This window comes from Notothenia rossii (assembly GCF_949606895.1).
Source record: "Notothenia rossii genome assembly, chromosome: 6".
Taxonomy (NCBI): Eukaryota; Metazoa; Chordata; class Actinopteri; order Perciformes; family Nototheniidae; genus Notothenia; species Notothenia rossii.
In genome coordinates, this window is record NC_136909.1 from 34,574,558 (window position 1) to 34,718,736 (window position 144,179).

The 144,179-nt window shown below is 42.0% G+C and overlaps 1 protein-coding gene across 1 annotated transcript; it reads right to left on the reverse strand.

Annotated features, from left to right (window-relative positions):
* Window positions 1-23,799: 23,799 nt before the first annotated feature.
* LOC307044364 (ras-GEF domain-containing family member 1B-A-like) lies at window positions 23,800-107,598 on the reverse strand. The gene is made up of 4 exons (XM_079689525.1): window positions 107,299-107,598; window positions 63,956-64,003; window positions 29,075-29,128; window positions 23,800-24,025 (listed from the first exon to the last, which is right to left on the reverse strand). The coding sequence occupies exons 1-4, from the start codon at window positions 107,365-107,367 to the stop codon at window positions 23,960-23,962; spliced, it is 237 nt and encodes a 78-aa protein (XP_079545651.1). The 5' UTR covers window positions 107,368-107,598; the 3' UTR covers window positions 23,800-23,959.
* Window positions 107,599-144,179: the final 36,581 nt, after the last annotated feature.

Here is a 144,179-nt window from a genome sequence, read left to right on the forward strand (position 1 = left end):
TTCAAATCACAGACACTTAAAGTGGACTTTTAAACTGTGACAGCCATTGTTTTGTCCAGGTCTGTCCAGTTAAGAATTTTTGGTCGTTGCCATCTTCTTTTTTTGCAAACAGAAGTGACACGACAGTAAACCCTTTAAGGCATCAACATTTTTATTTTTATTTTAACTTTCACAAACTAAAAGACACACAGTAAAAAGGGTTAAAGTTGATCATGGTAATAAATGAAGTGAGAACTAGGTCATTTGTCCTCGACTTTTATAAAAAAGGATGTATTTAAGTCGTTTAAATCACTTTTGCTTGCTGACTCAGAAGCTGTTTATGTGACACTTTTTCAAGGCCAGGGTTATGAAGCAGGGCCTTCGCAGCTGAGTGACAGTCGGAGTGGGTCGCTGCATGGTGAATGGTTGTCAGGGAGATATCAGTCTCTCTGTTTGGTTCCGCAACAGGGAGGAGAGCAAAGCTCAGCACTGAAGTATTGTACAATTTTACTTGTTGTCCATTCTTCAAAATACTTTTCTGATGTATTGGTTTTGTTTATGGCATGTCTGGCCTATACTGGACTTACCTTCACCTTGACCTTCGGATGTTTTGTGGAGAAAAATAGTAAAACAATTCATAATCTAAATAAAAAACACCTTATGTAAAATTATTGAACCCTATCTTAATGAGAGCCCTGTGCACTTTGTGCTCAGATTATGACAACGACAAATAGACCCAGAAACTTTACAGTAAGAAAACATGGAAGTATTATCTTTGCGGTATAAAGCTATAACCAAGAAAGTAGACCCACAGTCAAAGGACGAAAACATTCAGTACCTGCTTCAGACTATTAATAAAACTGTCTGGCAGAAGTGCCACAGATATCTTGGTATGGAAGGCAGGTTTTGCTTTATTCATGAAGGAATTATTGGTCCGGCGGGATCAAAGCACAGTCTGACAACAGTGGTGTCAGCGCCGGGCTTAGAGGCTGTCAGTCAAGGCTGGAAGGTCACCAATTTAAATCCCTGACCTGCTCACACCAGAGAGAGGGAGAAAGTGCGTCCGACTCATTCTGCTCTCTGTCATTGAATGTTGCTGTTTCATGTGAGCGAGGCATCTCATCATCACCTGCCCCAGTGAAGCAGGTAACTACACTTTGTACAGTGGTAGATGTGTATGCCCAACAAGTAATGCATATATTGCATAAAGCATTATTTGTAGTTTTATTCAATCATACTAATTGGGATAGGTTTACAGGAGATGAGCACCATGGATGGGAGGCTGTGGCTCAGTGGTTAGTGTGCTGGACTTCGAATCAGGGGGTAGCAAGTTTGAGTCCCACTGCAGTCAACAGGTCGTTGTGTCCCTGGGCAAGACACCTCACCCCAAATTGCTCCTGTGGGGATTGTCCACAGTATTGAATGTGCATAAGTCGCTTTGAATAAAAGTGTTTAACAAATTACATGTAATGTAATGTGTAAAACAAACTGAATACAGCCTGGCTCAGTGGTGCACAAAGCCAAAATAGCCAGGCTCTCGAGAGCAAATGTACCCGTATCTGGACCAGATCTGGACACATAGAGCGTGGGCACTTGCATTTTGCTTCAGCCCCGCCTCCTATCGGCAGGGTCATGGCCGTTCTTGGCTCAGTCAAATTAATGATGGAACATAACTGTGGATTCGGCATTGTATGACTTTTAGACCCTAATGATTTAAATAATGGCTATTAGTGTTTGTATTGTGTTGTTGATGTAGTTAAAAGAAGTATCCGCTGATTTAGAGACGTCTCTATTTCAATTTTAGTGGATGGGAAAAGCTTTTTTTTGGGGGTGGGGGGGGGCAATGACGTCACAGAATCACAACGTTGTAGTACCACTGTTTGGCCACTACCAACATTTGCTTGACATTTGGCGCACTTCCTGAGGGCTATTTTCTTTCACTGTCCTTTTTTATTTTAATCCAAACCATGGAAATGAAGTAATCCATTTTCCACTGTTGTCTACCTTCATAGAGCTTGCATGAAACAACATGATAAGGAAGCACAGTGTGAAGTACCTAGGTGTTTAGTAGTACATCTATGAAGAATTGTAGTTTTCCCACAGCAGACCCAAAGCAATAACATCCGGTGCATCATCATAACACCGCTAACTGTAAGTGAACTCTCTTTTCTTAAGTATCGATGAATTCTACTTCACATATTTCCTTAACCACATGACGTTTTTCACTTAGAAAGTGGTTAGTAAAGGAAATAGGACCTGATTTCTTTGAAAGCAGTTCTGGTTTCCTCTCATTGTAGTTTCAAGTGTTCATTTATGTCTTAACACTAAAATGTCACTTTATTTGTCACATTTATATTGTGTGATATTGTTAAAAGGCATGACATTATTGATGAACTGACAAAAGAGAAAACGGTGTTGATTGGATGCCGTCTGATTATTCTGTAACCTTTGTGCATGAACCCCAGGTGTTTATGCATCTCCCTGCCATCTAATTGGTCAATTATCATTATTGTGCGGTAGGTTGCAGACACACACACACATCTCCATTATTTATTCTGCTGTGGAGGCAGACTGTGCACTTTTCTCACCACAGCCCACCTAAGGGAGTTATTAGAGGTTTGGGCAATGACCATAATCCCTTCCTGCTCTCACTCTGTGTTTCCCCCCTGCCTTTATATCTCTTACACACTCATGTACAGTAGAGAAGAGTGAGGGGTCAAACACATATATATCATCTTATTCTACAGGAGAAATAATTAAAGAGGAAAATATTTGTTTTGCTTTGTGTGTCTTATTAAAAAAACTCCATACTGTCCTCCATCAGAATGAAGTCAAATAATCAGCTTGGCTGTAATGAAGAAGTTTCATGACACATACACACACTGCATAGAAAAACATTTCTGCATACTTTTCAATAAATAACTGTGCTTTAGTTATCTTCTAAAGGACATCGAGGCGCCTTGAGGAAGGTCGTCATTCTGCTAAATGAGTCCAATAATGAGTCGTTGAGATGTATTCTGAAGAGAATATGTTGATAACTAACTGTAGATGGTATGCGACCCTCGTTTGCAAACATTGTATTATCTTAAGTTCTTAAACGATTAAATATCTTTGGTGAGATGAAGTCATTGCATGGGATTTCAAAGACTTTATTTTGTCCTTTACTCCCCTAAAAAATATCAGTGGCTCTTTTGTCCTATCTGATGTGGGTTGCTTAATGCTGCGTTCACAGCGGACGTGATGCGACGTTTTGGGGGCGGCGCGATTACATATAAAGTCAATGCAGAGACGCAGACCGACGCAAATTCGCTCCGACGGCGTGCCTGAAGCGGTTGATGCGAATGCCACGGCGCGATTGAGGCGATTGTAGGGGGCCGCGACAAACACTCAGGTTCAATTTTTTCAACTTGAGCGTCAAATTCACGTGACGCGATCTCGCGGTAGCCAATCAGTGGTGAGGATCTCAGCCTGCCGTCACTGACATTGAACCAGAAAACCAAAACATCAGCCGTTAGCCGTTAGCACTCAGAGCTCACAGCTCCACATATCTGTTCAGAAACTGTACAAAAGTTAAAAAAGTACAAACCACAGACTGTCTGTTTCATGGCGAATATATAATAATAATTATAAAGTTGTTGTGAGTGTGGACTGAGCATATACAACGTTAGCTTAGCCTGATCGATCCGATCTCCATTCAGAAAATACGCATTTTAAAAGGTTTTTCGCCTGCCGTTTTGTCTGCAGACTTTTCAACGATTAATTCATGGTTTTTACTAACCGGTATCAGTATGTTGTTACTTCGGCATAATTTAGAAACATGTAATACAATTAAATCACAGTAAAATATGTTCATTTTGTTGTAGCTGTAGCCCCCAAGCCAGCGAGTCTTGTTTGAATGATGCGAGTAAACACAGCTGACAGCCGCGGTGAAACTCGAGCATTTAGAGCAATGCGATAGGAGCGATTAGAGCGAAGCGAATATTCGCATCGCGTTCGGTGTGAACGCAGCATAAGACATTCTTTCATGTCCTAATACTGAATAAAACTACATGAGTTATCAATATATACAGAAATATTGCTCACTGGCTCTGAATACACATAGAGACAAACCATGGGTCACAGGAGGGGCGGGATGTTTATCAGTATTGGCTAAGGATGGCCATGTCTCAACCAATGAGAGCATTTGTTTAAGACTGCTGCAGCACTCGCATGAACCGAAACAGAACTAGCGGGGACAGAAACATGGAGATAGTATGTCTCCAATTTTTTAGGGTATTTGCACACAGCATGCAACAGCAACATGCCCTTATATAGTGTTCATGGCACAATATCTATGAAAAATAAGCCAATCTCTTCCAATTCAGATTTTAAGAATGTTTGTTGACCTTTAATGTTTCTTCCACAGAAAACTTAATAGAAGGTTGCTGCATGTTGCGGCAGAATGCAAAACTTAAATGTAAACAAATTGCTCTTTTCAACTGCTAGGTTATTAATCAAAACATGAGAACAAGTTGTTTATTAAGTTGCCTGGAACTTTTCGTCGAACAGTGGCCGTTTCTAAATAAGTGTTTTGCCAGTTGAACACTACTAGCAGTATCACTAAGCATCAATAAGTTGCATCATTTCCTATAAACCTTGTTGTTTTTTTTAAAGACATACTTACTGAATCTAAATGTATTGAATGTCTGCTGATAGTTAAAACCATGGAAAATGGTGTTTAATGTATAAAAACCTAAAGAACTTTACTGGTTTACATATGTGAACCTGTTCAAGTCCAAACTCTTTAATTTAATTCATTTATATTTTATATTTCATTAAAATAAATGATGATTAGCAAACTGATTGATTTAAAAGATGTATTTCTATTATTAGATTCTTTAAAAACAAGTGTAACCCAACACAAGTGCAATGTTTTGTTACCAAATCAATGATGCTGCTCAAATACAACAAAACAAGGCAAAATGATTACATTTGCTGATACTTTATTTGCTTCTCAAGGTCATTTCTTGCTGAAGAGCTTCATATTTAAGTTTCTCAGCCTGGGGCTTCTCTTGGCTGAATATGTTGGCCATTTTGAGCTCCTCAAAATCTTTTTGGACATCCTACATTTCCTTCCTTCTGACAAAACGATTGACATTGGTGGTATCCTTCAAGTTGTCGATGGTCTTTGCGTCACTGAGCCTCTTCAGCCTCTTCAGTTTTCGGCGCGTGACCTTCTCTTTGTTTCGGAACCTCTTTTTTAGGGTCTCCTGGCGAGCCAGCTGTTCTTTAGTCCTTTCCAGTTCCTCCCAGATCTTCAGCCTAAGCTCGTGCTCACTGATGTTTATGGCACTTGCCCTTCCCAACAGTTCATTCAGCACCCTCACTTGATTCTGCATGATGCAGCTTTCCTCCTGCTGCCTGCTGCTCGTTCCTATATAGAGATGATAATTCAGGTGCTCCACTTCCCCCTGGAGGGACTCTGTTTGGATCATCCGTTTCTCCTTTTCAGTGGTGAGCTGCTTCACCTTTGCGTCCTGGCGGCCGCAGTAGATTTCAGCGCCTTGCAGCCTTGCAGTCAGCTTCTTCACCTGTTTTTTAAAAGCATCCCTTTCCATCTGACACTGTGTCATCATTCTGGTCCAGGAGGGGACATCGTGATTACAGCTGTTCTCCATCGATAGCTTGTAGATCCTCCAAGATGCAGTCTGTCACTGATGAACGGTTCTGTCTTTCTCTATGTCGAGGATTGGTTCTCTCACGCTGCTGTGTAGGAAGCTTTTCTGGTAGGCAACTGACTCTGGATAGAAAGTTTCAAAAGTGTATTGTGATGACCAGCTGTTGTCATAACACACACAGAATAGAAGTGTTGTGACCTCCAGAGTTCCACAGTTTCAATTCACTTTCTCCTTCATAGTTTGTACAGAATTACAGACAGCATTTCAATTAGGGTTCAAAATAGATGTTTTTTATTGTCCTAACCATCTGTACTGCAGCACTGATGTTTGTTCATACCCTTAATAAACCTACATGTACACTTTTCTTAATAAATAAACTCTTGTTGTCGTCATGCAACCTCACAGTTAGGCTAATAATTCAAAAATGCTTTGTACAGAATAACTGCACAACCACAAGAGTTTATTTATTAAGAAAAGTGTATATCAAAAACTGTCGCAATTCACATAAACAAACATATATAATGTTGTGCTTTGATTGTTTTTCGTAGAAGAACCAGGAGGTGGAGCACTATAGGGACTTCCTGGGGTCTCCACTGGTTGCCATGTAACTACAATCATTCTAAAAATGCCTTTCTAATGAGAGTCAATTTTTGCATGACGACAGTTGGTTGTTTTTCAACAAAAGTGTAGGTTTTTTTAGGAGGTATGCCAATGCAGACCTACCTCTGACGCAAATCATAAAAGCATCTGCATTTAAATCAAAGCTGACTGTTTTGTGTGGATTCCCCTGAAACAAACTGTTCAAGAAAAACATAGATGAGATGGTCGGTCTATTTAAAATGAATGTTAATATTTGAAACTGTGGAACTCTGGATGTGACAGCACTCTTCTGTGTTATGACAACAACAAGTCATCACAACAGACAATTTCAACACAAACTACATTCACAGTGAGTTTGGAGGAGTTATCTACAAGTTAAAAATGGAGAACAGCAGGAAGCAACTGGTTCTTTCTAAGTTAACAGGAAAGTTGAAAGAGTATGAGCTGGAAAAAGATGCTCTTAGAAAGCAGGTGGAGGAGCTGAAGGCACCGCTACAAATCCAATGCATCTGTCAGGAGCAGAACTTGAAGCAGATGACACAGACAGAGTCTCTCATGAGAGAAGTGGAGGACTTAAAACATCAGCTCCTTCAGGAGAAATGCAGCAGACAGCAGGAGGAATCCAGGAACCTGCAGGACGCACTGAGGGAGCTGAGGGAGCTGAACGATCTGACGGAGCAGACTGAGACTGAAAAGTTGTGTCGTCAGAAGCCCATAAGAGAGAAGGAAACCGGCAATGATCTGAGGCTTGGTGATGCAGAGGCCATGGACAACATCGCCACTGACGTTCATGATATCAGAAGTTGGCAGATAAAGGATCTTGAAAAATACTTCAGGGAGCTCAAAGTGGCCCACCAAGAACTTGAGCATGTGAAAGTTTCATATCGGATGAAGTTGAGGTATGAAACGGAGCGGATGGCTGAAAGGGAAAACAGCCTAACCAAACAGATAGAGAAAGACCTGCAGTCCGGAGAAGGCCATGGAGCATCGTATGACCTCCCTGGAGGAGGCCACTAACCGGCAGGCTGAGGAGAAGGTCAGTCTGGGCCTCCGGAAAGAAACCGCCATGCTAAGGGAAGAGCAGAACGACGATAGCGGGGAGAAGATAAAGGACACTCCGTGGATTGCCAAACGTTGAGCCACTAAAGGAGGTCAAACATTCCGAGGAGACGGCTTGAGAAGAATAAAAGAGAAACACTCAAGACTAAAAATCTATCTGGTCAATAAAGCATCACAAATAATCTGCCTGTTTTTCGTTTTTCAAAAGTATGGTTGGTTGGGAGTTAAACTTCCGTGACGTGATAAAATCAAGTTAAAGTTTTATTTGACACTGTTTTAGGTGCATTTTATATTTATTTTAAAACACAGTTAGAAGTTAGAGAAAATGTAAGCTACCTAGCAAGCTAAATGTTGTATTAATTAGTATGGCAAAACTACAATACTAATATAAAACTGACAGTCAGTGGTGGCCAATAACTAGTGTATTCTTACAAGTAGAATTTTGCGATAATTGTAATTTTAAGTAATTACATTTAATGTTACTTTATCCTTCTACTTCCCCACAATGCAAAAACACATTTTAAAATGTTTACTTTACTACATTTATTTAATACCTTAACTGATACAGACTAATAATACAAAATATTATAAACAATTACAATAAATAAAAAATAAAAAAATGTAACATTTTGGTTTCCAATTATACATTTTCAGAGGCTGAACAGAGCGTATACTTGTAATTAATCACTGAGATATTCTAGTATTCCACAATTTGTATTACTATATTTAATTAAAAAAATTATATTTAAATACTATTAGGAAAACTGTTTTAGGGTGGCAATGTAATATATGCATTACATTAATCAGAGATGTTCCGCCTTTGGCCTATCACGTACAATCTGTTGGAGCTAGCCAATAGAAGCGCAAGTGTTACATCATGATGTGCAGTGTTGGGGTAGTTACTGCTGAAAGTAATTAGTTACACTGCTATTTTACAAAATAAAAATATACACAATATTTACACAAAATATAACTATGTGAGAAACTGAGTACAGTAAAATATAATATAAATATGTTGGATAAACCCTGGTTACAGCCCTGGATTACATCAGCTCTGTGACGGACGTTCCAACAGCCATGTAATTGGGCCAGACAGTGCGTGCACATTTAACCAGCCTTATCCTGTTGTACTATTTAACAAATGACTTAACAAATCTAATCTCACTTAACTGAATAAAAAGCCTTTCCTTGCCATTGACCAGGATTTATCATGAATAAAACATTACCACCCCCTTATATTGTGAAGGAAAATGCCCTCCTTTGAGGCTGACATTAATATTTGTGTCTCCTTTCAGTGTAATTATCTAGAATCCCATTTGTTTAATAGTTGATGTATGCCTAGTGCAGCCTTGAGCATCTTTAATGCATACATTTAAAACACAATGTTGGAATATGACAAGAGGGGCTTTTTTGTTGCGCTCACCCCAGGCGTCAGATTGGATTTTTACTGCGTTAGATTCTAAAGGACAGCGAGAAATAAAGACATTCTGATAAAAGGCCTTCAAATCAGAACATAACATGCATTTTTCATCTCTGCATGTTTTAATCTGTATGTCTTACACTGTCATACAATACAAAATGTTAAAGATGACATATTATGCTAATTTTCACATTTGTATTTCCGTACTGTGACATGTTTCCATGCTTTAATGTTCAAAAAGCTCTTTATTTTTCTCATACTGCCTGTGCTGCAGCACCTTGTGTCACCCTCTGTCTGACACCAGAGCCCAGTCTGTTCTGATTGGTTGGCTGTCTGAGCTTGTTGTCATTGGTCAACTAGAAGCCAATAGAAACATGAGTAATACATCACGATGTCACTATGTTACTGAAGAGAACAAACGAGGCCAATTGAGGAGTTTCAGGCAGGGGGGGTCGTAGAATAAAACGTGAAAATCTCTTAAGCTTGTGTAACGGCGTGTCCACACAGCAGCGTTAAAAAAATCTTCCAACGCTTCTGCCCATTGACTTTGAATGGGGTGACGTCCCTTTTCCTCGCTTTTCACCTAACTGCATTGTGGGGAAGCAAAGCGAAGATTTCCAGGATTTCCAGGATTTTCAGGATTCAAAAGTTGATCAATGTTCAACTTTTGAAGCTGAGGTGGAAGCGTCAGCCAATCAAATCCCGTTTATGCAAATCTGACAGTACAAGCGATAGCCAATAAAACCGAGTGCAAGCTGGGAGAGACATACCGCAGTTCATTTTCTATATTCCTGAAAATTGAGGAGAAATTAGTTATTGCGGTAGCAAATCACCCGGTTAGTTATGACCATTCGCTAATAACTTACTGGGATACAAACCGGAGGAACCAGGCATGGAGGGAGGTGGCAGAGACAGTGGGTGAAACTGGTAGGTTTTCGCCTGTTTGGGGATTTTATATCCAGTTTACTTCATTTTTGCTATTAAATTGCTATTGCTTTGTATGTCGGGGGCGGGAAATTCATGTGATTGGTTGTTGGTCGCGTTGCTCGCAAAAAATCCCCAAGCTTTCAGACACGCCCAGCTCCAATATTTTCAAGATTTTGTTTAAGCTGCTGTGTGGACAGGCCATAAGCGTTTGTGAAGTGATGTTTAAGACTGTCATTTTGCTGATGTTTAATGCTACCCTCCATCATTTCAACTCATCAAGACTTTTCTCTGTGTTTGGATTCTTGGTTCACTGTTGAGTTTTCTTAAAAAATTCAATGTACGTGCACTTGAATTTGCAAAACATTTGTAGGCCTTAAAACTGGTCAAATGTCCATGTGACACATGAAATGTCCAAAATCGTAAATAACTGATAAAAGCAGGGAGTTGAAAACACGTTACTGTGTTGTAACTAAAATATCCTATTAGATACTTCTAGAATTTAGCCTGAGCCGAAAGCACAAGTTGCATTGGATTTTTTTGAGCCCATCATTCATTAATGAACTCTCCGTTGTACTCATATTGATAAAGCCAACCTGCTTTCAGCCTTTAAAGTAAAGCTTTAATAAGATAACCCTCTTCATCGGGGTTAATCAGCTTAAAGTGTTCACAGCAGTCCTGTGTGGCGCTCCCTCCCCAGACAGGTCGGAAATGCACTAAGCCAATTTCATTTCCTCTTGGATTAGGGGATTTAGAGAGGGTGAATGGCAGGCAGAGGGATGACAATCTAAATATTAGCCAAGGCGGTTATGTGGGACCTCTGTTATACTGAAATTAAACAAGAGGGGAGGGGAGTTACTATTAATGGCATGTAGGAGGTGTGTTATTTAGCCTTTTTGGTAGATGGGTCTCAACGCCAGAAGGCAAAGCTCTCGATCTACTGGTCCATCCTCGTTCCTACTCTCCCCTATGGTCATGAAGTGGGGGTCATGACCGAAAGTGCGAGATGACATATCATAGTGAGCGAAATGGGCCGTCTCCGGAGGGTGGTTGGCATCTCCCTTAGGGAGAAGGTGGGTCAACTGGGAGGGAGTAAAAAGTAGCCAATTGAGGCTGTTCTAGGCACGTACAGCTGGAAGAAGACCGAAGGGCAGACCCAGGACCAGGTGGAGGTCCTTATGTCTCCAAACTGGCCTGGGAGCAATTTGGGATTCCCCAGGCGGTTCACAATACAGGGGGCCCACCACTCTTTTAAATTGAATAAGGAAACCACAATGTGTTTGGATGTTTGTTCGACTTCAAAGTGTCCTAATAGCTAATTGGTGTCGGTATAAGTAGTGATGAAAAGTTATTTTGAATGAGAGATGAAATTCAGAACACTGGCGTTTTAGGGAAATAGCCAACATTATCTTGATATGAGAAGGTAAAAAAACATTGTCAAAAAGAGTGTGTGTGTATGATTGTGCGCCCATGCGTGTGTGAGCTTGTGTCTATGAAATATAGGACACACTTCGTCGACTTAGTTCAAAGCACAGGCATGTGGCGGATTATACTATACAGCATGTCACTGAATACCAGGTATTAAATGAGCACAGAATGAAGACACACAAAAGTACAGGCCAAGCTCGAGACCAACGTTCAACAGATGACTAATGATCACAAGATCAGTGCCCCCCCCCGCCATGCAAGAAATCTACATGATCTACACAGCTTCAGAGCATGGCTCCCTGCTGTTGTAGGGGGAATTACGTGTGTGTGTGTGTGCGTGTGCTTGTGTGTGTGTGTGTGTGTGTGCGTGTGTGTGTCCTGTCTGATGCCAACAGAAGGTTATCAGAGATCACACACAGAGCTCAGAGGCAGTAGGCAGCAGGAGGAGGTTGGTCTGGTTTGGTTTTAGCTCAATTTCTGGCAGGTTCCCAGATGATAAATACTGAAATAGTGCTTGATTTGAAAGAAAAACTAACTTTGTTATTCACTTACAAGTGTCGATATTTGATTGATTAATTATGATGAGGTTACTTTACTTTATCTCATAAATTCATGGGATTTATGTTACAATAACAGAGAAAGGTTAGTGTGTTACCACAAACAGCATTATTTGTGTCAACATACATGCTCATTATACATTGATGGAAAACCATGTGTTTTTGTTACTGAATTTATCTTTAAAGACATTTTACAATTGTTGTTGTAATTGTTGAATATTTGCTTGCAATTATTTTCCCTTGACTTCTGCTTTCAGAGGTATTAATTCAAGTGGACCTATTATGCTATATTTGAAAAATATATTGTAGGGCCATACCTATACAAAACATGTCTGTGTTTTTTGCTTAAAGTACCAAACAGATCACCCATCGTAGCTATGCCTCATACTGCTCATACCCCTCTATTCCAGCCCTGTTCCGAAAAGGCTGATTCTGCTTTAAATGGAACAGCTGCTGCTAGCCACGCCCCTTTGTAGCGTCATGCAGCTAAGAGAGTTTTCTACGGGAGAAGCTCAGCTAAATGCTGCGGTAATTAAATGCCATATTATGCTCCCAACCACTTCAGTCATTATTTCTGAAACAGTATTGAGCTCAAACGTTTCTCTCTCGCAGGGTTTACCACAAGGACATTAGGTTACACATATTCTCTCCAGTAGCCAACAGCGTTAGCTCTGACTGTTAGCATGCTTGCTAATGTAAACACAGAGCATATTACTCCCAAAACACGCCACGCATTGTTTCTAATACAGCACATAGCTTGACATGTTCTTTCTTAAAGGTGGAGTAGATTTGAGAAACCGGCTCGAGATACACTTTTGTTATATTCCATGGAATGCTCTTACATACATGCCAACCTTTCCAAATCCAAAAGAGGTAGGTTTGCGCGCGGCAAATGTGCACGACCACATTAGGTAATCAGAAGAAATGGAACCCCAATAATTACATGTATAGACCATCAGTGGCGTAGCCAGGAATTATTGTGTGGGTGGGCCTGGAGAAATGTAGGTGGGCCAGGGGGAGACTTATTAAGCGTGGGGTCTGAGCTGAAACTTCATTAATGATTTTTTAATGCACTAATTGAACATAACTATAAACTAGCAGTGAAAACAAAAACATAGGCACGGCGGCCTCAGAATGTGTGTTATACTGACATCCACATGACTAGGGATGGGTATCGTTAAGGTTTTAACGGTAGGCCTGCTACTACTTTTGCACAGAGCGAAATATCTTTGTGTTGCGCCATAAATCAGAAAATACTGCATTAAAAAAGTAATTTCCTGCATTTTTCTACTGATAAAGTGTGATATAAATAATGTACAGGCTTTCAGATTGCTGTAGTTCACTAAACAGAGACATTAACGACATGTTTGGTGTTGAAAATGTCAGAAAAAGTATCCCCAAATCTCAAAATGGTATTATATTTTGTGTGTGTTTGTGGTCCTCTTTGAGTTGAGACACTGTAGGTGAAGGATGCTTCAGGAAAAGACCAAACACTGGATGCCAACATGTGTTTTCGAGACACTGATACTAACGGGGAAATCCTGCAGTACTCAAATGCTTCGTCTCTGTTCCCTAAACTAATTTGGGAGTGATTACCCATCAGCCCCGGGAGTGCAGAGGAAAGGCAGCGTTACCCCCGGTCTGCACGTTGTTTCTCTTTCAGAATCACAGAGGACTGTTTGTATGATGCGATCACAGACACGCTGCAAACGGTGTCCGCCAAAAGTCGAGTCATTTTTATTTGTTATAGTTTGGGAAGATTGAAAATCGGTAGGGAAAGCCAGCTGAGTCGGTAGAAACATGTCAAAAGCGGTAGACTACCGCCCAAATCGGTAGGGTTGGCAGGTATGTTCTTAACATCCCGATAGCAATGAATATCTAAGTGCTTTGACACAAAATCCTGTAAAAAGCACGACCAATCATTTTAGCCGGCCCGGCTAAAATAACTGGATGGCCTACCTGCCTGTTAGCCTTCCATCTGTGCACAAACTTATCTTGTGCCCTCAGTGGTCATGTGCACGTTTGTGTCTGTTGGAGGAGGGGCTTTGTAAGGAAGTGGCAGATTTTTTCCGGCTGCGTATTTTAAAATTCTAGCACACTCGAGCTGGTTTCTCCAAAATTACCCACCCCACCTTTAAGTGTTTACCGGTTTACACTGCAGATTATATCTTCCGTGTCCTAGAGAACCGCTATGGAAATCACACATCCATCACCACCGAAATAGTGGATGAGTTACAGAAGATGCCAGCTGTCAGAGGATATCAGCCACGTAAAATTGTGGAATTAATCCAAACTGTTGAAAAAGCTCTTCAAGATTTGAGTGACCTTGGGGACACAGGTACTATAAAAAATCCGCTAGTAACCAAATCCATTGAAAGTAAACTCACAGATACCCTCAAGAAAGAATGGCTTGTCTATGCCACTGAAAGAAAAGGTTCTGGGGCCTCATGTATAACGCTGTGCGTAGGATTCACGTGGGAAGGTTGCTTACGTAGTAGAAATCTGATAAATAGTTCCATACATTTTCCGACATTTTCCGATTCACCGAACATTGCGTACCGGCGAGGAAAGTGCATACGGCACTTCCTACGCCGGTTTCCCTTTATAAATCACAATCGACTCGAAATGCAGTGCAGCTTTTGCGGGCTTCACGTAACGCCCATATTTGCCTATAATTAGTCAAAGAAACGTCCATTCATTCATTCATTTTGACTGACTGCATGAAGAAGATCGCAGGAAATTACGACAGAACAGCTAAAAAAGACATCTCACACCGTGTCAGATTTTGGTTATTTTGGGGAGGTCGAGATAAATCATATTGTTTGGTGGATGCAGTTTGAACAGAGTAGCAGCATTGAGGTCGGATCGTCACCAAAATAAATAAATAAGTGGTCCGAAAAAGTCTAATGACAAAATAAATACACATAGCCTAACCTTCCTCAGGCAATGTGGTTGTACCGGGGACAGGAGAAACCCCTACGAAATGATCGGGGAATCCCTCCGGAGTGGAGGCTGAGGCTGCAATCAAGTTGTCTAAGGACATGATCAGGAACTGGGACGGGCCTGTCTGGTACGTGAGTCACTTCATCGCTTCCAACCCACACTCTGTCACAACTCCAGTAAGGCTTGTGTGGAACAGCAGCCAGAGATTCAAGGGCATGAAAGATCTGCTAATGAAAGGCCCAGACGTCCTCAACCCTATCCGTGCTGTCCTCCTAAGATTTAGGTGTGGAGTTCATGCTGCTCTGGGTGAAATGAAGAAAATATATAATTCAGTGTGGTTAGAAGACAGAGAGATGCACCTACATAGATTCCTTTGGAGAAACTCCGAAGATCAAGAGCTGGAGGAATATGCAGTCACCAGGGTAAACATCGGAGATAAACCTGCAGGGTGCATCGCACAGCTAGCCATGCGGGAGACTGCTAATTTGCCTCCCTTCACCCACCTTGAAAAGGAGCTTCAACAGGACAGCTACTGTATGTCGATGATATACTCACCTCACACAACAATCGTGAGCAGCTCTATACCATCACAGCAAATGTGCAGCAGATCCTAAAGGTCGGAGGGTTTGAGCTCAAGCCATGGGTGTTCTCTGGTCAAAGTGGGAGGATTAAATGCGGAAACGAGTTGGAATCGGATCAGTGGAAGACCATGATTCTACCAAACCAAATGTGTGAGGAGAACAATAAGGCACTAGGCTTGGGCTACATGGTGGAAGAGGATAAACTCCATGTCATTGTTGGAATAAACTTTTCAAGGAGAAAGAAAAAGATGCGACTTGGTGAAAACCTTCTACAGGAGGAAATCCGAGCCCAGACACCAAACCCTCTTACGAAAAGAGAACTGCTGAGCCAAGTGTCAGGACTGTATGACCCAGCAGGGCTCGACATTAAGGACTGCCCGATGGCCCGGGGCCATCTAGTATTTAGCTCGGGCCATGAAGCCTCACCTGCTGGTTGCCCGATCGGGCAATCTATTATACCAGTATCATGCAGCTCGCGGATCCAGTAATGAGTGACCCGACAGTAAAACTAAACATATCTATAACTAGTTTAGGTAGTTTGAGAGGTAATTAAAATAGCTACGTGTGATATTCTAACCTGAAGTGTGTGTTTTGTTCCGCTCACCGCTGCATGTGATCATGCAGAGCTTCGTGTCGACTCGTCAGCAGCAGCTGATCTCTCTCTCCCGTCAGATTAGTCTTCACTCGCGTTTATGTCCATATCGATCAGATCCAGCTAGTTTTAGCTAATGATATGACTACCTACTTATGAAAAGACACCGTGACCTAAACAATAAGTGTCACTATGCAACTGGGTGAGGCCACAAAGTATAGCGCAGCATTATGCATTTGTTTACATGCCCACCGGATCCCCGAGGCATTAGCAACAGATCAACGCACAATCAACCCATACAGCACATCTCTTTCTCCACATTAAGTGTTACACATTAGAATTGGCTACTCTTGTCTGTCACATACTCTTCTTGTCTGTCACATAAGTGGCGCAACTGAAGCGGTATTGTGCTAAAGGGAAATTATTTTTGACCGGACATTTTGACCGAAGAGATTTAGATTTGTTTGCTAACGGGAACTCTGACGTCGCCATTGTGTGTGCTTCGCGGAAGCACTCGGCTGCTCGGGTCTGCTTGGTCAGCTTCTGGATGAGGAGGCATTCCTTCGACCAACTTACAGTAGATAACATTACTAACATTTTTAACAGGGGCCATAATAGCGTAAATAATGTTTGTTTTGGCAGTTATAACTGAATTTAATGTTTTCTACTTTTTTACATCTGGGAAGGCATTTGCCTTCATCAGATGGAAAGTGTCTTGACCAACAAGTTAAGTATTTATTATAGCTATGCAGGGCATGCAAGCGAGCAAACACAAACAAGTGAAATGAAGAATACAATTGAAATTGTAATATTGTGGTGGTTCATCTTATAATTCAGTTTATAGAATGCACCAGACAGCATCTAAGACCTGCAAAAATCTAAATGTTCTAGGGGGAGGCCCCCCAAACCCTTCGTGCGTCATTTCGTGCGCGCACATTTTTCAGGGCAATCTTTATTGGGCTCAGGGCCATCTGTAAATTAGCTTAGATGGCCCACAGGGCCTTAATGTCATGCACTGCCCAGTTGGACTGGTAACTCCTGCTAAGCAGAAAGGAGCCATTCTGGTGCGGCGGGCTTTCCAGGAGACAAAAGGCAAAAGTTGTGCAGTAAAGGACACATGGGACATGGCACTCTCAGATGGGCTCAGGGAAGATGCAATCAAGCTTTTCGAGGAGTATGCCCAACTTTGCAAAGTCAAGTTCAGCAGGGCACTAACCCCCCCCCCCCCATGCTTTGCAGAGCAACCCTGTCGAATCACACTCCCTGATGGAAGCGAGCATGCTTACGGAGCAGTACTGTAACTGAGATGGAACATGGACAAAGGCCCGATTGTCAGGCTGGTGGAATCCAAAGCCAAACTGAGTCCTTTAGACCACAGAGGTGATGCAGTCAAAGCAGAGATGTGTGGAGCCGTGTTTTCCACTCGCCTGAAAACGTACTTTGAGATACACAGTCGTATCAAGGTGCAAAAGTGGTATCATCTCGTTGATAGCCAAACAGTCCTTGGTGCTATACAAAGGGAAAGCTATGGTTACCAGACTTTCTTTGCAAATCGGATTAGCGAAATCCAGAACAACTCAAACATACTTGACTGGTGGTGGATTCCTGGTTCATACAACATCGCTGACATAATCACCAGAGGAGCAAGAGTGACAAAATGGGCCAAAGTTTCTGAACTTGCCAGCGAACGGGTGGCCTATCAAATCTGCAAGTAAACTCGCTGACACTGCCAGAGAAGGCATCAACAGGCTGCAAAAGAAGGCATTTGTTGCTGCACTAACGAGGGCCAAGGCAGAGAAACAGGAACCACCGCAAAAGCAGAACCCAATCCAAGCAGAGAGGAGACCACCTGCAGGGTCAGCTATCCAGAACCTGGTGGATGTCAAGCATTTCAATGTGCTAAGCCGATTGATTAAGATGGTTGCATGGATCTGGAGGGCAGTAAAAAAGTTAATCAAACCCAGTCAATCTGTGGAAAGTAAAAAGTGGGAGGTTGTATCCTCTTCTGGAGTCATCTTTGTAAAGGAGCGAGAAGATGCCCTGCGAGACATTTTACTGTCAGCCAAAGCAGGTGTATCATTCTCAAACACCACCACAGACAGACTCGTAGTCTACAGCAGTGTTTCTCAAACTTTTTCATACCAAGGACCACTTAACCAATAAAAAAACACTCGCGGACCACCTAACTCCAAAATCACATCGTTTTTCTAGAACAGATTACAAATCGCCTGAAAATGGTACAAACAAGTGGCAACATGTGTGATGAAGGTGTTGCGCTGGGCTATATCATGCAATCGAAACTTAAGCTCGCTCCATTGCGGAGATATTCCCGCGAGAGTGCGGAAAGCTCAAATTAATTAATTTAAAATGTGAAATGTTACCAATATACTCACGGACCTCTAGGGGGCGCTCACGGACCACCAGTGGTCCGCGGACCACACTTTGAGAAGCACTGGTCTACAGGGACAACATATCTGGGCTTTTGCTTTGTGGAGGAAGATTCCAAGGTTTCAAAGAAGATAAAAGTGGTGTTCCCATCTTAGAGGCGCACAATGCTGGACACGATGGTGTGGCTGGAACCTTGCTTCAAGTGAGAAAGAAGGCATGGATCCTAAGGGGAAGGAAACTTGCTCAAAAGTTTGTTGATGACTGCAGAAAAGCCAAAGCAAAGATAGAAAGAACAGAGCCTGCCTGTCCATTTGAGTTTACAACAGTAGACCTCTTTGGACCCTATCATGTGAAAGATGAAGTCAAGAAAAGAACAACACTGAAGGTCTGGGGAGTTGTCTTCTGTTGCACGGCCAGCAGAGCAATCCACACAGAGCTAGTAAGCACAGTGTTGACTGAAGGTTCCTCATAGCATATCAAAGATGTACTGCAATCAGAGGGCACCCAAAGAAAATCTGGTCAGACCCAGGAACCAATTTTATTGGAGCAAAGCCGATCCTGAAAGAGCTATACAGCTTCCTAAAAATCCAGAACAAAGTTGCCCTGGAAGAGACAGCAGCAGAAAATGGAACGGAATGGATGGGGAAAATCCATCCGGCTGACTCGCCACACAGGAATGGTGCCGGAGAAGCTGGTGTAAAGACTGTGAAGAGGGCACTCCAGAGTCTTGGAGGGGGAGCTGGGCTCAGCTGTAGTGAGTTTCAAACAACCCTTAGCATAGCAGCTAGCTTGGCAAATGAGCGCCCGATCGACGCCAGAGTACAGAGCAGAGAAGACTTTTGATCTTCTTCGGGTTGGTATTGATGACTCGGCCAAGCTTAAACTGTCCTCTTAGCGTGTTTTGGTCACACAACCAGACTATAGCCTCATCCCAATACCCCTCCTCGACTCCTCTCTTCGCCTCCTCCGGGACTTGACCCGGAAACCGATCAAGACACGCCATTTTGAAGGATGTCCCAATAGCTAAATGCACACGGAGGAGTCGAGGAGGGGTGAGGAAGGAGGGATGCGGGAGGAGACGAAAGGGAGGATACACGCGAACAGACTACGCGGAAGTGTTTTCACTACTTGCGTATAAAAGCCCCGCCCCCACCTTCACAGCTGGTTGATTTCAACAGAGGAAAACAGACAACTGGAAGATGAGTGGAAAAGCGTCACATAAATGTATAAGTGCTCACAGCTCCATGGGAATTATTATGAGCAATTCATTTCTAAAAGGCTTTCACATTACTATAATTATATTTTTATTTAAATGTAGGCTACATTTTACACCAAAACGGAACACAAAAGCAGGAACAACCATCATACATTGAATTCCTTGACTAACAAGAGAAAGATTCATTCATTTAAATAAATGTTTAACAACAAATGGGCCGGTTCTAAAGGGTTATTCAGTTAAGCTCGATGAGAGGGGATACAGCTGTGCACATGTCATCATTAACAGATGTCGTTTAAGAATGAATTTTGAGTGAACAAGGACATCCCAATTCATACCTGAGGACTCCTCTGTCCTCGCGTCACCTCCTCGTGTCTCTCGCTCGCATCTTACGGAGGTGGAGCTAAGATGCAAGGAAGGGACGCGAATGAGGGAAAGGAGGAGTCGAGGAGGGGTATTGGGATGAGGCTTATGTCTCTGTGAAGCTGACAATTGAGCGGCCCGACCAAGCAAGGAGGCAGAGGCGGAACGTCCAAAATACAACCCAGTGTGGGCATTTATTACATCATGAAAACATGACACACAGCCTCAATCCTGCTGTTGCTGTGAGCACAGTCACCAGCCACACTGATCTCACACACCCTTCCTCAAACATAAAAACCCCAGAGCCTAAATGCACAACCCAATCAACCCAAAAGGACACAGGTGAGGGGGGAGCAATTAGACACAGGTGGGGGGAGGAGACAACACAGGGCACCAGGTGCACACAATCAACGGCAACAGACATGGGGAAAGGGGAACACATTTCAACATAAAATACAATAAACACTACATCAATCAATAGTATAAAATTGTATACAAATGTATGCACAGTGACAAAGTTACCTTCGTCACATTTCCTTCCCCCTCTCCCCCGGAAGCACAGTGTCTTAACAGTCTTGGCTTCAGGACAACCAGTCAGTCAACCGGTTTGACTTCCCTGGCAGGTACTTAACTGCAAAGTTGTACGGCTGCAAGGCACCGGACCACCGCGCGATGCGCATGGTTGCATCGCTCTCTGGCCTTGGACATTTTGCTTTCTTCCATGGGTCTCCACTCCGGCCGGTGTTTCCTGGACTCCTCTATGTGCTGCGGAGTGGCTCTGACCTTCTCCAGATTCAGGTGCCTCTGCACCGGATCCTCATCGTACACCTTCCTGACCAGCTCATCATCCGGGAGCTTCTCTGTGTCAGCTGTATTAGCTGCTTCAGTGTCTGCATTTGTTATCTTGGTGATGTCTATCCCCACGGCAACAACCTGCGGCCCCTTGTGCAGCGTGGTTTCCTCAGAGGGTGCCGTGATGTCGAAAGGAAGCTTCTCTTTCTTCCTCTTCGGGATCCGATCCTTTTTTGCTTCTTTGGGTTCATACTTGTGTTGCAGCTCCCCTACTCTGATCTGCAGTTTGATCTTGTCACTCTGAGTCTGTTTGAGCAGCCGTTCAGTTGAGTAGAGCTTCCTCTCCAGCTCCAAAACTCTCTGACGCTCTGACAGAGATTTCCTCCTGAGGTCCTGTATCCCTCCGTTCCTCTCTGAGAGCATGGACTGCAACCTCTCCAGCTGAGCGGGGTCCGCCCGGAGCCGCTGCATCAGAGTGGCTATCTGCTTCTTCATGCTGAGGAGCTCCCTCTCGCGCTCCTCCTTCTCCTCCGCGCTGCGCTGCAGGTGACGCTGTAGGCTGCTGTTCACCTTCTCCAGCTTCTCAGCGGCCGCTTGCTGCAGTTCCCTCTTCCTCTGGCGGTTATTCCCCTCCATCATTTTCACCTCCTCACTTGGTCAATCCCACTTCTGACACCAATTGTGAAGCTGACAATTGAGCGGCCCGACCAAGCAAGGAGGCAGAGGCATAACGTCCAAAATACAACCCAGTGTGGGCATTTATTAAATCATGAAAACATGACACACAGCCTCAATCCTGCTGCTGCTGTGAGCACAGTCACCAGCCACACTGATCTCACACACCCTTCCTCAAACAGAAAAACCCCAGAGCCTAAATGCACAACCCAATCAACCCAACAGGACACAGGTGAGGGGGGAGCAATTAGACACAGGTGGGGGGAGGAGACAACACAGGGCACCAGGTGCACACAATCAACGGCAACAGACATGGGGAAAGGGGAACACATTTCAACATAAAATACAATAAACACTACATCAATCAATAGTATACAATTGTATACAAATGTATGCACAGTGACAAAGTTACCTTCGTCACATTTCCTTCCCCCTCTCCCCCGGAAGCACAGTGTCTTAACAGTCTTGGCTTCAGGACAACCAGTCAGTCAACCGGTTTGACTTCCCCGAAGTTACCTTCGTCACAGTCTCCAACAGTGACATTTCTCTGTGAAGTGTACCATTTGTTCCTGACAAAGAGGTTCGGACCAGCTAGCTGGCTCCAGTTCTGCCGGAGTTTGGCTACCTCTTCTTGCATTGCTCTGAGTCTCTTGTAGGGATAGCTTGAGAAGTCGAAGGTCCTGAAGTTCCCGCTTTGAGATCCTCGGCCCAGGAGGAGAGTATTTGGGGTGACATAGCGGATAAAGTAAATGGTAAATGGGGTGTACTTATATAGCACTTTATCCAGTCTTTAAGACCCCTCAAAGCGCTTTACATACTACATCTCATTCACCCATTCACACCCATTCATACAGAGCAGTGTACCTTACTCTAGGACCTAACATTCACACACATTCACACACATTCACACACATTCACACACATTCACACACATTCACACACATTCACACACCGTTGGCCATGCCATCGGGAGCAACTCAGGGTTGAGTCTTTTTATTTTCTCTTTTCTCTTGCCCAAGGATACATCGAAATGTTGACTGCATGGGCTGGGATCGAACCCACAACCTTCTGGTTGAAAGACGACCACACTCCCTCAATGTGGTGCGCTAATTGTGCGGAACATTCTGAGCTTGGACGCTCTGTTATTTATCGTCAGAAGGATAGGTAAAATAAGGAAAATATTTATTCTTAAAAAGTATTCATTTTGATTTACTAAACACTTTTCTAATAAAATCCTGTTAATTTAATCCACTGAAGATTCCTGCTAAAATGGGACAAAATAATCTTTCTTGTTTTAAAGAATTCATTTGATTTATTAGAAGCATTGATAGTGAAATCTTGTTTAATTGAAGACCCGAAGGTAGACCCTCCGGAAAAACGCGATTCTGCGATCGCAGAATTTACCGCATAATCAGCAAAATGGTGCAGATTTTTAAAAGGCTGCATATTTATCAAAAGGCCGCATAATCCCCGCATTTTTCCACACAAAGTTGAGAAGAAAAAAAGTGAACTCGTCTTGACGTGAAGTCATCAGCTCGCGCATCACAGAATGTAAACAACACTGTATAGAGTGAACGTGTGGAGCTCACACGATAGTGAAAACACCAAGATGAAAAAATCTAATCCATCTCATTTACCGACGAACATTTCTACTAAAGACCGGGCAAAAAGTGGGGGGAAACTATTCTGCACCCCGTACAACTGTGTGTTGGAGCATAAGAGAAAATCGACGGTGACGACCCACTTTGATTCATTCAAACATTCGAAAATGCTTTCTGCTGCTGCGGACAAGAAAGCCAAACAACTCACGTTCACCGAGGCATCAACCTCCAAAACCCTTTCGAGGGCTACAAGAAACGAAGTGAGTAGCCTACAAGATTGAAGCTGGTCAGATAACGAACGAGTAAATGAAAACAGAATGAGGCGGAGAAATGTGTGTGTGTGTGTGTGTGTGTGTGTGTGTGTGTGTGTGTGTGTGTGTGTGTGTGTGTGTGTGTGTGTGTGTGTGTGTGTGTGTGTGTGTGTGTGTGTGTGTGTGTGTGTGTGTGTGTGTGTGTGTGTGTGTGTGTGTGTGTGTGTGTGTGTGTGTGTGAGATTAAAATAGCCCAATTGCTTTTACAATAAATAAACATTGAATTTGTTTAATTGAATAGTAAAGGGGTTTAATGTTAGTGGCAGGTTGTGTGTGAGAGAGAATAAATAAGACAGCCCAATATTTTAAAAAAATTGTTATTCTTTTCCCCCGCATATTTAGCATATTTCGCAACTTTCCGCATATTTCGAAACTTCCCGCAATTTCAACGCATAAAATCACATAAAAACCCCGAATGTTTAATCGCATAATCAAGGAATTTAGCCCGCATAATCAAGGATTTTTGCCCGCGTTTTTCTGGAGGGTCTATAAAGGAGGAAACAATCTTTTCTTGTTTAAAAATAATTTGATTTGTTAAGAACATTTCTGGTAAAATCCAGTTAATTAAATCTGCTGAGATTTTAAAAGAGCTTGGGTTTAAAGAAACGTTTTATGTTTAAAATGAATATTTCTGTGCTTAGTCTGCTGAACCAATGTGTAACATAGTCATAATTAAGGCAGCATTTGCCAAACAAATTTATTGTTTACATGCTTTATTTACATGTTTACATGCTTTATTTATTTTGTATAGCTTACAAAGTTCTAAAAGGAATCTTTCTTGTTTTCAAAGGTTTTTCACCTGCATAAAAGGACGCAGTCAGCAAAGACATTTAAGTGAACTGCTAAATAAAAAGTCTGAAAAGAAAAGCTGTGTCATTGGAGTGGAATCCTGTTCTCAAAGTCCAGTAGATGCCTCAAGTCCCTTTTCAAGTGGGGAATCTGCACAAAAACAGAGGAAACTTGACAATTATTGTAACCATAACGACGAGGGTCCTGTAACCTTAACAAAGTAGTCTTTATAACCCAAACCATGATGTTTCCCTTAAAGGTCACATGTCATGCTTTTCCGGTTATTACCTGTCCCCTTGTGTGTTATGAAGGTTTTTCTGCATGTAAAAGGTGTGCAGAGTCAAAAACCTCAAAGTACACCCTGTAGCGAGTAAAACTCTAAAACAGAAAATACCTCTCCAAAACGCCTCGTTGGTGAAACTTCATCATGACGTCATTATCCATTTGATTCTTCCAGGTAAGTGCTTACGAAAGCACGTACCTGGAACTAAATTGGCCAATCCGTGGAGTCTTTACGTTACGTCCGCGGAGCCGTTATCTTAAGCCCCCGCTGATTGGTCCAAATTGACCAATCCACACACACACTCAGTGCAGGCAGCCCTGCTGATCTCTCCTCCCTGGCTACAGGCTCATAACAGACAGTTGGGATCGCGCAAAATTCTCTCTGCAGACCCATTCTCACGGCGTTTATCAACCTATAAACCTTTTTCTTACTCAATATCAAGCCACACTTATTGTTCTTATTTCGGCTGTGACTTTGTGTGTGTTCAGGTTGAGTTTGGCTTTGTTTGGCTGTGTATCGCTAAAGAAGGAAATCACGGAGGAGGGGGGGGGGGGGGGGGGGGGAGCTGCAGCGAGCCGTTTAGTGGAGAAAGTGAATACTGCTGAAGACACATACTTTACAGAGATGCTGTATGCGAAACCAACGCGAGTTTGGAAAATTGCACAGTATTTTTCTATTTTAGTATACCTCAACAATGGAATTATGATCAGTGGAAATGGCCATGACATGTGACCTTTAACCTTACCAAGCATGAGTCTTGTTCCAGCATAACTGTGATATTATTTTAAAAGTGATTAGTAATGGTTTTGTGAGCAACATACAAATCCTTGCTTACAAGAAAGACGAGTTGTATGCAGATCTTTACAGCTGAAACGCCACAAGTAAAACTGCTAACCACAACTGCTAACCAACAGACACATTTATAACATGTTTAGCATACAACATTGCCTTGTGAAGATGAGGTACATCGATTTTCTGTTGTTTCTTAAGCCAGGAATAAGAAGAACCATGTCCATTTTATTCCAATTTGTTGCCATGTAGCAATGCAGGTCGCCACTCATGGCCGCCACCCTGAAACAAGGGTAAAAATAGAGCGGAAGGTAATGCAACTCATCATTTTAAAAAGATGAGATAATAAACCTTTTTTAAACGATAGAGGCCAAGAGTCACAAGGAGGAGTAATGAATAGAGGAGGAGAGTGAAAAGCTAAGCCTTTCTGAATTTTTCTTGGCAAAACTGTTCAATAAAAAAATCTTACATTTCTTTATTGACCCCTAGACAAGTTCTGGTTTAGCTTGAATTGTCTCACTGTTGTATCTCACACGATTGTATCTGCTGGAAACATCAGTAGGCTATAGGTAGTGCCATTCTCATTAATAATTCATTTATTGAATGTCCGCATGTTGCACTCTGAACCAAACCAGATGACATCACACCATATTTGTGAACATCTGCCATCAAAATAATATTCAACAGGGCCATGTGGAACCCTGCTCCCAACTTAGCCTGGGTCAGGAGTTTAATTCCCTGAGGGACCACCCATGTTAAAATGTCATTACTCATGGTAATGTATGGGGCTTTGGAATGATCCGGCCTCCAAATGGCACTCATCACATGTAGACTAACAGGATTACATGTCCAACTCAAATGTCAGTGCGGTTTCAAAAAACAGCATTCTGTCTTGTATTTTATAGACAGCTGTCTTTGTCTATGCTGTTTATCAGGTTTGACAGACACAACTAAAGAGTAACAAGTACAAATCATGACATTTAGAGTTACTGATGAATTGTGACCTCTTTATTTGGGTGCATGTAAACACATAGTGTGTTTGCCTGTTGTAACCATGACTTCTTGATTAATGCAGGACCAGATTGTGTCACGATTGCATCCCTTTAGATAACATACACCATACTTGAATTAAGTTGATCGCTAATTCCAGCTGCCAACTATGTGAAACTTCCACAAATTGACAAGGAGGAAAAATGCAGCACTGTTGTTTTTGCCCACATCCATGTTCCCAGCAGAGGGCTGCTGATGTTGGAGGAACATCAGGCCTCTGAAGGAGATCACTTCTGCTTTCTATGAGAAACACGTTAACATAACCAGTGACCTTACACCAGGCTTATGCAACCATCCTGGACTTTAGAGTTAAACACACATCATTCATGCATCACGTACTTATCCTAGCTTTCTCAGCATAGTTTAGGTGTCACGTAACGGATGCTCTAGGTCTGTGACATTAACAAAAGGGGAAAGGCCAAATGCTAAAATGAAGTACGAGTGAAAAACATTTTGGCAGAACATTGGCCGCACAGTCACACATACCAAGATTAATTCCTCAAATTAGCTTTCAGCAATTAGCAGCATCCTAATGTACTCCACAGCAGCTAAGGTCAACTTAATGGCAGCATTACCTTAGCATAAAGACTACAAGCAGGAGTAAACAGCTAGCCTGTCCATGTCCAACGTCCATGTTTTAGTACATCTGGTACTCCTTAATTAGCAAAAGGATAAATCCTACCTCATAAATGTGCATATAGCAACAGCTAGTCTGTCCATCTTCCTTGTACATCTAGCATAATTTATCAATTCAGTGTCACATTTGTTGAATCTGTACATAAACATAAAGGCTAAAATGACAACGAGGTGATATTTGATGGAGTTTTTTACTCTAACTATATATTGACTAACAGTAGTTTAACCATTTAGCCAGCAGTATGTCCGGGAATATTACTTCTAGCATGCAGCTCCTTCCAAAACCCGTTTCCAAATTCCTTCTACAATAATGTCTGTGTAGGGATTAAGATACATTAAGTTAATTATTTTGGAGCTTGTTATATGAATTGTTACTGAAATATGTAAGAACTACATTACTCCTAAAATTATTTGGTATTATTAGCAGAGAACTGCACAAACAAAGAGATTTTCAATCAGCTTAACATTCATTTAAATTCACAGTATTTGCTTTCTCAGTGAGCATCCTGCTTTGGTTGTCATGGGATACCAATCCTTTTTAATGGGCAAAGGCTCCCGATCCATTATTAGCCATTTGGTGCTGTTTTGGTCATCTGTTTTTCTCATCTTTAATTAAAACTGTATACAAATTACTGCACTGAATTATCTGCCATTGAATTAAAGCACTCATCAATTAAATTACAGTTGCACCAAATCTTGTCATATTTGTATCTATTTAGAAATGGATAGTGCTCATCCCAGTTAAACCTTCGGTGATAGAGGTTCATGGTCAGAGTTAAACGTAGCTGCATGCTCAATGTATCCACTATACAATGGTGAGTAAAATGTCCATAAGGGTGAAGAAATCACTTAGGATTTAGGAACAATTCTGCCTTTATTATTAGAATAATCCTGCAAAGCCTCCCGATGCATGAGAGTTAAGCCGCCTTTGGTGATATTATGGCGGATGTCTTCTCGGTCTGTATCTCCCACTGAGGGTGCTATTGTTCAGCATGCATAATGTTAACATAATCCCCGGGCAGCGCCTGCCCCTGTTTCACCTGTGGTTACACACGTTTGAGGCCAATGCAAATGCATAAGAAATTTCCATAAGAGAGGAAGAGAAAGCTCATCTAACCTCACAGCTCTTTAGGAAGAGGGAAATGAAGTCTGAGTGGATTATACGCTAGACTTAAACCAGCTATGAAGAAAGCCTTTCATTATCTCATGTGGTGGTTCTCATTAGCATTAGCACATGAACCTAAAATATTGTCATACTGATATTCTGTACAAACTGTGAAGTTCACTGAGACAAATGTAACATTTGTGATATTGGGCTATATAAATAAACATTGATTGATTGATTGATTGATTGATTGATTGATTGATTGATTGATTGGTTGATTGGTTGATTGATTGATGAACCCTTACAACTCTGATTTTGGACCCCCAATGGGTGCGTGTATCCTGAGTGGGGTGATGAACAACAGGGATATTTTGGCCTCTTTAAAAGCCATTTCAATCCATCAATCCAACCAAACAACCAACCAACCAACTATCTATGTATTTGCTTTAACTACGTCACAGATCAGGAGTCAAGGGCACACAATTAGACACACATTGTGACACAAACATAAATAATCCAGCCTGGCTTGGACCAGTTTTGGCTCTTCGCACTCTCAAAGGGTTTCAACAAGTCTTTCATGATCAGGCTCTCCAATACATATTGTACCTGAGAATGAACACAGGACCGCCCACCCACCTGCTGCAGTCCATTACTGAGACCAGACTGGGAAAAAAGACAGAGCATCCTGCTTATTGGTCACGGGGACCAGCAGTGCTTTGGAGACAGAGCATAAAGGGACGCTTTTATTGTTTTCTGATAAATGGGAAATGGAAAAATCCATAAATCTGCCGTATTCATTTGGTGCCGCAGGGCTAAGTAATTAAATAAGCTGTGTGCCAGTTGGCAGAACCTCACCACAGACTCCCCTCCTCAGATAGATCTAGCCAGGAAAACAACCGGGCAGCTTAATCATTTTCTTTTTTGCTGGTTAATTGGCTTTTTGTGGCATCTGCAATTTCCATTTGCATTATACAGAGACCAAGGAAGTCTTTGTGTTCCTCCAAAAAATGTTATCGTCAAAAGAGAAAAGATTATTACCATCTGCCATGCAGGGAAATGCTTGAATGGTGGACATTATTTAAAAAAGGTATTAATATGAACAAAAATGTAAGATTCCACCATATTTAAAGGGTAAATAGCTCTGAAAAAACAGACCCACACAGGCATCTGTTGCTGCTTTGAGAAATGTTATCCTTGGGAATTTTAAGGAATTAAATTCCCTTTACTTCCTGTTATTCAATTATAACACAACTTCACCCGTTAACCCTCAAAACCCAAATGTCCTTGTTTGCGAGCGTACTTATTCAGTTAAAAAGTTTAGATTGAGGTGTCTTACCAGTCTGTTGTCAAACCGTGTTCTCTCATTGGTACAAGTCCCAAAGATTGTTGGCTGAAAGGAGGAAAGAGAAGGTTATTTCATATATGCACAGAAACATTTTAAGAAACCATGGATCTTTGGTATTGATTAGCAACACCTCTCACACATTAAGCATATTGTGCTCATTTTATGCAACGAGACAGGGAAATCAAACAGTTATTGATTCTCCATGGAAAGTAGCCTCAGCATGCTTGTGTTACCTTCAAACAGCCAATTTATAGCTGTTAAACTTGACCTAGGGTTGGTCATTGAACACATTATGTTTATTTAATTTAATTAAATTTTTATTTGTCCCACTCATGGTACTCAAAACCAAATGTACAATAATTGCTACAAAACATGACTCTACCATTGAGCGAAAAGGAGCAGGGAGAAGAATAAAATCTTATTTGACCTGCCCCTTTCTAAAAAAAACAAAATAAATACAAATAGATGGACTGCTCTTCATAATAATAATTTTTTTTTTTTTTCACAGCCAAACATAACAGTATCTTAGGATACTAAGAGAAACACACACATTTTTTTAACTTATTTCCCACTTGACGGTTAACGAAAAGAAACAAAACAACACCAAAACATCACATGTATAAGGAAAAGAGAAAGAAAAGTGCAACACCCTCATCTGAGTCCTACTGGAGAAGAAGGTGGAAAGTGACGCATGATGATAATAATAACAATAATAACAATAACAATGGCAATGGGACCCGCAAATACAGAGGAGACATCACATCAAAAACATGAAGGATCAGAGTACATAGACTTATTCACATTCTGCTTCATATAGTCCCATCTTTCTTAATTTATACAACTTCTTTAACTGATAAATACAAATACAATTCTTTAGATACTTTTGTTGAGAATTCCACAATTGTACACCAACCACCGCAATACACATTTGTTTAAGAGTAGTCCTTGCATATGGATGCTTAAAATTTTATTTCCTTCTGTGGTCTTCCTTGTCTGATCCAAAAACAAACAACTGTTGTAAATATGCTGGTAACATTCTGCTTTTTGCCCTGTGCATTACTGATAATGTCTGCAGCTCAGCTATGTCTTTGAGTTTCAAGAGTCTTGACTTAAAAAACAGTCTGTTGGTGTGTTCTCTTGAGTCAGCTTTATGAATTATTCGTACTGCCCTTTTCTGTAATATTGACAATGGCTTTATGTTGCTCATATACGTGTTGAAGTATGAAGATGCCATCTGAGGATTCTGATTACCATAGAAGTGATGAAGCAGGGTGGTGTAGCAATAAAACAAGCAAGTCCAAGTACTTTTAAATTACACAAATCTGCCCTTGAAAAAGCAACTTCTACTCAAAAAATTACTAAAATTGTCATATCAGTACTCGGAGGTCCACTTAGGGAAATGCACCAAGAAAAGATTGGCGGGCAATATACTGAACTAACCCTTACCCTAGAATAGAATAGAATTCCTTTATTGTCACCGCACCAGGTACAACGAAATTTAAAAAAGCAATCCTCACAGTGCATTTCCACATAAAACGAATAAATATATATTTATATAAACATATACACACACAAACATATGCTCACACATCCATACCGACATGCATATATGCCCACACATAATTTATATACAGTTTACAATATAAAAAACACAGGGATGATATTTTGCATCTCTGATGTCGATCAGTTAATAAGTTAATAAAACTATTAAAAAGTAGTGCAGTTGCAAGTTGTAACTGTTCAGTTCAGCGTTTGACAGTGTTCAGTTCTCGTATGGCTCTTGGGTAGAAACTGTTTTTCAGTCGGTTTGTCCTTGATTGAATTGACCTGTAGTGTCTACCGGAGAAGAGCAAACAGGAAGTGTCAAGGGTGTGAAGAGTCTGCAATTATTTTGCCTGCTCTGTTGAGGCAACGTTGGCTGAAGAGTTCCTCCAGAGAAGGCAGTGAGCAGCCGATGACTAGGCCTGTCGCGATAGTCGATAAATTGACTTATCGCGCGATAAATAAAAAGGGACTCGATAACTTTTCTGAGCTCGATAAATTGGCGTTTACATAAGGATGTGAACAGAATTTTCGCCAGGCACGCTGTGGCTGCCGGCCACGCGCGTTCGTGTTGTGTCTGCCGGCCTGGCGAGCTGTGAGGGGCGGGGCTCACACACAGAGCCAGGTCAGGAGTCAGACACTCCACGTGCACGTGCAGCAGTGTAGCAGCATGATCTAGCATCCACATTAATAATATAGCGAGACAAGCAGGAGACAACGTGTGACTTACTCAAGGGGAATTTAAATAGAAATGGAATTGGTTACAAAACCTAATTCCACATCTCCGGTGTGGGAGTATTTCGGATTCAAACCAAATGAACGAGGCCAACCTACGGATATTAATGAGCCGGTGTGTCACATTTGTTTGAAAAAGGTAGCGACAAAAGCTAGCAATACCACAAATCTCAAACTGCACTTGAAACACAACCACCCCATTCCGTTTTCCCAGCTGGGAGCAAAGACGGCAGCTGGAGATGGAGAGCCCCCACCTTCCCGACAGTCTGCAATAACCGATGCATTTGCCCTTCAATGCAAATACAAACGACATAGCACAAAATGGCTCACGCTCACAGACAGCGTAAGCCGCTTCATAGCCAAAGAGATGCAGCCATTTAACATAGTTGAAAAAAAAGCATTTCAAGAAATGTTGCAAACCTTTGACAAGCAGTACGAACTGCCGAAAAAAACCTTTATCTCCCAAACTGCCATTCCAAGTCTATACAACCAGGTGAAAGACAAAGTTCTGAAAGAGTTAAAAGACATCTCTTTTTACTCTGCAACTACCGATATGTGGTCAAGCTCTAATATGACACCATACATGAGCTTAACCGTGCATTACATTACAGATGACTGGACTCTGCAGTCGAAGTGTTTAGAGACCAGGTACATACCGGACAACCACACTGCTAACATACTTGCAGAAAACCTGCAGTCTGCTTTAGCAGACTGGGCACTGGAGGAGAGCAAACTTGCCTGTATAACCACAGACAATGGTGCTAACATTGTGGCTGCAATACGCCAACTCGGATGGCCATGGCTCAACTGCTTTGGCCACAACCTCCATTTGGCTGTGGCTCATGGTTTGGACAGTGACAAGGATCGCACAGCACGTGCCATGGGAGTGTGTAGGAATCTTGTAAACACCTTCAACCTCAGCTGGCTAAAGAAGAGAGTCCTGAGAAAGGCACAGAATGAAGCCAATCTCCCCCAACACAGTCTAATACTGGTGAGTGATGGATAAATCATTGATAGTTGTGTTAATATTCAACAAAAAATATGTTAAAGGTTCATTTAAGATTAAATAAAGAGTTCTTATTTTTAATTTGTGACTTACATATGGACCTGTAATGTTCTTTCATTAGCATGTATTAGATCGTTGGTTACATTATAATAACATGTACAATTATTTGTGATAAATAATGGAAATGGGAAAAGTAGTATTTATTTAATTATGTTGATTTAGACTAATGAAAAATAACATGTTATCTTTCCCACAGGATGTCGCCACACGATGGGGAACAAAGCAAAAGATGATAGAGAGGGTGCTGGAGCAACTCCCAGCCATAAGACGTGTCCTCGTTGAGGATCGAAAACATGGCCACCTGATCCCAATCTGGCAAAATGTTTCTGTGTTAGAATCCATAAATGCAGCAATGAAGCCAGTGGCTGATTTCACAGATGTGCTATCAGCGGAATTTTTTTTAACAGTGTCCTCAGTTAAGCCTGTGTTGGAACTACTAAAAGGTGAACTTTTATCACCAGGCCCCGGTGATACTGAACTCACAGAAAACATAAAGAGCAACATGTGCAGGGTATTGGCACAGAAATACAGCCCACTAAACATCCAGCTCTTGTTGACCAAGGCCACCGTCTTGGATCCGAGGTATCGTGGTAGAATGGAGGATGCAGAAGGCTTGGATGATGTCAGGCAACAGCTTGTGCAAGAGCTACTGGACATGAAAGAGCAACAAGGAAGCAGAGAAGGTGCCAGCAGCGAAGAGAGCTGCAGTAAAGCTGCAGGAGGAAATGATGAACCTCCACCAGCACCTGCCAGGAAGAAGAGGCTGAGTGACCTTCTACAGAACAGAAAAGCCCAATTAACCACAAGTCAGCCCCAGGATGCGCTCCCAAAAAGAGTACTTGTTGATTTAGAGCTGACAAAGTTCCTCCAGGAAGAAGCAGTTGATGCATCATCCGATCCCTTGATGTGGTGGCGTGATAATCAGAGGAGATTTCCTTTAATGGCCAAGTTAGCAAAAAAATACATGTGCATTTGTGCAACAAGCACTAGCTCAGAGAGAATGTTCAGCACAGCTGGCAACATTGCTACCCCAGAGAGATCCTGCCTTAAGCCCCACAAGGTAAACATGTTGGTGTTCCTTGCTCGGAATCTTTGATTTATAGATTTGGATATGGCCTATTGAGGCATCTGGGTCTTTGTATGGACAGTGAACACTTGAATTTTGTTTTAAGGAGTTTTTTTTGCTTGTGTGCTTATATTTATTTATTTATATATATATAATATATATATATATGTATACTGTTACTTTATTTATTTTACTTTTTTTTTTATTACTGCATTTTCAAATGCAATTGCCTGTTGTGGCCACAAGAGCTCTGTTTTCAAGCCTGAGTCTATTTAATGTATTGTTTTGGTTGTGTGTGATTTATTTAATTTTTAATTTTTAATTTTAATTTATTTGTTTTTATTATATATCATTTATATATTTCAATATTATTTCACATTTAATTTGCAATGTTCAATAAAAGGTTCTCTTTGAAAGGTTGTACTTGAATTATTATATATTATCATTATTTCAGTGGTCTAAAATGGTCTTACAACGGTCGACAATATTATCGTTTATCGCAATAACTTCCAGGAAAATGTATCGTCCAACAAAATTAATTATCGTGACAGTCTTACCGATGACCTTCTGGGCTGTTGATGACCCTCTGAAGGGATTTCCTGTCCTTTTCTGAGCAGCTGGCACACCACGCGGTTAGGCAATATGCCAGCACACTCTCTATGGAGCAGCGGTAAAAAGACACCAGAAGCTTCTCCTCCAGGTTGTTTTTCCTGAGGATCCTCAGGAAGTGGAGTCGCTGCTGGGCCTTTTTTACAGATGTTGTGGTGTTGATAGACCAGGATAGATCTTCAGCAATGTGTGTGCCGAGGAAACTGAAGACGGGAACCCTTTCCACACAGTTGCCGTTGATGTACAGTGGATCTGGTGTTGTGCTGTTTTTCCTGAAGTCTATAATGAGTTATTTTGTTTTTATGGAGTTCAGAACAAGGTTATTATCTGAACACCACACTGCCAGTCTCTGGATTTCTGTAGGCTGACTCATCTCCTCTTGTGATCAGTCTAACCACAGTTGTGTCGTCCGCGAACTTGACGATGGTGTTGGTGGGGTGAGTGGGGGCACAGTCATAGGTGTACAGGGAGTACAGCATGGGGCTAAGCACACAGCCTTTTGGTGAACCGGTGCTGAGTGTGAGGGTGGAGGAGAGGTGTCTCCTCCACCCTCACTGTCTGGGGTCGGTTAGTTAGGAAGTCCTTAATCCATTGGCAGATGTTTGGGGAAAATCCTAGGTCAGATAACTCCTGCACAGTGAGGGTGTGACTGTTGGATGCTTGTGAGGTTGTTGTGTCCGTCTCTACTGCATTGAGACATCCCTGATGCCTCTCTTCAGGTTGGTTCTAGCTGCACTGTATTGAGCACTTGTTATGGACCGAGACACAGGACGTAGGACCCAAAAGCAGGACTCGAAGACAGTTGTCCAAAAATAGAATGTTCTTTAATAACAAAACTTAAATCGTACTTTCAAAAAATAGAAAGTAGTTAAATAGCCAAAGCTAAGTTGTACAGCAACACAAAAACTCACTTGGCAAAAGGTCTAAATCTCAAGGTAGGTATCAGAAGTCAAAAAGGCCCAGGTTCTCACGACATGAAACATAACGAACTGTCAAAGGAACAAAGAAACACCAGGGCTATATATAGGTGAGGGGGATGGGCACAGGTGAAAACAATCAGGGCAGTAGAGATGTTAAGATTCACCGATTCGCATCGGTGCACCGGCATAAACGTTCAAGATGCGAGTGCACCGGTTGAAAGAGTGCACATCGGCTACAGTTTGGGTTGAACTCGCGATGCATCGATTGCGTAGCGTCTTTGCATCGGTAAAAAACCGATTCATTCATATAAAATCCCCTTATCTTGTCAACGTTCAGCAGAGACGATCTTTGATATTTGCTTCGCCACTACGGAGAACGAGAGTCTCAGTTATCAACACACACGGAAGTTGAGGAGAAAGAGAAACACAGCGCAGCGAAAAATACCTACAAATCAAACGTTTGGCAACACTTCGGATTGTTCAAGAAAGACGGTGTAATAGTCATTTATGCTATATAGTTGACCGCAGGTCATGGAGAGTAATAAGGTATCCGTAGACCTTTGTATGAGGTATCTTTATTACTTAACAGGTCTACAGCCATGATACATAGATCCGTCCTAGATGCGGACTTGCATACACACAGTATCACTCCGCAGCCGCACCCCATCAGTAACGTCCTGATGGTATATGTGCGCGGCACTATTACTACAGACGGTCAACTTGAAAAATCACTCGCAAATTGTTAACGATGCCGAGCCGCTTTAAAGTACACAAGTAGTACGAGGAACTTAGCGACGCACATAAAGAGGCGACGTGGGGTCTGCGGCTGAAAAGAGAAACCTGAAAGTGAGACGTATGAGTTAAATCATTCAGTGAGGTGTTCTGTCAGAGAGAGGTGTTTAGCTTACAGCAGCCTGTGACGGCCAATAATAATTTAAATGTCTTCCTTACTGTAAGCAGTTATGAAATACCTGTTTGTGAAAGGTTATTTGTTTTCTTTATTGTTCAGATAGAAAACACTGCTTTCTGCTCAATGGTGAGTTAGCCTCTGAGTGTTAAGCACATCAGGCTGGCAGCTGTATGGGCATTGCTCTATGGTAGCTGTTATTTGCACATTGTTAATCATGAGCAATGCATCCTTACATTGTTTAACTGTGAGGTGTTATACAATTGTACTCTGGAGAGCTTTTAAAGGTAAAAAAATAAACGGCATGATGGGATGTGCAGTACCAAATATGTAAAGCACTTTTTTGTTAATGTATGATTTGCTGCATATAAGGAATAAAACAAAAATCCTCTGTCGTACCATATTGAAGTATCATTATTTTTGCATCCTGTTGAATCGCATCGTATCGCCCCGAATCGCATAATGTTGAATCAAATCGTATCGAACTGTATCGCAACAGGGGTGAATCGTATCGTATCGCATCGCCTGGTGTTTCAAAGGTATCGTTAATGTATCGTATCGTGGTAACGTATCGAGATGCGCATCGCATCGGCCTCAGTGATGGAGATGCACATCCCTACAGGGCAGGGCCAAGCAATCTCAAGGGCGGGAAACACACAAAGGCAGGAAATGTGGGATCTGGAATGAGAGGAAAGATTACTTTCAAAATAAAAACAGGAAGTGGCAAGATCAAAACGCAAAACTAGAGTAAAAACATAACTAAACCTAACATATCTGTCGAGTCACAACATTACCCCCCCCTCTAGGGACGTCTCCTGACGGCCCAGGCAGATTAGGATGTTGCCTGTAGAAATCCCTGATCAACTCCTGATCCACAACGTAGCGAGAAGGAATCCACATCCTATCCTCTGCTCCATAGCCTTTCCAGTCAACGAGGAACTGCCTGCCACGTCCCCTTATTCGGACTGCCAGCAGTTTCTTGACCGTATAAACAAGGCCACCATCAACAACTCTGGGGGGTGGCGGAGGTTTGGTTGCGGGCACCAAACTGCTTTCCTTGACAGGCTTGATCTTCCCAACGTGGAATGTAGCGTGGACCCGCAGGGACCTGGGGAGTCGCAGGCGCACTGGAAGGGAGTCAGACCTGTGGCAGAGGTAGGAAGAGAATTGTGGGCGTATTCCAACCAGATTAGATGCTTGCTCCACGATGAGGGATTCTGAGCCACCAAGCACCTCAGACATGTCTCCAACACTTGATTTAATCTCTCCGTTTGTCCGTTGGACTGGGGGTGATACCCAGAGGAGAGGCTAGCGGTGGCTCAAATAAGACTGCAGTTCTCTTTCCAGAACTTAGTAACAAACTGTGGGCCCCGGTCTGACACAATATCCTCTCTCTTACAGTAAGAGCACTGTACAGTAAGAGCACTGTAACAAACAGCCTATTAGGCGGACACTCACTAGGTGCTGGGCTCTCAACATTTGCTTGCTGCACCTCTTTTTCTATCTGCCAAGTTACCGCTCCTACCACACGGTTCAGTGGTAGGATGGGTTCTGGTTCCTTAGCAGCAGGCTCAGGGTCAAACAGACGGGACAAGGCATCTGGCTTGGTGTTCTGGGAGCCAGGTCTAAATGACAAGGTAAAATCAAAACGACTGAAAAGTGTCCATCTAGCCTGGCGTGAATTCAGCCCAGTGTTTCCCCTAGGTTTACTGCCTTGGCAGGGTGCTGCTCGGATAGCCCCCCGGAAAAAAAATTCGGGGCACCCACATTTTTGTTATCCTTTGGAGCAGAGAGAGGAGCTGTGGATTATTGTTATTGATATCGTACAGTAACAAAGTATTTGTACATTAAAAAGTAATAAAGTACAGTGTTACACTGTACTAATTACTTTTATTCAAACTGTATTCCTGTAGCCTACACTTCTTCCTTTCATTGATACATTTAAATCACCTGACTACAGCATATAACATACCTGCTGCAACCCTGTGCTGCTGCTGCTTCTCTCTGCCTCATCCTCTATTGCTGGAGGCAGCTCCACCTCATCTGATCTCTGATATGAGAGCAATCGTGTTATGATCATATTGAGCTATTGGTGTGAGTCTAACATTAAACAAGCAGTCTGCTTGTCATACATTGCTGACGATACATTTTAAGAGGCAATTTGTTGAGTCACTGCCGCTAAATGCCGGTAGCATCAAGCTAGAAAATCCTGCATTAGCCTCACATCAACAGGTGGACAGAACATCCAATCATCCTGAGTTAATTTACTGAATAAACCAACTCACATCTCCTGTCTTTTTATTCAGCCAACTCATTCGACTATTCTTCTGCTGGCGTTTCATTGTTGTTTTCTTTCAAATTCAATACTGTAGTTCAAAACCGCGGTACCTGCTCACCATCTGTGAGCTATTTTTAGAATGCGCACGCTACGTTCGTCGTCGCGTTTGTGCGCGTCCACCTGGGCAGGCTGTGTGTGTCCTCCCGTGACGATAACGGCTTGCGGTAACACAAACGGGCAGACAGCAGAGCCCGGGGCAATAATGCAGATTTGTTTGACTTTTTTTACACTTCGTTGTTCTTCTCCTTTCCTCCGCTCTTGTCTCTGATTGTGAGTGTGTGCATTTGTGTGTGTGTGTCGGGGGGGGGGGAGCGGAGCGGAGCCTTCAGAAACAGAGCGGAGGGAGAATGTGAATACGAATACGCAAAGCATTGGACACTGAAACATGCACATTGGATAAATGACATAGGCGTTTAGTTTATTTAATAAAAGAGCACATGTGAAAAGTGACCGTAGATAGATTACTTCAGTTGCAATTTGGTGCTATATATATATATATATATATATATATATATATATATATATCTTTTTTTTTTAAATAAATAATAAAATAAAAAAAACACCTTGAATTTCAGGCAGGGCGCGGGGCTCCGTTGGCAGGGCGCAGCGCCCCGCCAGGACAATGGTAGGGGAAACACTGCAGTCTCTTAGCCTTTTTTATGTATTCGAGGTTCTTATGGTCCATCCATACCAGGAAAGGCTGAGCGGCCCCCTCTAGCCAATGTCTCCACTCCTCCAAGGCTTGTTTCACTGCCAGTAGTTCACGATTGCCCACGTCGTAGTTCCTTTCCACTGGGGACAACTTACGGGAGAGATAAGCGCAGGGATGGAGCTTATTATCCTTTTCAGCCCGCTGAGAGAGAACTGCCCCCACACCGAGGTTAGAGGCATCCACCTCTACCACGAACTGTCGAAGTGGATCTGGGATGGTGAGGATGGGAGCAGAGGTGAACATCTCCTTTAGGCCTTGAAAAGCGTTGGCAGCTTTGGAGTTCCATTCAAAAGGGACATGAGGAGAGGTAAGTACATGTAGCGGGGAAGCAATAGAACTGACATTTCTGATGAAACGTCTATAAAAATGTGCAAACCCCAGGAACTGCTGTAGTTTTTTCCTGTTGACAGGAACTGGCCACTCGGCCAGGCATCTGACCTTGGCAGGGTCCATCTTTATTTGACCGGGGTCAATGATGAAACTCAGGAACGATGTGGTTTGGACATGGAACTCGCACTTCTCTGCTTTAAAATAAAGTTGGTTCTGTATCAGGCGGTCGAGGACTTGCCGGATACGCTGCTGGTGGGATATGTTGTCAGGAGAAAAAATCTAAATGTCATTAAGATATACAAACACAAACTTATTCAGGAAATCCCCCAACACCTCATTTATGAGGGCCTGAAACACTGCCGGTGCGTTTGTCAAGCCAAAAGGCATCACTAGGTACTCATAGTGTCCACTAGGTGTGTTAAATCCAGTCTTCCATTCGTCCCCCTCCCTGATTCTCACCAAATGATAAGCATTCCTTAAATCCAGTTTGGTGAAAATGTTGGCGTCTTGCAAAAGTTCAAAGGCGGGGGAGATGAGTGGGAGAGGGTAGATATTTTTGATGGTGATTGCGTTCAGAGGGCTATAGTCTATACAGGGCCGGAGTGATCCATCCTTTTTGTCGACGAAAAAGAAGCCCGCTCCCGCCGGTGACGAGGGAGGGCGAATGAGTCCGGCCTGCAATGAGGTCTCAATATAATTGTTCATGACCTCCCTTTCAGGTCCGGAAGAGTAGAGGCAACCCTTGGGAATGGGGGAGCCAGGTACCAAGTTTATAGCACAGTCATTAGGCCTATGTGGTGGCAGGGCAGTGGCTCAGGCTTTACTAAAAACTTCCTTCAGGTCCCAATAGCAACTGGGCACCTTGGTCTTGTCAGGGAAATCTTGCTCCTGTACTTGGATAGCCTCAGTCTTTTCTGTACATGCCATCTGAACAACAGCTTGGGTCTCAATCCTTCTAGCATGGGGAGTGTTGTCACCAGTCTTATTGTCTCTCAAACAGAAATGCTTGCAGTCCTCCCCCCATCCCTTAACTCTCCCAGATCTCCAGTCTATGTGTGGGTTGTGCTTGACTAACCATGGGTAACCAAGAATAAGTGGATGCTGAGCAGAGTCAAATAAATGGAAAGTCATGTGTTCAGTATGTGTTGCATATACGGTTATTTCAATGGGCATAGTACAATGGGTAACGGTGAACAATAACCGACCATCCAGAGCAGAGGCCTTTAACGGTTGCTTCAAAGGAATTACCATACAGTTCCACTTCTTGGCCAACCCCCAATCCATTAAACTTTAATCTGCAGCAGAGTCTATGAGAACCCCCTGAGTTAAAACACGTCTGTCTACTTTTACTTGTACCTGTGTCAACGTACGAGGAGGGAATCCAAATGACAGTCGGCTCACCAGGGTCCTCCTCGTCCCCGATGAGCCCGATCTTTTGCCGTACAAGAAGCCACGAGGTGCCCCTGCTCCCCACAGTATAAACACCTGCCCTCCTGAATGCGCCGAAGACGTTCCTCCGGAGTCAACTTTGCCCGACCCAACTGCATGGGCTCCTCTGAGACACTAGGGAGCACTCTTCTCCCAGGAAGAGTATCAGCAGGAGGTCTCCCGGCGGGACAATGGCTTGGTGTGTCCCCTTGGTGTCGAGGCAGACGTGCCACATTCTTGAACCTTTCTTTTTGTCTTTCGGCCAGTCTATTGTCTATTCGAACTGCCAGTGCAATGACAGAATCCAAGTCTTCTGGGAGGTCCAAAGGTATTAACTGGTCTATAATGGAATCCGAAAGACCAGACAAAAAGGCGTCGAGCAGTGCTGATGAATTCCAGCCACTATCTGCTGCAAGGGTCCTGAACTCAATGGCATAGTCCGATACTCTGCGCTGGCTCTGCCTAATCTGCATTAGTGCTCTGGCTGCCTCCCTTCCAGGAAACGTGTGATTAAACACCTTGGTGAGAGTGTCTGTAAATACATCCAGAGAATTACAGGCAGGTGAATCTCTCGCCCATTCGGACGTAGCCCAGGCCGCTGCTCTCCCCGTTAAGTGGCTCATCATGAAGGCCACTTTAGAGTGATCAGTGGGGAATGCAGCAGGGTTATATTTATAATGGAGATCACAATAAACAATGAAAGGGCGACAGTCACCGGAATCTCCGGAGAATCGCTCTGGAGATGCCAAACTAGGCGGTGGAGCATGGAGTGGCACATGGTCACCTGGAGCGGTTGGTGTGTAAGCAACAGCAGGAGGCTGAGGGGATGAACCAGCTTCCAGGTGAGCGAGGACACGGTGCAGCTGTTCAGCAAGGTGATTCACCTAAGTATTGACGGAGGCTTGAACATTTTCCTGACGGCCGGTCAGGTCCCTCACCCCCAGGTTGATGGCGCCCAGCTGCTCCTCATGCTGGTGTAGTCTCGATCCTTGAGCTCGCAGAGCTATCTTCACTGTCTCTGAATCCGCTGGGTCCATATTTTGGTCAGTTTGTACTGTTATGGACCGAGACACAGGACGTAGGACCCAAAAGCAGGACTCGAAGACAGTTGTCCAAAAATAGAATGTTCTTTAATAACAACACTTAAATCGTACTTTCAAAAAATAGAAAGTAGTTAAATAGCCAAAGCTAAGTTGTACAGCAACACAAAAACTCACTTGGCAAAAGGTCTAAATCTCAAGGTAGGTATCAGGAGTCAAAAAGGCCCAGGTTCTCACAACATGAAACATAATGAACTGACAAAGGAACAAAGAAACACCAGGGCTATATATAGGTGAGGGGGATGGGCACAGGTGAAAACAATCAGGGCAGGGCCAAGCAATCTCAAGGGTGGGAAACACACAAAGACAGGAAATGTGGGATCTGGAATGAGAGGAAAGATTACTTTCAAAATAAAAACAGGAAGTGGCAAGATCAAAACACAAAACTAGAATAAAAACATAACTAAACCTAACATATCTGTCGAGTCACAACAGCACTATCACCAGACCTGAAGGCAATGTTTCGGCCCTTGAGGAGAACTCTGACCTCCTTCGTCATCCAGGGCTTCTGGTTGGGGTATGTCTGAATACGTTTTTCAAAAGTCACATTATTCACACAGTTCTGTATATAGCAGAGTACAGTTGATGCGTACTCCTCCAAGTCCTGAACCTCAAAAATATCGAAGCAATCCTGTAGCATCGAGGAAGCTCCTTCAGGCCATGTTTTAACAGTCTTTGTGGTGGGTTGAGTTTTCCTCCTGACAGGGGTATATGCTGGTGTTAAAAGGATGGACAGGTGATCTGACTGCCCTAGATGTGGTAGTGGTACAGACTTAAATCCCTTCTTAATGTTTGAATAGGCCTTATCCAGTGTGTTTTTACCCCTGGTAGCACATTTTATGTGTTGTACAAACTTTGGGAGAACTGTCTTTAAGTCTGCATGGTTGAAATCACCAGCAATGATATGGGCGGTTTCGGGGTATATGCTTTGTTGTGAATTGATAGCACTGTGCAGGTAGCCTAGCGCTATTTTAGCATTAGGATCTGGTGGTATGTAGACAGCTGTTACTATGACAACGGTAAACTCACGAGGGAGGTAAAAAGGCCTGCATTTCACCGTCAAGTACTCCAGGTCTGAAGAGCAATGACTGTCCATGATTATGGCGTCCTTGCACCAGTTGTTATGTACGTAGATGCATAACCCCCCTCCCCTGCTCTTACCAGAGTCGATGTTTCTGTCCCAGCGGTATGCTGTTCGCCCCGCTAGCTCAATGGCTCCGTCTGGGATAAGTGGGTGTAGCCATGTCTCCGTTATGATCAGGATGCAACAGTCTTGTACGTATTTATTTTTTAGACATCTGTAGGTTTAGTTCATCCATTTTGTTGAGGATGGATCTGGCGTTTGTGAGAAAGATGCTGGGTAGCGGTGGTTTGTGAGGTTGTCTCCTTAGCTTAGCCAGTTGACCGGACCGGCATCCCCGCTTCTGCTTCCTGCTCCTCCTCCGCCTCCGATGCCTGGTGGAGCCAACAACAATCCACGGAGAGCCCGGTGTCCTGGCTATCTCTTCCGGTATATTGTGGGAGTGCGAAAATGCACTTGTTATTGCCACATTGCACTGTAATCGTAAGTAGGTCCCTGCGGCTTTACATGGGATTCGCACTGCTAACCGTAACATTGGCTAGTAGACATACGGACGAGAAAGCACAGAAAGGAAGAGCTACGAGCCGCTGCGACTGTGCGCGCCGCCATCATTCAGGAGAAAGTATTTGTTGCCTATATTTTTCATAATATACCTCTAAAAACTATTTTATCTTTGGCTACATAAACAAGGTTTTCAAAACTGGGACCGGAGAACATAATGTAATGTGGTCACCATGGTAATGTCCTCTGTAAGTTTGTCTACAAATTGAAAAAAATGTTTAGAGGTCACCTTCAATTTCAAATTAGCCAATAAATCAAATCAAGTTGTATTTATATAGCATATTTAAAAAGATTTTTGGTTGAGCCAAAGTGCTGTACATGTAATAAAAATACTTTACTACAATCACAATAAAAGACAATAATTTACAGCAGAAATATAAAAAACAAAAACACAGGGAATAGTCAGGTGTCATGCTCCGCTCTGACTAGAAGGCAGGAGAGAAGAAGTGTGTCTTTAGTGAGGATTTAAAAACCCCTAGGGTCTGGGCCGACATCACATGGAGGGGCAGAGTGTTCCAGAGACTAGAGCCAGCTGCTGCGAAGGCTCGGTGCCCTCTGGTTTTGAGCCTGGTCTTGGGCACTATCAGCAGCAGCTGGTCAGCAGATCTTAAAGCTCCGGCTCCAGAAGCCAGTGTAGAGAGGCCAGAATTGGGGTGATGTAGTCACGCTTTTTGTGGCCAGTCAGAAGACGTGCAGCTGCATTCTGGACTAGCTGCAGGCTCTAAATGATATATAAACTCAAAAATAAACAATGTTTTAGTTTAGCGGGTTTGTTTGGGTTAACTCCTAAACTCTGTATTTCTTCAGCCATTTCTACCATGCTGAACCTGGCATTTTTGTGAAGCTCAATTTAATCCATCCATCCATCCATCTTCTCCCGCTTATCCGTGGTCGGGTCGCGGAGGTAGCAGTTCCAGCAGAGAGCCCCAAACGTTCTTTTCCCTGGCCACATCAACCAGCTCTGACTGGGGGATCCCAAGGCGCTTCCAGGCCAGCGAAGAGATATAATCCCTCCACCTGGTTCTAGGTCTACCCCTTGGTCTCTTCCCAGCTGGACGTGCCTGGAACACCTCCCTAGGGAGGCGCAGAGGTGGCATCCTAATTAGGTGCCCGAACCACCTCAACTGGCTCCTTTCGACGCGAAGAAGGAGCGGTTCAAATCCGAGTCCCTCCCGGATGACCGAACTTCTCACCTTATCCCTAAGGGAGACACCAGCCAGCCTGCGGAGAAAACCCATCTCGGCCGCTTGTACCCGCAATCTCGTTCTTTCGGTCATGACCCATCCTTCATGACCATAGGTGAGGGTAGGAACGAAAATGGCGCGGTAGACAGAGAGCTTTGCCTTCTGGCTCAGCTCCCTTTTCGTCACAACGATGCGGTAAAGCGACTGCAGTACCGCTCCTGCTGCTCCGATTCTCCGACCCATCTCACGCTCCATTGTTCCCTCACTCGAGAACAAGACCCCGAGATACTTGAACTCCTTCACTTGGGGTAAGGACTCATTCCCTACTTGGAGTGGACAGTCCATCGGTTTCCTGCTGAGAACCATGGCCTCAGATTTGGAGGTGCTGATCCTCATCCCAGCCGCTTCACACTCGGTTGCGAAACGATCCAGTGAGTGCTGAAGGTCGCAGACCGATGAAGCCATCAGAACCACATCATCTGCAAAAAGCAGTGGTGCAATCCTTAGTCCACCGAACTGCAGACCCCCTCCCCCACGACTAGGCCTCGAAATCCGATCCATGTATATTACAAACAGGATTGGTGACAAAGCGCAGCCCTGGCGGAGGCCAACCCTCACCTGAAATGGGTCCGACTTACTGCCGAGGACCCGGACACAGCTCTCGCTTTGGGAGTACAGAGATTGGATGGCCCTGAGTAGAGACCCCCTCACCCCATACTCCCGCAGCACCTCCCACAGTGACTCCCTGGGAACTCGGTCATACGCCTTGTCCAAGTCTACAAAACACATGTAGACTGGATAAGCGTACTCCCAGGCCCCCTCCAGGATCCTTGCGAGAGTAAAAAGCTGATCCGTCGTTCCACGACCAGGACGGAATCCGCATTGTTCCTCCTCAATCTGAGGTTCGACAATCGGCCTGACCCTCCTTTCGATTACCTTAGAGTAAACTTTCCGGGGGAGGCTGACTAGTGTGATGCCTCTGTAATTGGCAAACACCCTCTGATCCCCCTTTTTAAAAAGGGGAACCACCACCCCGGTCTGCCACTCCTTCGGTACTGTTTCCGACTTCCACGCAACGTTGATGAGACGTGTCAACCATGACAGTCCCTCAACACCCAGAGCCTTCAGCATTTCTGGGCGGATCTCATCCACCCCCGGGGCTTTGCCACTGTGAAGTTGTTTTGACGACCTCAGTGACCTCCCCCCGGGAGATTGGTGTTGATCCCCCGTCATACTCCAGCTCTGCCTCTAACATAGAGGGCGGAGTTGTCGGGTTCAGGAGTTCCTCAAAGTGCTCCTTCCAACGCCCTAACACTCCATCAGTTGAGGTCAAAGACGTCCCATCCTTACTGTACACAGCTTGGATGGTTCCCTGCTTCCCCCTCCTGAGGTGTCGGACAGTTTTCCAGAACAACTTTGGTGCCGCCCGAAAGTCCTTTTCCATGTCTTCTCTGAACTTCTCCCACACCCGCTGCTTTGCCTCGGCCACGGCTGAGGCTGCTGCCCTTTGGGCCTGTCAGTACCTTGCAACTGCCTCGGGAGTCCCCCGGGATAACAAATCCCTGAAGGCCTCCTTCTTCAGTCGGACGGCTTCCCTGACCACCGGTGTCCACCAGGAGGTTCGAGGGTTACCGCCCCTTGAGGCACCTAGGACCTTGAGACCACAGCTCCCCGCCGCGGCTTCGGCAATAGAGGCTTTGAACACCGACCACTCTGGTTCAATGTCCCCAACCTCCACAGGAATGCCCGAAAAGCTCCGCCGGAGGTTTGAGTTGAAGGCCTCCTAAACTTGGGCCTCCTCCAGACGTTCCCAGTTCACCCGAACTACACGTTTGGGCTTACCAGGTCTATCCAAAGGCTTCCCCCGCCACTCGACCCAACTCACCACCAGATGGTGATCAGTTGACAACTCCGCCCCTCTCTTTACCCGAGTGTCCAAAACATACGGCCTCAGGTCCGATGATACGATAACGAAATCGATCATGGACCTTCTGCCTAGGGTGCTCTGGTACCACGTACACTTATGAGCATCCTTATGTTCGAACATGGTGTTTGTTATGGCCAATCCATGACTAGCACAGAAGTCCAGTAACAAACGAGAACTCCGGTTCAGATCAGGGGGGCCGTTCCTCCCAATCACTCCCCTCCAAGTGTCTCCATCATTGCCCACATGTGCGTTGAAGTCTCCCAGCAAGATTAAAGTGTCCCCTTCAGGAGCCCCATACAGGACTCTTTCCAGGGTCTCCAAGAAGGCTTCATACTCTGAACTGCTGTTGGGTGCATAAGCACACACAACAGTCAGAGTTTCCCCCCCCATAACCCGCAGGCGTAGGGAGGCGACCCTCTAGCCCACTGGGGTAGACTCCAACAACGAAGCACCCAACCGGGGACTTGTGAGTATCCCCACACCCGCCCGGCGCCTCACACCTTGAGCAACTCCGGAGAAGAATAGAGTCCAACCCCTATCCAGAAGTAAGGTTCCAGAGCCGACGCTGTGCGTAGAGGTGAGCCCAACCAGATCCAACTGGTAACGCTCCACCTCCCGCACAAGCTCCGACTCCTTCCCCCCCAGAGAGGTGACGTTCCACGTCCCCAAAGCCAGCTTCTGTCGCCCGGGTCTGGTCCGTCGAGACCCTCTGCCTTCACTGCCACCCTTCTGGCAGCGCACCCGACCCCATCGCTTTTTCCCGTAGGTGGTGGGCCCGCGGGACGGAGAAGCGGAGGTGTTGCCTACGTCGCCTTTTCGGGCTGTGCCCGGCCGGGCTCCGTGGCAAGCCCGGCCACCAGACGCTCGCCGACGAGTCCTCCTTCTGAGCCTGGCTCCAGAAGGGGACCCCGGGCTTCCTCCGGGCCGGGTATCCTCACTTCGTGTATCGTCTTTCATGAGGTCTTGTGAACCAATCTTAGTCTGGCCCCTTGCCTGAGACCAATTTGCCATGGGAGACCCTACCAGGAACACAAGGTTCCAGACAACACAGCCCCCAGTTTCATCAGGGCACACAAACCTCTCTTCCACGGTAAGGTGCTGGTTCTTCAGAGAGGATTTCAATTTAATAAATACATTAAATAAATTCCAACACATAAATCTTTGAGTGAAAAAGGAAAAACAGTATGACCTTTCTTTGCTGTACAAACAGTAAAAAGCCATCTATTATTCACTCCGCCTAAGCTACAGTGGCTCCCATTACAGGCCAGTCTTTCGGACACAATGAAAAAAAATGTGGGTTTAAAAAAATGTTTTAGTTTTATGCACGGAATTTCACATAGTGTATTTTTGTTGGTGTCGGTAGAAGGGGGCGCGCGGCCACCCTTATGACAGCAGGCAGCTGGGACGGAACGTCTCACACTGAAATAAGGGCGGTTATAACATTTGTCAAATTAATCTCACGCCTCGAAATGCCACCGAAGTAATTCATACAATATAAATAGTTTTGCAGATTTATTTTTTCTCCAGGCCTGGGTTGTATGAAACAATAAATTGTTGTTTGAAAACTGATACTCCGGATTCCAGCGTATATAGACACCAAAAAGAGAGAAATTTGGGGAAGCTGGGTTAATCGGAACATGAGAGTACACAGGTATAGACAGAGAGAAGGAAGAAGTAAGATGTCCCCTGACAAACTAAGCCTATATCAGCAAAACTAGGGGCTGAATCTAATCAGCCCTAACTATAAGCTTTATCAGGTCCCGCCATCACCTGTCTCGCCGGGGGTCCTTCCAACTCCTAGTCCTCTTCCGTGGGGGATCCTGCCGAAGCCTGTCCCACCGGCTCCGGTTCCTGTCCGGCCGACACCGGGTCCTGCCCAGCCTCCGGAGCTGTCCCATCAGCGCCTTCCTGCCCGTCCTCCGGAGTTGTTCCGTCGCCGCCTGCTTCGCCCTCGAGCCTTGCCCCCTGAGAGCCGCGGTCTTCGCCCTCGAGCCCGGCCCCCTGAGTTCCGCGGTCTTCGCCCTCGAGCCCGGCCCCCTGATTTTCTCGGCCGCGGTCCTCGCACTCGGGTCCGGCCCCCTGACTCTTCCAGCCGCTGCCTTCGCCCTCATGCTCGGCGCCCTGAGTTCGCCCGCTGTGGCCTTCGCCCCTCCATGGACTTCGCCCCTCCATGGACTCTGCCTTGCCCCCGGGCCGTCCGCCCGAGACCCCCTCCATGGACTCTGCCTTGCCCCCGGGCCGTCCGCCCGAGACCCCTTCCATGTTCTCTGCCTTGCCCCCGGGCCGTCCGCCCGAGACCCCCTCCATGGTCTCTGCCTTGCCCCCGGGCCGTCCGCCCGAGATCCCTTCCGGGTCCTCAGCTGTGCTCCTGGGTTGTCAGCCCAAACCCGTCCTCCTGACCCCCTCCACCCACCCTGGTGGCCCTAGTATCAGTATGATGTTACTTCGGCATCACTTTGAAACGTGTATTACAATTAAAATCACAGTCAAATATGTTCATTTTGTTGTAGTTGAAAGCGATTCTCTCACTAGTTTAGCATACTCAGCCCGGTTGTTGGCCCGGAAAGAACCTCGATTTTGGAGAGCCAAAAAACTGTGAAAAAGTACCCGCTAGCCGGAACTACGCCTAGTGGAAACGCAACCAAAAACGGCACGCTTAAACTGCGCTGTAGTGGGAATGCGCCATTAGAGATGCCAGGCGCGATGGGAGGTGCACTGCCCAGGGCACCATATCAGCTAGAACTGCCACTGCTTTGCAGAGAGCAATAGAAGTCACATTGAATGTATTTAAAAAGGGGCCCTATTATGCACATTTTCAGGATTCATATTTGTATTTTGTGTCTCTACTGTGACATGTTTACATAGTTTGATGTTCAAAAAGGTCTTTATTTTTCAGGTAATGCCTGTGCTGCATCAGCTCGTTTCACCCTCTGCCCCTTAGCCTATCAGGTACAATGTGTTGGAGTGCTAGCCAACAGAAACAAAAGTGTTACTGATACCTCATTCAAACCAACAGTGTTTCAGGGCCGGTTCGGAGCTGGAGCTTGAAAAGCACCAGGTTTTCCTGTTCACACCGCAGTGGAGCAGCCTCTTAGCTCCGGAATCCGGTTCGTTTCAAGCACCAAAGAATTGTCCGGCCAGAGCAAAAGCACCACATACGTCACGCTTGCGTCGAGGCGGGGGCAGGGGCGGGATCAACTCCTGAACAACAAAAAGCCCATGTTTTATCCAGTTTGTACACAACGGTGGAGAAACTTAACAAGCAGCAGTGGTCCACTGAAGAGACCAGCTACCTACTGGGAATCTGGTCTTCTGAAGAGGTACAGAGGAAGCTGGAGCACAATCGGCCATTGTTGTTGTTGTCGGTGTCAGCTGTGGGGGGTTTCCGCGCGCTTTGACTTTATGAAGCAGGCACGCAAACGGTTACGTCATGACGCAAACTATGACGCAGCACCAGTCGGACTGTGAAAAGAGCCGGAGCTAAACCGAAGAACTGGTTCTGAACCTGAAAAGCTCTAGCACGGAGCTTGAACCGGAGTTGCATTGGTGTGAATGAGGTAATAGTGATATCAGTATGTTACAGAAGTAAACAAAAAAGAAACTCCTCCCTCTGACGTGACCTTTGGGGATTTTAGCCTTTGCGGACCATTAACATGCACAAAAATCTGTAACACTACAGGAAAGGGAAAACCCCAAAATAGGGCCCCTTTAATGTGTGCGGAATGTGCCCTCTAATTAAAGTTTTCAATACAGAAAGAGCCAACAGTAATAAGTGGTCCTCTTAGCAAGTCGGACGTTCACCTGACACTGAACAAATAGATGTACAGCAGCTTGATCCCAGGGTGCTCCACCACACAGGCCTATAGTCTCTACATGCAGAGAAATCACTGGATTAAAAGAAACAAGGCAAGCATGTCATTAACAGTGTTTGTCCCCGGATTCTGAGTCAAGGAGTCGAGACTTTAAACAAATAAGAATTTTGGAGAGCAAACAAAAGTGATTTTACACACTGTTGATTCCACTCTCTTGTGACTAGCACCCACAAACTTGTACGTTTTTATAAATGAATCACTGAGTAATCGGCAGCCAGTGAAATAAAAAGCAATTTGTGTTAAAGATGCCTTTTTTATGCATCTTTAAAACAAAAACATGTTTACTCTGTAGCTCTCTGAGTGGGGAAAAAAGGCAAAAGTAGAGACGGGAACATAATTGAAAATGGCCCTGCAGCCCCAGCGTCCATGTGCAGCAGGGTGGGCATTCACTCAACTTTAATCTCCTCAAGTTGAGCACTGGCAGGGATGTATGGGTAAAAGCCCACAGCTGCATGCTGTTGCATAACTCAGACCTATTAGCCAACGTGTTTCTCTGTGACACAGAAAGAGGAAATCAATGGGAAGGGCCACTTTGACGCTGCCACGATAGATGTTTATCTTTATGTTCCTTCTTGGGGAGGTAACTTATGAGTATGTGTCTGATTTAGTGTAGGTATGTACACATATTTGTTTGTGCGTTATCATGCTTCTGCAGAAGAAAGAACATTGGGATGTCATAACTGAAGAATAGGTTCAAACATATACAGGACTGTCTCAGAAAATTAGAATATTGTGATAAAGTTCTTTATTTTCTGTAATGCAATTAAAAAAACAAAAATGTCATACATTCTGGATTCATTACAAATCAACTGAAATATTGCAAGCCTTTTATTATTTTAATATTGCTGATTATGGCATACAGCTTAAGAAAACTCAAATATCCTATCTCTAAATATTAGAATATCATGAAAAAGTATACTAGTAGGGTGTTCAACGAATCACTTGAATCGTCTAATTAACTCGAAACACCTGCAAGGGTTTCCTGAGCCTTGAAAAACACTCAGCTTGGTTCAGTAAACTAAATCACAAGTATGGGGAAGACTGCTGATCTGACTGCTGTCCAGAGGACCGTCATTGACACCCTCCATCAGGAGGGTAAGACACAAAAAGAAATTTCTCAAAGAGCAAGCTGTTCACAGAGTGCAGTTTCAAAGCACATCCACAAAAAGTCTGTTGGAAGGGGGAAATGTGGCAGGAAACGCTGCACAACCAAGAGAGATGACCGCAGCCTTAACAGCATTGTGAAGAAGAGTCGCTTCCAGAATTTGGGGGAGCTTCAAAGACAGTGGACTGAAGCTGGAGTCCAGGTATCAAAAGTCACTGTTCACAGACGTGTCCGGGAAATGGGCTACAATAGCCGTATTCCCATGGTCAAGCCACTTCTGAACTCAAGACAACGGAAGAGGCGTCTGACTTGGGCTAAGGAAAAGAAGGACTGGACAGTTGCACAGTGGTCCAAAGTCCTCTTTTCAGACGAAAGCAAGTTTTGTATTTCATTTGGAAGTCAAGGCGCCAGAGTCTGGAGAAAGGCTGGAGAGGAGCAAAATCCAAGTTGCTTGAAATCCAGTGTGAAGTTCCCACAGTCAGCGATGGTTTGGGGAGCCATGTCAGCTGCTGGTGTTGGTCCACTGTGTTTCATCAAGCCCAGAGTAAATGCAGCTGTGTACCAAGAGATTTTAGAGCACTACATGCTTCCGTCTGCTGAAAAGCTCTATGGAGATGAGGAATTCATTTTCCAGCATGATCTGGCACCTGCCCACAGTGCCAAAACCACCAGTAACTGGTGTACTGACCATGGCATTACTGTCCTTGATTGGCCTGCAAATTCCCCTGACCTGAACCCCATAGAGAATATGTGGGGTATTGTGAAGAAGAAGCTGAAAGACACCAGAACCAACAATGCTAATGAGCTAAAGGCCGCTATTGAAGCATCCTGGGCATCCATAACACCTCAGCAATGCCACAGGCTGATTGCCTCCATGCCACGCCGCATTGATGCAGTAATCCGTGCAAAAGGATTCCCAACCAAGTACTGAGTGCATTAATGGACATTTTCAAATGTTTGATTGTGTTTTGCTGTTATAAATCTTTTTTTTTTACTTGGTCTGAGGAACTATTCTAATTTTTTGAGATAGGATTTTTGAGTTTTCTTAAGCTGTATGCCATAATCAGCAATATTAAAATAATAAAAGGCTTGCAATATTTCAGTTGATTTGTAATGAATCCAGAATGTATGACATTTTTGTTTTTTTGAATTGCATTACAGAAAATAAAGAACTTTATCACAATATTCTAATTTTCTGAGACAGTCCTGTAATGCTGATATTTATTTAGATTTTTTTTTAAGAGGAAATTAACTCTTCTCAGGAAATGACTTGCCTGCTGCCATAATAACATATGGGAAATCCTCTTAAACCATATTAGCGAAAAGAGGGATTTGACCGATTAAATCCTGGAGGTTTTGAGCTGTTTGCGTTATCTTGCCAGAGGATCAAGGGATCAACTCATTTTTCAATTCTGAATACAGCCTCCTTTTACTGTACAAGCCACATGCAGAGCAGTAGCAGAACATACTGGAATGGAAAAGGCTTGTAATGACCAATATAATTAACAAGCTGGTCAGATAATACCAGCAAAGTGGTTCAAAATATGGTCTTCATCAAATGGCCTCCTGCAACGCGAGTGGAAGTTCTGACACAGCTTTACTGGTGTAATCTCAGACCTTTTTGACCCATGCTATGCCAGCGGACAAGCTGTTCCCTAATATCACTTATCCTTATTAGTTGTTACTAGTACAGACTGAGTTATATGAATCATTCATTGGGTAGAGCAGAGACTAATTGAAAAGAAAGAACAGATTGTACAGGTCATCGGTTCACTGGTCTGTTTTATGAATTCTTTCTTTTAAACAACAGCTACTGACGGGGCATCCATAGAATGAAATGCAGAGAAATGCAGAGTATTTATTGTAGCTTATATTCATTTTGCCAACAAATGTAGTTGTTGGCAATTTTAATATTAGGTTAAACAGTAAAGGCGATGTTGTGACCGACAGAGCCTTGAATGGAAAAAACTTTCTTCTCATTAATTTGAGCCATTTCAGCATTGCAGCAGGGTTTCCAACGCAAGGGGCTCTGGCAAACATAATCTGCTTCATCTTCTACATTGATGGGATGTGAGGTACTGAATTTGTTGTTCATTTGGAAAAGCAATTAAACTAGTAACTTTAAAAAGGCCCAATTGTGCTTTTTGGGATTTCCCCAAAGTGTGTATAGGTTTGTGTGCACGTAAATGGTTTGCAAAGACAAAAATCCCAAAGCTCCCTCCAGATGGAGTTTCTCTCCCCCCCCTGCCTGGAGCGTCTCCATTAAACTCTTTGTTTACCTCTGTAACATAATGACATCACTATGTAACACACGTTTATATTGGCTAGCACTCTTACTACTACAAAAACATTGTACTAGTAGGTTAAGGGGCTGGATAAATCTAAACATTTGACCAATTACAGTAAGCAGAATGGGCTCTGGTTTCAGACAGAGGGTGAAAAGAGATGCTGCAGCACAGGCAGAATGAGAAAAATAAAGACCTTTTTGAACATTAAAGCATGGAAACATGTCACAGTCGAGGCACAAAATAAACGCTAAAATAATAATAATAAAAGGTTTATGAGTTGAATCAATTTGTTTGTGATCAACTTTTAACCCCACAGAGAAACAACTTAAATTGCCTTGCAATTATCTCTAAAACACAAGCAATTGTGATGAATGCAGCTTTGTTTAGTTCATGTAATGACAGAAATTTTCATTTTAAAGGAACTGTAATAATACATTTCCAAAACCGCCAAAAGTTGAGAAGTAACATATCCAGAGATAGAAAGTAAAATGGAGAATAAAAAAGAAAGGATTACATGAGGAAGGCAGCAATAAACAATCTAGTAAACAGGAAAGCCTTTAGTCAACTGTGCCACTCAGCACTTTTCTTCCAGTCATAAGATAATTGCTTTGGGCCTCAAAGCAGAACTACTACTTGTGACCTCTGACCCTGTGACATCTCCGAACTACAAAGCTGCTGATAGAGGATGACCACCGAGAGACCTCTGATTTACGACATCTGAACAAAACTGGGTTATTATCTTGATGACAGGGACGGGCCTGAACTCAAAGTGACCTGGTGAGGTTGCATTTCCATGTTTACAGCCGAGAGGGGACTCTAACCTTTGACCCTACTGACCTCTCCTCTTCATCTTAAACGATTAGGATTCTCTTGTTCACATTTGTCTTAAAGTTATCTGTGTTTCTCTGATGTCAATCTGACATTGAGAAGAATTTCACTGATTTGCTTTTGTGCAGCTTGTGTCAGGAAGAAGTTGCAATCCATTGAACGGTAGTCTTAAAAATGTTGTTAAAACAATTGTTGTCTAAGCTATGTGATATTTTCATTTTCTAAACATAATTCAGCCCAGTTTTAATAGACACTTAGAAGCTATATAACCTTCCAATGACCAAAGCACTTGAGATTTGATTGAATGTCTCAATGCTACTCTAAGTTTTGAGAATACTAGTCTAAGCTGCTAGTGTATGAAAAATACATCACATTGAAAATACTAGTATTTAGTGATATTTTGGAGGAAGATATAACAAATACACAGACTGGGAGTACACAAATCCTTGTTTCGGACTTGGGTGTCAATTTTCAGGACTCGTGACTCGACTCAAACTTGTGAATTCTCGCACACTCCGACTCGTACTCCGACTCGCGCACTAGTGGACTTGGACTCGAACCGGGACTCGCACATTGAAGATCGAACTTGGATTTGGATTCGAACAAGTTTTGTCTTGTATACGGATGTACTGTGCCCCAGGTGTGTAAAGCTGCAAGGCGAGTTCCCGTATCACGTCCCTGCTATTCCCAGTCTGGAGATGTGCAGAAACACACAAAAAATAAAAGGATTAAAGAAATGTAGACAATAACACATTTTTATTTATAAAAAACAAACCAACAGCTAAATGTAAACAAATATATCCACTCAGAGTAACACATGATGACTGGGAACTTGTATTCGAAACACAGGCAATGATGACTAGACTCTGACTCGACTCCGATTCTTCTTGGGTGACTTGGACTCAGACTGGAGCACCGATAATGATGACTCGGACTCGCCTCAGATCCTTCCCTAATGGTGACTCGGACTCGGACTCAAATAGTGGGGACTTGAGAGTGACTCGGACACGAGAATTTGTGACTTGACTACAACACTGCAATTACACTAATGGTGTTGCAATAAAGAAAGGCATGACAAACTTGTAACCGAAATGAGAGGGTTTTGTAATTGATTATAATGTGATTTCTTATTTATTGGCATGAAGTCAGACAATCTTCCGACACTTAGCCAAATCATTGACAAACCTATTGTCTCTGTATAATGTATGCTGCACACATGGAATGTATGCTCAAATGGTAATGCAAGCACTATATGTTTCTACAGTGGTTACCCTGTCTGCTATGTCCCACCACTGTGCAACTTCAAGAAACAAAGGCATAGTTCAGCAAAATGCCTTTTCTCTGTTTTCAGCACACCTAAAGCGAACGAGTGCAAAACATTTGTCATGGATTAGGGTGTGTCGTTACAGCGAGGTAGTGATGGCTCTTACTGATTTCCAACGGTGCAATACATAGCTTTTGTCCGTTTCTCAGCTTCCTTTGCCTTTTTCATGTGTTTCATTGTAAACATCTGCGTTGGTATAATAGCAGTTTGGCTCAAACTTGGTAATGCGTTAAAGGTCTCCAGATTAATTGTGAGAGTAAACATTGACAGCCCAAGTTAAACCTCTGTGGGCTGTCATCAGCTGCTCCAACAGACTTATTATGCAAAAGAAAGCTGTTGTGTAAGGGTTCGGAGGTCAGCAGAGATTTATTCGAAGCATCTAGAGAGCCTTTCACAACAAAAGGACTTCAACTTACGTAACAACAACCATCGCAAAAAGAAACAGACAGCCTGTGCCAACTCAGATTAGGTCAAGGGTGCACACTGTAAAAAATCTCTATCTAAAAATCCCCAAATACTTAAGCTCTGTTTATGCTGCCGCTGAAAGAATTTTAAACTTCAGTTCATCCCAAAGCAATAGGTCACATTTTCAACTTTTAGTGACCCTTTTAGGACATTTTTATTCAGAGCATGAAATCCTGACTTCCTATATCTCACACTACCTATTCAGTATTATGAGCCTGGACATGGTGTCATGTGATGTTGCTGAAGTTGGTCAAAGTGTATGTGATTGGTTGACAGCTGCCCCTGACCTAGTTTGAACAGATCTTTGGAGCATGTGACTCGTTCTGTCTTTCAACATGAACCAGGTCATGAGCGCATCATGCTGATGAGTGATCGTGTATTTATAGCTGGTTCGGCTTTTTTGATATTGGTGTGTGATTGACTACGGCTGCCAAGCCCTTATTCTGAGTGCTGTCAATGCTTAGAATGACAGTCAATAAATATACACTTTATATGCCTTCAAATCAAACATTTTATAAAGGCCAAATTTTCCTTTTCCTGTAGTGTGTTACATAGTTTTGAGTGCATGTACATGTTCTGCAAAGACTAAAATAAAGACTGCAGTGGTCAGGCTTTACAGCCAACACGGCCCCTGGTAGACCCCCACTCAATACAGACTGTTTCAATATTGTGCAATAAACCAATTGTAGTGTGCAATAATAACTGTTATGTAAAAAACATACATTAAAAAAAAAAAACAGTCCAATCAGTTATATTTTTGTAAGCTCTCATTACTTTGATATATTATTTATGTCACTTATTTTCAATTGAAGCGCCTCCATTGTAGTCCTTTATTTAGTTACATAACATAATGACATCACTATGTAACACGCTTCTAATGGCTAGAGCTCCAACACATTGTACCAATCAGATCTTACTGGGCTCTAGTTTCAGACAGAGGGTGAAAAAAGGTGCTGCAGCACAGGCAGTATGAGAAAAATAAAGAGCTTTTTGAACATTAATGTCAACATGTCACAGTAGAGGCACAACATTCAAATATGAACCTGTAAATGAGCATAAAATGCCCCTTTAATAGGCAGGATTTAGTAGAAATGCAGCCATTTATATTTTATTATTTGATCGGTCAAAAGATAACATAAAGGTATTTTCCCCATGCATTCAAAATCTATGTATTGAAATGCTGATTTCATGTCATTCAAATGTCCCTGCTTATGTTATTGTCTCTAAGTTGAATAAAGATTATCCACTTCCATGTCAAAAGACATTGGTTAAATTAATTGATTGATGGACAGGAACCAAGTGAAACAACAATTGGATGAATAACTAAGCTAAGCTTTCAAAAACCAAGTAAGTTGCTTATTAGGGTTTACATTATTTTCAAGCTACATCTTGGAATGATTACATTTAAAGTAATAATTCAAATTCCCTGGACTCTCTACCTCAACCGCCTTCTGAGGGCTCAGCCTGAAGTAACATGCAGCTCTTTTAGAGGAATTATAATCACAAGAGAAAGTGTTTACCTTGTGCTATAACATGGAAGCAAAGCTGACTACACAGTTGTTTGAATTGGAAAGTAATCTTGTGGGCTTTAATGGGGGGATGCTTTAAGTCTGGGATGAAATTAAAAAGGAAACAGATTTGTCAAGCGAAACGCAAAAGAGATCAGGCTGTGAAATCACTGAGCAGTTGAGATGTCCTGGCAAACAACCAGTGAAAAAATAACAGAAAAGTATACTTAAAAAGAAGTGGTTGGTGAAGCTAGACATTCTTAGTGTGTCTGAAGTTAATCCAAAATAAAGTTTTCTGACCAAAAAAAGCCAAACATTGTTGGTTTGATAGTAAAATGTCATTAAGCAGCCGGAGCATCAATTTTGGTCATATTTTGAAAATGTTGGCCCTGTCTGTTCCATTACATTTTTCAATACTAATAATGAGAAAAAATGTGTATTTTTTCTTTTAGGGGAAATGTATGTTGGCTAGTTAGGGATAGGACAACCAAACAAGCAGCAAGGACCAAAATCTGGGAAGATGAATGGCAAATAAATGACACACAAGCTCTTGAATGGCTGGACAGAGGAATCACACCAACGGAAAGCCTCGCTAGTGGCCACGACCTTGGCTGGACAACCTGGAAGTCACTTAATAGACTGCGTGTGGAACAGGGGAGGTGCAAAGCACTGATGAAAGTGTGGAACTACACCACAGAAAACATGTGCAGCTGTGGATCAGTGCAGACAATGTCCCACCTACTGGAATGTGTTGATGCCCCCCGGTGCAGTCCAGAAGACCTGGCAGAACCTACCCAATCAGCTGTGGCCTGTGCCCGATACTGGCAGAACGAGATCTAAGATTGCTACGGACTCGAAGAAGAGAGGGATAGGAACATATGTAGTATTATAATTATGAGGAAACACTACAGCCTGTATAAGATGAGACATCTTGTGATAGCAACCCCTTACATTGGTGTGAAAAATTGTCTTTTCCCATTTAATATGTTCAGTCTCTGACTCAAGTTCTGTGGGTTTGTAGCAGTTTGTCCTCCTGCGTCACTGCCTGGAGACATCAGTGTTCAAAGCAGAACAGTAGCAGTTTTGTATCCACCGCCCGAGTCTTCACTAACTCCATCATGGAAAGGTTAAGTTTTAAACCTTATATAACAGCTCAAATTTCAAGCCTGCACTGTTTTCATCTTTTAAAACAAACTATTTTGTCCAACTGACAGCTTAGGTGTTGGTGATTTATTTTTATCTTGACTTTTATTTAACTGTCCCCAAATGTAAAGCTTTATAAAGCTGGTGTAGTTGCTATATATGTAAATACTGGTTGATGAATGTATTTCCTAAGTGTCACGGTTACAGTGTTTGTAAATTACATGTAATAATGAGTTTGATGAAAGCAGTCAATGTGTCGATGTATCCTTGGGCAAGATACTTAACCACCAGTGCTCCCAATGGGTGAATGAGGAAATTGCTAACTTCAGCAGAAATGGCACATTGCTCTGTATGAATGAGGTGTGAATGATGACTTGTAGTAAAGCTTGTTAAAGGGGTCATAAAGACTGGATAAAGCTCTTCATAAATACAGTCCATCAGCTGACAGGAAGTTAACATGGTCCCAAACTGTTGCCTAGCAATGTACTTGCGTTTCAGACAGAGGGTAAGTACAGGTATATTCAGACAGAGAGTATGAACAAATAAAAACATTTTGAACATTGAAGCACGCTATGGTAGAAACTCAAAACGGAGTGTAATACATCAAATACAACTTTAAATAACAGGCATGTACCCTGCCACACGTGAGTAAGCTGCAAACACACATTTTTATTTGCATTTTAATGAAAATATTCAAACTGGATTTTACAATTATATCATCATCGTTTCAATTATTGTTATGAAGTTTATCTCCACTATAATCCTTATTGTAATTTAGTTTCTGTTATGTTTGACATTTACATTGATTATTTTACTCTTTCATTTGCCACAGGCATCAGGCCTTTATAAATAGTAGTACAAGTATTTCAAGTTTCTTTCCAGTGGTCATATTTTTACCCATTTGAATTCTTTCAGTTTAATCATCAGTTGTATCGCTGATGAATTCAACCGAATGTCTGCAGTATAACGTGCCCTACTATATATGCAAAGCAGACATCTAAGCTATGCAAAGTAAGCTCTAAGCATTCAACAGGGTAGCGCTATCTTCTTTGATCTGTGCTTCCATTCGGCCTTTGACGACTAAATATATTAGTGTTTGTATTAAACGCATATTTTCTGGGCTGCTCTTGACATCTAAGATTTGAGACGTTATCATTTTGCACAAATAAATAATTAAATGAATAACCATTTGATGCATGGCACATCAAATCTGTGTCAAAATCAGTTTAAACTTGAAAAAAGGGGGAAAATGCAGGTAATTTGGGAAAAATCAGTAGAACAGGAATATATTAGCCTTATCTGTTGCTACATTTATGAATCATGTTTTATCATTACTTTAGTTTTAGAAGATGACTGTGTTTGGTATGTATGTATCAGGACAGAATTAACAATTGAACCCCTCATCCAAGGCGCCGAAAACAGTTTTAACTGTAAAAAAATAATTAAGTTAGAAGGTTAAACACGTCATAATTCCCCCTATAAAGTCTATTTTATAGCGCAGTGAAAACATCCCCTTGAATTTATTTTCATTTCATAGCAATTTTAAAAGATAAAAGATATTCAAACACATCATAATCATTTTCTAATTTAGCTTACCCAATTTCTTAGGTTTTACTTAATAGAGTTTGAACGTATCGTAATGTAACCCAATGCATCCTCCTTAAAATGTGCTGTTATTTTGTCAGCACTGTGTTGCCTCTTCCGGTTCGCAATTCAAGAAGAAATATTAGGCTCATTTCCATGTTTCATATTTGTATTTTGTGCCTTTACTGTGACATGTCTCCATGCTTTAATGTTCAAAAAGCTCTTTATTTGTTCTCATACTGCCTGTGCTGCAGCACCTCTTTTCACCCTCTGTCTGAAACCAGAGCCCAGTCTGCTCTGATTGGTTAGCTGGCCGGATCTGTTGTGATTGGTCCACCTTTTAGAGATGTCCCGCCCCTTGGCCTATCATGTACAATGTGTTGGAGCGCTAGCCAATAGAAGTGCAAGTGTTACATAGTTATGTCACCAATGGAGGTGTTACAGGCAGGGGGAACTTTAAGATGTTAGCCTTTGCAGACCATGTACATGCACACAAACCTATATAACACACTACAGGAAAACCCACTCCCCTGGATTAAAACACACGTGGTGCTCTAGTAAGTATTTTGCTGTGAGACAAAAAATAAAGTGTGGGAGTAAATAAATAAGACTTATCCACTAATGCTAAGGAAGCACTATGTATAAAAAGGTTCAGGCCAGCTGCACCATCAACATCTTTTCAAAATGTGTGATTGGCACAGGAAAACCATCATCAAAGAATCATCTTCTGGATCCCCATGCGAGGAGCACTTTGGTAGCCCTGGCCAGAGAGAAAACAAAAAGCCTGGCGCTGACCTCATGCTTCTCAAATGATCAACGCAGGGTGTCTTTCCTCTGCTTTGATTCTGGATTAAACAACTGCCGGCGATACACCTCTAAACCCTCAATGCCCAGCGACCTCACAGGGCCGCTCACAGAAACACAAACCATGGGATTACAGACTCAACCAGGTTTGTTTTACACTCACTAGACCAGGGGTCTGCAACCTTTTTGACCAAAAGAGCCATTTTGCTCCTTTTCCCCCAAAAAGAAATTGTCTGGAGCTGCAAAACATATGTCATAGCTTGATAGCTAATAAAGTTGTATTTATTGTTATATCAGACACAAACTCCAGTTTTTTTGCATTTATTAGGCTATTTATTACGTTAAATAAAACTGTTAACGTCTAATAAGAAACAAAGAACTCCTATAAGGAGAATTAAAAATAATACACAGGCCTACTTCAAAATAAATTAAACACAGCACTTGGGGAGTCCTCTGCACATTTGAAGGAAACAAATATATAATTAAAATGTGCCCACTTTGAAATAAATAAAACATATAGCTGCACCCTAAAAAGAGTTAAAGGTAGGGTAGGTAAGAATGGAGAAATCAGCTCGAGTGCGCTAGAATTTGAAAATACACAACCGGAAAAAATCTGCCTCTTCCTTCAGACTTCCTCACAGAGCCCCTCCTCCAACACACACGAACGCGCACATGACCAATGAGGGCACGAGATAAGTTTGTGCACAGATGGAAGGCTGACAGGCAGGTAGGCCATCCAGTTACTTTAGCCGGGCCGACTCAGATGATTGGTCGTGCTTTTTACAGCGCTACAGCTTCCAGAGATTAATTTGTGTATGTATTTATTGTCAAAGAATTTAATATATTCATTGCTATCGGGATGTTAAGAGCATTCCATGGAATATAACAAAAAGTGTTTTCTGAAATAGATTACATACCCCATTGAATTATGACTGAAGATCGTCAGCTGTCTTCCTCTCCCATGTTGTTCCTCGATACGTAAAGGCTGCAGCACCTTTGACAACTTCTCTCTACATATCAAACATACCGGTAAACCAGCATCGTTTGCTGTGAAAGCATATAACTCTGTCCACGCAGAATTAAATCCTGTGTTCCTCCGGTACTTTTCTTTGATTTATCCATAGTTCGGGGGTCAGGTTATTCACCCGCAGGAAAAGGCGCTGGCGCGGGACCGTAGCAGGATTTGACGCATATTTTAGTTGACCTAATTAAAACCGTTTTGTTTTTTATTTATGTGTCACAGTATCACCTCAAAATACAAGATACGAAACATTTTCAACCGTGCAACAAAATATAAATAGTCCCACAAATATTTGTATTTTATTTCCTTCTTATTTTTGCCTAAGCTCAAGGGAGCCAGAGCAGAGGGCTTAAAGGGCCGCATGCGGCTCGAGGGCCGCATGCGGCTCGAGGGCCGCGGGTTACCGACCCCTGCACTAGACTGACAGAGAGAATAGGGAGTGTGAGATGAAAGATGTGTTTGAGACCGAGGGGGAATCAGCCTAGTAAAGTGCGAAAGCGGCAGGATTATTATTTAAAAGTTCTATAGAAAAACTATTGTCTTCATGATTTTTTTCTGAATGAGGTTATATGATACTATAGATAGTATGAAATCGAACTAGAAATGGTAAAAGAAGAATGAAAGGAGGAGAGGATGGCAGCCAAACACGGAAGATCAAAGCAGTGGCCTCCAGTCATGAGTGGAAAAGATGTGTGTGTTGTTCATGTTATCCTGTGACACACAAGTACTCTACAAATCTGAAACCTTAGCGCTGCAAAGCCCACCCCAATGCTCCAGAACTTTTCAGTAACTTTCGGAAAGTAATAGAACTTCAAATAGATCTTGGTCCTTGCAGTCGTAGCACAAAAGTTCCTAAACAATAACTTTTCTCAGAAAATGTTGTGGAAGGTTCCAGAGGACAAAAAAGCAGTCTATGTTTGTTTATGGTGTGGAAACATTTTAACCACAGGACCTATAGTGATAGGAGATAACATAATTCAACATAACATCAAAAGCTTAATTGCTGTCAAAAACTGTGAACTGTCAGGAAGACCATTTGCTAATTCTTTGTATAACGTTAATTGTATAACTTCCACGTTTATCATTCCTGATGGGTACATTGAGTCTGGTGAATTCACTGAACTCCCAGCAAGCTCTACTTAAATCCAACTTGAGCAGAGGTCTAACCTTTTAAATGACCTTGAAAATTCTTTAAAACTTATGAAACACAATGTGTAATGCTGCTTGTAAATCCTCTCTTTCTAGTAAGTTCCAGTACGCTTGATCTCAGATCTCATGTGATGTTTTGAACCAAGATATCAGCACGCTATGTTTTGTGTGCTCTGATCGAAATCTGTGGCATGTTTTGTACAGTCAGCTGTGTGTGTGCGTACGTCCTGTTCCTTCAGCATGGAAGTCATTTAGGGTTTCGAGTGTTTACCTACCCGCTGTTTGGAGAACGGCCTGAGCCTGAGGGGGGGTTGGCTCCGACACTGCAGGGAGAGAGAGGGGAGACAAACTGTTTATAAAAAATATCAGAGTCAAATCTGAAATATTCATTATTTCAAAGAACTGAAATACAGTATTATAATGCCTTTAATCCGAACTACTTAGAATTTAGCGTGTATGTGATATTATGTCAATGTCTTTTATGATTGCATAGGTTGAGTAAGCATTGCTGTCTGCCAAAGCTTCTTTTTTCATAGGTTAACTTAAAACAATGTATTATACTTCTACTGTTAATCTTTTTCAAATCTGTTCAGGGGCTTGAGATTATAGATCATGCGATTAAAAAATTGTTTAATATAATTGTCCGTTTGACTATAGTGTTTTAGAATAAAGCTTGTGCAAAACTTTAGCGCCTACTAAAACCGAAAAAATCTGTTACAGCCGATAAACTGTGAAGTAAACTAATTATTTTCTACTCCTTCTGTTAACTTTGTCTGATGTAGTCCTTAAAAGTAACCCTTTCACAATGATTTTTAATAATTGCACAAAATCACATTGAAAACGTTTGAAGTGAGCTATGAGACGTTCGTTATAAAGTGTATGATTTGATACAAAAACACACCATTCAGACAGAAAACTGTAGTAGATAAAGTAGAAGGCATCAAACCAGGTGAAGTTTCTGTTTTTTGCCGCATCAATACTTTACATACACTTTGGAAAATCGGGCAGTGGCGTATCCAAATGAGAAGCTTAGGGCACATTTTGTTTCAGCTAAAGGGTGCCACCATGACAATTAAGGATATATTTGAATAAAATACAATTATGTTTAAATAACTGATACATAAATACATATTTTGTAAGAATTTTAGCAACCCCTAATTTGGGATTCACCAGACAATTTACATGTGACATCAGTTCATTACATTTAGAGTGCCTGTACATTTCTTTTTTCATAATGAACATTAATTCATTCGCAGTTGGATATTTTTTTATACTTTCAATGTATGTATGAATAAAGGTGCCCTCAGATGCCCTGACAGAGGTTCGGGTTAACCCCTGATTTTCCTTAAATCATTGAAAGAGATAAGTTATGGGTCCTATGATAGTTATTAATTTTATCAGATAAATATTATAACAACTTTCTTTTTGACTGGCCCCCGGCCTCCTGTTATTTTAGCAATGCTGGGCCCGAGGCAACGCAAACAGGGAATAGATGTCTTGCAACATTGTAAATGTAAGTAAAGACAAGTAAATTGGATAAATTAATGTGACAAATATGAGCAATTGATTAAATGTAAATGTGTATGTATTATGCAGCCTGTCTTTTGAAAAATGGTTTCTGCCTTATTATACACTTTGATGGTGGCTCCAGCTTTTCATCCATGTTTGTGGCTGCACATATGTCAAGAACACAACCTCTGAGGGCTAGAAATACTGTATATTCTTATATAATTATTATTATATCAAGAGATGATGGGGCTTGATTCCCATGTGTTCTCCATGCACTCCATTTTTACTTCTACATTAACAACGCCTAAATGCTGCATATTGTAAATGGCTGCATTAAGACGTTAGTGGAGTTTAAAGATGAACATGTTCACGGAGGAGACTACAAAACCACCCATCCTAACGAGTCTTTGGAATAATCACTATGAAGCTCCCACAATAATTGTTTACAAAGAAAAAAAATAAGCAGAATGGTTATGAATTCCTACATGGGTGCACACACACGCACGCACGCACGCACGCACACGCGCACACACACACACACACACACACACAAACACACACACACACACACACACACACACACACACACACACACTTTTAACGCTAGAAAGTCTCCATTTGATCTAGACAAGAATATTTCTATATGCAGCACACACATACATACACACTCACACACACCAACCCAACTCCCCAGATACACACAGACAAATACACACCTATATGAACACATGCAAACACTTTTCTTGTCTTATTGTGGCAAAGACATTGTTTGATGTTCTCAACACACAGCATCACACACACTCAAAGCCTAGTTGATTTGATGTAAGAAATGATTGTGTTTCATCCCGTAAACCACACACACACACCTTCTACCCTAACAAAGATACCATTTGATCCTAGGAGAAAATAAAAAAAACAGGAAGCAGCAGTTAACCTTCAGGAGGAAGCAGGCTCTTATTTTACGAGCTGCACCATCTGGAGTTTTGCGGGGTTTGAGAGAGGGTAGGTGTGAGATTGGGGTGAGGGGGGGTATAACTGGAGGGGGGGGGGTAAAGGTGACAGTTGAGCAGGTGGTCATATGCTACCCACATGTCCGCTGTACACTAATGCAGAAGCTTCCAGCTGATGGGGGTCGATGGCTCGGTGGAGGTGATTTATTTTTTACCATTGGTGGTTGACGGAGGTGGAAATGAAATAAATCTATTTATTTTTGATACAAAGATGTTGGTTGTATCTCAGTGGGTTTTTTCATGATGCAATGGTGTCTTCCAGTGAAAGCAAACATTATTCTGGAGTAGGATAAACTATTTTGTACAATGTAAATTATAGGAGGATATATTCTGCTCATTTTCAGGTTCATATTTGAATGGTTTGCCTCTACTGTGACATGTTTCCATGCTTTAATTATCAAAAAGGTCTTTATTTTTCTCTTTTCACCCCATTTCTGAAACCAGAGCCCAGAATGCTCTTATTGGTTAGCTGGCCGGCTCTGTTTTGATGGTCTTCCTCAAGATGTGTCGGAAGTGTCCCGCCCATTAGCAAATCACGTACAATGTGTTGGAGTGCTAGGAGGTTTTTCAAGGTGGTAACATCCTTAACAAAGTGATATAACTATGTAACACTTGTACATAGGGGCGGGACATCTCTAAGCGGTTGACCAATCACAACAGAGCCGCTAATCAATGAGAGCAGACTGGGCTCTGTTTTCAGACAGAGGGTGAAAAGAGGTGCTGCAGCAAAGGCAGTATGAGAAAAATAAATACCTTTTTTGAACATTAAAAGCATGTAAACATGTCTCAGTAGAGGCACAAAATAAAAAAATGAACCTGATAATTAGCATATAGGGTAATTTTAAGAACTAATGAGCACACACAGGCGCAAACTACTTTAAAAATAATTTAGCACCTAGCTTGAAAACTATTTACAAGCAATAGAAAGCTAAAAACCTCTTGTGTATTTGGTACTGAAATGATGACAGTGGAACAGGATTGAAAAGGTGTAATGTCAGATCTGAATACTGACATTACATGGCTTATAGGAATACTAAAATGATATTAACATATTTTATATTATTACATCTTTCTTTGACTCTAGCTGAGATTTCACTAGCAAACCTATATTTCGTTTAACCTCACTCACTTTTTAATTATTTGATAATTCTCTGGAAATCAAAGAGCAAACATATCATCCATAACTTATGACAGCTGAATCAGCATTTCACCTTTAATTTAGGGACATCACAACATGGAGAGATCAGCCTCTCATGCAACAGAAGTATGAACGTAAATGAAACAGGTAGAGAGGATTAGATTTTCCAGAACAAATGAAAAGTGTTTTATCCTTGCTTCTCACCACCTGACACTTTTTCCTTCTGTTTCACTACAGCAGACAATTGCTGTGACCTTTAGAGGATGTGTACACTGCAGAGAAGAGAACAGAGATATGGTGGCTGTGACTGAGAGTCTCTTTGATGGAAGGTGAAGAGACGGCGGGGCGGCAAAAATGAGGAAAGGGAGAGGGGTTAGATAGAGAGAGAATCATCGTGTGTCTTTCCCACCTGATCACATGCACAGCGGGAGATTTTGGTTCTGATATTTCACTTTATTCTCCCACCTTTGGACTTTTGTCAAATAAGAGCAGAGTGCAAAGATACATAAAGGAGGAAAAACTGAAGATGTGGCCAATCCTGAGCTTTTAAGAGGACATATGAAACCAGAGCCCAGTCTGCTGTGATTGGTTAACTGGCTGGCTCTGTTGTGTTTGGTCAACCGCTTAGCGATGTGTAGGAAATGTCCCGCCCCTAAGCATATCACATACAATGTGTTGGTGAACTAGCCAATAGAAGCGTGATCGTAACATAGTGATGTCACAAAAAGCAGAATAGGGCCTTTAATTTATCTAAAGACATTGAGGTTATTAGGTGAGGGTGTTCCTACAAAAAAAAAACACGCACAAAGATGCTGTATAGTTCTACTTTTAAAAAAATAATTTAAAAAATAGAAATACAAAATTATATTTTAGCAATCGACTATACAAAAACATCATTTCAAATATAATGCTCCAAATAGTGTGGTTGGAAAACTGTAGGCCTTTTGCCTAACCCAAGAACAAACATTTCCATTATCCAAACTAAATCGTGTAATTTCTAGTATCATACAGTAACTCAAAATGTCCATCCATCCATCCATCCATCTTCTCCCGCTTATCCGTGGTCGGGTCGCGGAGGTAGCAGTTCCAGCAGAGAGCCCCAAACTTTATTTTCCCTGGCCACATCAACCAGCTCTGACTGGGGGATCCCAAGGCGCTCCCAGGCCAGCGAAGATATATAATCCCTCCACCTGGTCCTAGGTCTACCCCTTGGTCTCTTCCCAGCTGGACGTGCCTGGAACACCTCCCTAGGGAGGCGCCCAGGTGGCATCCTAACTAGGTGCCCGAACCACCTCAACTGGCTCCTTTCGACGCGAAGGAGAAGCGGTTCAACTCCGAGTCCCTCCCGGATGACCGAACTTCTCAACTTATCCCTAAGGGAGACACCAGCCACCCTGGGGGGGAAACCCATCTCGGCCGCTTGTACCCGCGATCTCGTTCTTTCGGTCATGACCCATCCTTCATGACCATAGGTGAGGGTAGGAACGAAAATGGCCCGGTAGACAGAGAGCTTTGCCTTCTGGCTCAGCTCCCTTTTCGTCACAACGATGCGGTAAAGCGACTGCAGTACCGCTCCCGCTGCTCCGATTCTCCGACCCATCTCACGCTCCATTGTTCCCTCACTCGAGAACAAGACCCCGAGATACTTGAACTCCTTCACTTGGGGTAAGGACTCATTCCCTACTTGGAGTGGACAGTCCATCGGTTTCCTGCTGAGAACCATGGCCTCAGATTTGGAGGTGCTGATCCTCATCCCAGCCGCTTCACACTCGGTTGCGAACCGATCCAGTGAGTGCTGAAGGTCGCAGACCGATGAAGCCATCACAACCACATCATCTGCAAAAAGCAGTGGTGCAATCCTTAGTCCACCGAACTGCAGACCCCCTCCCCCACGACTACGCCTCGAAATCCGATCCATTTATATTACAAACAGGATTGGTGACAAAGCTCAGCCTTGGCGGAGGCCAACCCTCCCCGGAAATGGGTCCGACTTACTGCCGAGGACCCGGACACAGCTCTCGCTTTGGGAGTACAGAGATTGGATGGCCCTGAGTAGAGACCCCCTCACCCCATACTCCCGCAGCACCTCCCACAGTAACTCCCTGGGAACCCGGTCATACGCCTTCTCCAAGTCTACAAAACACATGTAGACTAGATAAGCGTACTCCCAGGCCCCCTCCAGGATCCTTGCGAGAGTAAAAAGCTGATCCGTCGTTCCACGACCAGGACAGAATCCGCATTGTTCCTCCTCAATCTGAGGTTCGACAATCGGCCTGACCCTCCTTTCGTAACCTAACTCAAAATGTATCAATTATATATTGTCATTATAATGATCATTTGGCATAATGTTTGCCCTATAGAAAATGTAACGACATACATTACTTCTTGTTGGGATTGCCAATGTGTTCCAATTTGTTCACGTCAGGTCAGGAGACACGCTTGTTACCAAAGAGAAAAATGGAGGGGAGGTCACAACAACACTGAAATCAATCGGTTTCTTTCTCCTGGGAGCTTGAACGTGTGCTCAGGATTTCCAAATTGGTCACAGAGAAACTTACCGACGGCTTACAGAAGATAAAAACATACTGTGACCCTCTCTTTTCTTTTTTCCACTGAAGTCAGACACACTTTCTACATTCTTTGCCTTGCCATTGTTGAAGATCGTTTTTGTTTTATGTGTATATCAGTCTCGGCAAAAAATCTGTGGAATAATACCTTCAAAAATCTGATTGTCTATCCTTAATTTTCAGGACATTATTCTAGTTTGTCTTGATGGTTTTTGTGTCTTATGTTAAGGGATATGGAATGGATGATATAATACATTCAGTTTAATATCAATCATGTTTTAGACTAACACATTTTAACCATGTTTGGCAGGTATAAAAGGATCATTTTCATTATTTTGTATATTTTGGTATGTAAAAGGTATGTGAAAGATACAAAAAAAAAGACATAACCTGGGTTCGAGCATCCTCTTTAAAAATATATATATATATTGTCCGTCTGTTTCCATTCCAACAAAAAACAAACTAATTATATCAACTTCAGCTGTTTTTATGTGAATCTAAAGGAGATACAAATGAAGCCAAAGTCTTTTTAGATCAACCAATTAAATCTGCTAAACTTGAGCCAGCAGGGGGCCAACCTCTTACTGCCGACCCCTCTCACCCCTGCAGGTGATCCAGTTCAGTGGGTCACACACTCATCAGGAAATGTGCTCGCCTGCTGCGGTAGGTCAGCAGCAGAAATGTGTGTAAGAGTGTGTGTATAAAGCTTACATGGGACCTCTGCATTATCTCTCCAGTAGTAATGAGGTATGAGGTGTCAGCGGGGGTCAAAGCAGGAAGCCCTCCCCTCCTCCCAGGTCAATGTCAACTTAGTGACCTTTAAACAGTGTTGACTGGAAGCATTAAGGGCAGCGCTAATGCAGCCTGGTCACATGGCTTTAGGAGGGAATTAGACAAAGTGTTGTGTGTGTGAACTCTTACTGATGTGTCACACAGTTCACAATGCAAAAAAACAAACACTCCTGTATTACTTCTCCAAAAGGAATAGTTTGGAACAATGGGATTTTTTGAAGAGACCCTATATTGATTTTCTGAGTGTTCCCTTTCCTGTAGTGTGAAATATAGATTTGTGTGCATGTAAATGGCCTGCAAAGGCTGGGCTCTGGTTTCAGACTGAGGGTGAAAAGAGGTGCTGCAGCACAGGCAGAATGGGGGAAAATAAAGACTTTTATGAACATGCATGTACATATGTTAGTAGGGACACCATAATACAAATATGAAGCTGAAAGTGTGCATAATATGTCCTCTTTAATAACGGGTATCAACAAGGGATGGAGAATGGACAATTGGACAATGGACAACAGCTTCACTACCAACTCAGCAGTTGACTCTACCTAACAGTACAGCGAGATAATAATTTAAAACTTTAAAGGTTCACTGTCCTTTTTGGAACAGAGGCAAGTCTGTTGTGCTAATGTCATGGACTGTAAATAAGAAATGGACATAGTCACTGTGACATCACGCATTGGCTACGGTTTTGGACTGGAGTCCAGCACTTTAGCAGTTGCCATCTTTTTTTTGGGAAGTGACACAAAAGGTCTGAGCTTAAACAACTTAACCCAGACACTGAAATACATGTATAGGTGACAAACATTTTTACAAATCCACAAATTAAAAACACAGTGATAGGGTTAAAGTTCTAAGAGAAAAACACGGACTAACCACACCCAAAAGCATCTGCCGTACTATTGTCTATTACATTCTAAATCTGACCGTATATTACAAAATGGATATTCTGCTGTATTTAAGAAGACATAAAACTAGATATTCAGATAATAAATTCATTTGAAAAACGATTTTTAATGATTCACCTGCAGGCATATGAGCACCAGCACAGGAAGGCCTGTTGGGGTAAGGCATTGTGTGATCTTGTGTGATGGATATTTTGGTACCAAGTCTATGCAAACATTGTTAAAACTTGTTGCTATTATCATTGTTTGTTTTAGCGTGATGTTGTTAAGTAATCTTTTTTAGTTTTTTTTAACCCCTGCTTTTATAACACATAGAAGCTTCAGACATTCACTAATGGGGCGTTTACTGAGGTACAAAAAATTTCAAAACAATCTCTTGTGTTAACCTTATTTCAGGCGACTAACCGAAAACACGTTAAAAAAAACATTGACTTCTTGACAAGTGAACAGAAGTTATAAAACGCTAACTCAATTTTGGGCTTTAGGACTCATTACTGCATGACTCTACAGGTTAGAACCTGTTAGTTTAAAATAAGTTAATTTTGTTTTGCACCACATTCCTCGCAGCCTTGAATCCCTCTCTGCATAACCTTCACTGTGTGCAAACATCGTGATTGTCTCCACTGACATTCAAGCTGATATTAACATGCACATATTGACAAGGGACTCCCCCTCTGTTATTGTGTGCATGCAGAGATGTATGTCAGCTGTATCAGCAGTGACTGTGCGAGCCTGTCTGTGTGAGACACTGTTGTGTGCATATGAATGGCAGGGGGTATCCTCGTCCTCAATCCAGAGCGCATCCATAATATCTCATTGCTATTCATGTGAATACAGTACGTCTCCTGGAATCAAACAGCAGCCAAAAAACATATTTGCACAGAGTTAAAATGCATGCTCTACTGGAAAAGTAATCCCACAAAAGGAAATCTGCTTCACTCCATCAAGTCGCCTCATGTTTACAATGTATCTATAGAATAAGGTATTTCAATGCTTACAACATCTTTACATTGTTCAGTATATAGCACTTTCTCTGTCTGGCTTTTCATTTCACAAACTATACTTTTCTCTTGTAAAATTGAGCTAGAGAACTGATTTAAAAAAACATTAAACAACTCTGAGAAAAAACCTCACAGTTGCTGTCGAATTGAAATGATTGACTCTGCAAACCTAACGCTTTGAAGCTCCTTTACCTTACCACTATTCCTTAAACTCTGCGAGAAATGTCATGGGGTTAAGGAAAGATGTTTGGAGAATTCAACAAGACATAAGAAAAGTCAACTGCGATGCTTTGAGAAACAGTACAGACTTTCCATACATGTCCTTACTCTCAATGGCTAAACCTCAAAGTCCTCAAAGATAGAAGAACACTGAACCTGTAGCTCACCAGTGACCAGCAGCAGTGACAGACACATATAGAGGGGGGGAAGGAATGAGTCCTAAAACATGTTTCATTGTCTCGAATCAACAGTTATTTGAACATCTTTAAGGTTAGAAGCCTAAAACAAGGTCTGCGGTTTACACATGCTTAAGATCTACATAAAATAATCAGTAACTACCCCACTTTTGAATGTCTGAAGCTTCTTTAAGTCATAAAAAAGGTGTTTGATATCATCATCCCGAACAGTGGCCACCTCTGGCTTAACGTGGCGATGTACAGCCATGCAACCGTGACGTAGTTTGTATTACATTGGCTTTTCACTTCTGGAGATTGCATATACACTTCAAAAACCATAAATCACGGTTTTAATATGTGGAGATTATCCAGCTGAACAAAATGTGTGTCACATGAACGTGTCTGCTACAGATTTCCAAAATGCAATGGAAAAATACAGTTTATTTTTGTCGAGGGAGCGCTTGCGATTCTAACTTCTGGATCGACCTTCAAAAAGACGTCATCATTGCACCACTGACAGCTAGTGACGTCCGAACTGCCGTGAGAAAGAACTCATCACTCTATTCCCTACCCAGGCCCGCCATGAGCGACTCCCATGGTTCCTTCCCTTTACCCTTCCCTCCCTTCCTTATCCAGTCCACCAACACAACAAAAGGGGCCGTTGGTGTGCATGTTCGGCAAGGGTGGTTGTAGATTTTGAGTCGTATAGAATTGTTCTTCTTCTCTTACACCTCTTTGAACTTCAATTGTTTTTATTTAAAGCAACAGCCCTGAACTAAATAAACACCACAAAAATATCTCCTTTAAAATAAATAGTATGTATTTGATGTGTCTTTCCTCCATCACTTATAAGGACCTGACGTCCTATAAAACAATGTTAATATACGTGCACACTGTCATTTGTATCTTTTATATGTATTTATAATCAATCACAGACAGATCTTTTGCACATCTGTCCACCCTGGGAGAGGGTTCCCTCCTTTGTTTCTTTTCCTGAAGTTTCTCAAAATGTTTTACCATTTATTCTGTGTTTCTTTAGGCATTATCTTACTACAACTAATTCAACTGTTCTAAATTCATCCTAAATTGCAATTTAGTCAATTACAAATGGCAATCATCATATGTTATGGTAACACATATAAAGTAAGACATGCATAAGCTGTAGTGATGTTTCCTCTAAGGGTCAGTCCATCACTGCCTCATTGTCTGGACCACCTGCTGGCATTATGGTTATATGTTGCACACCACCCCCTGGTGGTTAAACCATCAGAGAGTTAATACATAGATACCATGTTATAGTACATCACCTGTTGACTGAAATGTGTAGGAGTGCATGGGATGAAAACATATCTTCCGAAGCGGAAGCTCATTCATAACAACAAGCTTCAGCAACATCCACACCATAATTGTCTAAAATGTGCAGTAGTTTCATCATCATGTGTACACATACAAACAAAATAATTTAAGTATCATTTCAAATTTTCCATAAAAAGTTTAGCTGTTGAAAGATATGAAAGTATCTCATAAATCACTTGTTTTTGACGATTTCTTTCTCATTGTGAGATAATATGAAAAAGAAATTCCACACAATATTTATGTGTTATTTTTACGAGAATGGTTTTCTTATCCCAGGGGCTTCAATAAATGTGCATTTCTTAATAGTAAGTCCAGAGTTCTCCTCCCTTTCAAAAGGTGAATCCATGGACCAAAAAATGTAAAGTAATAAAAACAAAGAACAAAGCAGTTTCACGTTAGAAATCAGTATTTCCTCGATGCTGCAGGAGAGAATGCATTTGCTTCGCTTGTTCCTGAAAACATAAAGAGCCTTCAACCAGTTAAAATATAAAGTAAAAAAGCACCAAGATCTAAGCCTCAGCCACAGCGCTGTTCCACGCGCAAAAGGTTGGATGACGCCATTATATCAGGACATACAAAAAACTGACCGTTAGCTTGATTAAATGTACAGACTTTACTAGGTCTTAAAATGTATGAAAACATTTGAATAAATATGTCAACAAAATATGTAACATAGCTCTGGTCCAAGATGTCGAAAACAAGGCCTGTCACCTGTCAGAGTTTGTAAAGAATATAATTTGCTTACAAAACTGTAATATGCTGCTCAGGAAAAGTACGGTGTTTGTGTTTAATGGAGACAAGCCGGTATGTCCTCTTTGCTATTAGGCAGCTGCGATCACGGAGAAAAGCATGCTAACCTTAGCCACAAGGAAAAACAACATAAAGTCCAAGACAGCCTACATTCTTAACAGAATATGTGTTGCTTCATCAAAATCTGTCAGATTTCATTACAGCCGAGATTATGGATTTATGTCAGAAACTTGTGTTATGGTCATTTAAGGTTTTGGGTAGTTCATAAAATGGAATATGAAACTTTTCGGACAATAAATACTTTTTTTAGACATTTAAATGCAAAAAGTTTTTTTGTGAAGATATAATTCTTCAAGTGCAGTTAGTGTTTCATGGACTTCTGAACAATTTTCTAGGCGCTAGTATCCAGCAGTCATTGGTGAAACTGCATCTTCACTGACTTCCGGACCACCTCCATCATTCAGCTGTGACACTTGATCAAAAATGGCTGTGGATAATGGGAAAGCTGGGCGCTCTTATGCTTGGCACATGAAGAGGAATCACAGCTGTTTGACATGAGGGGAGAGGAGGCTTTGATAACAGTCTTCATCACACAGGCAGTCCTTTGCCAGGAAGGAAAAAAAACTCCCTGATTAGCAGTCAGGTTTGACTGACAGCTCCTACTAAAGGGACCTTCCGCTGAATTACTCTCCATGGCAGAAAGCCTGGTTCATTGTTCCTGATTGAGCACTTATTTCAAAAAAATGTCAGTACTTTATCTTTGTAATGTTATGTATTGTTATTATTCTCTACCTAATCGTTTGCAGTCACCTCTACCTGCTTGTGTCTTCAACCAAGCGTGTCACTTTGTGTCAGATAACAAAATATATATGACATTTTAAACTGTCTTCAACTTTGGAAATATAATAGGTGTATTTGTGTGAGGAAGATAATTACAGTAGATTCCATTTCATTGAGCTTATGCAAGGGCTGCTCGATTATGGCAAAAATAATAATCTCGATTATTTGGGTCAATAATTGATATCACGATTATTAAAAACGATTATCCATTTACTTTGAAAACATCAATCTATTGGACAAAAAATGTGAACATTATGTTTTTAACAGTTGATTACCCTGAACTTTAAGTATAATTCAACTGAAAAACCAAAAGAAAAAAATAATGTATTTAAAAAAAGAAAAAAAGAAAGTAATAATAATAATAAAACAATTATCGTTTTATTTCGATTACGTTGTTTTCGTAATCGTTGCAAGCCATAATCGTAATTGCGATTAAAATATGATTAATTGAGCAGCCCTAGCTTATGCTATTATCAAATGCAACTCACAATAAGTGCAATAAACCACAAAGATAGAAACCAATAAAATGCTGATATGTTCGCTCCAGACAAGCCAAACCGCTGTAAGCAGTGACGTGCGGTGACGTTCATGGCTGGTGAGGCACTGACTCTTTCAAAGTCAGATTTACAAATATTATATTTTGACCTTAATCGAAATGTTCGGTTATTTTCAAAAGCTTTTATAGTCTAATGCTTCGATTCATTTTAAACAGACTGTTCAACAAAAGGATACCCAAAATCTAAATATTGGATTGTTCTTTCTAAGTAAGATCCCATGTTCATTACAATTGTGGTCTTACCTTGACTTGAAGATGAAGTCCATACTATCCTTCTGGACAACAATCTCCATTACATTTTTGTAAAAGTCCTCCTTATCTTCCTGTAGTTTCAAAACAAAAGTCTAGTTTGTTGTTTGCGTCTAGTCTCTGCATAGAATAACAGTAGCAACAAGAACCTGTGGGGTCACGTTGTATGATGAGACCAGCGGGCCTAAATATCATATATACGTGAAATAAGTTATTTAGAGACTATGGATGGCGAGGATAAATGTAATAAAGGGATCTACAAACATTACATTGGTGACCTACAGTGAGATGGTAACAGGCATGCGCTTAGGGCTCGCTTTCCAGACAGTTTCTGTTGGGTGACGCATTCTGAGGTGAGGCAGAGCTCATCTGTGCCTCACCTCACCCCACAGTAACTGGCTTGAGCGCGCTCACAAAATAAGTGCCCGCGCTACATTAGTGCCCGCGCTCCAGCCAGTTACTGTGGGCTTACGAGAGGCAGAGCTCGTCCCTGCCTCACTTCTCTTCGCTCCCATGTAGTTGTAGTGGAGCTCGGCAAATTAGCTGATTTTTACTATAAAAAGCTATTGGAATCATACAGAAATCACACTGACAACACAGATCAGTGGAGACATTTTATTATTATTACTATTTAATTTTTCTTTAGTTGTTTTTCCGTTACATTGGAGTATGAGTATGACAGGTGAGGCTCTGCCTCCCCTGCCTCCCCTGACTGCACGTCGCTGGCTGTAAGTGATGGTGCATTGGATTCAAAAGAGCTAAACTCTTTTTCAGTTCTAATATTTGTTTTTTCTTGTTGTATTTAATGGCCAAAGTACAAATGAAACGGGTGGGTTTTTCAGTTTGTGATGTACAGTAAGATATGTAGACTTTCTGCTGTCCTGAGCTTCTCCCACCACAGTCTATGGTCCCACCATTTTAGAGCCGTGACAGAGTGGTGATCCGATTGGCTGTTGGGGAGCAAAGTTCACATGCTGGATTGTATGATTTAACCATGTCCTGGATGTAGGAAGGACCACATCCTTTCACAGCACAGAAGGCCGGTAATGTCTTGACTGATAATGGTAGGAGTGGTGGGGAGAATATCAGCCAAAAAGTGTCGCGGTTATTTCCACAGTGTATTTGACACTTATGAATGGATCTGTCAGCGTGATGGAAGACCTTTCTGGGATGATCTCAGTAACAGAAGACCTACAGTAAAACATGATCTGTTCCGCACTTCATTCTGTAATGTTGATGATTTATGACAGAGAACTCTTTTTGTTCTGCAACACCGGATAATAAAACTTTTCACTAAATCAGTGCAAAATAGTCTGTATGTTTTGATTTTAGAATTATTATTATTTTATTTTTTTGGAAAGAGATTATCATACGTGTTGTATATTTAAAAGCTCTGTAAGACAAGTCACTCATGTACATTGGCCCAAGCTAGTGTGTAAAGAAGCAATAGTAGGTATTAACACAGGTTACGTTTTGTAGTTTTGACTGAATGAACAAACACAAGGAACTGAAGATCTGATTTTTAGCTAAATAAAGTCTGCCTCCACTTATTGCATGATTCATATTATGTTTAGCCTGGGTTTCAAACATAAAAGGTACAACTGGAATTTCAGCCTCTGGGTTGTTTAAAGGCATCAACAAGACAAAATTCACCACTCTAACTTTAGAATTTAGACATTTTCCTGTAATTGTGATAATTAGCATTATGACAATCATGTTTCAGTTGTATTTATTGTAATTTCATTAAAGTGTATTGGATAGGTAACGTTTTTTCACACTGCACAACCGTCTCAGAATCATAAGTGTGTCCACCTAGGTAACACTATCTGTGTCTGATTTACACGGTGGATATTGAGGTTTATTTATTGGACCAAAAAACATGTGCCGTAAGATGATCTGATGCGAACCATAACATCTGACAGGTATTCACAGGTTAAGCTTCCTCTGGCTTTCTTCTGAACATGCAGACACTCCTGAATGTATGAAATGCAGACGCTGGGAATGTAGCTTAAACTGAACCCAAATAAGCATGACATTTCCGCAAAATGTGATATGACACTCTTAAACAATTCCAAAGAACACAACTGGAGTCAAAGAGAAATCTAGCTTCTGCTACCTTAAGTCAACTTAACATTCCAAGTGTGCAAGTCTATAGCTTCATCTTTATAAAATTATATTTCCTCTCATACAGTTTAATTACCTTTAATATTCTATGCTAAAGTTTGCCTTAAAAAGGCATAGTGGTCTGAGCATGAAATAAGCACATTGAAACGCATGTTGTGTGTAAAAATAATAATTCTGCACCAGGAAATTATCATAAATTGAAAACATTAAGAGGTTATTGCAGCTAACAAATGTTTTAAAGAAGTCCTATTGTGCTTTTTAGGCTTTTCTCTTCCCTGCAGTGTGTTATATATAAATAATTCTGCTCCGATTTCTTATCAGTACAACACAAGACAAACTGGATCCATACCAATTTGCCTATAAACAAGGGTGCGGCACGGAAGATGCTGTGGCCACTCTGGTTCACATCATCACTAAACATTTAGATAAACGCAACACCTATGCAAGAGCCCTCTTCCTAGACTTCTCATCAGCATTCAACACAATACAAGCAGACATCTTGGTGTCAAAAACGGCCAAAATGGAAGTAAATCCATACCTTATTTACTGGTATGCTGCTTTCCTCACTAGTAGAGAGCAACTTGTGAAGGTTAACAAAACCCTGTCATCTGCCATCACAACCAATGTAGGGGCCCCCCAGGGCTGTGTGAGTTAAGCTGTGCTCTTTACTCTCTACACTGATGATTGTCGTACCAACACACCAAATCAAGTCATCATTAAGTACTCTGATGATACTGCAATAATATCTCTGCTCAGTAACACAGACGACCCTGAGCTGCACCAACAGGCTGTAAATCAGGTGGTGGAGTGGACTGATAACAATGCTCTTGAGATCAACACCAAGAAAAATGAGGAAATCATTTTTGGCTCACCATCTGACTCCCATAAAGTTCCCATTGTCATCCATACAGATGAAATCAAGCAGGGAGTTTCATACAAATACTTGGGTGTAATGATTGACCACCTGCTGTCATGGAAGGATCACATTGAATATCTGTGCAAAAGGACAAAACAAAGAATTTATTTTCTCCGCCGTCTTAGGTCTTTTGGGGCGAGCAGAGAAATTCTTCTGTCGTTCTTTACATCTGTGATCATGTCTATTCTGCACTGCAGTACTGCAATACTACCTGGTACAAATGTTTGTCAGCAGCTTTAAAATCAAAACTGCTCCACCTTTAAAAATCTGCTCAAAGATTGTTGGTCAACCCTGTCAGAGGCTCTATGACTCAGCCTATCATAACAACCTAGTGAGGCTGTCCAACAACATCATCTCTGACCCAAACCATGTTCTGAACAGTGAATATGAACTGCTACCATCTAATCGGAGATACAGGGTCCCATGATTCAATAAAGTCAGACTGAAGCACTCCTTTGTGCATCAGTCAATCCTCACAGTAAACACAGAGCTAAATCCCAGATCAAATGCACGCTGAAGGTTCTTTGAGCATGTTTTCTCTCACTGATTGTGCTGTTATGTTAAATGTTTGTTGTTTGTGTTTTCATGTATTGTGTCTGGATACTTTGTCTGTTGATGTTGGACATGGAGCTGCTGTGACGCAAGTCAAATTTCAGACTTGATCTGACCAATAAAGTAATATCGTATCGTATCGTTATATAGGTTTGTGTGAATGTAAATGGTCTGCAAAGGCTAAAATCCCAAAGTTCCCTCCAGAGCAGGGGTGTCAAACTCAAATACACAGTGGGGCCAAAATTAAAAAATCGGTACTAGTCGAGGGCCGGACTGGTTCAATGTTTATTGCAAAACGTATTGAAATGAACTTATTGCACACCTGGAACTAACAAAGCTTCAACTAGAAAATACATTTCCTGCAGAAAATGCATTTCCTGCAGAAAATGCGTGCGGATGCTGTAAACTGTGAACATTTGTGGCTGAATTTAGCTGAAAATGCAGAAAAAGCTGAATATTTTATTAGCTGAATGGTGGCTGCTTTTAGCTACAAAAACCAAGTGTGTTGCAGAACTAAGCAGAGAAATGCAGAAAAGTGAAATGATTTGAATCAAATTGTTACAGCTCAAATGCATTGCAATAACTTCCATGTTAAAAAAAGACTTTAAAAAGCTGAATATTTTAAAAAGTATAACATATTTTGAAAAAGTTGAAAGTTTCCCATCATGTGTGAAAAGGCTGAATAGTTTGATATTTGAATGGTTCCTGCAGCTGAAATTAGGCTGAAGGAGTTAAATAAAGATATTAAATGTAAGTAGTAGTGAATTAATGTTTACAAACACCTGTGTGTGCACTGAGTCCCATTAAGAACGCATTGAGGATTATATCTGACAATTTTGTCACCTGTTCAAAAACTATGGCTCCTATACAAAAATTACCAGACCGTGAGCATCAGGGAACCCCAATGAACTGATATATGTTTTGTTTTTTTGTTTTTGTGTGTAAAATGTGAAGATGGGAGCAGTTTGTCTGTGTCTGCAGTGTACTTCTCTCTGTTCTGAAGAAAGTACCGGAAAAATTTAACATGGGAATCAATTGGGAGCTAGGTGGACTTTTTGTCTCTTCTCTTCATGCCCTCAAGAGGCATTTTTTAATTTTTTTAATTTTCCAACCTAGGAGAGGTTTTCCTACGTTTGTTATGAAAAAATATGTCTGACGAGTGTAGGGTTTGGGAATTATGGCAAGTTAAATAGTTTAAATATCTCAAAAAGTGTAAAAGATATAAAAAATCTGAATAACAAGTTTTATAGCTGAAGGTCTTGTGGTCATTTTAAAGTTGGAATGAAGCATTTGGTGTAAGGTGTAGGAAAAGAGGATTTGAAGGCTCCTCCCATTTACTTCCATGTTAAAAAAAAAAAGAGTTTAAAAAGCTGAATATTTCAAAAAGTATAACATATTTTTTAAAAGTTGAACGTTTCCCATCGATTCATGAAAAGGCTGAATAGTTTAATATTTGAATGGTTTCTGTAGCTTAAAGTATGCTGAAGTTATGGAGAGCCAAAGTATTGGCTGAAATAAGGGGAAAAAAGATTCGAAGAACTATAGTGGAATGCTGTAAACAGCATTCGCACTAATTATTATTATTGCCTATAAAAATTGCCAACATTAAACATTAAACAATCAGTTGCATTCATTTCTTATGGCTCTATCTGCAGCTTTTCCGGAGTCATTTCTTATTATTTCCACAGGCCAACAACAGCTTCAAAAAAACGATTTCCCTCAAAGAAAAACCAAACATGCCCTGTTGTCGCAAGAAAAAATTGCAGAAAGAAACATCCATTGAAACTCAGTTTGCTGCTGTGATGCTAGTTCAACCAGATACTTGGCATCTCATCTTGGGTGCAAGTTCATCAATGTTTGGGGTCAGGCTCTGAGCTGAGGAAATCCTCAGGATTGAGTGAAGGTGTGCGTGCAATATACCGGCGGGCCAGATCTAATAGTAATTACAAATTATCCTGCTGGCCGAAATTAAATCCACCAAGGGCCTGATTTGGCCCCCGGGCCTTGAGTTTGACACATGTGCTCCAGAGGGAGTTTCTCTCCCACACACTCCCCTCTTGACAGAAACGCCTCCATTGGACACATTTGTTTACTTTATTGTAACATAGTGACATCACTACAACCAATCAAAACAAATATAAACCTGAAAATTAGCATACTAGGGCCTCTTAACGTCACTGTTTAGGTCTCCTGAATCTCTCCCGAACTGAAGTCTTCATCAGTTTGGAATTTTACTTTTTTTTTTTAAATGTGAAAGTTTAAAACCAAAGCAACAACTCAATATCGTTAACTGTAACCTGAGTTGCAACGGCGTTGTGTGTTTACGTCATTCATAGATTTCAATAGTTGTCATGGCGATGAAAGCTTTAAAGAATTGTATCTTTCAAAATAACCTTGGCTCTTTATTCTTTAGCTTAAATTGCTGCTTGCCAAGTATTTTCTCTCTCCTCTCTCTCTCTCTTCCTTCTCCTCCTCCTCCTCCTCCTCCTGTCTGCGTGAGAGAACCAACTCATGGGCTGTGGTTCCATTCTGATTCTTAGTAGACTGTTATGTCGAGCACATGCGAAGGATGTGAATTTCAACTGGGTGTCTTGTCAAATCGCACAAGGCTGCATTTAGTGACAGTCGATGGTGCTAAGTATAAAAGTAAATCTGTTCCGTCTTATTTTAAAATTAAAAATGCATTGAATATCCAGCAACAAATAATAATGCATTGGAACTATTTAACTGCATTTTTGCCTCTGAATTTATTTGAACAAATTCAGAATCAAAACTTCTCATTTTCAAAAATAAAATATGTACAAACTCAAGTTGCTCAAATTCGATTGGCCAAATTCAGTTGCAAGATTACTATGTGTAACATTTAGATTAAACATTGGAACCCAAGGAAAAGCAGTCCATTATAGATCAATTCAAACCAACATGCAACCAAATCAAGCTCTGCTCACACGGAACAGAAGAGGGATGCAGGAAAAACCCGGTTAAACGATGGTGTTTCGGTGTGTACAACATTTCAATGCATAATCATGCTGTGCAAGAGATGCAATGAGTTTTCAATTTAAAAAATCAGATGGAACAAATTTACTTCCATACTAGCTAGCTAGCTAAGCAATCTTTTTGTCAGCAGTCAAATATAGTAACCTTCAACCCAATCAAATAACTTTCATAAGTGTAGTGCTGTCTTCACTGGAGCAACTACAATCACTGTTTGTCCCTCATCAACCGTAACTTAGCCAAGATGGCGACTATTGAGTGCAAGAAGTAGGGCTGTGCAATTAATCGTATTTTAAATCGCGATTACGATTATGGCTTGCGACGATTATGAAAACAGCATAATTGACAAAATACGATTATTTTGCTGGGTGCGCTTTCGCCCCTCCCTAAAAGCCCACTTAGCCACGTGGGAGTGACATGTGTTGACGACGAGTGTTCAGTGCGAGTGAAGATGTCAGAACAAGAGCAGCAACTCGTTAAAAAGAAGGGTCGCGGGGATATTCCCAGTCGATCGCGAGATGTGTCTAAAAATAGAACAACAATATTCTGTTTTATCGTTAATGTCCTGCAACATAATCTGCCTGTGCCAGAATAATGCACTTGAACGCATCAAAGCTTTGTGATTGGCCGGCCTCACCCCATGTGTCGGGGCGTGGCTGGTGGGCAGTGGACACTATTTCGGGAGTGACAGTCCGCACACACACACAAGACCGCAATTATGGCAGAAGCAAAAAAAAACAAATACCGTAATTTTCGGACTATAAGCCGCGCCTTTTTTCCCATTTTTCGACGCTGCGGCTTATATAACGGTGCGGCTAATCTATGGATTTTTACAGCTAACGGCCACTAGGGGACCTCCTAAATCTATGGATTTTACAGGTTACAGTCCACCATCTTTAACTCTATGGGCTCTATGGCCGGTCCGCGCCCCCCACCTTTAAGCGGCGGGCTCCAGCAGGAAAAGCTGGAGGCCGGAAAAGAGTGAGACAGGTAGCGCGCAAAAGTAAAAGTGGAACCGAGAGTGGTACGAGAGACAGAACGAGCAAGAAGAAAGACAGACATTACGAGAGCGAGACAGTTTGTCCCCGTACCACTGGTTGAAAACCACTGCTGTAGATCACTGCCGGTACGTGCGCTGGGAGCGCACCGTTTAAGTTTGAAAGTTGAAAAGTTTGTGTGTCTGAAACGCTATGTGATACAGTACAGTTTACACAGCACAGTACATGTTCTGTAGCTACTATTGCACTAAATGGTAACACTTGAATACGTTATGCAAATATGCAACTTGTTTGTTGAAATGATAATAAATGGGAGCTTCCTCAAACAGCCATCTCTTTCCCGACAATCCCCTCTGTGCTCGAACCCTTACATATGGTAATTAAACATTAAAACACCTGCGGCTTATACTCCAGTGCGGCTTATATATGTACACAATAGGCTTGGGCGGTATGACGGTATTACGGTATACCAGGGTATTTCGAAATCCCGTCGGTATGATTTTCAATACCGTGACGTCACAGACTGTGCGCCAAATCACAGATGCGTTTCATTCTATTACACTGACACAGAGTTTTGACAGGGACGACATTGTTTGTAATTAGGGATGTCCCAATCAGCTTTTTTAGCTCCCGATCCGATTCCGATCATTTGATTTTGACAATTTGCCGATACCGATTTTTCCCGATCCGATCTTTATGCAATGCATTAAGAGAAAAAAAAGAAAAAAAGCATTCAAGTTGTCCCTTAAGGTTATTTTTTTATTTGAATTGAATATTCTATCCAACATGGATATAGCTTCTTTCTTTCACAGCAGCATTGGATCAGTTCAGTTGTGCAGCATTGGATCAAAACAAAATAAAGCTTTCAGTACTCGTTAGCTTACTGCTACAATTAGACACTGCGCCCTGCCCACTCTGTTGCTGCCAATTTAGGAGCGGCATTTCAAAATAGTACACAAACGCTACGAGACAGAATTCCCTCCTATTCTGCCCTACGCTCCCAAAAGGGGAGGGGCCTGAAAGGAAAGCTAAATGCACAGCAGTCTATTTCCACCAGGCCCAACAACAAGAGCAAGGCTGCTACCATAGCATCTTATCGTGTCAGTCACGTTCTTGCGAAACACATGAAGTCTTTCAAAGACGGCGAAGTTGTGAAAGAAGTATTCCTGGAGGCTGCCGACGCGCTTTTGGGGGACAGTAAAAATAACAGTAGCATTTCAACAGGTTTTTGATATAATAAAAACTCAAGTTAGATACCGTTATTAATCAGCTGTAAGTTTTAGTTTGTTTGAACTTATTCATTATAATTATTGTACAAAATGGTATAAGAATGCAAACATTAAGATCTGTTCTGTTTAAATTGATTATAGTCTATTATCAATTCAGGTTAAGAAACTAGTGTTGCTTGCATCCTATTTTAAAGGCATTTCTTTTTATACTCTACTAAAATGCAACAAAAAATGGGTTTGATTCTATCTATTTTCACAGATGTCACGTCTGTCCCTCCGGTGCTAGAGCAACGCTGGCGTCTTGTCTGTTGACTGCCGCTTCTACCCCCGGACTGTTTCTGGATGTTTGTTTGTTTTGTCTACGGGTCTCTATGCTGGTTTTCGCCGATCCAAGGCTGCTCTTCACTCCGTTGTGCATCTCTCCAGCTCCGTTTCCATTCATAGGCTCCCTCACTACTGGACTGTATGCTACGTTAGCCATCAAAGCTAACAGCTGGCTCCACTCCGTCACCTTGACTACCCGGTCTGTATGCTACGTTAGCCACCGAAGCTAACAGCTGGCTCCCGTCACAATTGGACTACCTGATTACACCACTGGATTGTTTTTCCTGGCTCTGGGTGTGTTGATCGCTGCTCTGGACTCGGGTGAGTACGCTGTGTGTTTTGTGATGGTGATTGTGCCAACCTGGACCGACCTGTTGTGCGCCGTACATCAACAACAACAACACTCACTCTGTCTGGCTGCCCAGCCGGCGTTCTTGCGGGGAGCCTCCACTCCCCACCAGCTCGTCTACTGTTGGGTAGCTAGGTCCAGACATGGTGCCGCAGGGACGGTCTGGGGTAACCAACACCACACGCATCACTCACTCCAACACCTGGTCCACTGCTGCTTTCACATATCTCACTGCCTACCAACTCCTAGCCAATCAGTTAATAACCACTGCAAATACACTACCTTGGCTACTCTCATCTGCTGCTACCTTTCATCTGCTGCTTGGACTATCTCTCCCGCTGCTTCAGCCTACTACACCACCAACCTCTCGCCCTCTCATCTACACTGCTGCTGACCTCCACAGCCTCAACAACAACCATCGTCTCCCTGCTGCTACTGCCACCGCAGCTAGCGCCGCTGGGATCCTCCGCCGACGCCGCTACATCCACCGGGGCGCTGGCCTCCCCCGCAACCGACACCTCCCTGACGGTTCACCCATCCCCTCACTCTGGACTATCCCCCACCCCCCCGCCATCCCCATCCACCGCACTGCCAACCTCAACAACCTTTGTACCCCCTCCCCTGCTCCACCATCCATCTCCCTCGCACTCCTGAACTGCCGCTCCCTCTCCAACAAATCACCTGTTATACACGAACTGGAACTGGACAATAACATTGATCTGCTTCTCCTCTGTGAAACATGGCAACAGCCCCTGGACTTCTACGCTCTCAACCAAGCCACTCCCTCCAACTACAGTTTCACTGCCAGACCCCGCCTCTCCGGGCGCGGGGGTGGTCTCGCTGTTCTCCACAAACAATCCCTACACATCACTGAACTGAACCTCAACCTCCCACCTATCTCATCCTTTGAACACCTTGCTTTCTCCCTCCCCAACTCTATCACTACTGTTCTAATCTACCGTCCCCCGAAGCCACACCCCTCTTTCCTCTCTGAACTGTCTGAACTACTCACCATTGCATCCTCTCTATCTTCCCACCTCCTACTTACCGGCGACTTCAACATCCACATGGATCAGCCCAATGCCCCCCTGACATCTGACTTCCTCTCCCTCCTTGACTGCTTCCACCTCACCCAACACATTGACTTCCCCACCCATACCAAAGGCCACATTCTGGACTTAGTCTGCTCCTCCTTTCTACCATTATCTAACCCCCAGCCCCTCCCCTTCCCACTCTCTGATCATCTCTGCATCCTCTTCTCCGCCCCTCTACCCTCCCCCCACAACCCCAAAAAACGCACCATCTCCTACCGCAACATCAAGGCAGTCAACCCCCTCACGCTCTCCCAGCTCATATCCTCTGCCTTCCCGCCCGACTCTGCCCCCTCTTCCCCTGACGACTATGCCACCACACTCAACTCAATTCTCTCTGACTCCCTCGACTCTCTGGCCCCCTGGAAAACCTCCTCTGTTTCATTCACCAACCCCGCCCCCTGGTACACCCCGGAACTCCGTACCATGAAACAGACCGGCCGTCAACTTGAAAGATTGTTCAAACGAACCCACCTCACCGTCCACGCCGAAGCCTATAAAGTTCACATCTCCTCCTACCGTGATGCTCTCCAAGCCGCCAAATCTGCCCACTTCTCCACCCTCATCGACAGCACCAACCGGAACCCCCGCATCCTGTTTTCCACCATCAATAAATTGCTCCAGCCACCTGACATCAATCCACCCTCCTCCCCTGACCTATGCAACTCCTTCCTCCTCGCCTTCAACAACAAAGTTTCACAAATCAACAGCTCCCTAACTGCCATGACCACTATCTCCTCCAACCCCCACGCCCCCCCTCCTCTCCCAGTCCACCCGCCCTTCCCTCCCCTCACTGCCTTCTCTCCTGTTGACTCCTCCCACATCCTAGCCATCATCACCTCATCCAAAACAACCACCTGCTTTCTTGACCCCCTCCCTACGACCCTAACTAAGGCCTGCCTCCCTGTCCTCATCCCCCACCTCACCACCCTCTTCAACCAATCTCTATCCCTTGGTCTTGTTCCCTCCATCTACAAACTTGCCTCCATCACCCCCATCCTCAAAAAGCCCACCCTTGACCCAGCCAACCTCTCCAACTACCGCCCCATCTCCAACCTGCCATTCCTCTCCAAAACACTGGAGCGTATTGTCGCCACCCAGCTCCACACCCACCTCCAGTCCAACAACCTCTATGAACCCCTCCAGTCTGGTTTTCGCCCACTCCACAGCACTGAAACAGCCCTGGTCAAAGTAATCAACGATCTCCTCTCCTCTGCAGACTCCGGTGCCCTCAACATCCTGCTACTACTAGACCTCAGCGCAGCCTTTGACACTGTGAATCACTCAATCCTCCTACAAAGGCTGCGCCAACAGGGTGTTGAGGGCTCCGCTCTCGACTGGCTCACCTCCTACCTCACCGACAGGCAACAATTCATCTCCCTCTCTGGCCACACATCCGCCCTCTCCCCAGTCACACAGGGGGTCCCCCAGGGCTCAGTTCTCGGCCCCCTCCTCTTCATCTGCTATCTTTTCCCCCTTGGTCACATTATTCGCAACCTCAACCTTGATTTCCACTGTTACGCCGATGACACCCAGATCTACATCACCACCAAATCCCCTCACAACCCTCCCCTCACCCATATCGAAACCTGCATCTCTTCAATAAAAACATGGCTGACTCACAATTTCCTTAAACTCAACAGTGATAAAACAGAGCTACTCATCATAGGCACCAGATCAACCCTCAATAAAACAGGACCCATTTCACTCACCATTGAGAATTCGACCATCACCCCCTCCCCCCTGGCACGCAATCTTGGCGTTATCCTGGACCCCACCCTCTCCTTTGACCCCCATGTCAGCTCCATCATCAAGATCTCCTACTTCCACCTCCGCCGCATTGCCAAAATCAAACACTACCTCCCCCCCCGTGCTGCTGAATCCCTCATCCATGCCTTCATCACCTCCCGCCTCGACTATTGCAACGCCCTCCTCACTGGCATCTCCTCCCATTCCCTCCATAGACTCCAAATGGTACAAAACTCTGCTGCCCGCCTCCTCACCCACACCCGGACCCGTGAACACATCACTCCCGTTCTCCGCTCTCTTCACTGGCTCCCCATCAAACAACGCATCATCTTCAAAACACTCCTCCTCACCTATAAAGCCCTTCACCACCTAGCCCCCCCCTACCTCTCTGACCTCCTCATCCCCTACAACCCCCCCCGAGCCCTCCGATCCTCCTCCACTCTCTCCCTCACAGTACCACCATCAAGACTCAAAACATTTGGCAACAGAGCATTCTCCAGATCAGCACCCCGCCTCTGGAACTCCCTCCCCCAATCTGTCCGCCACTCTCCCACACTGTCTACCTTCAAAACCCAGCTGAAAACATACCTCTTCTCCCAAGCCTTCAACTTACCCTACCCCCCAACCCACTGACTTCACTCACACCCCACGCTGTATCTCTTATTCACCCCACGCTGCATCTCTTATTCATACATTCATCAACTTTTTCTTTCCTCTTTTCCATTATGTTGTCTTTTGCTCGTTGTCCTATGCTTGCTCCCCCCCTGTGTTGTCCTTTGCCTGTTCATGTAATGTTCATGTTCAATTTTCTTGTCCAATATGTTGTCTTCTGCCTGTTCACCCCCTTTCTGTACTTTTAATTTTTTTTGTAAGCGACTTTGGGTTATTGAAAAGCGCTATATAAATAAAAGTTATTATTATTATTATTATTAATTTTGTCTTTTTTATTGCACTGTTGCAGCAGATTCCTGTGTAGCTTCAGATCTGAGTTGTCTTATTAGTAAGCCTAATTTATACTTTTGTAGCAACACTATTTTTATATAATGGCAAAGAAAGGGTTCAGAGTATTTTCTTTTTTTCCTGTGTCATATGTGGCAGCACTGCCACAAGTTCCTCTTCAGAGAGGGTCTTCAGTACAGTTGGTAATATTGTCACCTGCCAGTGCCTGCGCTTATCTCTGAAACCAGACCATGTGAACAGGCTGGCGTTTCTTGCAAAAAATCTTTAAGAGATGACATGAGCAGCCCTAACAGCATGGTGTGACCATGGTGGCCAAAACATTTTTATTTGGTCTTAAATTGTAGTTCAACATGTATTTCCTGTTACTTCTGGACCATGACGGTTGGCCAGCCTTCAACGTTTAACTGAGTGGAATATGTTGAATATGTTTTACCAAAATGTTGGCTATGTTAAGGAGTTTTCAGAAGGTTGTGACTGCAACATATTTGATTGAATTTATTTTGGTCTAATTTATTTTTATTTATCATATTAATATATGTTTAGTATGGTTTTGGAAGAGCGCTCCAACATATTTGTTGATCTTGTTTATTGGTCAAATATTATTTGTTTTGAAGTTCAATAAATGGTCAATGAATAATCGTCAAAATAATCGTGATATCAATTATTGACCCAAATAATCGTGATTATGATTTTTGCCATAATCGCACAGCCCTAGCAAGAAGTATGCAGAAGGGCACCGTCCGGGGACTCAGCATGCACTACATTGCACGAAGGCACTAATGCACAGAAGTAATAAAAGAAGTACTATGATTGAAAACTTGTGGCTTCAAAAGTGTACTCCTTCTTCTTCTTTCGTATATCGTCGTCATATGTCCAGCTCAGTGTCACAAAGCCACGCTCTCGTCTCTGGTCCCACTTGGAAGAGGCCAGCCTCTGAAGGAGGTCTGTACAGAGGACAGGTGGTGATTATGTGGTCGGCAGTCTGCTCAGGCTCGCCACACTCGCATACTGTGTATGCGAGTGTACTCCACAAACTAGGGATGCTCCGATCGATCGGTCACCGATCGAGATCGGCCGATACTCACTCTCTACCGATCGATCGGTGCTCTCTAAACATGCAGATCGCGAGAGCCGATCGCATGATGTAAAATACATGACACTTTTCTCTGTGCGCGGCAAAACAAGCTCGCCAAAATGGCTTCATGGGTCTGGCATTATTTGAAGGTGTCCGAAAAAGACAGTAAAATAGCGGTATGCAACGTGTGTGTGACGCTGTGACGGACCGGTGAGCGGAGCGAAACACACACTAAGAGTTAGACCTAACACACTTCACTATTTTATCTACCTCTGGAACAAGCTAAACTAGTTATTATAAATATATTTATTCTTCCCTGTCGGGTCACTCATTACTGGATCAGTGAGCTGCATGAGATTCTGACAGGCTGTCAGGAGAGGGGGAGAGGGGGAGAGAGAGAGGGAGAGAGAGAGGGAGAGAGAGGAAAAGAGAGCGCTTCCGCTCATTTCTCCCGTGTTATTATCCAAAGTGAATGTAAACTTGAATAATGTACTTCATTTGAATGTAATAATTAAGTTGATTGTTGTTTGTGGAAGCTCCAATAATATTATACCCTACACTTGTAAAAAAAGGAATCAAAATTGATTCCTCTTATTTGTCAAAACATAACCCACAGTGCAACCCTTTGGTTGAAGTTTCGTAAGGAGCAGGCTTCAAAGGCCTGGGAAGCTCACCACTTTCTAACTCCATACATCATTTTAAACTTCAGCTCCAACACTGGGTTTAAATACATGGCCCAGTTAAAAATACTAACAGATCACCAACAACACAAGCAGCCAGAAAGAAAAAAAACTGCAGTAGCATGATGCAAGAAAGTAATCTTTTTACACCAATGTGTCTGAGTTAACCTTGAAGTACAACATTTTTGGTGCAGTGAGATATTCCTAATGGCTCTAAAAAAGGAACACACTATTGTATTGTCTAGTCAAGCTACACTTTATTGTCTTTATACTAGAAGGCTTTCTTCTTAGTTCACTAATTGTTAGTCCATTTGGAAAAAAGCATTAGCTAAATGTAATGTATATTGAGCTATGTTTTTTTTACAGATGATTAATGCAGATCACAGAAAATGAGATCCTTTGAAGAAAAGTCAGCTCTGGACATGTGAAGAAACGAATAAGAGAAAATCTACGCATGTGTATGTCCATCCCAGCTAGCGGGGAACGTTCTCACAACTTTGGCTAACGTTACCTACAGGTTCTAATAATGTTTTAAAGAAACGTTTTAATCTGATGTTCAAATAACCTTTTTTGGACGTTTATTATTTCAAATAATTGTCCTATAAGGTGTAAGGTTAACTAAGATATAACGTTTTAACTGCAACATTCAGAGCATGTTTTGAGGATGTTTGTCTTACTGAGATGACAGTACGTTTTTTTATAAAACGTTCCTTTAATTTAATATGTTTACAAAGGTGGAACGTTTTGCCTGCAACATTCTGAGGATGTGTTTTGGACATTGTTGGGGTAACACATTAAATTATGTTCTTTATAAAACGTTCCCTCAATGTTACATGATAACAAAAGAAGAACATTCTCCAAGAAACATTCTGAAAATGTTTTCAGGATGTTGTTGAGGCCTGAGAGGAGAGAAAGTGTTTTATAAAATGTTCCTTTAATGTGATATGTTAACAAAGGTGGAACGTTTTGCCTGCAACATTCTAAGGATGTGTTTTGGACGTTGTTGGTACCCCAACAACGCACATTACAGATGTTCTTTATAAAACGTTCCCTCAATGATACATGATAACAAAAGAAGAACATTTTCAAAGCAACATTCGGATAATGTTTTCAGGAGGTTATTCTTTTTTTATAAAACGTTCCTGTGATGGCAAATATTAACACGGTCATGGTCAACTTCAGATGTATTTATAGAGCGCTTGTTGCATTTCTTTGAAAAGGAAGTTTTTAAAATGTTGATGTCACCATATTTTCCTTTTGAAAAAAACAAACAAGCACGTAATTCATGATAAGCTGTAAGCGGTTATTGCATGCAGGGCTCGACATTAAGGACTGCCCGATTGCCCGGGGCCATCTAGTATTTAGCTCGGGCAATGAAGCCTCACCTGCTGGTTGCCCGATGGGGCAATCTATTATGCTAGTATCATGCAGCTCGCGGATCTAGTAATGAGTGACCCGACAGCAAAACTAAACATATCTATAACTAGTTTAGGTAGTTTGAGAGGTAATTAAAATAGCTACGTGTGATATCCTAACCTGAAGTGTGTGTTTTGTCCGCTCACTGCTGCATGTGATCATGCAGAGCTGTGTGTCGACTCGTCAGCAGCAGCTGATCTCTCTCTCCCGCCAGTTTAGACTTCACTCGCGTTTATGTCCATATTGATAAGATCTAGCTAGTTCTAGCTAATGATAGGACTACCTGCTTATTAAAAGACACCTAAACAATAAGCTTTGCTATGCAACCGGGTGAGGCCACAAAGTATAGCGCAGCATTATGCATCTGTTTAAATGCCCACCGGAACCCCGAGGCATTACCAACAGATGAACGCAAAATCAACCCATACAGGACATCTCTTTCTCCATATTAAGTGTTAGACATTAGAATTGACTATTCTTGTCTGTCACATACTCTTCTTGTCTGTCACATAAGTGGCGCTAAAGGGAAATTATTTTGACCGAAGAGATTTAGATTTGCCGGCTAAAGGGAACTCTGACGTCGCCATTTTGTGTGCTTCGCGGATGCGCTCGGCTCCTCTCAGCTCCTGTCGACTGCTGCTCAGGTCTGCTCGGTCAGCTTCCGGATGAGGAGGCATTCGTTCGACCAACCTACAGTAGATAACATTACAAACATTTTTAACAGGGGCCATAATAGTGTAAATAATGTTTGTTTTGGCAGTTATAACTGAATGTAATGTTTTCTACTTTTTGACATCTGGGAAGGCATTTGCCTTAATCAGATGGAAAGTGTCTTGACCAACAACTTAAGTATTTCTTATAGCGAGCAAACAAGAGCAAACAAACAAGTGAAATGAAGAATACAATTGAAATTGTACAATATAATATTATGGTGGTTCATCTTATAATTCAGTCTAGAGAATGCACCAGACAGCATCTACAGTAAGGCCTGCAACAATCTAAATGTTCTAGGGGGAGGCCCCCCAAAACCTTCGTGCCATTTTGTCCGCGCGCATTTTTCTGGGCAATCTCTATTGGGCTCAGGGCCATCCGTAAATTAGCTTAGATGGCCCACAGGGCCCACAGGGCCATCTCTCACAGGGCCATCTCCCCACAGGGCCATCTCCCAAAATCCTTAATGTCATGCACTGGCATGTTTGCGGTGGCATGTGTGAGTTCCCAGCTAGAAATCTTTGTTACCATTCGTTTTTCTAGGAATGTTTTCAGCGGGACGTTTTATTTTGGTTCCCAGAATGTTCTTCTGAAAGGTAGGATAACGTTCTTTAAAAACATTCTTGAAATGTTTGGTGATAACCTTCTTAAGATGTTTTTGACAACCTTCTTAAGATGTTTTTGATAACATTGTTAGAACATTATGCCCTACTGTTCTTAAAACGTTTTCAGCGGGAAGTTTTATTTTGGTTCCCAGAATGTTCTTCTGAAAGGTAGGATAACGTTCTCTAAAAACATTCTTAACATTTTTGGTGATAACATTCTCAGAATGTTTTTAGAACCAAAAATGTCTAGCTGGGATGGCAGTGTGAAAGATCATGAGCAGAAAACCAACTGACAAGATTTGTGGTGATCAGTAGTTGCAGACCATTTAGATGCACAAAAACCACCAAAGAGCCAAGCTAACCAATCAGAGCTCTGGTTTCAGACAGAGGGTGAAAAGAGGAGCTGCAGCACAGGCAGCGTGAGAAGACTAAAGAGCTTTTTGAACATTAAAGCATGGAGACATTTCCCAGTAGAGGCACAACATACTAATATGAACCTGAAAATTAGCAAATGTCCTCTTTAAAGTGTTAGCTTACAGAACATCAAAGCTACTGTAACAAAGAAAAAATAAAATGCGCTCTTTTTACAACAAACCGTGAAGCTGACAATTGAGCGGCCCGACCAAGCAAGGGGGCAGAGGCAGAAAATTATAACCCGGTGTGGGCATTTATTAAAATCATGTGCACATAGTTCTCAGCCTCAATCCTGCTGTTCTCCCTGAACACATCCTGAAGCCTCAAGGATCTCACACATACTGACAGGAAAAACAGAGCCTAAATACACCCAGACCAATCAAACCAACAAGACACAGGTGAGGGGGGAGGAGACAACACAGGGCACCAGGTGCACACAATCCAGCAACAGACATAACGGGAGGGGGAACACTTTTCAAACACAAACATATAACTGAACAGAATTACACACATACAAACCCAAATAAACGCAGTCAGCACTTGTACAATTAATGCCACTTAACACTGTGATTTCTACACCCTCACATATTATTTGCACCCGGATTATTCTTAACCACTGTCATTCTACACCAGCATAAGCACTTTCGGCGCTCTCGCTAACTCCCCTATCTTGTCAGGCGGAGCCGAGGACCCGACCAGCACCTACCAGACGACATTTCAATGAATACGGTTTAATCCTTTAATAAATACTATCTCAATAATTAGTATAAATTATATAAAATCTGCAAATATGCCATGCCAAACGGTACTGTGCAATCACGCTAATAAAGTGCAAAACTGTTCACTAAAGTGCTGAGTTACAAGTCCCAAAGCCGTCAGTCCACAGTTACCTTCGTCACACAAACAATATGCTGTTTTTATAGATTTTTTGTAAAATGGTGCTCCTGCGTGTAATCCCAAATGTTAGAACTGTGATCTGATGATGTCTATGTATGCATGTCAGTGACTACATTTACATTTTTCTTGTATTCTGATTACTTAACATTACATGAGGTAATCCATTAGTCCTCCCCAAGCCTGCATCTTAGTTCTTATAGTTAATTAGTTAAAGTGGACCTATCATGCTATATTTGAATAATATAGTGTAGGACCATACCTATATAAAGGCATATTTATACTTTTTATTTTTCAAAATACCAAACAGATCATGCATTTTAGCCATTCTTCATTTTGCTCAATTCAACACTGTCTTTGCAGGGACTGATTCTGTGAGAACAGCACCATCTACAGGCCTGGCATATGTACTACAGCGTCTCCAGCGCTTTCGAACGGCGATGTCCATGGCTGTCTCCTCCTGATTGGTGGAGTTGGCCCAATAGCCGTAGCGCCACTTCTGTGACGTCATAGACGTGTTCAAATCTGGATCAATCTGTATCAGATCCGTTGCAGCCCCTTTTTAAGAGATTTGGGTATGGAAGAAAATAGAGAGGGTTGTGTTTTCTGACACTTGGTGAGTTCCCTGGAACACCGGGGACACATATTCATGTATAAAAGATGTACAAAAGTGCATTTTGCATGATAGGTCACCTTTAAAATAGCCTTATTATCAGAGTAGGGAAAAACAACTGTCAATCATTCCTTTGATCCTAACCAAGGCCCCGGCCACACGGAGATGAAAACGAAAACGAACCGCGGTCGATATCAAAAAAGTCTTCCGTCCACACGGAATTGGCACAAGAAACGTGTCCGTCCACTAGGGGTGTAACGGTTCACAAACATTTCGGTTCGGTACGTACCTCGGTTTTTAGGTCACGGTTCGGTTCGGTACGTTTTCGGTACAGCAGAAAAAATTATGGGAGTTGGGTTTGCACTTCAGTCTTTTTTCTTTTGGTACCGGTGATATTCACGTTCGGGTGATACCTTTTGAAATGAGTGTGCAAGTTTGATGTATTGCCAGCCGCGTAACCAATTTTAGTTGAACAATGCCGACAAACAGCTTTGGTTCGGTCCACCTGTCTTTGTCCGTCATCCTTGTACGTAACTGCGAAACCAAAATGTTCCCAAACCAGAGACTTCAATGATGCTGGAGGATTTTCGAGCTAAACTTTATCTGCGTTCGCCATTTCGACAGTTCCTCAAATTACTGACTAAATTTGAACACATCCCTGTGACCAGCTCTCATAGTATGCCTCTCTTCCAATGAAATGATTTTTTCAATTTTTTACGGTTAACGTTATATTCGTTTGGTACACTTTGGTACACATGTACCGTTACACCCCTACCGTCCACACAGGACCGCTCGACCCGCTGGAGACGCTGTAGTACATATTCCGGGCCTGTAAGAGGTGCTATACTTCCACCACAAAATACACCAAAAGCAACGAAGAAGCCCCCCCGAGTATGATTGCCATGGTTGCCCTTGTTTATTCTCCGGTGGATTTAGCAACATGTAGTTCATGTAGTTCTCGATGTCCACTTGTTGCTGATCGTTGTAGTAGAGGAGCTGTAGATTTTGCACGAACATCTGTCTCATGGTCAGTAACATCTGGAGCACGAACTGAGAGCTGCTGTGAGCTGCTGTGATGCGCCATTGTTGTTATTATTGGCGAAACGCATCAGCAATGACGCAGGTGACGCAGGGGTGAGCAGGAGAGATGGGGAGAGGCGGGGCTATGATCGTTTAGGGCGTACACACGGTGCCGCAAGCGTTATGTTACCAAACCTTCCCACTTTGGGATGCGTTATCGTTTGAGGGCTCCGTTTCCGCGGTTCCGTTACGGCCACGTGTGGACGAACCATCCAATACGATAAAGAACTATAGCGGATACCACCCGTTTAGTGTCCGTGTGGACTGGGCATAAGCGAGCTGATCACCAATCAGCACTAGCTAGTGTGATGCAGATGTAGGTAATTACTAGGGATGTACCGAATATTCGGCCGAAAATGGTTAAAAAGGCCCTTTCGGCTTTCGAAAAAATATCACCGAATGTCAGAGAACAGGGTTACGTTGGTAAGCTAACGTGTTGTTGTGATGACGTAATCAAAACGCGGCGACAAGCACGGCGCGCGACCATGCTCGCGGCTGGCTCAAAGCCAACATGTCTGCTGCTTGGAGATATTTAAAAATATCAGAGAGAGAGGCGCGGATTGCGATTTGTAAAACGTGTTCAGCTGACATTTCTCGAGGGGGTGTAACTGCAAAGACTTTCACCACTTCGGGATTACTCCACCACTTGAAATCAAAACACCCGGACAAATATGCGGAGTAAGATCAAATCACAAGCACTGACAGCGAGAGACTGTTCAGCGCTGCCTCTCATGTGCTTGATGAGAAGAGGAACAGACTTATGGCTGATAAAGCAGAGAAGCTACTGTTCATTAAAAAGAACCTCCCACTTTTCCTTAATAAGTAGACAAGGCTGGCTTATCATAAGCTTATCTAGTTCTACATGTCTACTCTATACCCACTTTCCTGAACAATTTTCATTGTGAGTTATAATTCACCATCTCAGGTTATCATTAGGGGGAAATGACAGCAGCACAGTGTTCAATATATTGTACTTTCGGTATCTAAATGATACAATGTTGTTTACATTGCTCATGAGGACAGACCACCTTATTTGCAGATTCTTGAAATTGTAATTTAATTTGTAATTGATTGTGGATTTTGTATCCAGTTTTCACTTTATGTATCTTTATGTATCTTTACTACTTTGCTTATGAGGACAGACAGCCTTATTTACAGATTCTTGAAATTAATTGTAATTGCCAAAAGCCGAAAGGGCCTTTTTAACCATTTTCGGCCGGTAATTTTCGGCGGCCGAATATTCGGTGCATCCCTAGTGATTATTATTTAAGTTAAGTTTTGCCATAATAATTTATTTTTCCATAATCAGGCAGCTGAACAACATTGGTAAAAAATGTATACATTAAATATATATATATATATATATATATATATATATATATATATATATATATATATATATAAATATATATATATATATTTCTATTAATCATCTTCGGCCTTTCGGCATACGGTTTTCGGCCAACCGTTTCCTATTTTCGGTATCGGTTTCGGCCAAGAATTTCCCATTCGGTATATAATTTGTGTGTAAATATGTGAAACATGTAAATTGTAAAACACCATTCACAAAAGATTTGCAAACTCACAAATACATTTGCAAATGTAAAACGGATCTGCAAATACGCAAAATATTTTCACAAATAAAAAAAGATCTGTGAATACTATAATTAAATCATAAATAAACTAAAGGGATTTGTGAATATCTCTTTAACATTGACAACTTTCGATCAGGCATCCGTGAATCCATTTTGTATTTGTGAACCAACAATGCGCTTGTGGATCTCAAATCTCTGCTTGTGGATCGTCTTTTTACACACACAGAGTTTTGAGACAAACTTTCCGCCGGTCTCGACCGAAATCTGCTCGTGTCACTCGGTTATTTACGGAAACCACATGATGGCCTGCTGATGACAAAATGTCCGCATTTCAAGGTTTCAAAGTAAGAGCATGATGGCTTCCCTCTGGAGTCGACGTTCGCAGCGCCATGTCGAAGTGCACATATTCTACGTACTTAATCAGATCTTTTCGATTAAAGGAGTACAAATATCATGCAGATAACCACCGAATCACTGGAACTGTAGCTTTCCAGCGGTACCTATTGTGAGACTTTACCCCGACGACTCACAGCAGCCAATAAGGCCGCTCAAAGCAGCTTGACTTTGCGTTACACTGTGTGGGATTTGGTTGTATCATGGTGAGATGAAGCTTTGAAGCTTTCCCGCCAATTGGTTCGCAAAAGGGTTCATCTCATGAGGCTTCATCATGGGCTTCATTTGAACAAAAAAAACCCTGTTGGTCAAAGTGTGTAAAACAGGCAGATTTGACCTCTCAACAGTGTGCTCTATCTCATACCGAGTTCCCAATGAGTAAAGCTTAGAATAACTCTAAACAACGAACATAAAAACAAATTTTCATGTTAACAATATTGTTTTTATTCCAGTTTCCAATGATTGTGATTGAAAAGCCTAAGGAGGCTGGTAAACATTGCAAAGAGGGATTTGTATTCCTTAACAATATTCGTAAACTTAGCCATGTTGTAGCCTGAGAAAGGCTAAACCATATCAAAGAATACATTTATTAACTACATTATCTAATTCAGCTGTAGCTTTTATAAACAAAAAAAATACTTATTGACCAGTCTTTGAACCAGGGACCCTGCGGTTGTGAAACTGCTTTCCAGCTGAGCCACAGCCCACACACTAAATCTACCTGAAAGCACTGCATCCTATTTATTCCTGTATTTGTTCATTTATTCATGTTTTTATTGCTACATTTATTTATGCTTTTATTTATTTATACTTATGACATGTTCCGACCTCTATATAAGTGAGGGTCTGAGCTCTCTTAATTCCATCGTGTCATCGGGCCCGGGTACAGGAGGGGTAATATTGTTCTTATTATACATCCATGGGTAATATGAGCGTTGTGGATCAACCGATCTGAATCGCTTCCTGAAGCAGTCACGTGGTATCGACAGGCAGCGAGGCTTCGTTTGTCATAGATGACGTCACTGGCCCAAAACGATACAAGCTTCATAAAAAGCTTCGGGGGTTACTCGACACACGCTCCCGAATCCTCGGCGCAATACGTAACATCACTAGTTGTATCGTATGTTGGTCAAGTAAATCTCGGCCGGGGCAGCTGCACCTATGTTGGTGTGAAATGACAAATGGAGACTCAAGAAATCACTAAGGACCTACCGACCAAGAAAAAACATAAACCACGTGTCTCCCATCAGTTAACGTATGTGAGGAAACAAGAGAGAGACTGAGAACATGGCTAAAACAAACACAACAGTTACGGACGCGCTAGAGATTATTTTCGCTAGCACTCGCTGAAAATGAAGCATCAGAACCAGAAGGCTTCGACTCTTCTGAAGAAGAAGAATACAGGGACAACAAGGATCCATTTGGACATGGGTAAGTGTAAATATTACAGTAATAGTGTACTTTCACTTTGTGTGGAATAGCCTACCGCAAAAATGAACAATAGGTCTATTGAACTTTTTCTTGGGACAAAATAGTAATATCAAGGAGCCAGAACCTCCAGCTGTGCCTGTCACCAGGTCAAAATATACTGTGGCTCAAGGGCCTTCACCACTGCCATCACCACCAAGGACCAGCATCAACTCAGCCAGCAAGGAGGTCTCTTAGAACACACGTACTCCCCACACAGCCAACACCATCAACCCGGCCAGCAAGGAGTTCTCGTAGAACACAGGTACTTCCCACACAGCCACCAGCATCAACCCGGGACAATCAAACGTACCTCCCTCCAACACAGCTACCAGCAGCCCTGCACCATCTCCCCCACTTGCACAGCGGCCAGTCCCACTGTCTTGGAAGACGGACAAAGACCCTGCCACTGGTCCCCCTCTCTTTACAGTTATAATGAGTAGTTGGCTGAAAAAGTTCTGATATTGTAAATAGTAAGATTTTCCAGTTTCTGATATTTTTATAAATAGTTGGTCAACCACACAGTTTCCCCACAAACTACATGCAGTTTGCTTTTCAGCCCAACTGTATACAGTTAAATCAACCGGACTTCTTTCTGCAGATGTGAGCGTCCTTATCAACGGTCAATAAGTCCTTGCTGCACATTATCCCTTACATGTTTCCATCTTAAGCTTTGTTAGTTAGTTAGTTTCGTAACGGACGTAATGTAACAATTGTAACGGTTGTAGCTTTTCTCAGACACGGAGGGATACTGACTTGTTGTGAAAAGTAACTACAATTACCACACAATCTGCCACTGCCTGAAACGCCTTGATTGTAGTCCTTTGTTAACTTCCGTGACGTAGTCACTACGTATGATAGTGCTCCAACACATTGTACGTGATCCTCTTTAACCGACATATTTATAATAGTATTCTCTAGTGCAGTGGTTCTCAAAGTGGGGGGCGCGCCCCCCCTGGGGGGCGCAAAGGCATACCAGGGGGGGCGCGAGAGACCAGGAGGAAAAATGGTAAAAATGTAAAAGATAAAAAAATAAAAAATCATAAATTGAAAAATTATTTATTCGAAAATAATATGATGCAGTACTATTACGTCTGGGTCTCTGTGTTTCATTAAAGCTCGGCTCTGTGTGTGTGTGGAACGAGACATTTTGTGTGCGCGAGCGAGAGAGAGAGAGCGCACTGGTACCGGGGATCGTTGTTGTTAGCTTCTGGTGCTAGCGAGCTACGCTAACGGACATAAGGAGCTTTTTCAACAACAAAGTGGAGGAGAGTCCTCTCCTGTCAGACTGAGAGACTCAGTGAGCTAAAGCAGGGGTTCCCAACCTTTATTGTGCCAAGGACCGGCAGATACATTAAAAAAAATTCGCGGACCGGTTGTCAATTTTAGCTGATTTTAATATTTACTCACCAGCAGGTGGCAACAGAGGCTAATTGTTTTTAACAGCCTGAAGAAATACTAATATGCATCCAAAACATATTAATAACGTTTAAAACCAGGATACAATTAAAACAAAAAATTAGGACCGCTTTACAAATATTAATATAATATAGCCTAATATGGCAATATAAGGCTGTTACATTGTATGTAACAAATAATAGAACAATATGCATCCAAAACATATTAACAACGTTTAAAACCAGGATACAATCAAAACAAATTAGGACCACTGTACACATATTGATATAACTGAAATGTCAGGGAGACCCCTAGGCTTGTTTGCCAGCCATAATAACGTCATACCGGGGCGTTCGTTCCGGTGCACTCCGACAGCATTTAGAACTACATCGAGATTAAGATTAAACTAACTTATTTTGGGAACACCCACATACCTATGGAGTTGGCCAGATGTGTGTAATTACTGTTCATGGTCATTTGAAAACAAATGCCGTTGTTGGACACACACAAACACACCGAACATACACACACACACAGCGGAGCTGAGCAGAGCACATACACACACACATCATGTGCCTTTGTGACCGGACATTTCCTTCATACAACGAGTAATAGGGGTAATAATCAGGCCGTTCGGTGTGTGTGTGTGAAACGTAGCAGCCTGCAGTGGGGAACACAGTGAAGGCTGTGTGTACACGCTGGTGCTGCACTTCTCAGAGGCTGCCTCCTGATGCTGCAGCCATTTCATGAAGTGAAGGAGGTTTTACAAATAAAAAAAATAGCTCTACACCCCTGGCCGCAATGTCCTTAAAATGAAGTCCGAGTTCGAAATATATCTCAAATAATGTATGCACTGCCACTTCCCCACATAAACATAACAGTCTGCGATTAAACGGTTGTCTCCTGTGTGCTCCACTTCCTATTGGCGCACCGGTAACTTTCTCTGTGCATAAATGAACAATGATAAAATATTTTTAAATATTTCTAATTCTGCAAATATTACGATAAACTCACAGCCATTTCGCGGCCCGGCAGTAACACCTCCACGGCCCGGTACCAGTCCGCGGACCGGGGGTTGGGAACCCCTGAGCTAAAGGACTCTCAGTGTTTAGATAGTTCACTTTAGTCTAAGTTATCTCAGTGGGTCTCAAACGGTTTGTTCACGATTAATGTAAACAATTATTTCTGAGGCACACGTTTATATGATCATTATAGTCATAAAAAAATAAGAGAATAAATGAAAAACAGGTATGAAATACTATATGGCAGTAAAACAAGAATAACGTTTAAAAGGGTGATTTGTAAAATATCCATAAAGAAAAAGTAAATCTGTTTACAGTTCTGTTTCATATGGGTGTTGAGAGATGTATCCATAGATCTCTTCATTTTGCTCTCAAAGTGCTCCAGATTGATGCATTTAACTTCAATATTTAAAAATAAATCTTCCCGGGGGAGCTTGCCCCCGGACCCCCCTATGTGAGGTCCACACACCACCTATAAAAATAGCACTTTACCCTATGCCGTGAGCTGATTGTCGAGCCTTCATTGTAACTGTCTCACTATGCGTGGGGAATGTTGCAGTAGAAAATTCCACTGTAGCGCCCGGTACATTAATGGGAAACCCTAAATGTTTGAGCACCCTCTATGAAACGTCAAGCTACCCCACAGCACCCCCAAAATAAATTTCTGCCGCCGCCACTGAGCCTGACTATTTGTGTTGGGGGGGCCCGACTTTTTTTTTTCTCCAAAGGGGGGGCCTGACAGAAAAAGTTTGAGAACCACTGCTCTAGTGGGACAAAATTATAATTTGTGACTAAACAAAGCTCCTGTAACAAGGAATTATTATATCGTAAATGCTGATCTAAGAAAAATATAAAGCATTTTTTTTGCATGTCCGTCAGGGAAAATATATGAATAGTTGTATTTTTTAGACTTGATAACAATTGTCTTTCACAAAACACTGTCAAGGGAATGACATGCCGAAGTGTATTCTCATCATTCATGTCGCCCGGCACAAATTCACGTATATCTGCATCTTTGTATTGACTTTAAATGTAATCTGAAAAAAATCTGCTTTGCGTCCAATCAATGTTTATGAATCAAAAGCATAAGATTATTATGTTTCAATCATAACTAGAAACTCTTTTTATGTGTCACACACATACAAAAACTGCGCAGAACACACAGTGAAATTTGACTTCCGCATTTAACCCATCCTTGTACTAGCTGCAGTGGGCAGCTATTATACAGTGCCCTGGAAGCAGTGGGGGGAATTCAAACCCAAATTGTGAACATTTCAACTCAGAGAAAAATACCTGATGTTATAGCTCCTTTTAACTGTTCAATTAGATCAGGGGTTTTCAACGTGTGGGAAGGTGAGCCTCCCCTCAGAGAACATAAGAACAGCCGTGCCCCCCCTCCCAATTATTATTGCTATTATTATTATTGTTGTTGTTGCTATAATGCAGGGGTATTATTATCCAGTGGAATGCCCTTACCACCTACTGGCTTAGTTAAATGAAAGTGGTTACTTTTTTTGGGCTGGGCAGTGTAGTTTTACACACCGTCTTATTTGACTTTCTCAGGATTTAAAGTATTTTGGGGGCAGACCCAATTTCTGTCTCAAATAAATGTCAGCATCCAGTAAATAGATCGATGTTTTGAGGTGGAAATTAAGGCTTTATATAACAGTGTGTGAATTTAATCTTTGTCCAGTGTAAAGCCAAGCAGGTCATCAATTCATTTCCAGAAGTTACTATGATGATCCTCTCTGTCACAGTTCTGAGATGATTTTAATACTTGACTCACACACACAGTGTGTATGGGGCAGATTGAGATGATGCCTGATGGATTAACAATCCTGTGGTGATTGTGGATTAGGGCTGGTGTTATGCAATGCAAGTCCCATTTTTAACATGTCTAAATCGCAGATACGAAGATGAATTGTTTTTGCCTTCCTTGTAATATTTTAATCAAAATGTCAAATGTTATTTTTTACATAAGAGGGTGAAAAACACCTTCTCCGTTTATTTTCAGTGCACCTTCATCCCTTTTCATTCATTTCACTTTCCTCTTTAGTAACAACAATCTGTGACTGTAAAATGTACAACATGAATGCATAAATAAATGTTTTATCTTTGAAGGTTATGGTGGTTTATGGGGCATCATCCTGTGTTAACTTAAGGAAATAAAAATACTTTGAATTGCTTTCCTCCATTACTCTATACTGCACTTGCCCAGCAGCTTGCTGATTTTTTGAACGACGTAGCCTACACCCAAACTGCAAACCACACCCTCCTTTACACGAATAACAACGGGACTGTTGTTACAAAGGATTCATGTAGTTTTGTATAGACCAAGAAAACCTGCAGCCAGTCACATATTCTGGGAGCCAAAAAATGCTCAACTTATCTCCTCTGAATCTATTAAACCCTTTGGTAATTCACAAGAAACAAGCAAATGTTTTTGAAAACTACAGCCCAACAGTATCTGAGTCATCATCTCATGACCCCTCAGACTTCCAAGGTAAGATCCTAAACTTTAAAGCAGCACAGTTACAGAGGGGCCACTTTCCTGTATAAAACAGAAAACCCTCTACTCAGGATACAGCACATTGTGGTTTGAAACATTCATCCCCCAATTCATCATCAGTCGATAAAATAATAACAAATTCCATGACTTATCTGACTAATGGTGCCTCCGGTAAGGGTGTCTAAGTTAAGGATAGAGGTGGAAATCACAAAACGATAAGCTGATTTGCATCACTTTGTTCAAAGTGAGCACATGTCCATTCAAAGGTGGTACAACAGGAAGTAATTGCTTGCATGTGTTAGGACTGTGTATTGGCAAGAATCTGGCTATTGTATATCTTCCATTACACACAGGTTAAGATTCCATATATCGCGAGTAGCTATATTTCAAAATCGATTTAGTCATTGACAATCGATACAGTTTCACAAACATAATACCATAGAAAGTTAATCAATATTTTCTAACGCCCCTAATGATTGTACATGCGTGAAACTTCTACTAAAGCAAATTAGAGCCAAAGTGACCAGCAAATCAATGGTATATTAATACGAATAATGAATGCAATAATAACTTTATTATTAAAAGCATCAACAGTTGTAACAGTAGTATCGTATAACACTAAAGCAATTGTACAGCGAGAAAAAGGGGACAAAAAAGGTTCTGCTACAAGACATTTTTTAGTAAAAGCCAGTTATTTCACAGCAGTGCAGATGTATCCATCAATCCATGCAGAGCTAAAGATATGTGAACAGTCCTCAGGCACAAACACGGTAGTATTGCACAGGTAGGTTAGGTGTGTGTGTGTGTGTGTGTGTGTGTGTGTGTGTGTGTGTGTGTGTGTGTGTGTGTGTGTGTGTGTGTGTGTGTGTGTGTGTGTGTGTGTGTGTGTGTGTGTGTGTGTGTGTGTGTGTGTGTGTGTGTGTGTGTGCGTGTGTGTGTGTGTGTGTGTGTGTGTGTGTGTGTGTGTGTGTGTGTGTGTCATAGTATGGGTGGCACACTGACCCAAATAATCTTGGCATTTGAGTCCCAGTGCCAGTGTCTAAACATGACATGAAGAAATATAAGTCGTACAGAAAATAAACACCACCGATAACAACGGTTCATTACTCTCATTTTTAATGTTAAGAAATATAAAATTGATTTTCCGTGTGCGAAAGAAGGAAATAATGGGCATTAGTCTGCAAACACCGTGAATGTGTACCGGTGTGTGGAGAGCGAAAAGAAACCGCGCGGGAACTGTTGATAAAGTACTTTACATCATGGCTGCTGTCAATCAATGAACAGAGCCTCAGCCTCATGTTGCCATAGTGAAATCATGGAGTGAATAGGCACATGTGGCTTTTTTTTAGCCATGAATAACATGCAATCTTGTGTGTGTGCATTTTGAAGCATCCTTACCTCGATCAAAGGTGGGGTACCCTTGTCTGGAAGTGTGCACCCCAGTAATTCAGCCAGGAACTTTGCCATATAGAGGAGAGAGGTGTGGAAATATCCCTGAAAGGAGCGGAGATTAATCAACAGGAGAGTCCTAGTTTTGTCACCCTCCTGAACTTGTTTGTGGCGTTAAAGGACCCTGGACGCATCCCTTCTTTTTAGCTGCCTGAAACAAAACCCCGGAGCGAAGGCAGAGGTAAACCGCTGGACTATTTGAGAAAGACACCGACTAAACTGTGGCTGTGGCTTAAAGCCTGGAGCTGTCGCCGGTATAATCCTGCGCGTGTCATCTGCAGCGGTGTGGGTGGGCACATGCAGGTGGGGCCGCGCGGAGGGGGTGGGGGTGGGGGAGGTCCAACTAGTTGTCAGGTGGTTCCATCGACAGGGTTCCCTCATATTCAGGGATAGAATGGGGAGTTAGCTTTATATACAGCCTATGGGAGGTACACATGCATGATGCACCTAGTCAAAATCTGAGGGGAAGTTTTTCCTGGAGGGAAATCATTAACCTGTACATTAAGACATACAACATTAATCATCACCACATTTTGATTTAACATCATTCTAAGTTGTAGAAAATGTCTAACTGCAGTGAATATACAAAGAATAGACACTGAAAATGTATTGTAAATGTAGATTTATGGGTGTGTACTATCTGATGGATGAACATAATAGGCTATGATTCATTTGCTATGGCGGCCATTTTTGACCGGGAAGACCACAGGTGTAACAAAGTTGACTAAAGCTAAAATATTCACTGTAAGTGGTGATTTTATATGTTCAAATGCCTACTGTGGAAGATACAATAAGGCCTTGAGGCAATCAAATGTAAAACACATTATGATTGATGAAAGTAGTAAATCTGTCCGATTTGACCCGGACACGACAGGAGGGTTAAAGAGTGGCAGCAAATCTGGGATCATGAGAGCAGAAGAAGAAAACTTTAAGCAACTCAGGAAACATTGGGAGAAGAAGGGGTGGAAAAGGAGAGAGGTGGTCATATCCAGACATAGAATAGGGCACAGTAACCTAAAAGGAATGCTGAAAAAGAAAAAACCTCCAACTGGACTGAAAATTGGTAAAGAAGAAGAAACTGCAGGAAAGATTTGCACGGATATACAGTATCACAGCAGTGCGGCTGTACTGTATGTATATCATTTTATGTCTTTCATCAATCAACTGAGTGTTTATTTTTAACAATATTAAAAATGCACAACAGCCTTACTTTGCTATAATTTTCTATTGGGGTTCATTAAGCACTTTGTCTACTGCATCTATCATTAATATATGCACAATGAGCAAAATAGTCTGTCACCAGGGGTTTGATTGAGTTGTATTTATTGATATTCATCACTCACAGGACACCTGGCTGGATCTGAAGCCAGAAGGGGGATCAGGAGGTATTCAAATTCGGTTTTGGTCCTATTCCGTAATATTTTTGATTCATAATTTGACTATTATCATGTGAGTCAGTCATGCATACATAAAAACACATGGGTCTTTAATGTATTTTGTTCTTGGCTCACTGTCAGATCGATTTTAGATGGTGCTCATGTGCAATTACATGCTTTTTGGAATTAATATTTCCATCTTTCAATCTAGCAAACATACATTTATAAGACTGTTAATGGTTTGACCTTCAAACAAAAGTCATTTTCACAATTAGGCATTCAGGAAGAGGATAGGAGCTCTGCATTGAGCTGAATACTGAAAATCTTGCCAGCTAATGAGAAGCGGCTGATTGAGTGACCAACAGAGTGCAAGGTGCAAGGCTTTTATTGGTCATGCGAACATAGTTAGAGTGTAGTTATGATGATGAAAATCTTAGGTCCCAGGCTCCTCCAACAGTGCAACACAATAAAACAGAAAAAATAGTGAAAGTAAATATAAAAAGAAAAATAGTAAAAAAGTGAAATAGTGGAATAGTGCAATAAGAGTCTATATGCAAGTGATTAAAGAGTGCAATTAACGTGATGGTCAATATAAACGTTTTGAACTTTCATTAAATGTTGTCGTTCAAGCCAAAACCATTTCAAGGATTTGTGGGAAAAAAATACCTCATGATGATTTAAAAAAATTTAAAGCAAAATTTAGAGATAAGATATTCAGGATCTGACATTACTTTGCAATATTATAATGAATAAGACTGGAAACAAAAAGCAAGACTGAGCACTAATGCTCCGATAATATTGTTTTTATGCTGATAATTTCAAGTTGAAGTGCTTAGGGCCTATTATGCTAATGTACAGGTTCATATTTGTTTGTGTTTTGCTTCTAATGTGACATGTATACATGCTTTAATGTTTGAAAAATGTCAGGTGGTGATAACCTCAGGCTCGGCCTACAAAAACGCCTGGTTTATACCTGGTTTAGTCATTTTAAATCTAACTTTTTAAGAATGCATACACATACATCTTATTTTCAAATCTCCTCAACTGCTTCCGACCTCCCTTTGCAATTTACTCCTGATATTTATTAGAGTAAGTAGGTCTTTTCCTTCAAATGCAGCAGGTGTCTGTACATAAGATGCTCTTGCTCCCGAGGTATGATCTTATTCTGTCAAACATCTTCCCTTTACACCCTCCAAACCCACCACACGCCTCACTCTTATTTTTATGTGTGAAAGCAATCACCAGAAGGAAAAATATTAACTGCACTGTGGGGTAGTACCCTAATTTACGTCAAATGCTAATTCATTTTCTGGTTTTAAGAGTCATTTATGCAACACTCTATTTCATCTCGAACACAGAAGCCCTCAAAGAAATATAACCAACAGCCAGGGACGTATCCAGGATTTCCTAAATACCGAGGTCCAAATAAGTTAGGGGGGTTCGGGGGACACCCCCCGAGATTTTTGGGATTTTCATGATCTAGTTAGGTGCTTTTTAAGTCCTGCGGGGGGTCACACATTGGATAATATATTGATTTCAAACCATGTCAGTGGGCTGACAATGTCAGCATAAATTATTTTTGTGTAATACATAAACATCAGCTGATTGTTACTATTATGATCTGGACATACAGAAGAGGCTAAAATGATCACAAAACATTGTGAACATTCATTTTCTATGTCTCTCTCCTTTCCATAACCTGCACTCTCTCTTCCATCTTCTTTAGTCTCTCTCTTCTTCCTGTTCATTACTCTCTCTGTCCTCTACTCTTTCTCTTTGTTCAATCTCTCCCTCGTTGTTCACTTTTTGCTCCTTCTCACTTGTCGCTCCTGCCAGTGAATTAAAAGCAATTCAGCCATTTAGTTCATTTCACTAGTTTTTTTGCATAATTTTTTTAATTTAAATCTGTTTTGTTTGATTCTCAAAAGAGAACAAAAATGTAAGCAAATTGTGTTTTATACAATTGTATTTTATTATGACATCATAACTGCAATAGATGTATGTTGTTTTACAATTATGCCTATTGTCTATATTGTAAATTAAGACTATTGTTATATATATATATAAATATATAGATGGATGGAGATGGGGTTATTAAGCCTACATTATTTACCAAAACTGTCCAGTATCAAAGACTCATTTCACTTCAGGGTGATAGCAGGACATCCCATCTAGTCACTCAGAAGAAATCAGGACATTCTGATGTAGTTTCAAAATAAAATACCTTTGAAGTCTCATATATGAGCTATAATCCCTGTCCCCAAAGGTCTTTTAAAAAAGGTATTTTTCCGAGTGGAGGCTGGCTTGACCGCAGTCTAAAACTAGAGAGAGAATCGCTGTCAAGGGGGCTACAACTACAACAAGATGAACATATTTGACCATGATTTAATTGTAATACACGTTTCAAAATGATGCCGAAGTAACAACATACTGATACCGGATAGTCAAAACCATGAATTAAGGCTTTGACAAGTCTGCAGACAAACGGCAGGCGAAAAATCTTTTAAAATGCGTGTTTTCTAATGGAGATTTGGCTAAGCTAACGTTGTAAATGCTCCGACCGTCCACACTCACAACAACGGCCTATACAGACATAAATAAACCAGCGACTGTATTCGCCATGACACAGACAGTATGTGGTTTGTACTTGTTTAACTTTTGTCTAGTTTCTGAACAGATATGAAGAGCTTTGAGCTCTGAGTGCTAAGAGCTAACGGCTGTGTTGTTTTTCTGGGGAGCTCATTGAAGATGACGTCGCGGCTCCGCCTACACTGCGTTACTATAGATACTACCCCAGTTCCTCACGAGTCTAAAAAACAACTCACGTCAACGCACGTAAGCAACGTGGGCGCCAACGTGAGCACTCTCGTGACCAAAATATTTGACGGCGCTGATTGGCTGAAATTATGTTTCGGCGGCACAGTTTACTATTGAGACTTTTGCAACGTGCTGGTTGCTGCTGTTTGGCTCGGGGGCAGCGCCCCGTAATGATAAACTAATGCCAAGGGCAAGGCCAGGCTGGAAACATGTGACTTATCAGTAACTTTAGACATCGTAACACAATTTTAAACAAGATTTTATTGTAGATTATACATTTTACTGATACCAATTGTGTGATATTTACCTTGTTCATTAAAAATATAAAATATATATATTTTTGAAATATATATATGTTTTAATATATTTTTTTAAATTTTATATTTTTTTTAATATTTTTTTTTGTATGTGGGAAGAGGTAGGGCGGCGCCCCTAGTGCCCCTATGGGCCGGCCGCCACTGCTAATAACTATGGAGTCAGATTTGGGTCAATATTCTAGCGCGTAAAACAAGCTACTCACGAGCGAAAAACGTGCTTTTACACGTGCATGAAATTACCCTCGCGCAGATTAAACCCCCGCGAGCAGAGACAGCCCTCTTGCTCGCTCGCGGGATTGTCAGCCTCACTCGCTCGCGGAGTCTGTCTGCTGGCGCGTGAAAAGTTTCTGACACTTTGGGGCGGAGCCACTGGACTTTGATTGACAGCTGCCAGGAAACCTGGAGTTGCCAGGTTTGATAAATGCCTGAACTACCAAGAGCCGAGGAGTGACAGCAGCAATATCAGTTGGACGAGATTGAATGGTAAAGATGTCCATAAAAAACCATTATATTCGTAAAGTGTACAGCTAATATATATATTAATTAATTTGATATAAAACAATATATTTTTGAGTGGGCTGTATCTGTCGAAAACTGCTAGCTACTGTCTGCTGTACGCACCTCCCTTACGAAATGAAATATAAATGAACTATAGTATTACTATAGTATACTGTATGAGTTGTATAGTGTCCTGTAGTTAGTTTGTAGTGTTCTGTAGTATTTTTCACCTGCTATCGTATTACTATAGTTTTTTCTGTAGTGCCATTTTATTAGCTATAGTAGCCCTATAATATTTCAATATTAATACTATGTATCTAGATCTTTGTAGTATTCCTATATTTTCTTAAAGATTATAACTATAGTACAATATATATAGTGTTTCATAGTTGTTTAGTATTACTATAGTATACTGTAAGAGTTGTATAGTGTCCTATAGTTAGTTTGTAGTGTTCTGTAGTATTTTTCACCTGCTATCGTATTACTATAGTTTTTTCTGTAGTGCCATTTTATTAGCTATAGTAGCCCTATAATATTTCAATATTAATACTATGTATCTAGATCTTTGTAGTATTCCTATATTATCTTAAAGAGTATAACTATAGTACAATATATATAGTGTTTCATAGTTGTTTTTTAAATACACTATAAAACACTCCTAGTAATAGTATGATATTGTCATAGTGAATGCATATTATTACTATAGTGTTTGTAAAAGTACTACTCTAGGTTTTTTTTTGGTGTTTCCGCATTAAGACTATATTATTTTAAATAGTATAACTCTAGTATAATATATAGTGTTTCTGTAGTTGTTTAATGAACACACTATAGAACACTCCTATAGTAATAGTATGATATGTTCATAATGAATGCATATTATTACTATAGTGCTTGTAAAAGCATTAGACTCCTAGAATTAATGTGTAATTTTTTTTATATCAAATTAATTGATAGTTCAGGCATGTACCAAACAGAGGCGTCAATTGGGTATGGCAAGGTATGGCAGCGGCCACACCTTGGCTCCAGGGGAAAATGTAAATGTTCGTTTTAAAAAAAAAATTTTATGGAATTACTCTGTGTCAATTTGTATTGATTATTCTATTATTTAATACATATAAATTAAATACAAATGAAAATCAGAACAACACAATCGATTTCTCTAGTCTAGATATTATCTTTCCCAATACTTATCGTAACGTATCCCCCCTCCCTATCTTGAAATGTGGTATCTCCTGACGAGAAGCCGCCGGAGGTCAGAGCGGGTCATGTTATCGCGGTTTTTTTTATTTTTCGGCTAAGCTAATTAACTAAAATGAAAAGAAAGCAAAGAACTTTAGAATCTTTTTTTATCAAAAAAAAGGCAGGTGAAGGTGATGGCTCCAATGTTGCCCCAGCAGCAGAGGGAGAAGGACCAGGTAGTGAAGGTGGGATTCAAGCTGTTAACGAGGCTGTTAGCCACTCCAGCACCTGCGCCGGGGATGCAGATGCTAACAGGGAGACGGAGACTACATGCATGGAGGCTGAGAACTCGTCCACACCGACTTCTCGAATTGAATCCGAGTCCGAGTCCCCACCAATTTCTCAGATTGAAAGAGCTGGATCAGACGTGGACAGCGATAAGGAAGGTCAAGGCCCGGGTGCAGCAGCAGTAGCAGCCTCTGGGTCAACTGGAGCAGAGAAGAAGGATATTAGTGGATGTAAAACAGACGGACTCAGGCGTCCTCGTTTGACCCACTTCCCAACTAGAAATGGAAGACGCTTTAATGTCAGTGTGTATCAGGAATATGACTGGGTTGAATATTCTGCGCAAGAAGATGCAGTTTATTGCTTTGCATGCCGTCATTTTGGAGGAGCCTCAACTTTAACAGGTGACAGGCATGGACTGCGTGTGTTCATAGACACTGGATACACATGTTGGAAGAACATGAAAAAAAATCTCCGGGATCATCAAGGGAGCAGTAGACACAATTGTGCTGCATTAGCGTGGTCTAACTTTAAGGCTGTGCTCAGCGGACATAAGGAATCCATCGCAAGTCGGATTGACGCAAACAGGACAGATGAGGTGCAGGAGAACCGGGCTCACGTCAAATCCTTGTTCAAAATCACGTCATTTCTGGGAAGACAGGCCCTCCCTCTCCGTGGCCACAACGAGAGAGATGAGGATGAAAATAAAGGAAATTTCCTTGAACTTTTGGACGTTATTGCAACAGATGACAGGAACGTGAAAAGCAAACAGGAACGCAGGTATGCGCACTATTCTTCCCCAGAAGCCCAGAATGATATGGTGAGAGTTATTGGGGAAAATATCAGAAGTATAATCATAAATGAAGTAGGAGAAGCACGGTACTTTTCAGTGTTAGTGGATGAAACGAAAGACCTGTCTAAGAAGGAGCAGCTGGCCATTTTGATCCGTTATGTACATGACGGGATTATAAAGGAAAGAGCCATTGGAACCTATCACATGAAGGACCTGACAGCTGAATCCCTGGCCCAGAAAAAAATAAAGGAATTATCGAGTTTAGATATTCAGCTGTGTGTTGCACAATGCTACGATGGTGCAAGTGTTTTGCGGGGTAATGTGCGTGGAGTGCAGGCTTTAATACGTGAAAAAGTGCCGCATGCAGCGTATATACACTGTCATGCACATAGACTAAATCTTGTGCTTGTGAGCTCGATAACTGAAATACCAGAGATGGCAGAGTTTTTTGGTGTTGTTCAAACACTATATACTTGTATTGCAAATAGCAATACCAGACACATGCTTTTCATTGAGGCTCAAAAGAAGTTGGGACACAACAAAATACTGCACTTGGAGCGCACCTGTCCCACTCGGTGGCTGTATTGGTATAGGGCTCTACAGAAGATAAAACTGCGCTACGAGGCTATACTAGCTGTGTTAGATGCCACTATTGACGCTCATGCAGAGGGTTCAACTGAAGCTGCTGGACTTCGGACAAATATGCTCACAAACCTCATGTTGATGGCTGTTGAGCCTGCTGTCGTAAAATCCCTGGACGCAGATGAACTCGTCAATAACTTTGCTGCTTTGAGGACCCGCCGTTATCCACTTGTGGAATAATTAATAAAGTTCATCTCAAAGTAAGATACCCAAACATCTTATTAATATGATTTCTCTTTCTCTTTTCTTCTCCCTCCCTCCCTCTCCTCTCTCCCTCCCTCCCTCCCTCCCTCTCCTCTTTATATTTGGACTTTAACAGTTTACAGCAGTTTACCTGGTATGTTCACGTGATATTGTTGCAATTACATAGTGAATGAAGTGAACAGAAAGAGTGAAATTGTGTCAGAAAGGCTATTACTGCTGTCTAACCCTGCCGCTTGCTATCCATGGTGCTGAAAACGGATGCGTAACGGCGCATTTGACTGAATTGATTGATTGACGTGCGTAGTTAAGTGTTTGTGTCCATAGTTACTTGCGCTAGCGGGATGTGAGTGAGGCTGCATTTGAAAAAGTTCAAATTTTCCTAACCACACAGAAAAGCTACATAGCAGACTTGTCACTTTTGTTATGATTATTTGCTGGGCATGTATATTGATTGATACTGTAGTTAAGTCATGTGACTAGTAACCTTGCCATACCTTAGCTTTGGCTGAATTGACGCCACTGGTACCAAACCTGGCAACTCTGGGCTTCCTGGCAGCTTTCAATCAAAGTCCAGTGGCTCCTTCCCAAAGTGTGAGAAACTTTTCACGCGCGCACAGACAGACTCCGCGACGAGTGAGAGTGAGGCTGGCACTCCCGCGAGCGAGCAAGAGGGCTGTCTCTGCTCGCGGGGGTTTAATCTGCGCACGAGGGTCATTTCATGCGCGTGTAAAAGGACATTTTCCGCTTGTGAGAAGCTTGTTTTGCGCGCTAGAATATTGACCCAAATCTGACTCCTTAAATAACAACAAAGTTATTGACTGTATGATCAGTATGACAGATGAGCAGACACAGCCACGCAAAAACTGCGGCATGTGTACAGCTCCTTATCTGAAGGGCCGGAGCCGTGTTCTGGTGCTCTCCGTCAGAACTGCACCCCTGTCAGACGAGACATATACCACGTGATGACACGTTAGGCTCGTGTTGTGTCCAAGGACCCTGATCTTGGCCAGGAAAAACAGGCACTCGCTTGTTTAATTATTTTGCGGTCTAGATTTCTTTTTTGCGTGTGTTTATAAATTACCTCGAGGGCCCTATCAAATTGTCTCGCGGGCCGTATACGGCCCGGGGGCCAGAGGTTCCCCACCCCTGATGTAAACGGTCTGCAGAGTCAAAAACCCTCAAAGTAAACCCTGTAGCGAGTAAAACTCTAACACAGAAAAGACCTCCCCATAACGCCTCATTGGAGATTTCTCATCGTCCATTGTTTTCTTCCTGGGTATCGCTATGTAGGGATACCGAGTAGCCACGCCCAGAGCTATGGCCGCACCCTCTGCCAGCCTTTCACGAAACAAAGCTTCCCAAACCTTTCAGCGATTCATGCCGGATATGTACAGCGTAGGGCACTGAAGAACGATGCTGTTCCTACTTTGTTTGGACCAGCGGGAGATTCGGGGACACAACCTGTAGGTATTCATTGTTGTTTGTGTATTTATGATGTTTAAAACAAACAAGGTATCTACCACGACTGTTTAAACGGGTAAATGTTTTTCGGGCTAATACGTTGGGATCGCGGAGAAATGCTCTCTTCCGACCCATGCTCACAGCGTTATAAACCTTTTTCTTACTCAATATCAAGCCACACTTATTGTTTTTACTTCGGCTGTGAGTGTTTCTGTTTGTGTGTGCTCAGGATGAATTTCGCTTGTTCTCCTGTATCGCCGACACGGAAGCCTGTCTGCTCCTTGCAGCAACGAGCCTCTCACGTCCCGACCAATCAGAGCACACTGGGCTCACAGGGGGGGGGGCAGGAGCTCCAACAAGCCGTTTAGGACAGAGAGGGAATACCGGTGAATACACATACTATACAGAGATGCTGTATGAGAAACCAATTTGAGTTTGGAAAATTGCACAGTATAAATCTATTTTAATAGACCTCAATCGACATCAGTAGAAATGGCCATCACATGGGATCTTTAAATAAAATATTATCTGTAAAGCACTGTATTGCTTAACTTACATTTGAAGATTCATTTTCTGATCTGTTTTTACTCCAAAGGCATCCCATAGCACTTATTTGTGTGTAACTGGTCGTAACACTCTGAATTGTAAAATATTTCTACACACAGCTGCAGAGAACTCGATGTATAGCAGAAATATACACAGTGCTTGTTTCGCATTTATATTTCTTGTAATGACCGTTTTCAGGCGTAATGAGGTCCTGGTCTTCTTTTATCATGTCAAGCTCTACATAACTAGTCAAGACATCCTTGCACCGGTGTTACGATCAGGGCAATCATTTTCTTTCAAATTAAATTGACTGTGATTAAGATTTTTGTCTGCCTGCATTGTGTTAGTGTTTCCATCTCCATAGCCCTGCAGTAATTGGTGGACCTGTAATGGCCTCCATCTATCACTTTTATCTGGAGGGAATATCTTCCAGGCATTAATGGACTGCGGACACTGAGTCAAATCACTCCAACAGACATTTCAACATAGCTTACTATCCCCTCAACACATAGATGCTACACATCGTGGAGGCAGGTTAGCTCTATCCTAGTTGAGTTGTGCAACATTGAAGATGTTGCCCTTACTGTAGGAGTATAAATATCTATTAACAGATTCTGCACTCGAAAATACGGAATCTGAAGGCAACAAGGCAAGATTATGGTATCCATTTTGAGCCCAGGGTTCATTGATCAATTATAATTAAGTGGGCTGTGGTTTCTCGGTTAAACTTTGGGCGAAAGAGGCAGAATGAATTGGCCAAAAATGCAATCTTCAAACCCATTGGTTATACCCAACTTGCTACTTGTGAAACAATCCGGCTGTTCGTAAATTAGCATAACAAGGGGTCCCTGGACAAAAAAGCTAACGTAATGCTGTAAAGGTACTACACAACCAGCGTAGTATGGCAGTGCATCACCAGCGCATAGCTAAAGACGGACTCATATGGTGTGGTGACATTGAGTAGTGACTTGTTAACAACCGCCATTTTATGACATAGAACTTTGGACATTCACAATTAATGTATTCGCTGACATATTTTATGTCGTAGGGCAAAACATGAAAATTCTTGAACGACTTGTGTTAACCAAATACCTTATTTCAGGCTTCTAACAAACAACACGTTCAAAAAACCATTGACTTTGAGACGAGGGAACCGGAAGTGGTCTTTTCTGGGTTTTAGGACCCACTACTGCACAACTAAGTCTTGGTCTGGATATCTGCTACATCAGAACCCTGAAGGGCCAATGTTTTTTAGTGCCCCGTCTTTGTCTCTGTTGAGAAAACGTTTTTTAGCATTTAGTTGTTTTCTTTCTTTGTCTTTTAGCTTTGGTCAGGGTAACAGTGAGGCAGTTTATTCTATTAGCATTGTGGTAAAGCCTGGTTGAAGAGTGACTTGGCTAACACGGGGTAAGATCTAATATCCAGAAACCACCGGTGGGATTATTATAGTGTTTTTTTCGGGAAGCAGCCTTAAAGGCATACTCGTTGGAATGGTCGATACTTCCTGGCTCTGGCTCAAAGCCATACAATGCTGGACAGAGCTGTTTGCTACATGCCAACACAAGGGCATGGATGGAAAATCTAGACTTTTGATCCAACTTGAAAACGTTCTGTTCAGGATTGGTCTCTAAAACTGTAAGTTTGCATTTGTTTGTCGCCAATGACATTGATGCGACAACCTGCTGATTCACCTTCTGAATCCATTTAACTTTACAGTAAGCAAACACACACACCCACATCTCAAAATCGAATTAGTCAATTATGACATGAATAAAACACACTTATCATCTAACCTCCAACATGAAAATGTCAAGCTGACAGAATGCACTTCCCTTGTAACAAATTGTTGTAAAAAAAAAAACACATAATTAATGAAGCAATCAGTCTACGTCAGCCGAGCCTCTCATTGACACCCCGCTGTTGTATGCGATTTTAATAATGCTGTTTAATGACATGCTCCATGTTGGCTGGCAACACAGCTCCATATGTTGTTACAGCTGTGGGGAGCAGGAAATCTACATGATCTACACAGCTTCAGAGCATGGCTCCCTGCTGTGATAGGGGGAATTAATTGTGTGTGTGTGTGTGTGTGTGTGTGTGTGTGTGTGTGTGTGTGTGTGTGTTTGTGTGTGTGTGTGTGTGTGTGTGAAAATACACTTGACTTGCCCTCTTTTCCCCCCCCTCTTTAACTTGCTCGTATATGCTTCTGTGCTACAGTAAATATTCAATAAATGCTTCAGAACGTGTTTTGAGTTCACTTCAAAGTGTTTCTCTACCACATAAGATAATTCTAGAGCCAATTAATTGCACTTTTTTGTGCTTTGATGCTGTCACACTCCAACTACTAAAACCTGCTGTAAAAAGATTAAACGTTCATTTTAAAACCATTTTCAGAATCATATTTGTTTTAAACTAACATAGCAAAAGTAATTTTCTCCATGGAAAGAGCTGATGTTTATAAGCCAACCATGAATTCAGCCTTGTCTCCAACTGTGTTTGTCTGCTGGTTGCTGGCACTTGTAAAAGCTTCTGATTCTGTCATGTTGATATAAATATGATTTGTAAACTACTATAATATAACAATGTTGGCTGTAACTCTGAAAAGATTTTCCAGGTCTTAAAACAATGTATTTTCCCTTTTGAAAAAAGTCCACTACATGTCTAACAATCACATTACTAAAACCAACATGAGCTCATATCCTGGCACCCTGACACAGCCTCTGCTCCCTCACACCCCCCCTCTGTTGCAGCAGCTGCCTAATGTTGCATCAAAGACCCAGCCGTTCACAGCGAAAGCCTGTGATGGAGAGTCTTTTCCTTTTATTACCCTCTCTGATGGATCTTCACAGCGTTAATGCCACGTGCCAAGCTGCTGCTCCATCATCAAACCCCATAACTATTACACAGCTCATGAGATAGTGTGAGGGGAAGATGATAGAGCAGAAAATAAAAGAGAGGAAATAAAGAAGAAGTGAACAGCCCCCATGACCGGTTGCACTGCAGCACAACAGCGGCTTTGATTTATCCATCAGTTGGCTATAGGGGGGACCGGATTCCACCATTAGCAAATGAGCCTTAATTCACCCCGACAGCAGAAAACTTACTTCCTCTAGTCTTTTAGATTCAAAGCATAAGGCCAAGTGCCAACGCTGCTCCTTCTCCCAGAGGTTACAACTGAAATTATACGTTTTTAACCACAAGTTTTACTGTAAATCATAAAATAGTTGGCTCACAAGCTTAGTTGAATACTCGATTCTGATTGGTCCATTCGAACATTCCAAGGGTTGTTCATTTCCGCTAACTCTGAATTCAATCAGTCCAAAGATAGAAGTCATGTCAAGACAACAAACATTAGTTTTCTCCATCAGATAACACCATGGAATACTTTTTGAATATTTATTTTCATATTTGTGGAGAGCACAAAACTTTGGATTCATGATGGTTCACCTTTTCCCAGTAAAGATATTAGTAAGAGCAACAAATCTTCTCGCCATTTAGCTACATCTCTGGATCTTCTTCCCCAACCAGCTCCAGCTGCTACTTTATTGCAATATTGGTTAAGTAAAATGCACATCAGTGAAATCATGTAGCATGCATCATTTCAGAAGTAGTCAAGGTATTATAACCCAGTCTGTTCTTATACACTGTTCCACAGATCGCAGAACATTTCAGTTCCTAAATGACTTAACTTCAACCGACTTCAACCAACTAAATTCAACCAACAAAAACATAACCACCAAACTGCTGTTGTGTTTTCCCCTGCAACTGCAGCACAAGCTTCTCTTTGGTAAATCATTTATGAGGTAAGGATTTGAGGGAGTATGCTGGAAGCTTCAAACTATTAATAATGTACTCAAGGCAGAAGGCAGTTACTGCAAGAAGAATACAAATTTACTTTTCTGAGCCAAGTCAGTTTTAACAAAAAGAGCTCATCTTCTGCATTTATTTTCTTTCAGGCTGCACCCTGAATGTAATCTATCTATCTATCCATCTATATATTACATTGCATTTAGCTGACGCTTTTATCCAAAGCGACTTACAATAAGTGCATTCGAACAGGAAGATACAACCTTGAAGAAAACAGAATCATATAAGTACATCAGGTTTCATAGAGCCAAACATTTCAAGTGCTACTCAACTGGCTTTAGATAAGCCAGCCCTTTATTAGTATATAAGTGCTTTGATAGTAATTCTATCGCTCGAAGTGGAGTCTAAAGAGATGAGTTTTCAGTCGTCGCCGGAAGATGTGTAAGCTTTCTGCTGTCCTGATTTCAATGGGGAGCTCATTCCACCATTTTGGAGCCAGGATAGCAAACCCACGAGTTTTTGCTGATGGGAACTTGGGTTCCCCTCGCAGTGCGGGTGCAGCGAGCTGTTTGGCCGATGCAGAGCGGAGTGCACGTGCTGGGGTGTACAGTTTAACCATGTCCTGGATGTAGGAAGGGCCAGATCCATTCGCAGCATGGTACGCAAGTACCAGTGTCTTGAAGTGGAGTCTAGCAGTTACCGGAAGCCAGTGAAGGGAGCGGAGGAGCGGCATGGTGTGGGAGAATTTTGGAAGGTTGAAGACCAGATGAGCCGCTGCATTTCTGGATGAGCTGCAGAGGTCGGATGGCACATGCAGGTAGACCAGCCAAGAGGGAGTTGCAGTAGTCTAGACGTGAGATGACGAGAGCCTGGACCAGAACCTGCGCTGATTTCTGGGTCAGCTGGGGACGTATCCTCCTGATGTTGTAAAGAAAGTATCTGCGGCAGCGGGTCTTAGCAGCGATGTTTGCAGTGAAGGACAGTTTGTTATCTAGAGTCACACCCAGTTTCCTTGCAGTCTGAGTCGGGGAAACAATAGAGGAGCCAATGTTGATTATTAGGTCAAGAGTGGGACAATCTTTTCCCTGAAGGAAAAGCAGCTCAGTCTTGTCAAGGTTGAGCTTGAGGTGATGAGCAGACATCCACTGAGAGATGTCTGCTAGGCAAGCAGAGATGCGTGCGACGACCTGGGTCTCTGAGCGGGGAAAGAACATAATTAGTTGGGTGTCGTCAGCGTAGCAGTGGTATGAAAAACCATGCGGGCTAATGACAGATCCGAGCGAGTTTGTGTACAAGGAGAAGAGGAGGGGATCAAGAACAGAGCCCTGAGGGACCCCTGTAGTTAATTGACAAGGGTCGGACTCGGACCCTCTCCAAGTTACCCTGTAGGTGCGGTCTTTGAGGTATGAGGTGAGGAGGGAAAGTGCAGTGACTGAAACTCCAAGTTTTTGGAGAGTGCGAAGGAGGATCTGATGGTTCACCGTGTCGAATGCAGCATACAGGTCCAGAAGGATGATGACAGAGGAGAGGGATGCTGCTTTAGCAGTGTGAAGTTCCTCAGAGACAGCAAGGAGAGCAGTTTCTGTTGAGTGACCTGCCTTGAAACCAGACTGGTGCAGATCTAGAAGGTTGTTCTGATGGAGATAACAGGAGAGTTGTTTAAAGACAGCGCATTCAAGTGTTTTAGACAGGAACTGGAGGAGAGAGACAGGCCTGTAGTTTATAACATCAGACGAGTTGAGAGTGGGTTTCTTTAGGAGAGGGTTTACTCTTGCCTCCTTGAGACTGTTTGGAAAGTGAACAGAAGTTAGAGAAGTGTTGATGAAATGAGTGAGAAACGGTAGAATATCAGGAGCGATAGTCTGAAGGAGGTTTGAAGGGATAGGGTCCAGAGGACAGGTGGTAGCACGGGCAGAGGTAACGAGGGTAAGAACCTCACTTGGAGAGAGAGGGGAGAAGGAGGTTAGTGTGTGGGTGAAAGGTGGGTCTGGTGACCCAGCGGTGAGTAAAGGTGAGTCAGAAAAAGAAGAGCGAATATCATCAACCTTCTTTTCAAAGTGGTTAACAAAGTCGCTTGACAGAAGGGAGGAGGGGCTTTGGGGGGGTCCAAGAGGGTGGAGAGGATAGAAAATAGTTTTTGGGGATTGGAATAGGAAGATTGGATCTTATCTTGAAAGAAAGTGTTTTTTGCCTGAGAGATCGAAGCAGAGAAAGAGGAGAGGAGAGCCTGATAGGTTAGGAGGTCGTCATGGTGTTTGGATTTCCACCATTTCCGCTCTGCTGCCCTAAGGATGGTTCCATTAGCACGCAGTGCGTCATTTAGCCAGGGAGCAGGAGGGCAATGACGAGCCTGCCGAGATGTGAGAGGACAGAGAGAGTCCAGAGAGGATGAGAGAGTAGAGAGGAGAGTTTCTGCAGCAGAGTTTGGAGGCAGGAGTTGGAACGAATCAGAGGAAGGGAGGGCTGAGAGCACCGATGAGGCAAAGGTAGAGGGGGAGAGGGAACGAAGGTTGCGGCGGACAGGTGCAGAATTAGAAGAGATTAGGTTGTTATGTTTGGAAAGGGGTAGAGAGAATGAAATGAAGAAGTGATCGGATGTGTGGAGTGGGTTTACAGAGAGGTTAGAAGTAGTGCAGTTCCTTGAGAATATGAGATCAAGGACATTGCCAGCGTTATGAGTTGGTGGGGATGGAGACAGTGAGAAAGCAAAGGTGGTTAACAGAGATGTTAGTTCGTCTATCTTCCCTGTCTGGAGGTTGAAGTCTCCGAGAAGTACAGCAGGAGGGCCAGTTTCAGGGATGTGTTAGAGGAGATTATGTAATTCCTCCAAGAAGTCCCCCAAGGCGCCTGGTGGACGGTAGAGAACAACAATGGTTAATTGTATAGGATGGGTTACTGTGACGGCATGGAATTCAAAGGTGGAAGGAGTGAAGTTAGGTAGCTTGAAGAGGGAAAAGCTCCATTTGGGAGAGAGCAGGAGACCAGTGCCACCTCCTCTGCCAGAGGGTCTGGGTGTATGGGGAAAGGAATATGCTGTGGAGAGAGCTGCTGGGTCGGGTGTGTTGGATGGAGTGATCCAGGTCTCCGTGAGAGCAAGGAAGTCCAGAGACTGCAGGGAAGCGTAACCAGAGATTAAGTCAGCCTTAGGAACAGCTGACTGGCAGTTCCACAGGCCCCCTGAAACGAGATGTTGGATCTCAGTGGAGCATGTGGGATAGAGGAGAGCAGGTCGGTCATATTGATTAGGAGATACACGGGGCCAGTGATAATTGCAAGAGGACACATGAACAGGAATGGAGAAAATACACATGATTATAGCATGAGGGGCTAAAAAACCAAAGAGAATTGAATAAAACAAAAGAAAACACCAGCGATACTTAGCTCAATCAAAGTAGGATTTGCCTCCTCTTTGCCTCCTCTTTGCCTCCCTCGTGACTCCAACAGGACCCCAACAGTACTCCAACAGGACTCCAACAGGACTCCAATGTCTTTGTATGTCTTACTCCAACAGGACTCCAATGTCTTCGTCTGGCTGACGCTCCAGGAAAGAGCCACCTAAGATGGACACCTGATTACTGAGTTCTCACAGCTGTGGGGGCACGCCCCTCTAATTAGTTAACTCTCTTCAGCTGGTGGGCAACAGCAGTGTTCCTGCCTATTGTAATGCAGGGTTGTGGCGCGTGACCCACTGAGACCTGTGTTACAGGTTGAGTTGAGCAGATCTGAGATTTAAAATCTCTCAGAAATCGCCGTTTTAGCTACAATAACTACAGAACAATTATACAGAGTAGAATAAATGAAACAGAGAAGTCTATTTAAACAAGAATATAACTTACAGTGATTGCTGAGTCAGTATAGGTAGTGTCCTCACCGGGTCTGGATGCACACTATATCTATTCATCTATCACTTTATGGTTACTTAATATACAGGCAGAATCCCTAACAATTTAAAGATTGACGTGAAATGTGTTAGCTATACTCAAAACCCAAAAAAACAAAACAGGAAAACATTGCAATATGCACAAATCGACATTTTAACATTTGTCTAATGGTGCTGGGGTCAACTTAGCAAAACAAAACAATAACATGCCCAGGGCATCCACAAAAACACATTTGGGGCACAGTGACGGTTGAGTCAAAGCTTGAGAGCTTTTCAACCATTAATTTGTTTTAGAATGGGAAGGGAAGCCATGCTTGTGATCAGGTCTCATTTTATTGTCATTGTTTTTCGTGTACAAAGTGGCCTCTTTGATATCTGTGTGACAATACATAATAAAAACAGAGTGTGATCAAGACCTCAGATGTTGTGTTGAGGAAGGTGAACTCATTCCCGACATCAAACAGGCAGCAGATCTGACAAACACTGTGGAGCCATTTCCATGAAATTGTCATTGAGGGAAGCTTGAGTCTTGATTACAAAAAAATGATACCAGTTAGTGAGGATGCAGGCAATTTTTCCGGTACTGATGTACATTTGTATCATTCCGTGCATCGACTAAAGGCAGATGGGTCCTCCACTCCACCAAATGTCCCCACTGGCCTGCTGAGTGACAGGCTCACACACACAATATCAGACATATTTTTGCTGCATGCAAGAGGATATTTAAACCAGTAAACATCACTATTGTGCGATCACTGTTATGTGTAATATATACTTTATGCACAATTTACACTTAATGTTAATTTATTTACAATTTGGAATGACTGACTGACTCTTTTTCATCCAACTAATTTGTCACGCTTCATCTGTTTCTAAGCTTCATCACCTTCCACTTCTGTCCACTATCAATCACTGTTTCTCACACACTCGTAACCTCACTGGTGAATGAATGAGAGAAGGGTAGAGGAATAAACAGAATCTCATTGGAAAGGGTAAACAAAGACTTAGTGAGCTGTCTTGTGCATAATTACTTCCAATATTGGCTTCACCTTGTTCTCTCCTCCTCTTCCTCCCTGGATGACAAGAGGGTAATTCCTGTCTGAGCAGGTGCAGCGATGAGGCGTGACACATCTGTAGATGTTCACACAACAGATCAAAGTCAGATTTGGGCATTGACTCTATGAGTTGGGATGTATTCATGATTTAAAAAGTAGTAATCATTGTGATAAGTGCAACATTTCTATTCAGGAAAATGCATGCTATGCAAACAGCATACTAAAGTGAACATGGATGCACTTCTAAGGTCTTAAAACTACAATTTATACCATATTTAAAGGAGCAATTTGACATAATGTTAACATCTGATAAGGTCTGGAAATTAGTAAGCATTTCATCACTACCGGTTCCCTGTCTCACAGAGGTTTTTTCCCGAATGTTTTAAGGCCTAAAATAAGGTCTGTGGTTAACAGAGCTTAAGAGATGTTCTTCAATAATACAAAATGTGATGAACGCCTTGCAATGCTCACTTCCGGGTTAGCCTACAAAAATACATTTTCAGTCACCACTCTAAGTTGTAGTTGTTTGTACTGTTAGCCCCATTAGCTGCGAGCCACAGCTCAACAATCGCCATGTTGAGAGCCAGTGAAGGCAACACTCAATCACTCTCTCTACTCTAATTTTGGAATTGAGAATTACTTACTATTCCTCCACTGTCATATATGAATCATACAATTATTTTTTCTTCTCAGCAATTCTTTGGTGTTTAAAGGATTGTGGACCCTGCGCACATCACCTCCTAATATATGTACTCATCTCTCAGAGTGTGCAGTGAATAATCAGCCACATCTGTCCAGTCTCTCATCCCTTTTAGCTCTTCTCCGTTTATTGTTGACTCCACTTTGGAAGCAACCAGCCAATTAACTCTGGCACTGTTTTTAAACGCTCTACTTCACTCTCACTGTTATCTCAATATACTGTATGTCTGGTCATAATAAATCAGGCAGCAGCTTCACGAGTGCTGTAGGAGTTTATTTCCTTTAGGGGTCCTCACTTTGAAACAGGCTTTACTGTATGTCAGCGTCAGACAATGGGGCAAGTCTAAGATTATTGAGTCATTTATGGAGTACTGCTTGCAATCTTCCTAAAAGCTCCCCGGACAGTTTCATACATCCCAAATAAAAGCAATGACTACTGAATGAAGAACTCAAGAGCTGGAATGAAACTGACAAGTTGGTCCTAAATGTAGCTTTCCATAGGTGTAATTTGAATATAAATGGTGCACACACACACACAAAATACATTTAATTTTATTTAGTGTGTAGAGTTGAATGTAGGTGTTTTTGCATGTAAAAGGTTTGCAAAAGGCTAAAATTCCAAAGTTCCCTTTCCTCCCATTTTTACGTGATATGCAAAGGGGTCTCTAAGCAGTTGACCAATTACAACAGAGCCGGCCAGCTGACCAATCAGAGCAGACTGGGCTCTGGTTTCAGACAGAGGGTTAAAATAGGTGCTGTAGCACAGGCAGTATTAGAACAATAAAGAGCTTTTTGAACATTAAAGTTCATTAAATGGAAATGTGTCACAGCAGAGACACTAAATACAAATATGAACCTGAACATGGGCATAATATCTCTTCTTTAAGTTAAACTTTATATGTTCTCTTTTCCCTCTGTGGGACATAGACATTTATTTGTGTTCTGATTTCCCTGCAGCAGAATGCTGAACCTTTCACTTAGGATTGGTCAACACAGTCTACATTTTACTGTATGCTGAGCAAGTGTGACTACATTTCCATAAAAAAAAACACTATATATTTTTGCTACATGCTACAGGCATTTATACAATTATAACCTTAACATTTTAGCAGCCTCTAACCATTCAAAGCAAATGGAATCGCAGTAAATGTATCAGACCTAGGCAGAAGGTCAGTGCACGAGGCTAAGACCCTTCCCCTGATACCCTTTCCACAGCCTTTTCACCGGCTGGCCCTTGCCCTCTGGATGATCGCATCTTATCCATCAGAGAGTGGAAGGACTCGATAGTGGGGGGAGATTTACCTTCCATTAATGGTGCCTGTCTCAAATGGTTTTGAATTTACATTTTTTTTAAACAGACACACACACACACACACACACACACACACACACACACACACACACACACACACACACACACACACACACACACAGGCCCACAGCTACTTTTCAACTAGCTCCTCCTGTGGCGTTAAGATTAAAGAGCAATTACAAGCTATTCTGTTTTTATTTCTTATGTTTTGTACTTTATTCCTGAGTGTATCATTGTTTTGTATGTGTAATATAAGCTAATGGATGCCTCAATCTCCCTTAGGATAATTAAAGTATGTACTCTGCAGAAGATTAGATTGCAAGTGGAGTTCAACGGGATGGTGAGCCATGGGGGGGGGGGGGGGTCAAAATAGGATCGGAAATGAGGAGAGGAAATGAATTGAGGAAAGGAAAATCACTATAAATGTGGGAAAGAAATGGAACAAAGTCTTGTAAATGGCTCGGGCAGGGCATTATGTATGGTGGTTGACAGGTGCAAAATAATTTCCATCAAGTGAAACCCACTGCAGTTTAAAAAACAATGCAAATCAAAAACACAAATGTGCCAAAACACATGCAAATTAAGTAAAATCTTCACCAACTTGACAAAACGCACTCAGCGTTTACTGAAAGCGCTGCAGAAACGAAGCACTGCAAATACAAAAGAGTCAGGGTCAGGGTTATCAAGAAGCTCAGAAAACAACTGAAACAGGGACACAGGAAATTAAGGCACAACTCTGTGATCGGAGCGCTTGTTCATTCGGGGAAGATAAAGTCGGCCAACTGCCACTGGAAACTTACACAAAATATAAGTCATACTGGCTTTGTTAACAATGTGATCACATGGTTCCTTTCAATATTATTGCAGATCTGCTTTAAGCTAGCTAGCTATCCTAATCATTTAAAAATATACTGACAAAACACTTAACATTTTGAAACAGGCTAACTTTGTCAACAGTGACAGTTGGCCAACTTTATAATTGGTGTGCTGTCAAGTTGGAGAAGATGTTTCTTTATTTGCATGTGTTTTGGCCATAGACTGTATATATAAATGGACGTAGGGTCCGTGACGTCACCCATAGGATTCTGCAGAGTTGCCGAGAAGCCCTTAGTATGCGGAGTCGGCCACTAACGGCTCACAGTGACGTCAGAGTTCAACTCCCGCCTGTTCCAAATAAGGGCAAAGAGGCGGAGCCGGGGCGGGACCTCCTGCCACCGAGCTGAAAGTTCCAGAGCTAGCTGAAGCTACCAAGCTAAGCCAACATGCGCCCCATCTGCACACTGCCGTCGCATTTTACGTTTCTAAGGTAAGCGGACATGAAACTATTCAGCAAAACTATAAATAATAATCTAAGTTATTGAGTTTTTAGCATAATACTTCAGAATCTTAAAATCCCTTAACGTTTGTATGCAATTGTGCTAAATTCAAAACTGGAATCAAGCAAATATTAATATGTTTGCATGACATTAGTTATTTATATTTTGATATCACTTAATTATACATTTAATACATTTAAGTCAAGCTAAGGTACATGTGATGGTAGCTTAGTGCTCTTACCTGTGAGGCCTCTTCCAAACAGCATAATAACCAGACTGTATCACTAAGACTAAGTACCTCTAGATCCTTGACTCTAGACAAACAATTCAAAAGACAAAATGTATTTGAAGACCAATCTTTATTTGAATGTGCCTCTTAACCTGATATATTAGTTATACAGTAATAGTATTGACAATCTAAAAAAACTGAGCAACTCAACAATCAACTTTATATTTGTTATTGTCTAAAGCAGGGGTTTTCAAAGTGTGGGTAGGTGAGCCTCCCCTCAGAGAACATAAGAACAGCCGCGCCCCCCCTCCCAATTATTATTGCTGTTATTATTATTATTATTATTATTGTTGTTGTTGCTATAATGCAGGGGTATTCAATTGCATTTCAAAGAGGTCCAGTAAGAGAAAATGTAATTAAATGCTCTGTTTTCGCTGTCTACCTTCCGCCATTTGAAATTACTCCGACTGTTTCTCTCCTCTTGTCTCGTCTCTGTGTGTGTGTTTGAATCTATCGTGCTGACTGCACCGATTTGATTGGCTGAGTAGCGTCACCTCCTTAAAACATTAAACAATAACTTTTTTAAACCCTTTTTATTTGTATGTTTTAAACATATTGTATAAAACTCCCCCACTACTTGGACTATTCCTTGCACACCTCTAGAATAAGCCTGAATGGTCTCAACCATATTGCATCAGTAACGTGCACTTGTTATTATAACAAGATCGCAAGAACGCTGGTAGCGATCGGAAAATTGAGTGTTGTACAGTTTGTGTGTTGTGGAACATGCGTGTCCGTGCATGAAAATATACCACACACCCAATTAAAATGTTATGTTCAATTCAATACCCTGGAAGTTAATACCGTTGTTAAAGTTGGAACAGCCTGTGGACAGCCGTTCTTCCTTGCATGTCAGTCGCCTACACCTTCTTACAGAGGACAGGCACATCTAGCTGCAGCACGACCCGTATATTTCCGCACGCCGTGTTCTCAAGACATGTTTTTTTTTAACATTTTCAACATGGTGGATAAATCCTTATATGCTCCCAGCAACACACTGAATGTCAACTTTGCCTCCTTATTACACTCACTCCTACTTTAGTGGGAACAATGAGTCTGCGTCTTTGATGCACAGAGGAATAAACGCAGATCATCCTCTGGCTGCAGCCTTGACCGGTACTTGCTTTTGAACAAAGTCAATGCGGAAAACCTGCACTCACACAGGTAGGTGGAGGGGAAGGGAATGAGCACTTTTACAGCCTTTTTGGCGAGGTGGGGGAACTCGGTCTCCACAGACAGCCACAAGTGGGCAAGTGTCACTTTACTCGTCTTTTTCTCGTTCTTTTGTGTCTCACGCTGCGCCTCCCCTGAAGCTCTCTGGCGCCCCCCAGGGGAGGCGCGCCTCACACTTTGAAAACCGCTGATCTAAAGCATTTATTATTTTCATTTTCCCCCTCTCATATTCAGTGTGGACGGATTGAGACAGCGTGGTGTCCAGAGAGCTGCTGAGACTTCAGGGAGAAACCTCTGTGTGATGGACGTCCTGTCTGTTGGTTTGGAGAGGACTGAGGGTCTTTCCTCTGCGAGGAGGACCAGGCCTGATGGAGGAGCCCATGCTGGGCAAAGCTGATACCAACTGCACAGGCCTAGTCTGTCACTTTATTTGACTAAGTGTGTTTACTTAGTTTAATAGGTTTACACCTTCTGTCCATATGTGCTTTTTATTTAAAACATGTTTGATTCACTTTTGGTTCACATTTCAATACATTTTATTTGTATTTGCACTCCTTTCGTCCATTATTCTTACTGAAAATGTTAGATTACACATTCACATCCGACTGAAGATTGGCCCCATTTGTTTGTGACGTTGCAAACTCTGCGGTACATGGCACAAGTGATGCGAAGCTCATAAAGTGAGGCAAATATAAATAATCAGCTGATGGAGTGTAGATGTGGAAATAGGTGCATTCGATCAGCTGATTGTGTTTTCACAATAAAAGTAGTGAATGTCCTGTACTGGTCTTAAAATCTCATAATATCAGCTTTTAATGTTCCTCTTGGATGTTCTTCTTGACCCTCAGAGAAGGAGAAAATGTTGAGTTGTGTCTTTCAGGCATGTCCTTTCCTAACAAAAATGACAGGAAACATAAAACATATTATTGCAGAACAAGTATGTTGTTATGAAAGCGGTGTGTTTGTTTGTCCTAAATAGATATAATTATTTTGTAATTGTAATGTTTTTTTTTTTATTTCAACAGTGAGCTACAAAGACGATCAGATTATGAATGAACAGTATGAAGTTCATCAACACATTGAAATATATGTTGTTATCAAAATAATATTTAACTGTTATCAAAACGTAATGCAACTGTAGAAGCTTGCTCTGTTGTCTCACTGAAAGAATAACTTTTACCACGTTTTTTACAGACAATATTGAGAGATAAATAGAAGCAGTTTTCACTATGTGTTAAATATATTTGCCTTTAATACATTAAATTAGAAAGCTGACACAATCATATCGCTTGTTAACATCTAAATGTAACTTTTTGCATGGAAAAAACCCTCAACTTAACTGCTTACTGTTTATTTGATACCAATTTGGTAATGCAATTAATAAAAACAACAAGGTTTTCACTCTTCAGATATGACTGTGACGTTAACGTGTAAGCTCAATAATGAACTCCAGCTCAACCAACCATATTGTAATATCTAAGTAATCATCTTGAAATATGACATTAATAATTGTAATATACACACATCTTATTGTGTGGTTGATTTCACATACACTACTTTGACATTAGCTTGTCTACATACTTGAGCATAGCCAATTTAAATTAACCTTAGCGATGCATACAGTTCTTACCTACATAATAAAATATCTCTCTAAGTTACAAGGATGACCTTATTTTATCAACCTCAAACCGAAGCTGTTTGTTGTACAGTATTATCCCACTTAACGCTTAACACTTGTCTATTTTGTTTCAACCTTTATATAACAGTCTATGATTTTAACTTGGAGGCTACGATTAGCATTGTTAGCACCGATGTAGCTACCACTCGCTTACACGCTAACCCAAGCCTTAACATTCATTACGTAGCTGATTAAAATCATTAACACATAAATAAAGTACTCGAATTTCACTTACTGCAAAACCGCATTCATGCACCGTGTGTTTCAACCGCAGAGCGAGTCACAATAGTCCGATATATAAGCATGAAGAACAAACAAACACGGCCGGGGTCAAGTTGTGTTTCCTGGATGAACTGACCAGGCAAAGTTCCTGTAGCTTCACGGAGCAGCTAGCAGAGAGACAAGAAGCTAGCAGCAGCAGTCACTTGACAGAGCCGTCATTCAATGTGACCATGCCCTAATTTATTCAAAAACTTTAAGACCTAATATAAATAAAAGGGTGGTGTTAGAAAACAATTCACTCACAGATCGAAAATCTTGAAGGGGGAATCTAACTACAGTGGGGCAAAAAAGTATTTATTCAGCCACCAATTGTGCAAGTTCTCCCACTTAAAAAGATGAGAGAGGCCTGTAATTTTCATCCAAGGTATACCTCAACTATGAGAGACAAAATGAAAAAAAAAATCCAGAAAATCACATTGTCTGATTTTTAAAGAATTTATTTGCAAATTATGGTGGAAAATAAGTATTTGGTCACCTACAAACAAACAAGTTTTCTGGCTCTCACAGACATTTAACTTCTTCTTTAAGAGCCTCCTCTGTCCTCCACTTGTTAACTGTATTAATGGCACCTGTTTGAACTCGTTATCAGTATAAAAGACACCTGTCCACAACCTCAAACAGTCACACTCCAAACTCCACTATGGCCAAGACCAAAGAGCTTTCAAAGGACACCAGAAACAAAATTGTAGACCTGCACCAGACTGGGAAGACTGAATCTGCAATAGGTAAGCAGCTTGGTGTGAAGAAATCAACTGTGGGAGCAATTATTAGAAAATGGAAGACATACAAGACCACTGATAAACTCCCTCGATCTGGGGCTCCACGCAAGATCTCACCCCGTGGGGTCAAAATGATCACAAGAACGGTGAGCAAAAATCCCAGAACCACACGGGGGAACCTAGTCAATGACCTGCAGAGAGCTGGGACCAAAGTAACAAAGGCTACCATCAGTAACACACTACGCCGCCAGGGACTCAAATCCTGCAGTGCCAGATGTGTCCCCCTGCTTAAGCCAGTACATGTCCAGGCCCGTCTAAAGTTAGCTAGAGAGCATTTAGATGATCCAGAAGAGGATTGGGAGAATGTCATATGGTCAGATGAAACCAAAATAGACATTTTTGGTAAAAACTCAACTAGACGTGTTTGGAGGAGAAACATGGGGGTGGAAACATCATGCTTTGGGGCTGTTTTTCTGCAAAGGGACCAGGACGACTGATCCGTGTAAAGGAAAGAATGAATGGGGCCATGTATCGTGAGATTTGAGTGACAACCTCCTTCCATCAGCAAGGGCATTGAAGATGAAACGTGGCTGGGTCTTTCAGTATGACAATGATCCCAAACACACCGCCCGGGCAACGAAGGATTGGCTTCGTAAGAAGCATTTCAAGGTCCTGGAGTGGCCTAGCCAGTCTCCAGATCTCAACCCCATAGAAAATCTTTGGAGGGAGTTGAAAGTCCGTGTTGCCCAGCGACAGCCCCAAAACATCACTGCTCTAGAGGAGATCTGCATGGAGGAATGGGCCAAAATACCAGCAACAGTGTGTGAAAACCTTGTGAAGACTTACAGAAAACGTTTGACCTCTGTCATTGCCAACAAAGGGTATATAACAAAGTAGGGGTCGACCGATTATCGGCCTGGCCGATTATCGGGGATGATATTCCGCATTTGACCGATTATCGGTATCGGCCTCTTTTTTATCTAATTGCCGATAAAACTTTGGCTCTGATGTGGCCGTTTCTCTGGCTGCAGTCACCACTCTCTGTACACGAGCAATGTCCCGTCCACAGCGCTATCTGATAGGCTATTACTGAAGTGTCAATCAACACTGAAGATTTTCCGGGCGGGAGCCAGCCAGAGAGGCGGGACCTCCTCAGATTACAGGCAGGTGCGAAGAACGCAGACACAGACAGAGGCAAGCAGCAGCGCTGAGCAGCAGAGCCATACAGATGTAGCGATTCATTTCAGACAGTTTGAAACGCGAGGGCCGTGATTGGTACGTGATCTGCCCTCGCTCAAGGGAAAACCTCCAGCTTGACTTGAGACCGCCCCCGTGATAGATAAATGTAATTATAATGAAGCCAGCTGCAATGGATCATTGATCCACCAGGGGGTGCAGTGGGGTTCCACACTGGAGCTCATGTGAAATAAAGTGAGATACAGTATGCTGGATGTACAGCGGAACTTTGTTAAAATCCATATGTCACGGATATCATACCACTGTGCTAAATAAGAGACATGTAATCATTTACAAAACATCACCATGTTGTTATTTAACAAAATAATTTTGTTATTCGAAAAAAACGAACGGGAGGAAATGCAGCCCGGCTCTCGATTTTTAATCCTAATTTAATCATCATCTTCACCACGATCATTTATGTTTATGTTCACCGAATTGACATGAAATCACTGACACTTATGAATATACTCTATTCAACTTCATTAAAACGTTATTAACGTGCCTAAACTCAGTAATTCACCAAAAATATGTATATTTTAATGGAGCTTCGTCGGTCGATCAGGATCCCAAAGTGTAGCGGAGGGATCCTCATCTGGATGAAGGGTGTTATTTTCCCCATAAGGAACAAGTCGCTGCAAATTATCCCGCTTATTACATGGCCACATTCTCAACAAAGTAACGACATGACTCCCAATATTAATTGAAATGCTTTTATGAATTTAGGAAATGTTTTTATTGATTTAAAAAATAGTTGTATGTATTGATTTAAATTGACATGCATCCGCTAAGAAAAATAGTCCGTTGTTACCGTTTTTTAAACAGTCTGAATGAAACGGCAGCTCTCAGCTGTGTATTTACACAACTAATGGCCCATCAACCACAGCTCTCTCCCCCCCCTCCCCCCCTGATCTTTCTTCTCCAGCATCTAAATTAACAGTAGGTTACTCTGAGTGACCATAGACCAGGGGTTGCCAACACGTCGATCGCGAGCTACCAGTAGCTCGCGGAGGTTTTCCGAGTAGCTCACCAGAGGGCGCTAAAGTGCAGTTGACATGTTGAGACATATTTATTTATGTAGTATTTTGAGAGTAAGAAAGATAGAGAAAAAGAGATGTAAGATGCAGTCATGACAACTGAGGAAGGTCCGTCAAAGAAGAAATCTAAAATATACTACTTTCATGACGAGTGGGAACATGAATTTTTATTTACGAGCATCAAAGACAAGTGTGTGTGTTTAATTTGTGGCTCGAGTGTTGCGGTGGGGAAGAAGGGAAATGTCGAGCGGCACTTCACAAAACTTCACGAAAACTTTTCAAAGGAGTATCCCGCCGGCAGTTGCCTTCGCGTTGAGAAGGTACAACAATTAAAAGCTACGCTACAAAGGCAGCAGTCATTGTTCACGAAGCGTGCCAAGAAAGCTAGCCTAGCTACAGAAGCATCGTTCCGAGTCGCTCAGTATTTGGCAAAGAACAAAAAAGCTTTCACTGATGGCGGTGTTCTTAAGGGAGCGATGTCTGTTATGGCAGAGACTTTGTTCAGAGACCACAAGAGCAAGTCGGAGATAATGTCTGCCATTGACGATGTGCAACTGGGAAACAACACTGTGGCGAGGAGAGTGTCGGCGCTGTCAGTGGATGCCATGGGACAGTTGGAGCGGGACATGGTCAGGTGCAAGTGGTTCTCCATACAGTGCGACGAGTCGGTGGATGCGAGCGACACAGCTCAGCTGTCTGTGTTCATCCGGATGGTGTTTGAGGATTTTACGGCGAAAGAGGAATTTCTGACACTGCTTCCACTCAAAACAACAACAAGAGGTGTGGACGTGTATAATTCTATTAAGAATTATTTCATAAATAAAGGCGTGCAAATGGAGAAGCTTGTATCCATAACAACTGATGGAGCCCCGGCTATGAGAGGTCGCCACAACGGTTTTATCGCAAATTGTAAGTCAGATCCATATTTCCCACGTTTCCTGAGTTACCATTGCATCATTCACCAAGAAGCACTTTGTGCCAAAGTTATGGACTTCAATCACGTCATGAAACCTGTGATACAAATAATAAACTCTATCCGAGCGAAGGCAAAGCAACACAGGAGCTTCAAAGTTTTTCTTGAGGAACTGTCAGCTGAATATGGAGATCTCCTTCTCCATGCTGAGGTGAGGTGGTTGAGTAGAGGGAAAATCCTACAGCGCTTCCTCTCCTTGCTGAATGAGGTAAAGCTCTTCATGGAAGAGAGGGGGGAGGACACCTCCATCTTATCTGATGCTGGTTGGGTACTTGACCTGGCCTTTTTGACTGATCTGACAGGAAAATTAAACCAGCTTAACCTCCAGCTACAAGGCAATGGCAAAACAGTATGTGACATGATTAGTGCTGTAAAGGCCTTTAAAGCAAATCTGTGTCTATATCTCCAGCAAGTAAAGGGAAATAAATTGCATCATTTCCCCTCTGTTCAAAAAGTACTGCAGGAGAATAAAGCTGCTGCTGGCTTTCTTGACTTATCAAAGTACTGTGACTGCTTAACTAAGCTTGGGCAGGAATTTGAGGACAGGTTTCTTGACTTTAAACAGCTTGAGCCCTGTGCAAGTTTCCTTGCTAACCCATTCAACATCGTGGATGTTACTGACATGTCTGAGCAACTGGCCAGCCTTTTCAGTCTCAGTGCTTCAGAGTTGGAGCTGGAGATAATCAATCTCCAGAATGACATTCAGCTGAAAGCACATCAGATGGACAAAGATTTCTGGAAGCTATTGGACCCAGAGAAATTCAAAAACATTAAAACTGCTGCACTGAAACTGTCCTGCTTATTTGGGTCAACATATCGCTGTGAATCAGCATTCTCTGATATGAACTTTATCAAATCCAAATTCAGGACAAGACTTACTGATGAACACCTCAATGACTCAATCAGAGTGAATTTGTCAGGATACACACCCCAGTACAGTGCTCTGGTGGATGCTATGCAGTGCCAGGTGTCACATTAGCTGAGTCAGGAGAAAGACAACAATGCAGTGACAGACTGAATGTTTGAAGACATATGTTTGCTTGATGCAAGTTGAGAAAAGCACAAGCCATATTCCCCTTTTACATGTGAAACAAATTTGTGAAATGCTTGAAATAATTTAAATTATAGAGCTAGAAATGTTATTATTACAATTAGGAACTTTGCACTCTTATCTGTAAAACTGTTTACTGTAGTTATTGATGTTAAAGCAGAACTCAGTATTGCATGGTGATTATTTGTCTTTTTTTCTCTTCATGAGAAAGTCAAGTTTATTCATGTTAATGTTAATGTTTCTGCTCTTGAGTCACGAATGTGATATGTGCACTGAAATCTATATAAAATAACATGAGTAGCTCTTGGCCACTTTCTTTTTTCAAAAGTAGCTCCCGGTTAGAAAAAGGTTGGAGACCCCTGCCATAGACTGTATGTGACAAGCTTACAGTTAGTGACGTAACAACACCATAAAAGCTGGTAGGTTGAAAGCAATACGGGAGGTAAAAATAACTAGAATAATTGTGATTTACTTATTGTGGCTTTTATGTTTTTAGGTATAAAATGTTATGTAATTCAGGCTTATAGTTCACCCTTCTCTAAAAGCCTTCAACAATGACAATATTCATTGTAATTTAATAAATCCTTCCAACATACATTGTAAAAAATAGCCTACTGTAAGTTAAGAAATCATTTCAATATGTACATCTTCTGATGTAACAACAATAACATTATAAATAGTAACATAGCTGAACATGGTATTGCACATTTAGCTTTGAGTGTTACTGACCTGAGATGTTTTTATTACATGAATTAAGGTGACTGAGGCTTTTTAACATACAGGGATGCAAACTCATCAGGTATGAAAAAGGTGACAAGGATCCGAGCCCCCGGCTCCCCCACCCCACGGAATGACAGAGGATTTTAGCAGTCAGAACAACTAAAGCAGCAGTGTTAATAATAACAGAAACGCCAAAGAGTCACATCTAATAGAAATATATAAAAGCATTTATTTTAAATTGTGTAGCAGTCAGTTTATAATTTTGGCAGCACTGTTGAGCATTTTGAAAATGTGTTTTTGTGCCTCTGTGCAAGGCTTAAGTCTTTTTATCTTTATAGCCACATGGTGTAAAGTAACTAAGTTCATAAACTCAACAAGTACTATACTTGGGCACAATTTTGAGATACTTGTACTTTATTTAAGTATTTCAATGTTTTGCTACTTTGTTCTTCTACTCCACTACAGTTCAGAGGTACATGGTGTACTTTGACTCCACTACATGTATTTAATACCTTTAGTTACTTCACAGATCTGGATTAATTAAGGGAAATATAATCAAGTGTTAAATCAGACTTTAGTTCCACCTGGAGTAAATCCACAACTACCCTGCAGTATACAAAGTCATTCAAACTAGCTGCACCTTTACCAGCTTTGAGAACACTTTCATGATCAATCATTATAAAACATATCATATCTATTATTCTGAAATGGACCAATCTGCCCAATGACTACTTTTACTGTCGCTACTTTCACTATATTTTGATGATAATACTTTTTCTACTTTTACTTGAGGAACATTTTGAATGCAGGACTTTTACTGTAACAGAGTATTACTACACTCTGGGACTATTACTTTTACTCAAGTACAAGATCTGAGTACTTCTACTTTTACTCAAGTACGAGACCTGAGTACTTCTACTTTTACTCTAGTACAAGATCTTTGTGCTTCTACTTTTACTCAAGTACAAGACCTGAGTGCTTCTACTTTTACTCAAGTACAAGATTTGAGTACTTCTACTTTTACTCTAGTACAAGATCTGTGTGCTTCTGCTTTTACTCAAGTACAAGATTTGAGTACTTCTACTTTTACTCTAGTACAAGATCTGTGTGCTTCTACTTTTACTCAAGTACAAGATCTGAGTACTTCTACTTTTACTCAAGTACAAGACCTGAGCAGTGGTGTAGTCCAGGGTATACGCAGGTATACGGCGTATACCCACTTATTTTTCAGACAGCATGGCGTATACCCACTTCTCAATCACCGCTGGTGCGCATTATTTAGTAGTGGCTCAATGTCATTTCATAGTACTGTGAAGACTCATGACACAAACCTACTCTGCCTCATATTGGCTAACTCTATGCCTTCGCTGGTTAGATTGGTCAGGTTTTCAGCGCGAGAACTGATGAAAAATCAATCAGAGGCAGAGTAGGGCGGGTCTTAATAAGGGAAAAAAACTGCATATAGACAAATGTTAATTTACTTTCAACTATTTGCCATTACAAAAATTGTATGAACTGTTAAAATGAAGCGAGCCATTCAGACTAACATTTCCTTTTACAATAAACGTCCTTGTGGAACTACATCGGCCAGCAGCTCAGCTACAGATAGTGAGGCTAGAACACCGGAGCTGTTAGCTGATAGCCCTGTTATCATCAGCCCTGACATCAGCCCAACACCTGCGCTCCCTCCGTCCCCCTCATCCGTTGAAGAGGATGCTGACAGGGAAGGAGATGAAGACGACAATAACGGTGGGTCTCACTTCTATATTTTAAGATTTTTGTAACAAATCGTAGCTAGGTAGTCATATATACTAACATAAAAGTAGTAATAGCATTATTTTCGTTAATAGTTGGTTTCAACTTTTAAATTGAGTATTTCTGATTCTAGTGGCGCTAGTTAGCTATTATAGCTTCATGGCAATGAGCACAGCACACCTTAGTGAGACAGAAAGACATTTGGAAAATACATCCATTATTTGCTGCAATCCATATTTATTACTCTGAACTTTATTGTGTCCCTTATGCTAAGTGTCTGCCCCAACTTTATTTTCCCGACATTTACATTTATCTTGTACACAAAATCCATCCCCATACACCAGAGATAGCCTGAAGGCTTTTCAAGAGCATAGCTAGGTACCACGCAATCTGAAGAACGTTAGCACTTAGCTAACGTTAGCTAACATAATGCTAAGATCATCGTGTGTTTGGTGACGTGACACAGCTATCTGCTTAATTGTAACATTAGCTGTGGCAACTGAAGATTAGTGTTTTGGATTGTCAGCGTTTTCCTGTCAAATGGAGATAAAAAATTAGCTAGCTAGCACTAGCAGCTACATAATTTGAGGTCAAATGTAGCTAGTGCTAATTTATAGGAGACTGCACAATCTGAGGGTAGATGTTGGCTGCCAGTGGTCTCTTCTAATTAAAGACAGCCATTTATCCCGCCGATCTACCTCTTTTAGGATTGAATAAAGTCTTATATCTGTGTTACTTTGGCGACTGTTGTTTCAGCCAACAGCTTAAAAATAGCAAGGGCATTTTGACCTTGTGCGACGCACAGCCAGATTTGGTCATAGCGACGCTACGTGGAATCCACGAATTTGGATACATTATGAAAACGGGTACTTTTATTTTGAAGGCAGGATGTGGTAGGAAGTAAAAGACGTATATGACGGTAAAAGTTTAAAAGTGCGTCTTCCTCACGAAAGGAAACGTGCTGTTGTTTACCAAGGACCTGGTTGAAAAGGGCACAAGGTTTGTCTGTGTTTAGGTCTAATTTGTGTGCAACATTGAGTCACGTCATAACGCCTTTTCTTAGAAGAGTTTTCACACTTTGTATTGACACAGCCATGGATAAAGCTACAGCTAGGCCCTGTGTAATTGACTATTTGACTATTTGGGGGCTAAAATGAAAAAATCTAATAATGCAGATTATGAAGGTGACAACTTTACACTTTTGAATAGGTTACGGTCATTGTTCCCCTTTTATAGCCTATAATTCAATCACTTTTGTTGTTCTTCCCTTAGACATCAATAATGACTGGCCTGACCTGTGGACTGTCAATCAAAAAGAGGATTTTAAATCCAAGAACCCCTGGTTGGGATCCAAAAACAAAAAACTTGGTAAGTTTAGGTATCTTGTTAGTTTAGGTAGCTTCTGAAACAGTGGACACACATTAATATTGTGTGCGTGTGTGTGTGTGTGTCCTTTTATGTATATGGGAAAAATAGACCATGCACACATACAGCTGTAGTTACATTGTATGTTTATGCTTCACAGGATGTCTGGTTTGTAGCAGTGTGAACTCCATTGGGATCAACAAGGAGCAAGGTGTATCACTCTCAAGAGAATGGATGAACTTTGAAATTCAAGTGTCTTCTCAGGGAAGTAGAGAAACAAGTCTGTCAGTCTTGAGAAATAAGATCAGGAAACATGCTTTGTCCAAGGCACACTCTCAGGCTGTGAAGGTGGCAGAACAACAAAAATAATCGGCCATTGAGAATGCAGTGGAGGTTATGACTGAGTCCTACAAGAAGGAAACTGATGCTGTGTTCCGAACAGCCTACCATTTGGCCAAAAAGAACAGACCCTTTTCTGACCATGAGAGCCTCATTGAGCTGCAGGAACTGAATGGTGTTAAGATGGGCTCAATACTTCATTCACGTTACAGTGCAACACAAATCATACAACATGTTGCCAGTGAGATGCAGAGCAAAATTGTGAGTAACATAATAGCATCATCCACGAAGTTAGCTGTCCTTATTGACGAGGCCTCTTCTTTAAGTCACAAACCTGTCATGACAGTTTCTGTAAAAGCGTCAATTGAAGGAGCAAGCCCTGAGTTCATATTCCTTGATCTAGTTGAATTAGACAATCAGAGAGCAGATGGCATAGAACAGGCTTTACTCACCTGTTTAATGAAGGCTGGCTTTACAGAAGAGTGGCTTCTTGAAAACTGGGTAACATTTGTGTCTGATGGAGCCAGTGTCATGCTAGGAAAGAAGTCAGGAGTAGCAACCAGGTTGACCTCGAGATTCCCAAGGCTCTTTGTGTTGCACTGTATGAACCATAGGCTGGAACTAGCTGTGTCAAATGCTGTTGATGAGGTGACGGGTGTCAACCACTTTAAAATATTTATGCAGAAGCTATATTCACTTTATAGTATGTCGAACAAAAATGAGCGTGAACTCAAAGATGCAGCAGCTGAAGTAGGCTCACAACTTCTTCGCATTGGCAGAGTTTTAGATGTACGCTGGGTGGACAGTAGCTTTCGTACTGTTCGTGCTGTGTGGACATCCCTGGGAGGTCTTGTGCAGCACTTTAAGAATGCGTCTTCCGATGAGATGAGGTCCACCAAAGAGAAACAAATGTACAGAGGTTTATTATACCGTCTTCAAAGTCCTGAATTTATCTGTGACCTTGGGCTCATGTATGACACTCTCCATGAACTAAGTGTCCTGTCACTGGAGCTTCAAGCTCATTCTATAACTCTCCTCAGAGCTGAGCATCTGCTGAAACGCTCAATCAGAGTGATACAGTCTTTCAAAGAGAGTCCAGGTGAAAAATACTGTGAGGCTTTAGAGGCAAAAGAGGCTGGGGAGTATCGCTCTATAGCTCTAGTAGGAAATGCAAAGCTGAAGTCAATCAATCCAGGCCAGTTCTTACAAAGCCTTGTGAACAATCTTGAGCAACGCTTGTCTTTCGAAGATGCGGTCATCAAGGACTTCAGCATCCTTGATCAGAGTAAATGGCCATCAAACCCCAGCATTCGCCATGGTGAAGACCAGGTTAAGCGACTGTGCAAGCGATTTCACTTGTGCACAGACCAAGCACTGAATGGGATGCGAGACCTACTGGAAGAGCCCAATAGTGAGCCCAAGGACCTAAAACCACTCATGAACTGTATGAAGACATTCCCTGTCAGCACAGCAGAGTGTGAGAGGAACTTTAGCCTTATGAACAATATAAGCTCAGACAAAAGGGCTGTACTACTGATCTCAAACATATCAAACTTGATGATGATTAATATCAACGGCCCCCCTACTTCTATGTTTGATCCTCAAAAGTATATGAGGACCTGGTTGAAGAGACACCGTGCTGCCACTTCTATGCGTTCAAGCCAATGCGGTGTGAAAACTCCTGCAGAAAGCAAGTCTGTCTGGAAAATACTGTAATATGAGCACTTACTTAGAAACCCAGCACTGGGTTGAGAGAGTCACTTTGGTTTTCATGGATATGTTGTAAAATGTATATATTTTTGTTCATTGTTAACTATATATTGTTGTTTTGTAACATATCGTTTTGAATTTATTGTTGAATTATTTGAATGATGATATTCAATATTTGTGGTGATATTTATTTATATATATATATATATATATATGTATATATATATATATATATATATATATATATACACTATATTGCCAAAAGTATTGGGTCACCTGCCTTGATGTGCATATGAACTTAAGTGACATCCCATTC

What these genes read in the sequence shown, in the direction of transcription:
- LOC307044364 (XM_079689525.1), bottom strand. Translation starts at nt 107,367, where the DNA reads ATGGCAAAGTTCCTGGCTGAATTACTGGGGTGCACACTTCCAGACAAG. An exon ending in GTACCCCACCTTTGATCGAG is followed by an intron (nt 64,004 to 107,298) that starts GTAAGGATGCTT and finishes CTCTCCCTGCAG; the next exon opens with TGTCGGAGCCAACCCCCCCT. An exon ending in CACGGTTTGACAACAGACTG is followed by an intron (nt 24,026 to 29,074) that starts GTAAGACACCTC and finishes GTTTTTGTGCAG; the next exon opens with ATTCCCCACTTGAAAAGGGA.